General features: G+C 36.5%; 1 protein-coding gene across 1 annotated transcript; it reads right to left on the bottom strand.

Moving 5' to 3' along the window:
- Positions 1-63,494: 63,494 nt before the first annotated feature.
- LOC131677951 (hematopoietically-expressed homeobox protein Hhex) lies at positions 63,495-142,998 on the bottom strand. Its single transcript, XM_058958054.1, has 3 exons — positions 142,350-142,998; positions 63,902-64,101; positions 63,495-63,843 (listed from the first exon to the last, which is right to left on the bottom strand). The coding sequence occupies exons 1-3, from the start codon at positions 142,759-142,761 to the stop codon at positions 63,532-63,534; spliced, it is 924 nt and encodes a 307-aa protein (XP_058814037.1). The 5' UTR covers positions 142,762-142,998; the 3' UTR covers positions 63,495-63,531.
- Between the last annotated feature and the right edge of the window lie 1,181 nt (positions 142,999-144,179).

The following is a 144,179-nucleotide window of genomic DNA, read 5'->3' as shown; positions in this document are numbered from 1 at the left end:
TTTTAAATCAACATAAAGAGAGAGAATATTACTGACAAAACAAATAATGTGCTTCTAGTGGATACGGTATCCTTTTAATGAAGCACAAGTACAGATAAGAAAAAACAATGAATATAAAAAATTACTTAACTTTTACTATGAAATAATTAAATTTAAATTAATAATTAAAAAGTTATATGACGACATAAGACAATTTAAATTAATGGTTAGATGATAACATAAGACAATTCAAATTAATGTTTAGATGACAACATAAGAAAATTTAAATTAATGGTTAAGTGACAACATAAGACAATTTAAATTAATAGTTGAGCTATTTGGGTTTGTAAGTAACTTTTAATGTTAGATTTAAATGATAAACGGTTAGTTATGATCTGTAAATCTCTAGGTAGGTTGTTATATTTTGCAGGGCCTATGAAAGAAAATCGTTTCTGGCCAAAGTTTGAATATGTGCGAGGTCGTGAGAGATAATGAATTTGCCTGGTGTTGTACAGCCGAGGTATTGCGTTTATGATTAAGTTGTGGATACTTGTTGGGTTGTGTAGCACATTGTGCATCAAAAGCAATGTCTGCTCTTCACACATGCCTTGAATAGGTTGGATTTTATGAGGAAAATCTGTGAATAACCATACCGATGAAAACAGAAACGGTAAGTTATATATTATTTTAATACATCGGTTTTGCAAAATTTGCAGTTTTTTAAGTTTTGATTTACAGGCTCGACCCCATGAAATTATTAGATAGTTTAGCTGAGAGTGAATGTGAGCAAAGTAGAACATAAGCAAACCCTTTCGTGGAACGAAGCTTCTAACACGTTTTAAAATTCCACACATAGACGAAATTTTTCTCGCAATTTCCTTGATATGTTTATCCCAAAACAAGGTACGATCTAGATGAACACCTAAATATTTAAATGATTCTACTTTTTCTATAACGTAATCGCCCATCACTAAAATTGGAACACTAGGAAGGATTTTTCTTGGGGATCAAAAGATCATATATTTAGTTTTTTGCAAGTTAAGTGAGAGTAGAATGTCGGAAAAATATTCCTGGAAAATTTGTAGATCATCATTCATGCTTGAAATAATCGATCTTGGGTTGACGTTAGGATAAAATAAGGCCGTGTCATCATCAAATAACCCTGGAGTTCCAGTAAGAGGAATTTTACCAATGTCGTTTATGTAAATGAGAAAGAGTAGATGCCCAATATTACTCCCTTGGGGTACACCTGTGCTTATTTGTCTAAGTTCCCTAATCTCTCCATCATATGACACAAATTGTGTTCTACTTTCCAAGTAGCTGCGGATAATATCGTTTGCAACTCCTCTAATCCCATAAGATTCCAATTTTTGCAGCAAAATACCATGATTTAGAGTATCGAAAGCTTTTTTTTAAATTTAAAAACAAGGCACCTACGCATCGCTTGGAATACGACTATGCGCAGTTTATCTGACTGAACCTTTTTAATCTCGGTTACGGCTGAGTAACGTTTTGTCAGGTCCCGTGCAACAGTAATGCCGTTTAACGGTTTATTTTTGGGCCGAAAGTATACCACCCAAGGACCAGCGGATCCATCCTGGTAAACCTTGACTCGGGGGGAGGCTGTGAGACATTGGGGGAAAGTGGGGGAAGTGGATCGCCCATAACATCATCTGTCTCCACGTTCCTCTTCCCCATAATATTCGTCTTCGGAGGGTGATCCTTCTGTTTGTTCCATTTTGTTGCGGGAGCAACACGCTCGACCGCAACTTAAATCAAAATAAAAAATCAAAAACAATAATAAAAAAATCGATAAGAAAAGTAAAAAACGAAACACTTCACCAGTTGGTTCCTGATGAGCTGGTAGGTGAATTGATCCTTCGTTTCTTTTGTCCGTCGCCCGCGTGACCTTCACACAGTAGAGAGCTGGTAGGGGAGACTGAGGAGACGATCCCCGGGGAGACTTGATCCCACCATTGTAACTCAAAGGCGGATCAGAATTCATTTGTAAGAAATCGAAATAATTACCAGCATTCAATGTAATAATTCAATATCAAAATTAAAAACTACAAGGGGCAGCCCTATGGGGTTGCACGAACTGTAGACGTAGGACTATACTACTTAATGTAAAATATTTATTTTCTTAGTACTTAGTGTGTGGGAAAAAACACCCGGACCGGTGAAGAAAAATCAAATTTTAGACAATATAATCACAAGCATTCTAGTTGCTCTCAAACAGATCCTAAAAGTTCAAACACCCATGGATAACCCCAAGTTTGTAGATGCCACAGGATTGTAAAATGGTTAATATTACGTCATGAAAATTCAATTCTTCCGTGACAATTTTTTTGTCTGCAAAATGCCCTGTGTGTATGAAAAGCTCATGATTTGTTGGGATATTAGCATTGATCGGAAAATGCTTTCCAACGCTGCGCATTGCATACATACAGGACATTTTGCAGGTCACCAGAATCCGTTCATTTTACTCACTCGCTATAAACATGTCTCATTTTTGGACATGTTTAGAAATCAAGAATCATGTTTGAAAAAATGTGTTTATGACGAAGTATTTTTACCAGATATGTACAAAACATGTCTAACAAGAAACATAAGGTGATTGTAATATCTCAGTCACTTATTAGTTAGAAAATAATGACTTTGCCAGTTCCCCTACCTACCAACACATTCGCCCCAAACATTGAACCCAAGTACAATGCAAAATGAGTCAACGCTGATGATGATGGGTAGAGCGAAAGAGATTACTAGTACCACCACGACAATATTAGCGCGTTTCACCAAAATTCCACGCGGCCTTTCCCGATTGAAAGGAACGGCCGCGCTTAGCCCATCTGTCATAATATCGTGATTTTGCATAGCGAAGGGCTGAATGATTTTGTTCCAAAAAACAGCCCTGCGTTATGCAACACTTTGTGCAGGTTGATTATACCAGTTGCAAGTGGGGCCAAATTCACCAAGTTCCGTAAAATTCCTTTTAAATTACAGAATTGATAAAATTGCTTAGATGAGCTTAACTAATTAATCAAATCCTGTTTTAAAAACTGTCCTTGCGTTTAAACCAAAATGGGAAGCTTATTACTATCACTACATTACTTAATTTCAAGCGAAAATAGCAAATACATGTGTTAGTTAAACCAAAAATGTACTGGCAACATTACAGCGGCATTTAGGAAGCAGTTGGAGCGGTCGCCTGTTGGACGACACAGGGTAGTGTCCCTCCACAGCCAGTGTAACGGACTTCTAGCTCAGCTACACTGGCTGTAAAAAACACAGCGCAGTGATCTACTTCGCCAGCCGTTCAACAGGGAACTGAGCGTGTCTGGCCAAGTCCGTTCTTTAAATAGTCGATGATGACGTCATTCATAGAAGCGTTGCGCGCTAGGTACACCAATCCGTCGTACAGGGCTTGGGAAGCGCTATCTTCTGTGTGTTAATGCGCGATATTTTGACAAGGTTGTATATTATTTAATTTTTTAATGCTATGATATCAAAAATCCTTGGGTTTATCTATTGGAATCTATTCCTAGAAGTATTTCGGGGCGATTTGCGCAAAAAAATTGAAAATTTATCGTGAGATGGCTGAATTATATGCGTTTAAAATTGGACCACTTTTCGTTACATACCATTTTTGTAGAATTTACAGAGTGCACCCCCATATCGAAAACAAAGACGTAGTCCTACGTCAAAATTAGTTTGCCCCATTTAGAAATGATAAACTATTTAAGCGCTAAATGCGTACGCAACTCACAAATCAGGAGACGATATTGATACCAAGCAAACTAATATAGAATAAAGAGAACAGGCGTAACAGGATCATCTGTCTTATTGAGGTTAAACAGGATTATCCGTCTTATTCACCCACACCTAAATTTACATACACAGGCAACTAAGTCCATTCTTTCCTACTTCCTCTCATAGTCAGAATAATAACGTACCTGTAGAAAGCGGTACAAATGCTGCAGCTCATAGGCAGGTAGCAGAGAAACCCGTTCAGGGCAAGTTGAAATATAAGCTATAAAACCTGCAAATAGAGCAAAACTCCAGGACTAAAAGGGATAAGGAATCGAATAGGATTTTCGCCGCGATATATGAATCGCGGCAACAACACGTAGATTTAAGATAACTTCTGTAAATATTTTTGAATAAAGCAACAGTAGTCTTTGGAAACAGTGCGGCCTTATCACTTATCCGAAAACTTCTTCAAATCTAATCTAATCTTCAGTTTTGATAGTTCTCAACTTTCGTTGTGATAATCTTTTGATTTGAGCCTCGGAGTTTAGAATATATCATCCTAGTTGATCCTCCCGCTTAGCTTGAAAACGAACATTATAATTAACTAGTGTTCCATACTCATTCCTCAGGGAATTTGTACGAATTTAGTTGATTGTAAAGGTTCATAGAAGTCTCGCGGTGATTTATCACTGTAAGACAATCTTACGTAAATTAGTGGCAAATCCCAACTTAATAAAGTCGCCGCCTTCGCACGACTTTCGAAAGCCACGAATTTACATTGGTGGCTCCATAAGAGGAAGTCTCTCGAAAGTGCGTGCTCAACGCTATAAGAGTGAGCAAGTGAATTAAAAGATAAACAGAAGCTTTCAAGTGCGCAGGCCAGTTGGAAGGCAAAACTCCTGCTAGAAGAAAATAAAAAAGTGTCACTGGATAGAAGTGATTGTACGGATAAATAAGAGTGTGTGATCTCAAGAAAGCATAAAGAAAATTGTGGAAGGAAGTGATTGACGGATACATAAAAGTGCACGATCTCGAACTTTGGTGCAAGCAAACATCATCACCATGGTAAAATTTACGAACAACAAAAACGGTAGCTGCCGTCTTTGTTACGATCCTGATAGCAAATAGGATATGGTTGCATGTGACGAGTGCGACAGATGGTTTCATCTGGGTTGCGTAAACCTGATGATAGCACAATCGGATGAAGAAAAATGGATCTGTCCAAAATGTGAACACATCGTAAGTAGATATGCGGCATTGGAAGAAATAACCAAAAGAAAGGATATCCAGATGCAGGAGCAACTGGACACCATGAACAAATTGATTGCTTCAATGAAAGGAATGACTACAACATCAGAAGCAGCAACGGTATCAGTAGCGAACAATGACTGGACGATTTATCTAAAGCGCCAGGCCTTGACAAACCTACCAAGGTTCTTAGGCTCCCCGAAGGAATGGCCAAAATTTAAACAAGTATTTAAAGAAACGACGTCACAAGGAAATTTTTCCAACTTGGAAAATTTGGCTTCCGACTCAAACCTTGGATGCCAACAAAATCCAGGACGATTACTCGTATCTCAAAAGTATACCATTTAAGGAATACAATATTGCCCAATCAACTCTATTAATTGGTTTAGACAACAGTGAGTTATTACTTGCCATAAAAACAGTTAAAGGTGATGGTCCTATGGCAGTAAAAACCCCACTCGGATGGATCGTATATGGAAAGGAAAACGAAATAAACAATCCTCAGTACACCATGATGGTACAACAGGCTTGCTGGAGCATCACTCATGATGCCAAAATGAGGTGAGGTATCAACATTCTGAGGAGGACTTCACACACCTCTCCAATAGCAGAAAAAAAACTCTTCTCCCACTCAACAAGCAAACTCATCATCAGAGGTGATGACTTGTTCAATGATTAGAGGATGTTATGTGCATCACACAGGAAAGGCGAGAGCGCATAACTGATTGAAGATGGGTTGGAATCCCTCTTCCAAAATGCTGAGAGTGTGGAGCGCGAGAGTGATTATTTCCCTCTCTTGTTTTAATGGAATTTTGTCTGCTGCGTAGGATGGGGATATAAAGTATAATTTTTGTGGTGTAGATCAGTGCTTCGTGGAATACCGATATCATCATGTGGTGGGAATCCAAGAGGCTGGATCACCCCGACTTAACTTTACTGTGTCAAACGGCCTTGAGCACTTCTTTACACAGGTTTCAATTGAGCGAGGATTCAGTGGAATTGGGAAAATACTAACTAAAGATCAGACAAAACTAAGCTCGGAAAATTTAAAATCAATCCTATTCGTCAAACTCAATATCACCATAATAGAAGATAGGGTTACTGCTCCTTAATTCATCTTAGCTCCTCTGTTCATCCCACCAATTTGAACACATCTCGATAAACATATGATTACGGCTTAAAAGCCGACTGTCAAAATTCTTTTTGAAAGGAAATTCCGGACAAACCGTTATTTGCCAATCACATATCTTGGTAGTAAACGAAAGAGAAAAGCTTTCTCTTTCATTAACTGTTATGAACTGTGTTTAGCCAGTAACGGTTTGTCCGGAATTTCCTTTCAAAGATAATTTTGACAGTTGGCTTTTAAGCCGTAATCATATGTTTGTCGAGACATTAGTTAGAGTAGCAGTAGTTGTTCAACGCATTAGCTCAAATGGTAGGATGAATAAGGGTACGTTGTGCTCGACTTTTCGCTTCGCTGAAACGTGAGCATTTTACATTTTCCAGTTAATAAATTTACCTGTGCTGCTTCTTAGAAACAAAACAAAGATGATGATACCTATTTAACAGTTATATGTCCAACAAAAAAAACACCTTTAACAGGCCAACGAGGGTACCCGGGTACCTACAAATTGAAATGCTCATAACTATGGCTTCCTTTATACGATTTGGACACTTTTAGTTGTTTTAGATTCAGGAACTCGTCCACTTTTTGATTTCTTACAATAGAACCGGAATAATGGATCTGGTTTTTGGTAATCCGGATTTTCCGGAGTAATGTTCCAGTACTAAGATATGATTTGTAAATTTTAATAATGTCCTAGCAATATGAGTATCAAAACCTTTCAAATTGTCTCAAAAGTCTGTTTTTTATTGTTAGGGGACCCTATGGCAATTTGAAAAATGGAATTGGAATGGAATGGCCACTCACGGCCCCACGAGAACCTGCTCCGGAATGTCCGTTCCGGGGTCAAATCACCAAATGGTTCCAAAACCACGAGATACAGCCTACTGATGCAATTCCAAGAATTTTGATACCCATATTACTAGTATTCCATTGAAGTTCGCAAATAGTACCCCAGCACTGGAACCTGCTTCCGGAAACCCGGATTCTCGGGAACCGAATGAAGTAACCCAATTCATTTTTACCAAGTCCAAAAGTGGATGAGTTCCTGAATCCAAAACCTTAGTTATGGGCATTTTAGTTTTGTGGGTACCCGGGTACCCACGTCGGCCTGTTACATAGTAAAAAAAATTCAGGCGCCCCTCCTCACTCCCACCCTTACTATATCAACAATATTATTAACCAAAAAGCTTGACTTGGTGAAGTTCTAAGATGTCACAAAGTTTCAATTTCCAGCTATGGATAAAACATAGGAATTTAATTAATTGAAACTTAAAAAGGTACCCGGGTACCGCGTCGGACACACAACGGTTAAGTGCAATCCACTCGCTCTAAGTCGAGTTATAAACGAAATAGTGAGACATTCTGACTAATGAGATGAATATGTACCCTAAATATTTAAATTTTGATATCTAATACAACATGAAATCGCTTCCAAGTAAAATGGGTGCATAATATTCGATTCTATTCTAGCGTTCTTTCTCAACAAAATTTAAAAAAAATGTTTTTATCAAATAGTTTCGTTTTTATCTCTATTATATATTGTTTTGGCTGGTTAATTTCCAAGCTATGGATAATGAAGTTTTAAAAAAATAGTTGTTTGTGTTTATTTGTTACTAAATGTCAAATTAGAAAGTTTATGCGGATAAATTTCCAATGAACAATACATTTTTAAAATGAGATAATTTTCGACAGCGATATTTAAAATTATACATAGTCGAAAATTTTATACTATCCTGATTATCTACTTTCAACGCTAGGGTAATGAGCCTATTTGCGTCCTGTTTCTATTATCACCCTACTAATTTGTAGCCGCTGGTTAGAGCAGCTTTTCCCATCTTTGTTCAACGCATTGGTTTAAAAGGTAAGGCAATAATTGGAACATTCGATTCGAGTTTTCGGTGCGCTTAAATACGAACATTTAACAGTTTTCATACCAATTCAATCAGAAGCACAAATTTTGTTTTCGAACTCGAAACGCATCTCCATAAATAGTTTAGTTATAGGTTTTGTGTCATTTACGCGCAAAGGTAGTTTCAAACCATTTTCTCGTTAGTGGAGGAAAATAGTTTTTAATTAAAATTTTTCTCCACTACGGATAAATATAGCATAATGCCAATTGTGTTATTATATTGGTTCTTAAGAGCAAAGTAAAGCTACTGATGCCAATTAATACGCATTTCATCAATTGTAGGCCTGGAAATTAGTGATACACCCACCATAATAGGGTTTACTTTATGTAAGAGGTTTACCTCTTTACCCTATATTCGGAGGAGAAGACGAAGCTCTTTATTTTGATACTGATTTCACTAAATAATCACCCTACAAGTGAAATAATGTTTTAAACAGATTGTTTGGCAAATATAATGAAATGATGAGTGCATGAAATATGTAGGATATACGTTAGCCTTCGCCTATTCAATCAATTCCATTACAAGAATCCAACATTTGTACAATTATTAAACATTAAGTGAGTGACATTGAATTTTCAGGAGGAAACTCGAAAAAATGCGGTGTACACACTAACTTAAAACTTCCTATACTAATCGTTTAGATATTTCGCAGAGTTCTTTCTCACATAATTGCCCAGGTACCTAAGGGAGTACTTTACAACATCATTATTATTTTTAAAATAACATTTTAACCGATTTTTTGACGAATGTATTGGCTTCAAAGTGCTATGAAAAATTCGAAAAAATGAAGGCTGCTTTCATTACTCCTTATCATCTTCACTTATAGCAAAAACATTTTCTAGGACCTTTGGCACCAAAACATTAGTTACGTTGTTCAGTCTTAGCCGATTTCTAGAAAGTTCTAGAAAGAGAAAAAAACACCTGTCCAAAGGTATGCTGTATTATTCTGTTATGAAAGAAATATTGTGCTTAATTGCGACAATAATAAGAAAATTGTCTTTTTTTCATGACAAATATGCAAATGGTTCAACATTCTTCCAAAGGCACGTCATGGTTCTAAAAATAATTCGGAAGAGCATTTATTTCTGCTATAAGTCAATTTGGGGGCATGCAACATTTTTCAAAACTTCACTACAGCACCGTGAAATGAGTTATGATGAAGTTTTGGTAACAAATTCTTAATCCATCTAGACAGTGCGTAACGAACAAACGGTTTGCTTCAATAGAAACATGTGTGTCACGGTTTAGCTTAGCTATGGGTGCCATACGCCAAAAAACGTCGCAATTTTTGATACCTAACTACTTCTTCCTAAACGAGTATTATATTTTAATAATAGATATCTTTGGCCCCTTAATGAGGGTACTGTACTATTTTATCACTTACGAGGCCTACCATCGATAAAATTTCTATAAATGGGCACCAACACGTTTGCTTCGTTCCTAGTAAAATAATAAATGGCCCGATAATGGTGGAATACTTCTGTTTGAGTGCAACGAAAACTCTAATCGGGTGCCCAAAATATCGCACTACGATTTAAGTCAAAAGATAGTACAAATATATGGCAGACACTACTCCAACCAATGGTTTCAAATGGGTCAAGTGCTAATTGTAATAGAGCGAAAAGAGGCTCATGACCCTATACATATTTGAAAACTATGTATATATTTAAACAGTTGAATGGCTTCATGCAACGCTTAATCATACATTCATTTCAAAAACAAAAATATACATCAGAAATAAGCTTTGCACACGCATCAAACCAATATAACTAAACCTCATAGCAACTAATCATTACCTCCTCACAAGGCGCGTGAGGACATCACAAACTCCTCTTGAATCATCATGAGGTGTAGTCCACTCTCCTCCACGGAGCAAATATCCCATGCGTAATAAAATATCTGAATCTACATCATTTCGTTGAAAATTAGACATCAGACGATTATAAAAACCCAGGCCTTGGTATCTAGCGGGGGAAATTAAATAGATCAAATGTGTTGGGGTGATCAGCTGCCGTTGTGTGTGATTCCTCGCTTTGCAGGCAGGGTACGATCACCGTCGCCAGTGGGATAATCATATGTTCTTTCTGGGATGTCACCATACCCAGGGATAGCATAAGGGTTAGTGCATTGGGCCGGAGTCTCAAAGGTTGCGAGATCGAGTCTCGCCTCTGGGTGGGGAATTTTTTTCACATGATTGCTTAGCTTCACTCACCATTTCCGATCGTTTTTCCCCGTTGGATACCACCAGTCCTAGATTGATTGGACGTTTAATCCACCAGCAGCACCGCATTTTGGAGGAGTCTGGGAACGACTCTTAAGAATTATTATGGACAATCTATGCCAAATGATAGAACCTGGAAAAACACCCTACTCCGAGACATTACGATCCGCGTTAATACAAGTGGAATTTATTTTGAATTGTCGTCCACTAACGCACAGGTAATAATATTGAAGACGAAGTACTGACTCCATTCCACTATCTTATTGGAAGGGCTAGTGAGTACATCCCACCGCAAAATTTGGATGATAATAACATCACACGAGTCCAATGGCGGCTAGTTAACCATTATAGTAAACGATTTTGGGATCGATTCAAAAAAGAATATATACCCACATTAATTGCAAGGCAAAAATGGTTGAATAAAGTTGTACCCATTAACATTGACGATATAGTACTAATAACTGATAACACTATACCTTGGGGTCTATGGTTAAAGGGAAGAGTCATAGAAGTCGTCAAAAGCAAAGACGGCCAAGTACGTTCCGCATCGGTTAAAACCAGCAAAGGTATATATAAGCGACCCGCAGTAAAAATAGCTGTATTGAACATACGCAAACCGGAAAAATCACCAACACAAGACGTCAATTCAGATGTTGCATTAACTGGACTACATCACGTAATAAAAGACAACAGCAGCATCGTAATTAATCCTAAGGATAACAAGGAAAACTATGCACCAAAAAGGAAAATACGACGAATCCAACCATCTACATGGTATGGCCACAAGTTATCGGCAGACACCGTTAAGGTTGAAGTGCAGGTAGACTACACCCAAAAGGAGGAATTAAGGAGAAAGATACAATGTAAGAGGAATACCATGCATCACATAAGTTTAATGCAGCTCATAATTTTTTCGCTATTACTTATGGGATGCAGCGTTTTGGGCACAGCAACTCACGGATTGATTGCTTACGACTGACGAATATTAAAGTGAACATGGCCACTTACTCTCTGATGGACGTAGCATCTTGCATACCACCAACAAATAATCTAACAACGACGAAGCTTAGAATTCAAATGCTTCAAAGGAATTCACGAATTGAAGCAAAGGTGTTTCAATGCAAAGTAATAATAAGGAGATCTATTCGTCATTGCGGAATACATTCACATACTTCCGATTACCAGCACGGCTATGCGTACATAGTTAAGGAGTTCACATCTGAAGAATGCCGTAAGACACATGAGTGGAACTGTGATGTTGGCGGACAACGTGGCAATTCAAGAATTAAAATTAAATAGTACTACTAGAGGTCAGGAATTAATAGTAGGAAGCACATTTGGAAGCTCATGTGACGGAGGCGTCTACAGAACTAAGTTTTATACCTGGACAGAAGCTTTGGTCTACTACGAATATGCTATATCACTTCATGACTATACAGCCACAGTGGACATCGAAAACAATCAAATCAATCTGAAAGGAGGTCTAACTTGTCCTTACACTCATGGACGTTGTTTAGATGCAGAAGAAGGATATTTAACCTGGGACATCGACATGAATCGACGATGTGAAGACAGTGAATTCGAAGTCATATTCGAAGGAGTTGTAAATAAGACTAAAAGTAACCAGATAAAATCAATAGGAGAAGCCGTAGTATACAGTATAATATCAGAAAAGCATCTATTTTCGATTAAAACGAAGGAGAAGACACTTATATGCGGACATACTGGTTTCAAAACGGATCACCCGAGAATTCTGATTATGGAGTTATCCGACATTAGATCGCCGTTTACCAGAAAACCGACAACGATTTATTCACTTATTTCAACTCCAAGATTACATTCGTGGAGAACTACATTGGTCAAAAATTGGACGACGTTTAGCAATCTGTGATGGTAGATATGTGTAAGCTGGACAAGGCGCTTATGGAAACCAAATTGACGTTAGCAAGGATCAACCCAACAGAGTTCGTCTCTAGTATCGTTAAAAGGTCGGGATACACAGCGGTTGTAGCTGGTGAAGTACTTCACGTCATTGAGTGCAAACCAGTATATGTCACACCCAGAGCAGAGGCTCGATGTTTTCAAGAAATTCCAGTTGATTACAACAACAAATCAATGTTTTTGGCACCTGTAACACGAATACTCCAAACTCGAGGAGTCGAGATAGATTGTACACCATTGCTACCAGCAAAGTTTATGTTTGGTGGAAAATGGTATACAGCTGATGGTCGATTACGGGAAACTACACCACCAGAAAAAATGGCATCAGATATTGTTACAACTTGGTCGTACACACCGCTCCCGAGTCTAATGCAAATCGGCGTGTACGATGCTGACAGTCTTCAAAAGATGAGAAATATGATCTACGAGCAAGGCGATCGCAGAGTAGCAACGAATGTCTTTCATAAGGTAATAATTGGACAACAACCTAATGATCAAGGATTTAACTTCGGAGCATTAGTTTCTGGAGACATAATCGACAGTGCAATTACGAGATATTGGATGAGAGTTATGTCTTGGTCAACCTGGCTAGGAAATATCACATCAACAGCAATAGGATTGTACATGATGGGCAGAGTAATAAAGTTCGTTATCGACACAATCATGCACGGCAGGATTTTATACGACATCTATGGATTCGGCTGGCAACTGCTGGCTTCGTGTTGGGACTCGCTCACAACATTTCTTTCTCACCGGAATGCTGCCCGGCGAACACGAGTTACTTCTATAGACTCAAATGACGGATCACCTAGGACTAGCGGTACAACTAATAGCGAAGAGACGTCTATTCCCGTGGAAGAAAACACCACCACGGCTATTTCAGGACGAATTTATCCTAGATTATAATTAACATCTAAATGAAATGTAAAATATATAAGGAGTGAACCAGGTTAATGTGAAAATTTGAATCAAGAATTTAAACAAACTATAATAATTTCTTTAACGGTAAATCAAGTAGTAGGTAGATTTACGAGAGGGGAATGTAAGAAATCGAAATAATTACCAGCATTCAATGTAATAATTCAATATCAAAATTAAAAAATTAGTTTGCCCCATTTAGAAATGATAAACTATTTAAGCGCTAAATGCGTACGCAACTCACAAATCAGGAGACGATATTGATACCAAGCAAACTAATGTAGAATAAAGAGAACAGGCGTAACAGGATCATCTGTCTTATTGAGGTTAAACAGGATTATCCGTCTTATTCACCCACACCTAAATTTACATACACAGGCAACTAAGTCCATTCTTTCCTACTTCCTCTCATAGTCAGAATGAAAACGTACCTACGCGCCAAAAGTTACCGCAGCACCGTTCCCCCTGGTAAAGACTGTTAGACACCACCCTCCCCTGCATATATTGCTTGAAGCGATTCGAGTGAAGCATGACTGCAATGCTTCTGACACCGTCAGCTATAATTTTAGAAAAGCCAACTATAATAGCATATTGACTTCCTGTCGAATATCCACTGGACTGAAATTCTCGACAATGATGATGTCAACGTTGCAGTGCAGACCTTCTCCAATGTTATGAGCTATGCTATCAATCGCTATGTACCCAAAAGAAGTGGCCTTCAATCTAAGCACCCAGCGTGGCACACTGCCGAGCTGAGACGGTTAAAAGCGACTAAAAGAGCCGCTCTGAAGAAGTACTGCAAGTTTGGGGGTTACGTGCTGCGACAACACTACGTTCATGTTAACCAAGTCTATAAAAAGACATCGAAGCGTTGCCATGCCGATTACTTGCGAAACGTGCAACGTAAGTTGAAGTCCGAACCTAAAACATTCTGGAAGCATGTAAACGAGCAAAGAAAGGAATCCGGGTTGCCTTCAACGATGAGCTATGGAGGACGTATGAGCTCTAGTTTACAGGAGATCTGCCAACTATTCTCTGAAAAGTTCGCGAGTGTTTTCTCCAACGAGAAGCTGACACCGACCCAGGCTTCACGCGCGGCTCTCAATGTACCTCAATCATACCAGTCTTTGAACTCTATCAATATCGACAATAATATGGTACAACTGGCGATTAGGAAAATGAAGGCTTCAACTTCGGCAGGCCCAGATGGTATACCAACTATTATTCTAAAAAAATGCTCTGCCGGTCTAATTGAACCTCTTTGTCATCTGTTTCAATTGTCGCTAACAACAAGAGTATTTCCCGAACTCTGGAAATCCTCCTTCATGTTTCCAGTTCACAAAAATGGTGATAAAAAGGTAGTTGACAACTACCGTGGTATTACAACGCTAAGCGCAGTTCCTAAGCTGTTTGAAATGGCTGTGTTGGAACCCATCTCCAGCCACTGCAAACAGTATATCTCCGAGACTCAGCATGGAAACGTTCAACATCTACGAATCTTCTGTCGTTCACAACATATGTTACAGATGCTATGTCGGACGGACTTCAAACTGACGTTATCTACACGGACCTTTCAGCTGCTTTTGACAAGATAAATCACGCTATTGCAGTGGCAAAATTGGATAGACTCAGCTTTGGTACTAATATTCTCCGTTGGATGCAATCGTATCTCAGTGATCGTCGTCTAGCAGTCAAGATAGGTGATTGTGTATCCGAAGAGTTCTTTGCTTCATCTGGTATTCCACAAGGCAGCCATCTCGGTCCATTGATTTTTCTTCTGTATTTCAACGACGTTAACTTTTGTTTAGAAGGACCACGGTTGTCTTTCGCCGACGACCTCAAGTTATACCATAGAATCCGGAATACTGATGATGCAGCTTTCCTTCAACGCCAACTGGAAACCTTTGCGGAATGGTGCGAGATCAACCGAATGACCCTAAACCCCAAGAAATGTACGGTCATTACGTTCTCGAGGAAAAAAACGCCAATTCGATTCGATTACTGTCTAGCTGAATCCACAATTGACAGAGCGAATTGCGTCAAAGATCTCGGAGTTTTTATCGATGAACAACTGACGTTTAAACAGCATATCAGCTATATTGTCGCAAAGGCATCACGCTGTTTGGGGTTCATAATGAGAATATTTAAGCACTTTTCAGATATTTACTGCTTGAAATCTCTCTACTGCTCACTCGTTCGATCAACTCTGGAATATTGTTCAGTTGTGTGGAACCCTCATTATCTCAACGGTGTCCATCAAATTGAGGCAGTACAGCGCAGATTTGTTCGGTTTGCCCTTCGTCGATTGCCTTGGAGCAACCCTCACCAGCTGCCAAGTTATGAAAGCCGGGGTTTGCTTATTGGACTCGATACTTTGCAAGTGCGACGGGATCTATTCCGTGCTATGACGATTTCGGATATTTTGCAAGATCGAATTGACTGCCCCGAGCTTCTCAGTGCGATAAACATTAACGTTCGCCCTCGCGCCCTTCGCAATAATTTATTCCTCCGATTACCTCTTCGCCGGACTAACTATGGAGTAAACGGTGCCATCATTGGTTTGCAGCGGACCTTCAACAGAGTTTCATCCGAGTTCGATGTTCACATTCCACGTAGCAGATTACAATTTGACTTTTTAAATAGATTAAGAAATTATCATTAGGACCACACTGTGTCTGTTGATATTAATTAATTATGAATAAATAAACCTATAGAAAGCGGTACAAATGCTGCCGCTCGTAGGCAGGTAGCAGAGAAACACGTTCAGGGCCAGTTGAAATATAAGCTATAAAACCTGCAAATAGAGCAAAACTCCAGGACTAAAAGGGATAAGGAATCGAATAGGATTTTCGCCGCGATATATGAATCGCGGCAACAACACGTAGATTTAAGATAACTTCTGTAAATATTTTTGAATAAAGCAACAGTAGTCTTTGGAAACAGTGCGGCCTTATCACTTATCCGAAAACTTCTTCAAATCTGACGAGAGTTCTTCAGTTTTGATCAGGCATTGCATTTATCGCTCATATGAGTAAATGCGCCCGAATAGTTTGCTACTGCGACAATAAAAACTCACATTTTCACACGAAAAGTTATTGGCACTCACACAACTTCTCCGGATAAACACAACGTGTTATTTCTCCGGATAAATAAAACAGCCGGAGAATGAGTGAATGAGTTTTTCACGGTATCTTTTCTTCGCTCGCTGCTTTCCTGCCGTTATTCCAAAACACGAAAAAACAAGTCGTTCATTTTTCTTTGTCGCTTTTCTTTGTAATTAAGTGTATTTTTTAAGTTTTTATTGATTTCCACGAAATTAAAATTTTATCACCTTCTCCGATGAGAAAGAAAAAGTCAAATAAATTTTATCCGGAAAATCATTCTCATGCTATTTGTGGAGACCGAGAATTTTGCGACTCATCTTATCTCGAAAAAGTAGGACATCGGATAAGCTTCTTTTCGCGTGAGTGAGAGAGAATTACAATGCCTGGTTTTGATAGTTCTCAACGTTCGTTGTGATAATCTTTTGATTTGAGCCTCGGAGTTTAGAATATTATCCTCCCGCTTAGATTGAAAACGAACATTATAATTAACTAGTGTTCCTTACTCATTCCTCAGGGAATTTGTACGAATTTAGTTGATTGTAAAGGTTCATAGAAGTCTCGCGGTGATTTATCACTGTAAGACAATCTTACGTAAATTAGTGGCAAGTCCCAACTTAATAAAGTCGCCGCCTTCGCACGACTAAGTTGGACTTTCGAAAGCCACGAATTTACAACATTAATCGAATATACTAGAAAGTTGCGTAGTTTTATCTAATCATAAATTTCACTAACACAGAAAAAATAAATTTGACTTGTGTAACCGAATTTTTACCGATTTAAAAAAAAATCTCAGAAGAACTGAAGAAGATTTATTTTCTAAATTTTCAAACTTTTATAAAATTGATAAAATCACCCACTACATACTCTACTTTTGCATACAGAATTACAGGAGAATGTCAATTATAAGAATACGTTATAATTGAGCTGATTTTTTTACTTAACTATATTTTTACTAAAGTTTGCTGAAATAGATGCTATGGGTTCACTCGATCCCTTGAAATTTGTGGAGATTTGATCCCTTTCGCCATACTTCATACACACCACTGAAAATAATCAAATTCACACCAGAACAATTGAAGTCATTGTTGCCATAAAATAACAACAAAAAATGTCAAAAATGAACGCTTCTTCGTAAAGAACCATAACTGTAATTGTTTACTACAGTATACGTAGCAACCATTCATCCAACATTTGACGTTCCTCAACCATAAAAAAGACAGCTTTCAAATAATTGCACGGAGATTTGGGGAATTCAGGTGAGAGATGCGTAATATGTAGTAACAAAAATAACAATATCTAATCATAACAATTTAATCAATACCTACTACAATCCATTTATAAAATTGAATGGGGTAAGGTAGCCATTTTTGTCCTATTAGGAAGGATACCAAATTATTTCATTAATAATTTTATTATTTCAGTTTCTTTGATTTGTTATAAAGGTCCAATTTTGTTTGCGATTATAGAGGTTTTAACCTGAAGGTCATTCGCCTCTAATTAAGAGCCAATATAATAACAAAATTGCCTTGAGAATGGTGGAAATCTTCTGTTTGAACGCAGCAAAATCTCTAATCGAGTACCCTAATTATCGCAATACCATTTGAGTCAATGCTTTGAGCAAAGATGGCAGACGCTGCTCTAACCAAAGGCTTCAGATGGGTAGGGTGATAATAGACACGTTTAAACACGTTTTCGAAAAGGAACCAAGTGTTTCCAAATTAGGGATCGAGTATCCACTAATCTAAGAATTTTCAATTTTTTTCTCGTTTTCCAGAAATGCTCATAGCTCATGTCCAGTATAATATTTCCATGTAATTTTTTTATGATTATTGGTCATCCCTAGAAACAACATAAAACTACAAAAAATACATAGTTTTTTATCATTCCACGGAGTTGGACTGAAAAATAAAAAAGGGGATCAAGTCTCCTCAGTCTCCCCTATAGATCTATAGGGTCTATAGCGTCTAAACAAAGCCGTCTTTCAGGCAAGAAAACTGTTTAGTACCGCGCTTTACTGCACTATTTGACACAATTTAACGTTTATAATGTTTATACTCCAGCCATTGCTGGGATAAACACCTTCACCGATATAGCCTAACTCAAGGTAATGTTACAACAAACAACGCGCGTGTGTAAACTGAAAGGGCGCTCGGTTACGAATGATTTGGCTCGTAATGTTATAAGGATAAGGTTTTTGATTAGTTTTAAGAGTTTTTAGATTAGGACATCATTATTGGGGCCGATTGCGGCCTGTTAATGGTTTACTTCTCTAAATAAAATAATAAATAAATAAATAAATAAACAAAAAACGATCATCTAGTGGATTGCTTCAGAATTTCAAAATACTAGTGTTTTAGCCCCTAGTATTTATACCTGATAGGATCAAATTTTTGCAAAAATTTTAATCCCATACCTATAGAGGAATTATGGGTAAAACCGACACCCCACAACTTTCCCTAGAAATCAAATTTTTATTCATTTCATAATGACAGCTTATTATTAGCACGATTATGAAGAGCATTTGAAGACAAATTGGATTTACGTTAGTATGTCGAATGTCATAAAAATAAACAAAACATGCGACAGCAGCGTTCATACACGTCTGGATGTTGAATTTTGTTGGTAGATTTTAAGGTTTTAATCAAACAAAAGCTTTTCAAATCACCAATGTTTTCAGTACCTATTATTATCGAACCTTTCTATGATCAACTGGGTGCTTTGAAGAAGAGGTATTCAATATTTTTTAATGTTTTTGTTTTTAATATGTTCGCTGTTGGGGTAAAACCGACACCCTTTGGTTAGAGTAAAACCGACACGCTGTTAAGATGCTTGTGTTTATTTGCGATTCATTACAAAAGGTTGGGGATCTTTTTGACACTTCAATAACACTATTAGCAAACTATAGCAGAAATAAACAGAAATACTTTTATTGTGTTTATTTCTTATAAGTCTTAAAAATGAAAATAAAAACGCTTTTAATCCACCTAACAGTGTGATAAGACATTTCTTACAACTCTTATAATTTTCTTCGGTATTATATCGATTGAGAACATTTAGAACTTAATGCTTCGCGATGTTTTACATTTCTTATAAAAGAAATGTATAGAATTCGCTTAAACTTTCAAGATTTTTTCCGAGACCCGGAGGACCGAGTCTTATATACCAATCGACCCAGCTCGAAGATTTGGGACAATTTCTGTGTGTGTCTGTGTATGAATGTAATGGACAAACTCTCATTCCTGTTTCTCAGCAACGGCTGAGCCGATCTTATCCAAACCAAATTTAAATGAAAGGCCTATCACCTAGACAGAACGCTATTGAATGATTTTTGATTCTGATATTTAGTTTCCAAGATATGAATGTGTAAAAATGGCGTTTTTCGCATTTTTTTTTAAATAACTGCCGAGATTGACGACGTAGGTAAGCACTTTATATATCTTTAGATAGCTTATATGAATACCTTTCGAACGAGCTATAGATTGTTGAATTATTATCAAAACAGATATTTAACATTTAATACGGCGAAAGATTTTTGTCATCTCCCATAGCCAGAAATAAGACCAAGAACATGAAATCTATTATTAACGCTAAAACGGCTAATTTTAGGTCTATATTATCTTAGGAGAACTTATTGGATTCAATTTGCCGTTTCTTTTGGAATTGCGTTTTTTGCTGATTAATCCCCCTAGAACTGAGATATTTTTATAAATTTTCTTGGAAGTGATTGTATTGAACTGATGTCTTCAGCAAATTTTTGGATCTTACTTTTGCGCATAACTTTACTGAAGACATCAAATATCTATTTTGAATACTTTGAAAGTTATGGCTTGTTGTTTGTGAATTACCCTTTGTCGCCTATTTATTGTTCAATATAGTAATAATCCATTTAAATAAGCCAAATATTATTTCGATAAAGCGAATTTCGTATTTCATTTTTCTAGTTAGAACCGCAAGAAATAACCAGCGAGAAATTCCAAGTTGTCTAGATGGAACTTGATCATTTATCGGCGCATGTATAGGTCTTGATCTCAAAGTTGTCTAATAACATCAATATCCAATACCTGCCTGAAAACATTGCAATAGAAACTCCTTCCAGAGTTCTGAAATCAATCATAATCCTCAGAATTCCTATCATATTGAGCTCTCTTTTGAAAGGATGTATTGTAATATGGGTCATTTTTTAATAGGAAACGAAGTTGGAATCCCTTTAACCCTTTCATGCCCAACTTTTTTGTAGTGCATGTAGGATTTCAAAACTATTTTTCCTCAAGGAACACAAGTCTTTCTCCATAAAGATAAGTGCTTCCCTCGCAGTGCTAGAAGCTGTTCAATTTTTACCTTCCAATGATAAATACAAGTCTCCTAGAATATTTATAATAGTTTGATTGCGTGGAAAGCGTAACCATAGACAGTCTAAATTGATAAGTTTTATCAGTTTTAAGAATATTGCAACATAACGAAGATATATGGAAAATTCATTTTCCGTCGTCAACTTAAACTATCCCTGGCAGCACTGTTCCATCGGAATCTAATCAGACTAACTGAAATAACTTCTGTTCTAGAGCTGATTCTTTTAACTGGTGTGACCTGTGTTTCGTTGGTCACAATAAATCCGTGGTCACAGAGCCAGCTTAATATAGACCCCTAGAAATGTTGTTATATTTGTAAATATTGTCAGTAAATGTCTAAATGTGAAATAAATGTCATAGCTTTCATGTTTACATGTTTGAAGGATGTTTATTTCATGTTTAGTAGTCTTCGGTTGGAGCCCGTCAGTATTAATTCATTTATTCATTTATTTTTTATTTGCTTGTTATTTATTTATTTATTTATTTATTTTCGTGCTATTTATTTATTTATTCCATATTGATTTATTTACACTATTTATTTACTCGATTATTTATTATATATATATATATATATATATATATATATATATATATATATATATATATATATATATATATATATATATATATATATATATATATATATATATATATATATATATATATATATATATATATATATATATATATATATATATATATATATATATATATATATATATATATATATATATATATATATATATATATATATATATATATATATATATATATATGTCAGATACTTTATTTACATTTTTTGTTCATTTGTTTATTTTGTGAAAATTATACATTGTAAAGGTTATGCATGCAACCAATCTGGATTCTCGACCGACGGAAGTACCCGGTCTGAAAATTGTTCCTGATCGTCGCCATAGTCCCCGGAAGCCCCTGAAGCAGTAAGTCGACCAACGTTCGTCCCGGCCGCAACGAGTTTCTTTACGTCGAAAAAGTGAAAAAAGTTTACTATGCGCAAGTATTTTTGTTTTCCGTTTGAATAAATGTAAGGTCTGTCTAATTAAGCTGTTTTCTATAATTAAATGATGCCTTTGAGTTAATTTAGTCCGCTATTGTGTTTAGAAGTGTTTACTTTGCCCAGAGACCACCGTATTTAGGGTTGATAGTCCACCCGTAAGTGAAATTCTCCTGGAGACCACAGTAAACGACCCAAATGCTCTCGTGTTGTTGAAGTGTACCGTTAAATGTAGTGAGTCCGCGTAGTAGTTCGTAGTAAGTCGTAACACTGGTAATACTCAAATGAAAGGCAATAGTCACATTTATCAGCCTTACTTGTTTTTGTGAGCAAATCTTGCCTCAATCAAAAGTTATGGCTGTTTAAAAACGTTGTTGTACACAAACAACATGGGCATGAAGGGGTTAATGTCTATGAAACATAGAACTGCTCTCCAAAAAATTGCATATCATTCAACATTTGCTGAAAATGTTTTTATTTTAGGAGTGTGTCGAGTTGAGACGAAAACGTAATATGATTAATAACGAGGATAACTTTTTCCGAAAGTAGAGGGAAATTTATGAAAAATGGCGTTAACCATTCGACTCTAGAAGGTCCTGATCGATTTCGATGAGCTGTTTGTTGTATTACCAATTATATGATTAGGTAAAATAAATGTTCAAAAAAAGTAAGATTAAGGTCAAGATCACTTTAATACCGCCAATTTCGGAGGTTTAGTTTCTTCGATGAATTTTACAAACGTTAAACAGCACATCATCTGATAAAATTATTTTGACGTTTGAAGGATAAAAAGTATTTATAAAGAACTTCATCTTCAAAACAAATTTTGTTCGAGACTTATTGTCTTCAGCAAGTTTTTCGGAAGTGTTTTAACCTTCTGGCAGTCGCGCTGGTGAACTGAGTGCACGCTGCTCTGAAAATCTAGCGAAATCGTCTTAGAGCAGCTGCGGCTGCTCGCTCGGTGAGGCATTTGCACGACATCCGGAGGGTTAAAACCACTTTGTTGAATACATGTAGGCTCCATGTGTTCAGGGTATCAAAATATTTTAAGCTATTTGTATTTACTTTCAAAATAAATTATTATGATTTCACTGTTTATGATAAATCTCGTCTACTGTTTATAAACAACATATTTTACATTTTATCCAAAGATTGAGTTTGTGAAGCTCAGAATAGAAAGTTATTTTAGAATAAATAGATTAAGGAACATTTCGTAAATATTATTTTATAACTAGATATACTCCCTACACGTAGTAATCATGCCTTCAAAAAAGTTGTTTTAACCGTTATGTGTCCGACGCGGTACCCGGGTACCTTTTTAGGTTTTAATCAAACAAAAGCTATAAAATTACTATGTTTTATCCAATTGAAACTTTGTGACATCTTAGAACTTCACTAAGTCAAGCTTTTTGGTTGATAATATTGTTGATATAGTAAGGGGGGAGTTAGGAGGGGCTCCTGAATTTTTTTACTACGTAACAGGCCGACGTGGGTACCCGGGTACCCACAAAACTGAAATGCCAATAACTAAGGTAATTTCCAACCGATTTTGATGCTTTTGGGTGTTTTGGATTCAGGAACTCATCCGCTTTTTGACTTGGTAAAAATGAATCTGGTTACTTCATTCGGTTCCCGGGAATCCGGATTTCCGGAAGAAGGTTCCAGTACTGAGATACTATTTGTGAACTTCAATGGAATACTAGCAATATGGGTATCAAAATTCTTGGATTTGCGTCAGTAGGCTGTATCTCGTGGGTATGGAACCATTTGGAGATTTGACCCCGGAACGGACATTCCGGAGCAAGTTCCCGTGGGGCCGTGAGCCATTTTTTTAATTGCCATAGGGTCCCGTAACAATAAATAAGACTTCCGCGACAATTTGAAGAGTTTTGATACTCATATTGCTAGGACATTATTAAAATTTACAAATCATACCCTAGTACTGGAACATTACCCCGGAAAATCCGGATTACCAAGCACCAGATCCATTCATCCGGTTTAACATTATAAATCAAAAAGTGGACGAGTTCCTGAATCCAAAAAAATCTAAAAGAGTCCAAATCGGACAAAGGAAACCATAGTTATCAGCATTTCAATTTGTGGGTACCCGGGTACCCACGTTGGCCTTTTAAAGGTGTTTTTTTGTTGGACACATAACAGTTAAATGACAGTCTCAACAAATTCGATAAAAACACGAATTCTGTTACTATTAAAAAAATTCTCCGCGGTTTTAAAACTTCAAAGGTGACGGTTTCTGAATTGTGCTATTTGGACAGTAAGTTCTATTTTCACCAAACCCCCACCAAAACGAATTTCTGGCTACGCCGCTGTCTCCAAGTAAGCAGAAACTAAGTATTTTTTCGTTCGATCTCAAAAAACTTCTTCGAATACTGCCTATCTATTATAATTTGATGAGCCCCCAATTTTGTCAGCCCATGCCTAATATGAAAATATGTTTGGTAGGCTCTAGTACATGAACAAGGCTGAATTCGAGCTAATCCATTTTTGAGCATATTTTCCTTATCTTAAAGATGCAAATATGCTAAAAATAAAAAAAATCATTTTTTTTAATTTTGCGCTGGAAAACCCCTTTTTTCAATTACATCGAACTACACCAATTTTCTGATAGTTTGCAATGGGCTATTTAACCGATTTCTTCCAAAATTTGGCGAACCTATTCCTGTACGTGCGATAGTTTAAGTTAAAAGGGTACCCTAAACTAATTGGTATATTTAAGGGTTTATATGTTGCAGACAGAGAAAATACAGAAATTTTCAGCTTTTTTTCTACACAATATTACAAATGCTTATTAAACAACTCTCTAATAAGGTTGTGAAAATTATGAAGTATTTGGAAATTTTTAATAGATGTTCAGAACAGCATACACCCAGTGCACTAACGCAAGTGACGGAAGGTTATCGAAAAGTTTCGTGAAAATGAAAATTCCTGTAATGATGATGATTTTTCCTAACGAGTTTCGAGAGTTTTTTATTTGTTATTTGGCATTAGGATTAGCTATAATAAGGGACCATTCATAAATTACGTAACGCGAAAATTGTCCAAAATTGACTCCCCCTCCCTCCATGTAACAAATCACGGTGTCTTTGTCGAACAACTTTATTCGAAAAAATTCGGCATCTATAAAACTTCGTGATATGAAAGAATTGACTTTTCACTTTCATTTGAAATTAAAATTAAAATACTCGTTCGGGGGGTCTAGAAAAACTATTTTAAAGTTTATTCATTGAAAGCTTAAGTTTTTTAATGAAAATTATTCGCATTTTTGCTACTGATTGGTACTATAGACATTCAAAAAATACTAAAAATGAGAATCTGATGAACAATCCTATTGTCTACAACGTCGTAGAAAGCTTTAAATCAATGCAAAATCACCCGAAAAAGTTATTACAATTTTATCAGTTTTTAGGTGGATTAAGAATTCGATTAACAAGGATCGATAATTCGATCCTTGATAACCTTTTAATTCGATAATCTTATACCTTTTCAATATATTGAATAATCTAGTAACGGATTTTATCATGCCCTTTTCATTTCTTTTCTCGCTTTAGGAGATAGCTAATGTAAACTAGAATTACCCTTCTTCCTGATCCTATCCTGCCTGGTAAAATACAATTGGCTTCAATTCAATGCTTTATATTTGATGAACTAAAGTAGACAGTTCGAGTCATTGTAATAAACGACGGATTTTATTGCAGCTTTGGGTTGAGAATCCTGTTTGTCCTTATCAACATTAAAAGAAAGATGATTGAAAGAGAAAAAAGCTCTTTGAGTTTTGGATCCATGTTTGTTATCTTTTGGGGTAGATTCATTACATTAGATTTTTTACATTCAGAATTTTGCTTGTCCTCAAATTTTATTACCAAATCGAACACACTTCACATAATCTTAGAAAAAAAGAACAAAACTAAGTTTCATAATTTCCTTTAAGAAGAAATTCCGGAGTCGTTACTCGTTGAACACGGATCACAACAGAAAACGAACAAGAAAATATCAGGCTGGACCATACATTCAGTAAATTCTCAGAGTAATACAAGTATGTTTATTCTAGATTTATCTCATAAAATGGGATAAGAGCAAAGACCGCATATCAAGAACACAGAGTTGCCAGTTCAGTTCAGAATCTGGAGACATTAACAGCAACCCGTCTTTTGGGTAAAGTGATACTTTCTATATCCACTTTTATATTGAGATCGCTATCTTCGCACAATAGACAAAACCTTTATTTCTCATTTACTATTGCGATTTCTGTTCAATGTAGAGCGATTCCCAAAAGTTGAACATAAATCTCATCGAATTATTTTTCTATCCTTCATGAAACTGTCAATCAGGATTCTCATTCGAAATCCAATCAAATAACTGAATATCTAATCGAGTTTAATCAAATATAATGTTAAAATTTAGACCAAATATATCCCACAAGATACTAGCGAGCAAAAAGGTTAATACAAGATTACATAAAGCATAGTCCAGAATAAAAAAGATGAAACAAATATATCTGTGACAGAAAAAACTGTTTCATTTTGCTGTATTACCCAGCATCTTTCAAAAGAGTACTAATTTCGTTCAAATTTTAGCTGGCAGCCCTAAGTTTGCGCCGCTAAAACAACAAAAATGATCCATAAAAAATTGAAAAACGATCCATAAAAAAGTTGTCAATGTTCCATAAAACAATACTGAAAATCCATAAAAAAGTGTGAATGATCCATAAAAAAGGGTGATTTGATCCATAGATTATGTAAAATTGAACCATAAAATAATCGCAAAAGAGCACTAAAATAGTAATAAAAGAGCAATTAAAATGAACCAATGCCCCATAAAAATATTGGAAATGTTCCATAAAATGATACATTTTGCGCCATAAATTAACTGACATTGATCCATAGAATATTAACAATGTACATTAAAACACGTCGATATGTTCCATAATATCGACAAAAGTGCTCCACGGTATTACAAAATGGAGCAATAAAATGTCAGAAAAAGTTCCATAAATTTGATGAAAATGTTTGCTAAATAATTTTTCTTGGTCCATAGAAGATGTAAAAATGAACATTAGAAATGATTCATATATCGAACGTTAAATTATGGTTCATGGATATTTACAAAACGATCCATAAGAAAATAAAATGTTAAACGATCCATTAATATGTGCTTATGCACCAGAAAATTAAATTTAATGAATTCATGCGAAATTTTTGCTATTTGAACTAATAATAAAGTTTATTACATTTGGTTGTAATGTCAAACTACAACAAACAATGCATACATTATAGTTAAACTTCAGCTTCCGTACCCAACTAGTCAGCTAACTGACCTTAGCTAACCTCAAATCATTATGGCAATTCTTTAAACGTCAGGGTATTTATGATATTAGAGCGCTGAGTGTTATTAGACCACCTATACAGGCTGGCATGAGTCGCAAATACTATCTGAATAACTATCTGAAGCGAAAACGGACACTTTATACACGAACACTGACTAATGTGGCTACGCCACATCGCTTTCTTGTGCACTGTCCGACTTCGCTGCCGCTCAGTCGGCTTTTAACTAGCTATAGCCCCTATGTTTAAGTAAACCGGGCAAACGAGAGGACCACAGGTTTGCCTGCAATTCCAGCTACGGGTTAATCAATGCCTCGTCCAACGGATCCTCAGCGGCTTTGCGCCGCTTCGGATCATTGGCCTCGGATATGCGGCCAAGCCGCATCACACTAACTCCCAGTATAAGCTCACTTGTTAAAACACTGTCACTGTTATGAGAATTATTAAGCACAACTTATTTTTTAAGTTTGCCATAAAATTTCGCATGAATTCATTAAATTTATTTTTTCTAATGCATAAGCACATATTAATGGGTCGTTTTACATTTTCTTTTCTGATGGATCGTTTTGTAAATATCCATGAACCATAATTTCGTTCGATATATGAATCATTTCTAATGTTCATTTTTACATCTTCTATGGACCAAGAAAAATTATTTAGCAAACATTTTCATCAAATTTATGGAACTTTTTCTGACATTTTATTGCTCCATTTTGTAATACCGTGGAACATTTTTGTCGATATTATGGAACATATCGACGTGTTTTAATGTACATTGTTAATATTCTATGGATCAATGTCAGTTAATTTATGGCGCAAAATGTATCATTTTATGGAACATTTCCAATATTTTTATGGGGCATTGGTTCATTTTAATTGCTCTTTTATTACTATTTTAGTGCTCTTTTGAGACCATTTTATGGTTCAATTTTACATAATCTATGGATCAAATCACCCTTTTTTATGGATCATTCACACAGTTTTATGGATTTTCAGTTTTGTTTTATGGAACATTGACAACTTTTTTATGGATCGTTTTACAATTCTTTATGGATTATTTTAAATATTTTATATGCAAAAGTACATTTTCCCAATTTTATCTACTCTTCTCTATATCTCCTTGCTCCTAAAATATCATTGATGCGTATAAAACGGTGGAATCTGGAATTATGTTTTTTCCGCTTAAAGGTGGGACTTTGCTAGCATTCAGATTCTTCTGAGCACACTGTTAAATAAGACAAACCATTTTTTTACAAATGAAAATGTTTTTGGAATGAAGCTTCTTAACCAATAGGCCCCGTGCGAATCTAAAAACTTTGATAAAAATGTAATAGCTTTCTCTGGCGATTTTAGATCGCGATGATGTTCTCTACAAAGTTATACACAATGAAATTGTTCATCAGATTCTCACTTTTGGTAATATTTGAATGTCTAAAGTAAACCTATGGGCAAAAATGTGAAAATCTCAAACAAAAAAACTTAAAAATAAAAAGTTGCTCTGGAGCTCCCGACAGAATATTTTAATTTTACTTTCAAATGAAAGGAAAAAGCCCATTCGAGCACATGCTGAAGTTTTAGCCATGCCGATTTTTTCGAATTTACGCAATTTATGAATGACCCTAATCCAAATCAAAGATAGTACTGGAAAATCACTTTTAGAAAAAGTCAATGTCGAAGTAAAGTTTGAACTATGGCCGCATGAACTTTAGAGGTAGTGTGATATCAAGAGCTACAATTTCATTTCTTAGTTCTCAGTCGCGTTGGAAATTTGAGTAATGAAGCATGAACTTCAAATTGATTCAAACTATTTTTTCGATTTTTTGGTTCAGCACAATAGAAAATTTCCCGACACAATGCATTGATTAAGGAATTTAGATAAGTTATTAACTGAGCATTAGCAATGTCGTTGCTATGGGCAATTTTTCGCTTTTCTATTGATTTGCTTTAGCCTTTGAGATTTCTAGCACTGATGTTGTTCTAGGGAAACTGTGGGTAAAATCAACAGGTGGTAAACTGAACAGGTTGCCAAATCAAATCAATGTTTGTTAAATTTTGAAGACTTTACAGAAACCTCAAAGAATATTGAAATCATTTCTTTTGATAAAAAGTTCTCGAATATGAAATAAATATGCTTGGTGTTAAGTCAGACCGGACTAAGAGACAAAATATTGATTTCGAGAAAAAAGAGTTTAAAGTTTGAATCGTAGCATCCTTCTCATTATAATTGAAAATTATTTTTTGCAATAATTCTTGATTATTGTTACATATTCCAAATCTGGCAAAAGTGGAATGTAGCTGACGAAATTTCTTATCCAGTGACATAATTATCTCATTTTTTGATGTTTTGCGACTTAGTCCGGTCTGACTTAACACCGACCATATGATAAAAACCAAAATCGGCATCCATGTCTGTCGCTGATGTTAAATTCGGCATGTAGAATATAAGGTCTTTTGATGTGAAATTTTAATTTTATTCTGAAAATGCTTTTACATAATAGTAATCGAACATCTTGCAGATATTTCACCGTAATAAATAGGAATTAGGAAAAAATGGCTAAATCGGGACGGCAGTTTGAAAATAAAATGTTTAGGGGGTAAAATGAATAGGTTGTAGTGGAGGCAATATGAACCAACTTGCAACTCCAAGTACCAAGCCTCAAAATTACTCGGGACGCTAACTTCAAGTTGCTATATCTTCACTGTTCTATAACAGACCCTAAAAGTTTAAACACCCATGGATAACCCCAAGTTTGTAGATGTGTTTCGATGTCACAGGCTTGTAAACTAGTTAATATTACATAATGAAAATTCAATTTTTCCGTAACAAGTTTTTTTTGGCTACAAAATGCCCTGTGTGTATGCAATGCTCATGATCCGCTGGAACATCCAGCAATGCTCGGAAAATACTTTCTAACGCTAAGCATTGCATACATTCAGGACGTTTTGTAGGTCACCAGAAGGTACTCATTTTACAACCACCACATGTGCACGCTATAAACATGTCTTATTTTTGGACATGTTTTGAAGTCGAGAATAATGTTAGCATAAACTATCGCACGATTGGGAATAGGTTCATCGAATTTTGGAAGAAGTCGATAAAATAACCCCTTGAAAACTATTAAAAAATTGGTGTAGTTCGATGCATTTAAAAAAAAATCCTCCAAAAATTGGATGTACCTATTAATGTGGAACACAGTGAATTATAAATACAGTAAAGACCCGTTTTTATCAGATCCATAGTGTATGTCTGATAACTAATTATTTAATATAGTATTATAGCGCAAAAATTTAAAAAAAAACGATTTTTTAATTTTTTGCATCTTTAAGATAAGGAAAACATGCTCAAGAAAAGATTTACTCGAATTCAGCCTTGTTCGCCTATTTTCATATGAGGCTAACAAAAGTGGGGACTGATCAAATCGGGTCTTCAATGTATTATAATAGATAGGCAGTATTTGAAGAAGTTTCTTGTAGACGAGTGTAGAAAAACTTTGTTTATACTTACAAGGAGTCAGTGGCGTAGCCAGAAATTCGTGTTGGTAGGGGTTTGGTGGAAATCGAACTTCCTGTCCAAATGGCATTATTCCGAAATCGTCATCTTTGAATCATACTTAGTTGCGTTTCGGCTGCGCCTCATCAGAAACCGACACTAACTTATTGTCGGAATAGATTAGCGCCGACTTGACGCAAATCCCTTAAAAATAAAACAAACTTTGTGTTTCAATCGAACGACTAATGGTAGCACTCCCCAAAATTTTTCTGAAGACATAAAGTCTGGAACTAAATTTGTTTGAAGAGTAAATTCCATAAATACTGGAGGATATACCGTCTAAATTATTTTATCAGATGATGTATTGTTCAACGTTTGTAAAATTCATCGAATTCATACTTATTCATTGATTTGTTTTCTCTTTTTTACGCTACCCGTACATAATTATGTACTTTGAAATTGTAACTGACTCCTCCCATTTTGATGTACATAGAATAGTTTAAGTCAGGTTAGCTAGGTTGGTTCGTAAGATTTTAAAATGGAATAAAACACATTATGTTAAACAGCCAACAAGTGTACAGGCTAAAAGTTTAAAAGTAATATCACGTATCTAAAATGTGATGCTTTTGCATTATGTGAAACTTGGTTAACTTCCGATATAAATCTCAACTTCCACGACTTTAATATCATTCGTCTGGATCGAGAAAACCCCTATGGAGGAGTACCTTTGGGGATTAAAAAGTGCTATTCTTTCAACCGAATTAACCTCCCTTCGACACCAGGCATTGAAATTGTCGCTTGTCAAGTTATAATCAAAGGTAAAGATCTTTGCATTGCTTCCATCTACATTCCTCCTAGAGCCTCGGTAGGGCACCGAACGCTTTGTAATATCACGGAATCCTTTTCGGCACCGCGGCTAGTTCTGGGAGACTTTAACTCGCATGGTACGGTATGGGGCTGTCTTCATGATGATAATAGATCAACTTAACTAGATCTTTGCGACAATTTCAACATGACCATCTTAAACACGGGAGAAATGACGCGGATTCCTACACCACCAGCACGCGCAAGCGCGTTGGACTTATCACTATGCTCGACATCGCTACAGTTAGATTGCATGTGGAAGGTGATCCCTGATCCCCACGGTAGCGATCATTTGCCTATCGTGATTTCAATTGCTAACGGTTCAAGACCATTGGAAACAATCAATGCCTCGTGTGACCTCACACGGAATATTGATTGGAAGATTTACGCGACCGCGATATCCGTTAAAATCGAATCCACTCAAGAACTTCCTCCGGAGGAAGAGTACAGGTTTTTGGCTGGCTTGATTCTCGACAGTGCGAATCAAGCTCATACTAAACCAGTACCCAGCGCGAATACCCATGGACGGTCTCCCACCCTGTGGTGGGATAAAGAGTGCTCAGAGCTGTACGCGGAAAAGTCCACTGCATATAAGGCCTTCCGGGAAGACGGGTTACCCGCTAGCTATCAACAGTCGAATGAAGAGTCTAATGAAAGCCAAAAAACGCAGTTATTGGCGCCGGTTCGTCGACGGATTAACGAGAGAAACAGCGATGAGCACTCTTTGGGGTACGGCTCGACGTATGCGTAACCGTAATAGTACCAACGAGAACGTGGAATATTCAAACCGTTGGATGTTCGCTTTCGCCAAGAAGATCTGTCCGGACTCTGTCCCGGTACAGAAAACGTACCGCGCCGCGTCTCCTAACGATACCGCGAACGAAACACCGTTTTCGATGGTGACCTCAAGGCGATATTGTGAAACATTTGGAAGTTACATGAAAACAACCAAAATATGATTCAACTATATAGTTTAATCATCAGACCCTATGATTGAAATATATTTTGGTTGCTTTCATGTAACTTTCAAATGGTTTACAATATCGCCTTGATGTCAAAGGGAAAGTTGCAGAAATGTTTACGGGCCTTTTGAAAAACCTATTATTGTTGATGGAGAAACGTGAATAACTTATAAAAAGGTCGTAATAAAGCAAAATAATTGTGTTGTTAAAACAAAAGGTTAAATATCTCGAGACCTACTACATTTCAGAAAATTTTTGTTAGGAGCATTTCGATTGAAAATGGCGTTCGGAATCATATTCAAAAAGAAAATTGTATTTTTGACTGCAAATAGTATAAATTATAAAAATATGTCAAAAGTTGTTGTTAGGAAAACTTTTTTATTGAAAGCTTCTCCATGATCCAAATACACTTAAAAAGTTGTTTTTACGTCTTTAAAACGATAAACATTAAAATTTTGACATTTTATGATGGGGTAACGCGAATAACTTTTAAAAAGAGCATAATTACACGAATTAATTGTTTTTGATGGAGCAAAATTTCAAATATCTCGAAAACTATCGCATTTTGGAAGATTTTTGTTAAATGCATTTTGATTTTAAATGTTGCTTAGAATTCTATTCTGTAATAAAATTACAATTTTGTATGTCAATTAGTATGAAATTTAAAAACATGTGCAAAGTTATTGTTAGAAAAACTTTTTAGCGATTTTTTCTCCATCATGCAATCACATTCAAAATGTTTTTTTTCTCTTTAGGTTTTAATTTCCAAAATATAAAAAATTTAAAAAAATGGGTTTTTTCGCAATTTAAATTTTTATTATAAATTTTTGTTTTTTTTGAAAAATGACACAACATTTTTTTCAGCGTATATTTTTTTCGGCCAGAAGTATTCATTCCCTATAACTCGTTCTCAGATAGTTTTGCTGTATAAAATACAATAACCTAACAAAAAAATTTCGAAATTCATACACGTAGAAACGTTTACACCCTTTTGAAAAGTTGCTCTTGAGTCAAAATAATCTTATTACCTGTGGAAAATATTTAGTCTTCCATGACGGTGAAACATGTAAAGTTTCATCGGAATCTAAGATGGTCGGTCACGATTTTAAAGATTTTCGGACGGATCTTCGTGGAATTCCTCAGGAAAACCAGCCTCCGACCACAACTCATATCGGCCGATTGCAATGCTGTCCTGTATTCGACAGTTGTTCGAGAAAATGATCTTGTTTCGCCTCGACAATTGGGTTGAAGCAAATGGCTTACTGTCAGATACACAATTTGGCTTCCGCAAAGGCAAAGGGTCGAACGATTGTCTTGCGTTACTTTCTACAGAAATCCAAATGGCCTATGCTAACAAAGAGCAGATGGCATTAGTCTTCTTGGATATTAAGGGGGCTTTTGACTCAGTTTCTATCAACATTCTGTCAGAGAAGCTGCACCAGCATGGTCTTTCACCAATTTTAAATAACTTTTTGCTAAACCTGTTGTCTGAAAAGCACATGCACTTTTCGCATGGCGATTTAACAACATCGCGATTTAGCTACATGGGTCTTCCCCAGGGCTAATGCTAAGTCCCCTGCTCTACAATTTTTACGTGAATGACATTGACGATTGTCTTGCCAATTCATGCACGCTAAGGCAACTTGCAAACGACGGGGTGGTCTCTGTTACAGGGCCCAAAGCTGCCGACTTGCAAGGACCATTACAAGATACCTTGGACAATTTGTCTGCTTGGGCTCTTCAGCTGGGTATCGAGATCTGCACGGAGAAAACTGAATTGGTTGTCTTTTCTAGGAAGCGTGAGCCGGCGCAACTCCAGCTTCTATTAATGGGTGCAACGATCAATCAGGTTTTCACATTTAAATATCTCGGGGTCTGGTTCGACTCTAAAGGTACCTGGGGATGTCACATTAGGTATCTGAAACAGAAATGCCAACAAAGGATCAATTTTCTCCGGACAATAACTGGAACATGGTGGGGTGCCCACCCAGGAGACCTGATCAGGTTATTCCAAACAACGATATTGTCGGTGATGGAGTACGAGTGTTTCTGTTTCCGCTCCGCTGCGAACATACACTTCATCAAACTGGAGAGAATCCAGTATCGTTGCTTGCGCATTGCCTTGGGTTGCATGCACTCGACCCATACGATGAGTCTCGAAGTGCTGGCGGGCGTTCTTCCGCTAAAAAATCGATTTTGAGAAGTCTCATATCGATTGCTCATCCGATGCGACATTCTGAACCCGTTGGTGATTGCAAACTTCGAGAGGCTCGTCGAGCTTAATTCTCAGACCCGATTTATGTCCTTGTACTTCGACTACATGGCACAGATCATTAATCCTTCTTCATATACCCCAAGCGTTTTCGTTTCCTAGATACTTCTGATTCTACTGTATTCTTCGACACATCCACGAAGGAAGAGATTTGTGGAATCCCGGACCATATACGCCCGCAAGTGATCCCCAATATATTTTATAATAAATTCCGAAAAGTTGACTGTGACAAAATGTTTTACACTGACGGATCAAATCTCGATGGGTCCACTGGCTTTGGTATCTTCAACAATAATATCACCGCTTCATTCAAGCTCAATGATCCCGCTTCAGTTTACGTCGCAGAGTTAGCTGCAATTCAGTACACCCTTGGGATCATCGACACTCTGCCCACAGATCACTACTTCATCATTTCGGACAGCCTCAGCTCTATCGAGGCTCTTCGTGCGGTGAAGCCTAAAAAGAAATTCCCGTATATTCTGGGGAAGATACGGGAGTCCTTGTGTACGTTGTCTGAAAAATCTTATCAGATTACCTTTGTTTGGGTCCCCTCTCATTGCTCTATCCCGGGCAATGAAAAGGCCGACTCATTAGCAAAGGTGGGCGCATTAAATGGTGACATATACGAAAGACCAATCTGCTTCAACGAATTTTTTAGTATTTGTCGTCAGAGGACACTCAACAGTTGGCAAACCTCGTGGAGCAATGGTGAACTTGGACGATGGCTACATTCGATTATCCCAAAGGTATCAACGAAGCCTTGGTTCAGGGGGATGGATGTGGGTCGGGATTTTATTCGTGTAATGTCCCGACTTATGTCCAACCACTACACCTTAGATGCGCATTTGCGGCGTATTGGGCTTGCGGAGAGTAGTCTGTGCGCTTGTGACGAGGGCTATCACGACATCGAGCACGTTGTCTGGGTATGCGCCGGGTATTTGGACGCCAAGTCTCAGTTAAAGGATTCCCTTCGGGCCCGAGGTAGACCACCCAATGTCCCAGTCCGAGATATGCTGGCAAATCGTGATTTTCCCTATATGTCCCTTATTTATACTTTCATAAAAACGATAAATATCCCAATTTAGCCCCTCCCTTTTTATTTCTCGTTTTTAGAAGTTTCTTCCTGCCTTGTGGGACCGATCAGCTCCAGACTGCCACTATGTAACCGCCGTCGCCCTTACCACTACGGAAACTGAAGCGAGAGCGACTCGAGGTCCGATGACTTTTGAAGGATTCCCCGCGGGTCCAAAGAATACCATCCGCCAATCCGACCTACTAGACTGAGACGCTAATTTGTTTCGCTGATCTCCCGTTTGCCCGAAAGTTGCAAGTTTTGCTCTTCTCTCCCGGTCACCATCTACGCCTTCCCTCCCCTGTCCTTGATACAACTACTTCTTCACCGAATTTGGAAATGACCAAGCATAAGTTTCCGATAAAAAATCAAATTTGTATTCTGTATTACTAGTTTTAAGATAGTTGTAATTTCTACTCTTTGTTGAAACTATTGTCCCCCATCTTGTAAATAGAATTGTATCCCTAGTTTTAAAACACCTGTGAAATTTTTCATAAATATTTGTTTCCCCTTTTGTGTATCAAACTATATTGTTAGTTTTAAGATAACTGTAAATACTTCTTAAAAAACTATTACTATTGAATTCCTTGTTTTAAAATTTTTCATAAAAAAAATCTTTTGCCCCCTCTCTTGTATAAAGAATCTTTTTTCTAGTCTTAAGATAGCTGTAAAATTTTTCTCTTTTATAAAAAAAATATTTCAACATTGTAACCTCCTAGTTTTAAGATATTCAAAATGTAAAAACAAAAGAATTTGGCACCGCCAAGCTAACGCATTTGTGCCTATCAAATAAACGAAATGAATAAAAAAATGCTTATTACATTGAACAAGCAATCTATGCAATTTTTTAGCTCAATCGGACATCATTAAGGGGGTGCGGCGTTTGAATATTGTTTTCATAATATAAGAAAAAATCCAAACGGGGGATTAAATGTCGAAAATCGATTTTTTTAATGTGTCAAAAAATAGCATGAAAAATCAGCATCTAGTCTCAAAACAAACGAAAACCGATGAAAACAAATTATAAAAAATAAATCCAAGGACTTTGATTTTTGAATTTTTGAAAAAATGATTCAAAAATCGAAAAATTTATTTTAATTACCTATGATTGCAATTTTTTTTCAAGTAATAAAAAAATTTCCCAACGAACTGGACTTGGGAGCAAAACAAATAAAAAGATGGCAGAGATTTGGGGTTCTAACTACATCACTGTGAATAAATTTTTGAAAAAAATTGGAACGGGACTTCACAGTTTTATAACCAATGTTTTGTGATTTTTTTGGGAAAATAGCATCTTTCAGGTGAAAATGTACATTTTTGATCGAATTTTTCCAACGAACTTGGCTTGGGAGCAGAACAAATAAGAAATGGCGGGGGATTTACGGTTCTAACTAACTCATCGTGAAGAAATTTTTGAAAAAAATTGGAACGGGACTTCACAGTTTAAAACCAAAGTTTTGTGAAATTTTTGAAAATTTGCATCTTTCAGGTGAAAATGTATATTTTTGATCGAATTTTTCCAACGAACTGGGCTTGGAAGCAGAACAAATAAAAAGATGGCGGGGATCTACGGTTTCAACTAAATCATAATGAAGAAATTTTTGAAAAAAATTGGAACGAGACTTCACTTCACCAAAACTCAAAGAATTTGAACATGTATGGGTTAAAGCACATATTTAAAGTTAATGTTTATGGTGATTTTAATCAGCACAACTTAGATTTAATTCCTGACTCTGAAAATGAGAGCATCTACTTCCTGTCGTTGGTGAAAACTAAACATTACAATATATGTTTGAGAAAATTGCATTGCTAGGACTCAATCAAATAAACATCAAACACAATCGTTATTTAGATCTACTATTAACAAACATTAATGAAGATTTCTGTGTTGATGAATCTCATTTTCCCTTATGGAAAAATGAAAGCTTTTACACAGCAATAGAATTCTCTATTTTGTGCACAAGAATCATAATTCCATTGACTGACTATTGTCCCCCATCTCATAAATATTTGTTCCCCCTTTTGTGTACCAAACTATATTAGATAACTGTAAAATATTTCGTAAAAAACTATTACTATTGAATTCCCTATTTTAAAATTTTTCATAAAAAAAAACTTTTGCCTCCTTGTACATAGAATCTTATTTCTAGTCTTAAGATAGATGTAAAATTTTTCTCTTTTATAAAAAAAAATATTTCAACATTGTAACCCCCTAGTATTAAGATATCCAAAATGTAAAAACAAAAGAATTTGTCACCGCCAAGCTAACGCATTTGCGCCTATCAAATAAACGAAATGAATAAAAAAATAATTCCATTGGCTGTGACTTCGAGGACGTCTTCGATTCTAGAAAAGCAAGTTATGAAAATATTAAATATAAATTAAACAGTGCAATTGGCAGTCCCTTCTAAAGAATCAAGAGAACATTAAATGTGCAGTGGAGATTTTTTATAATATTTTATGGCAAATAATACAGGAGGAAGTTACATTAACGAAAAAACGACGAAATCATGCATCCAAAAATCCAGTTTGGTTCAACAAGGAAATTATTAATTTAAAAAATCGGAAGCAAAAAGCTCACAAAATTTACAGGAAACACAATAATCAGGATAATTTGGAAAAATACCTCAATATTCGTGACCAACTAACTTTGGATATTTCTTTGGTACTAACTATAAATAATGCAAAAACTGAAAATGAGATAAAGTCATGCCCAAAAAGCTTTTTTAATTACATCAAAACTAAGTTAAATTCAAGCAACTTTCCATCAAAAATGTCTTTGGATGGGAAAGAGGGTGAAACATCAAAAGATATTTGTAATCTCTTCGCAACTTTTTTTCAAGAAACTTATTCTAACTATTCAGATAATTATCGTGACTTTGAATACTTTTCTTATTTTCTTAATTATTCAAGAGATGTTGGTGTCAGTCACATTTATGTTCAAGATATCTTGTCTGGTCTCAATGATCTAGATGCCACTAAAGGCTCAGGACCTGATGGAATTCCACCTGCTTTCATAAATAGTTTAGCAACTGAGCTCACGTCACCTTTATTCTGGCCATAATAAGTCTCTAGAATCGGGTATTTTTCCAAAAGACTGGAAAAAAATCTTTTTAATACCTATTTAGAAATCGGGTAAAAAATCTGATATTCGCAATTATCGTGGAACTGCCATTCTGTCTTGCTTTCCCAAACTTTTCGAATCCATCATAAATAAAAACATTTTCAACCAAGTCAAACATAAAATAACAAATTCACAACATGGGTTTTTAAAGGCCGTTCAACTAGTACAAACCTTTTAGAATTTGTTGATTACTCGTTAAATGCCATAGATAAAGGAAATCATATAGAAACTCTTTTACACTGACTTCAGCAAAGCTTTCGATAAACTGAACATTCCAATGGTAATTTTCAAACTTGAAAAATTTGGAATCGAGATGAGACTTCTCAATTGGATTAAGTCGTATTTAACAGATCGCCAGCAAATAGTAAAATTATATAAGATGAAATCTAATATAATTAAAGTTACTTCGGGGGTTCCTCAAGGTTCACACTTAGGACCTCTTCTTTTCATTTTATATGTCAACGACATCTCTCTTATTAAAAAAACCAATTTAATCCACCTAACAGTGAGATGAGACATTTCTTACACATTTCACTATTGGATTAGTTTGCAGAACTCACGAGAAGTAGGCACCCAACTAGAGGTGGGATGAAAACAGTTTCTAGTCTTGCACCAATAAAATCTCGAATAAACTGAATAAATCATAGAAATCAACAAAACGATCGAAATAAAAAAGTAAAGTTAAAAAATGAAACAATAGGTTTTTAAATTCATAAAATGAGTAGAAAAATTAATGTAAATCCAAATTATAATATACACGAATAAAATTAGATTAGGTTGTTACATAAAAATTAAGATTATATTTAGAAATAGTTAAAAGATTAATAGAATAAATTGACTCATACTAACAAATTGAATGAAATAAAACGAATGACTGAACATGAAATGCATAAAATTAAAGATATGAATAAAATGAACCAAATGAATCAAATGAATCAAATGAATCAAATGAATCAAATGATTCAAATGAATCAAATGAATCAAATAAATCAAATGAATCAAATGAATCAAATGAATCAAATGAATCAAATGAATCAAATGAATCAAATGAGTCAAATGAATCAAATGAATCAAATGAATCAAATGAATCAAATGAATCAAATGAATCAAATGAATCAAATGAATCAAATGAATCAAATGAATCAAATGAATCAAATGAATCAAATGAATCAAATGAATCAAATGAATCAAATGAATCAAATGAATCAAATGAATCAAATGAATCAAATGAATCAAATGAATCAAATGAATCAAATGAATCAAATGAATCAAATGAATCAGATGAATCAAATGAATCAAATGAATCAAATGAATCAAATAAATCAAATGAATCAAATGAATCAAATGAATCAAATGAATCAAATGAATCAAATGAATCAAATGAATCAAATGAATCAAATGAATCAAATGAATCAAATGAATCAAATGAATCAAATGAATCAAATGAATCAAATGAATCAAATGAATCAAATGAATCAAATGAATCAAATGAATCAAATGAATCAAATGAATCAAATGAATCAAATGAATCAAATGAATCAAATGAATCAAATGAATCAAATGAATCAAATGAATCAAATGAATCAAATGAATAAAATGAATAAAATGAATCAAATTAATCAAATTAATCAAATTAATCAAATGATTCAAATGATTCAAATGATTCAAATGATTCAAATGAATCAAATGAATCAAATGAATCAAATGAATCAAATGAATCAAGTGAATCAAATGAATCAAATGAATCAAATGAATCAAATGAATCAAATTAATCAAATGAATCAATTTTATCAAGTTAATCAAATGAATCAAATGAATCAAATGAATCAAATGAATCAAATGAATCAAATTAATCAAATGAATCAAATTAATCAAATTAATCAAATGAATCAATTTTATCAAATTAATCAAATGAATCAAATGAATTAAATGAATCAAATGAAACAAATCAATCAAATGAATCACATGAATCAAATGAATCAAGTAAATCAAATAATCAAATAAATCAAATGAATCAAATGAATCAAATGAATCAAATGAATCAAATGAATCAAATGAATCAAATGAATCAAATGAATCAAATGAATCAAATGAATCAAATGAATCAAATGAATCAAATGAATCAAATGAATCAAATGAATCAAATGAATCAAATGAATCAAATGAATCAAATGAATCAAATGAATCAAATGAATCAAATGAATCAAATGAATCAAATGAATCAAATGAATCAAATGAATCAAATGAATCAAATGAATCAAATGAATCAAATGAATCAAATGAATCAAATGAATCAAATGAATCAAATGAATCAAATGAATCAAATGAATCAAATGAATCAAATGAATCAAATGAATCAAATGAATCAAATGAATCAAATGAATCAAATGAATCAAATGAATCACATGAATCACATTAATCACATTAATCACATGAATCAAATTAATCAAATGAGTTAAATGAATCAAATTGATTTAATTCATCCGGTGAATACAATGAATCAAATTAATGAAATGGAAAAAGAATGAATGAACAAAATGAATAAAGTAAAACATAAATGAAATGCATAAATAAAACAAGCGAATCAAATAAACAAAATGAGCTGAAGTGATAAAATGCATAAAAAGAAGAAAATAAGCTAAATTAAACGCATTGATTTAAATGATAAATTGAACAATGATAAAATGTTATAAATTAATATAAAGAAATAAATTGAATCAAATAAATTATTTGTATTAAATGATTAAAACTGAAAAAGTAGTCAGATTATTAAAATGAAGAAACTGAACAAAATGAATAAACTGGAAAAAATTAATAAAATGCATACAATGAAAACAATGAATAAAATAAGTTAAATGAATGATATGAGTAAAATGCACAAAATGAATAAACTGATCAGAGTGAACCCAAAGAATGAAACGAATAAAATAAGTAAAATGAACGCAGATGAACAAAACGAATAAAAAGATGCGGAATGAAATAAATAATTAAAATGAAATGGTCGTACATTTGAAGCTAAAACATTTTTGAATAAAGAAAATGAATAAACTGGATTGTACGAATTTGAGAACCATTGCATCAGAAAGTTTTGAAATGTTTTGGAAAATCCCATCTTCTGAGAAAAGGCTAATAAATATGAAATGGACTTTCTATGGCTTCCATCTTTTTTTGGTTTTATTCTTTTTGTTTTCATGCTTCTTTATTTGACGGCGTCGTTTTAAGATTATATGGTGTTTCTACTTTATTGTTGGACCTTAATTAGTTATCAGGAACCTGGAACGTTCAATTTGCTTTGGAATTCGAAGTTTACTTTTTGGTCACATATTCCCGAAAAAAGATTTATGTACAGAATAGAATTTACTGGTCCAGTATTATAACGCGCAATTGAATATAGTAAAATGAGACAAGGTCACATGTGCTTTCAAGCCCCTTAAACAGAGAACGACAGGGAGAATGCGATTCGTGAATGAGACAGGTAGATATTTCAAAGTTTTTATTTGCATTGAAGTAAACAGTGTGAAATGTCTAGGCTATGTCGATGGCATAAAAGCCGTGCATTCAGTTGATTGCAGTGCAGTCTCTTTCCATTCATCCTTATAGCTTTCATATTGTTTCGTTCGGAATTCTCGTGCAGGAAATATGGATAAATAAGTCCTATACAGACCAATACTGTGAAAAAGAAATGGTTCAAACTACTCAGTACATCGAAATATGGACGACGATAAGTTAGAAGACACATTGTAGTTGCATACCCCATCGAGAGTGGGTACTTTGGGAGACTTCTTTTCCTGGATCTAATTTGTGGATATTTTTGGTCTTTGATCCGTTATTTTTCATGAAAGTTCGTACCAATACAACGAATGTGCACCTGATACAACTCATGGTTCATTCGCCTGCGCCACGTTCCTCTTCCATCAGCACGCCACCATAGATGGTACGCAACACCTTTCGTTCGAAAACTCGAAGGGCGCGTTGGTCCTCCACGAGCATAGTCCAGGTCTCGTGGCCGTAGAGGACCACCGATCTAATCAGCGTCTTGAAGATAATCAATTTCATGCGGCGGCGAATTTTGTTCGACCGGAGCGTCCTCTGGAGTCCAAAGTAGGCACGATTTCCCGCTAAGATCCGTCTCTGAATTTCTCTGCTGTTATCATTGTCGTCGGTTACCAGTGAGCCCAAATACATGAATGCGTCGACCATCTCGATTTCGTCACCGTCAGTCCGAATTCGGGTGGGAGGTTCACATTGTCGTCTCTAGAACCTCTTCCTCTCATGTATTTTGTCTTCGAAACGTTGATGGCAAGTCCAATCCTGCTGGCTTCAGCTTTCAGTCTTTGAGCATATTTCATTCAAACTTCAATAGAGATACGAATAGTTTAAATATCGCACGTGGAATGTCTCTTTTGAAAATTTTCATCGTCAAACTTTCATATTACCCCGTTAAGCCAAATATTTTTCTGATGTAGCCATGAATTTTCTTAATTATAGTATAGATACGGGCTTTGAATACAATTGAATTAAAGTTGAGTTGATGTAGCAGCAGACAAAAATAGTTTTGTTTTCTCTAACCTTCGCAATTCCAATTAATAAATATTTCAGATTGGCAGAAGATCTTATCACACAACTCAGAAATGGATACAGAAATAGCTAGGTAGATGCGATAGAAGAAAGACAGAGAGAGAGAGAAAGAGAGAGAGAGAGAGAGAGAGAGAGAGAGAGAAAGAGAGAGATAGAGAGAGATGGTGGGTGGGGAGGGGTTGAGGAATGGCAAATGATGGTTAATGCAGTGACATTATTTTTATAGGTATATTATTATGTTATATTGATTCTTACATTCTTATCATAAATAATGTAAGTAGTAATTTTTGCACCATGACCAGTGTAACCTAAATCTTGCAAAAGAGCTAAATTTTCGCTAGATTTTTGGGCTTCAAACATACAGTTGCTTTCGGTGACGCCACAAGTATAATTATATTAGAAATCTTTTATCTCGCTACTAGGTGAATTACTTGTTGATCTGTGTATTGATATACCATCCAACATTTACCTCATGATTGAACGCAACGCCTAATCCAAGGAATAAATACTAAAACTCACTGTTTCTTTATCAACACATTATTTTGTCTTTGAAGTGAAGTAATATATTGATTTTTGAAAAATAGTTAATTTATTATAAAGGAAATTCACAAAATGATCTCAACATCGAATTCCTTGAATTACGTAGATGTGTTTTCATACCCCGAAAATCAAAATCGGTTTAGTTTTGCCCCCTAAAATACCAGTAAAGCAAATGAAATGTATGAAACAATCTCATTTTTACATTTCTTATAAAAGAAATGTATAGAATTCGCTCAAACTTTCAAGATTTTTTCCGAGGCCCGGAGGGCCGAGTCTTATATACCAATCGACTCAGCTCGACGATTTGGGACAATGTCTGTGTGTGTGTGTATGTAACGGACAAATTCTCATTCGTGTTTCTCAGCAATGGCTGAACCGATCTTATCCAAACCAATTGTAAATGAAAGAACCCAAAAACAGTATGAACGCTTTTAATTTGTTTTTGATTCTGATGTTTAGTTTCCAAGATATGAATGTTTGAATGCGTAAAAATGGCGTTTTTGGCAGTTTTTTTGAATTATTTGCCGAAATTGACAATATAGATTAACAATTTATATGTTTTAGATAGCTTTAACGAGCTTGTTGAAATCGGACTATTATCAAAAGAGATATTTAACATTACATGCGGACGAAAGAAATTTATCATTACCCATAATATGACCAAAAACATGTAATCTATTATTAACGCCAAAACGGCTTATTTTAGGTCAATAGTATCTTCGGACAATTTAATGGAGGCAATATACCCTTTCTTTTGGTATTGTGCTTTTGCTGATTAATCCCCCTATGAGTGAGATATTTTCACAAATTTTCTTGGAAGTGATTATATCGAAATGATGTCTTCGGCAAATTTGTAGCTCTTACTTTTGCGAATAATTTACTGAAGACTTCAAATATCTATTTTGAATACTTTTAAAGTTATGGCTTGTTGTTTGTGGATTACTCTTTGTCGCCTATTTATTGTTCAATATAGTAATAATCCATTGAAATAAGCCAAACATTATTTCGATAAAACGAATTTTGTATTTCATTTTACCATCTACAACCGCTAGAAATAATCACCCAACACTTCCAAGTTGTCTGGAAGGAACTTGATAACTTATCAGTGCAAAATTGTTCATTTGTACGAACCTTCTGACTGCAATTTTTCTAACTTATAACCATCGGATCGATTTGAAACATATCGGAAAATGGAAGGCGAAATAAATAACTCCAAGTAACGGCGTAGCTAAGAGAAAGTTTTGGGGTTTAACTCCATAGAACCCCCCCCTCCCCCACCAAAACCAAAAAAAAAATGGATTGAAGTTGAAAATTTATTGATGCTGACTGATTTAATTCAATATTACAATAACAATTATCTGATCCGTAGATTGATAATCTGTTGTTGTAAACATCATGAGGACTTTTGATAAATTGTCGGAATGGGGTCCTGATATGTAGCTTGGTCTTGATTTCACAGTTGTCTAATAGCATCAATATCAAATTCCTGTCTGAAAACATTCCAATAGAAAATTCCAGAGTTCTGTAATCAATCATAATCCTCAGATTTTTCAAATTGAGCTCGCTTTTGTAGAGATGTACTGTAATAAGGGTCTTTATTTAATAGAAAGCGAAGATAAAATTGATTTATTGTCTATGAAATATAGAACTGCTCGCCAAAAAATGCCTAAATTTCAACATTTGCCAAAAATGTTTTTGCCTTTCTCATTCACTCTAAAATTCGTCAATCTAATCCCGACCGGGAGGGCCGAGTGTCGTATGCCAATCGACTCAGATCTTTGAGATCGGAAAATGTCGGTGTGTGTATGTATGTGTGTGTATATGTGTATGTGGAAAAAATGTGACCTCTGTTAATCAGCGATGGCTGTATCGATTTGCACAAAGTTAGTCTCAAATGAAAGGTACAACCTTCCCATCGGCTGCAATTGAATTTTTTATTGATTGGACTTCCGGTTCCGGAGTTACGAGTTGAAGAGTGCAATCACTCAGCAAATTCCCATATAAACTGAAATGAAAAATTTTCAAAATCAAATTTGGATTTTTAATGCCAAATGACCTTAAAACGCATGAAACATTGAGATTTGATGTAAACTCGAAAAAAAAAAGTTTGACAAAAATTGATTTTTTTGGACTTTGGTACATTTTTGCCTTTGTCATATAGAAAGGTTATGCAATCACTCTAAAAATCGCCAATCATACCGGCCCGGAGGGAGTGCAACGGGACTTCACAGTTTTATAACCAATGTTTTGTGATTTTTTTGGGAAAATAGCATCTTTCAGGTGAAAATGTACATTTTTGATCGAATTTTTCCAACGAACTTGGCTTGGGAGCAGAACAAATAAGAAATGGCGGGGGATTTACGGTTCTAACTAACTCATCGTGAAGAAATTTTTGAAAAAAATTGGAACGGGACTTCACAGTTTAAAACCAAAGTTTTGTGAAATTTTTGAAAATTTGCATCTTTCAGGTGAAAATGTATATTTTTGATCGAATTTTTCCAACGAACTGGGCTTGGAAGCAGAACAAATAAAAAGATGGCGGGGATCTACGGTTTCAACTAAATCATAATGAAGAAATTTTTGAAAAAAATTGGAACGAGACTTCACTTCACCAAAACTCAAAGAATTTGAACATGTATGGGTTAAAGCACATATTTAAAGTTAATGTTTATGGTGATTTTAATCAGCACAACTTAGATTTAATTCCTGACTCTGAAAATGAGAGCATCTACTTCCTGTCGTTGGTGAAAACTAAACATTACAATATATGTTTGAGAAAATTGCATTGCTAGGACTCAATCAAATAAACATCAAACACAATCGTTATTTAGATCTACTATTAACAAACATTAATGAAGATTTCTGTGTTGATGAATCTCATTTTCCCTTATGGAAAAATGAAAGCTTTTACACAGCAATAGAATTCTCTATTTTGTGCACAAGAATCATAATTCCATTGACTGACTATTGTCCCCCATCTCATAAATATTTGTTCCCCCTTTTGTGTACCAAACTATATTAGATAACTGTAAAATATTTCGTAAAAAACTATTACTATTGAATTCCCTATTTTAAAATTTTTCATAAAAAAAAACTTTTGCCTCCTTGTACATAGAATCTTATTTCTAGTCTTAAGATAGATGTAAAATTTTTCTCTTTTATAAAAAAAAATATTTCAACATTGTAACCCCCTAGTATTAAGATATCCAAAATGTAAAAACAAAAGAATTTGTCACCGCCAAGCTAACGCATTTGCGCCTATCAAATAAACGAAATGAATAAAAAAATAATTCCATTGGCTGTGACTTCGAGGACGTCTTCGATTCTAGAAAAGCAAGTTATGAAAATATTAAATATAAATTAAACAGTGCAATTGGCAGTCCCTTCTAAAGAATCAAGAGAACATTAAATGTGCAGTGGAGATTTTTTATAATATTTTATGGCAAATAATACAGGAGGAAGTTACATTAACGAAAAAACGACGAAATCATGCATCCAAAAATCCAGTTTGGTTCAACAAGGAAATTATTAATTTAAAAAATCGGAAGCAAAAAGCTCACAAAATTTACAGGAAACACAATAATCAGGATAATTTGGAAAAATACCTCAATATTCGTGACCAACTAACTTTGGATATTTCTTTGGTACTAACTATAAATAATGCAAAAACTGAAAATGAGATAAAGTCATGCCCAAAAAGCTTTTTTAATTACATCAAAACTAAGTTAAATTCAAGCAACTTTCCATCAAAAATGTCTTTGGATGGGAAAGAGGGTGAAACATCAAAAGATATTTGTAATCTCTTCGCAACTTTTTTTCAAGAAACTTATTCTAACTATTCAGATAATTATCGTGACTTTGAATACTTTTCTTATTTTCTTAATTATTCAAGAGATGTTGGTGTCAGTCACATTTATGTTCAAGATATCTTGTCTGGTCTCAATGATCTAGATGCCACTAAAGGCTCAGGACCTGATGGAATTCCACCTGCTTTCATAAATAGTTTAGCAACTGAGCTCACGTCACCTTTATTCTGGCCATAATAAGTCTCTAGAATCGGGTATTTTTCCAAAAGACTGGAAAAAAATCTTTTTAATACCTATTTAGAAATCGGGTAAAAAATCTGATATTCGCAATTATCGTGGAACTGCCATTCTGTCTTGCTTTCCCAAACTTTTCGAATCCATCATAAATAAAAACATTTTCAACCAAGTCAAACATAAAATAACAAATTCACAACATGGGTTTTTAAAGGCCGTTCAACTAGTACAAACCTTTTAGAATTTGTTGATTACTCGTTAAATGCCATAGATAAAGGAAATCATATAGAAACTCTTTTACACTGACTTCAGCAAAGCTTTCGATAAACTGAACATTCCAATGGTAATTTTCAAACTTGAAAAATTTGGAATCGAGATGAGACTTCTCAATTGGATTAAGTCGTATTTAACAGATCGCCAGCAAATAGTAAAATTATATAAGATGAAATCTAATATAATTAAAGTTACTTCGGGGGTTCCTCAAGGTTCACACTTCGGACCTCTTCTTTTCATTTTATATGTCAACGACATCTCTCTTATTAAAAAAACCAATTTAATCCACCTAACAGTGAGATGAGACATTTCTTACACATTTCACTATTGGATTAGTTTGCAGAACTCACGAGAAGTAGGCACCCAACTAGAGGTGGGATGAAAACAGTTTCTAGTCTTGCACCAATAAAATCTCGAATAAACTGAATAAATCATAGAAATCAACAAAACGATCGAAATAAAAAAGTAAAGTTAAAAAATGAAACAATAGGTTTTTAAATTCATAAAATGAGTAGAAAAATTAATGTAAATCCAAATTATAATATACACGAATAAAATTAGATTAGGTTGTTACATAAAAATTAAGATTATATTTAGAAATAGTTAAAAGATTAATAGAATAAATTGACTCATACTAACAAATTGAATGAAATAAAACGAATGACTGAACATGAAATGCATAAAATTAAAGATATGAATAAAATGAACCAAATGAATCAAATGAATCAAATGAATCAAATGAATCAAATGAATCAAATGATTCAAATGAATCAAATGAATCAAATAAATCAAATGAATCAAATGAATCAAATGAATCAAATGAATCAAATGAATCAAATGAATCAAATGAGTCAAATGAATCAAATGAATCAAATGAATCAAATGAATCAAATGAATCAAATGAATCAAATGAATCAAATGAATCAAATGAATCAAATGAATCAAATGAATCAAATGAATCAAATGAATCAAATGAATCAAATGAATCAAATGAATCAAATGAATCAAATGAATCAAATGAATCAAATGAATCAAATGAATCAAATGAATCAAATGAATCAAATGAATCAAATGAATCAAATGAATCAGATGAATCAAATGAATCAAATGAATCAAATGAATCAAATAAATCAAATGAATCAAATGAATCAAATGAATCAAATGAATCAAATGAATCAAATGAATCAAATGAATCAAATGAATCAAATGAATCAAATGAATCAAATGAATCAAATGAATCAAATGAATCAAATGAATCAAATGAATCAAATGAATCAAATGAATCAAATGAATCAAATGAATCAAATGAATCAAATGAATCAAATGAATCAAATGAATCAAATGAATCAAATGAATCAAATGAATCAAATGAATCAAATGAATCAAATGAATCAAATGAATAAAATGAATCAAATTAATCAAATTAATCAAATTAATCAAATGATTCAAATGATTCAAATGATTCAAATGATTCAAATGAATCAAATGAATCAAATGAATCAAATGAATCAAATGAATCAAGTGAATCAAATGAATCAAATGAATCAAATGAATCAAATGAATCAAATTAATCAAATGAATCAATTTTATCAAGTTAATCAAATGAATCAAATGAATCAAATGAATCAAATGAATCAAATGAATCAAATGAATCAAATTAATCAAATGAATCAAATGAATCAAATTAATCAAATTAATCAAATGAATCAATCAAATGAATCACATGAATCAAATGAATCAAGTAAATCAAATAATCAAATAAATCAAATGAATCAAATGAATCAAATGAATCAAATGAATCAAATGAATCAAATGAATCAAATGAATCAAATGAATCAAATGAATCAAATGAATCAAATGAATCAAATGAATCAAATGAATCAAATGAATCAAATGAATCAAATGAATCAAATGAATCAAATGAATCAAATGAATCAAATGAATCAAATGAATCAAATGAATCAAATGAATCAAATGAATCAAATGAATCAAATGAATCAAATGAATCAAATGAATCAAATGAATCAAATGAATCAAATGAATCAAATGAATCAAATGAATCAAATGAATCAAATGAATCAAATGAATCAAATGAATCAAATGAATCAAATGAATCAAATGAATCAAATGAATCAAATGAATCAAATGAATCAAATGAATCAAATGAATCAAATGAATCAAATGAATCACATGAATCAAATGAATCAAATGAATCAAATGAATCAAATTAATCAAATGAGTTAAATGAATCAAATTGATTTAATTCATCCGGTGAATACAATGAATCAAATTAATGAAATGGAAAAAGAATGAATGAACAAAATGAATAAAGTAAAACATAAATGAAATGCATAAATAAAACAAGCGAATCAAATAAACAAAATGAGCTGAAGTGATAAAATGCATAAAAAGAAGAAAATAAGCTAAATTAAACGCATTGATTTAAATGATAAATTGAACAATGATAAAATGTTATAAATTAATATAAAGAAATAAATTGAATCAAATAAATTATTTGTATTAAATGATTAAAACTGAAAAAGTAGTCAGATTATTAAAATGAAGAAACTGAACAAAATGAATAAACTGGAAAAAATTAATAAAATGCATACAATGAAAACAATGAATAAAATAAGTTAAATGAATGATATGAGTAAAATGCACAAAATGAATAAACTGATCAGAGTGAACCCAAAGAATGAAACGAATAAAATAAGTAAAATGAACGCAGATGAACAAAACGAATAAAAAGATGCGGAATGAAATAAATAATTAAAATGAAATGGTCGTACATTTGAAGCTAAAACATTTTTGAATAAAGAAAATGAATAAACTGGATTGTACGAATTTGAGAACCATTGCATCAGAAAGTTTTGAAATGTTTTGGAAAATCCCATCTTCTGAGAAAAGGCTAATAAATATGAAATGGACTTTCTATGGCTTCCATCTTTTTTTGGTTTTATTCTTTTTGTTTTCATGCTTCTTTATTTGACGGCGTCGTTTTAAGATTATATGGTGTTTCTACTTTATTGTTGGACCTTAATTAGTTATCAGGAACCTGGAACGTTCAATTTGCTTTGGAATTCGAAGTTTACTTTTTGGTCACATATTCCCGAAAAAAGATTTATGTACAGAATAGAATTTACTGGTCCAGTATTATAACGCGCAATTGAATATAGTAAAATGAGACAAGGTCACATGTGCTTTCAAGCCCCTTAAACAGAGAACGACAGGGAGAATGCGATTCGTGAATGAGACAGGTAGATATTTCAAAGTTTTTATTTGCATTGAAGTAAACAGTGTGAAATGTCTAGGCTATGTCGATGGCATAAAAGCCGTGCATTCAGTTGATTGCAGTGCAGTCTCTTTCCATTCATCCTTATAGCTTTCATATTGTTTCGTTCGGAATTCTCGTGCAGGAAATATGGATAAATAAGTCCTATACAGACCAATACTGTGAAAAAGAAATGGTTCAAACTACTCAGTACATCGAAATATGGACGACGATAAGTTAGAAGACACATTGTAGTTGCATACCCCATCGAGAGTGGGTACTTTGGGAGACTTCTTTTCCTGGATCTAATTTGTGGATATTTTTGGTCTTTGATCCGTTATTTTTCATGAAAGTTCGTACCAATACAACGAATGTGCACCTGATACAACTCATGGTTCATTCGCCTGCGCCACGTTCCTCTTCCATCAGCACGCCACCATAGATGGTACGCAACACCTTTCGTTCGAAAACTCGAAGGGCGCGTTGGTCCTCCACGAGCATAGTCCAGGTCTCGTGGCCGTAGAGGACCACCGATCTAATCAGCGTCTTGAAGATAATCAATTTCATGCGGCGGCGAATTTTGTTCGACCGGAGCGTCCTCTGGAGTCCAAAGTAGGCACGATTTCCCGCTAAGATCCGTCTCTGAATTTCTCTGCTGTTATCATTGTCGTCGGTTACCAGTGAGCCCAAATACATGAATGCGTCGACCATCTCGATTTCGTCACCGTCAGTCCGAATTCGGGTGGGAGGTTCACATTGTCGTCTCTAGAACCTCTTCCTCTCATGTATTTTGTCTTCGAAACGTTGATGGCAAGTCCAATCCTGCTGGCTTCAGCTTTCAGTCTTTGAGCATATTTCATTCAAACTTCAATAGAGATACGAATAGTTTAAATATCGCACGTGGAATGTCTCTTTTGAAAATTTTCATCGTCAAACTTTCATATTACCCCGTTAAGCCAAATATTTTTCTGATGTAGCCATGAATTTTCTTAATTATAGTATAGATACGGGCTTTGAATACAATTGAATTAAAGTTGAGTTGATGTAGCAGCAGACAAAAATAGTTTTGTTTTCTCTAACCTTCGCAATTCCAATTAATAAATATTTCAGATTGGCAGAAGATCTTATCACACAACTCAGAAATGGATACAGAAATAGCTAGGTAGATGCGATAGAAGAAAGACAGAGAGAGAGAGAGAAAGAGAGAGAGAGAGAGAGAGAGAGAGAGAGAGAGAGAGAGAAAGAGAGAGATAGAGAGAGATGGTGGGTGGGGAGGGGTTGAGGAATGGCAAATGATGGTTAATGCAGTGACATTATTTTTATAGGTATATTATTATGTTATATTGATTCTTACATTCTTATCATAAATAATGTAAGTAGTAATTTTTGCACCATGACCAGTGTAACCTAAATCTTGCAAAAGAGCTAAATTTTCGCTAGATTTTTGGGCTTCAAACATACAGTTGCTTTCGGTGACGCCACAAGTATAATTATATTAGAAATCTTTTATCTCGCTACTAGGTGAATTACTTGTTGATCTGTGTATTGATATACCATCCAACATTTACCTCATGATTGAACGCAACGCCTAATCCAAGGAATAAATACTAAAACTCACTGTTTCTTTATCAACACATTATTTTGTCTTTGAAGTGAAGTAATATATTGATTTTTGAAAAATAGTTAATTTATTATAAAGGAAATTCACAAAATGATCTCAACATCGAATTCCTTGAATTACGTAGATGTGTTTTCATACCCCGAAAATCAAAATCGGTTTAGTTTTGCCCCCTAAAATACCAGTAAAGCAAATGAAATGTATGAAACAATCTCATTTTTACATTTCTTATAAAAGAAATGTATAGAATTCGCTCAAACTTTCAAGATTTTTTCCGAGGCCCGGAGGGCCGAGTCTTATATACCAATCGACTCAGCTCGACGATTTGGGACAATGTCTGTGTGTGTGTGTATGTAACGGACAAATTCTCATTCGTGTTTCTCAGCAATGGCTGAACCGATCTTATCCAAACCAATTGTAAATGAAAGAACCCAAAAACAGTATGAACGCTTTTAATTTGTTTTTGATTCTGATGTTTAGTTTCCAAGATATGAATGTTTGAATGCGTAAAAATGGCGTTTTTGGCAGTTTTTTTGAATTATTTGCCGAAATTGACAATATAGATTAACAATTTATATGTTTTAGATAGCTTTAACGAGCTTGTTGAAATCGGACTATTATCAAAAGAGATATTTAACATTACATGCGGACGAAAGAAATTTATCATTACCCATAATATGACCAAAAACATGTAATCTATTATTAACGCCAAAACGGCTTATTTTAGGTCAATAGTATCTTCGGACAATTTAATGGAGGCAATATACCCTTTCTTTTGGTATTGTGCTTTTGCTGATTAATCCCCCTATGAGTGAGATATTTTCACAAATTTTCTTGGAAGTGATTATATCGAAATGATGTCTTCGGCAAATTTGTAGCTCTTACTTTTGCGAATAATTTACTGAAGACTTCAAATATCTATTTTGAATACTTTTAAAGTTATGGCTTGTTGTTTGTGGATTACTCTTTGTCGCCTATTTATTGTTCAATATAGTAATAATCCATTGAAATAAGCCAAACATTATTTCGATAAAACGAATTTTGTATTTCATTTTACCATCTACAACCGCTAGAAATAATCACCCAACACTTCCAAGTTGTCTGGAAGGAACTTGATAACTTATCAGTGCAAAATTGTTCATTTGTACGAACCTTCTGACTGCAATTTTTCTAACTTATAACCATCGGATCGATTTGAAACATATCGGAAAATGGAAGGCGAAATAAATAACTCCAAGTAACGGCGTAGCTAAGAGAAAGTTTTGGGGTTTAACTCCATAGAACCCCCCCCTCCCCCACCAAAACCAAAAAAAAAATGGATTGAAGTTGAAAATTTATTGATGCTGACTGATTTAATTCAATATTACAATAACAATTATCTGATCCGTAGATTGATAATCTGTTGTTGTAAACATCATGAGGACTTTTGATAAATTGTCGGAATGGGGTCCTGATATGTAGCTTGGTCTTGATTTCACAGTTGTCTAATAGCATCAATATCAAATTCCTGTCTGAAAACATTCCAATAGAAAATTCCAGAGTTCTGTAATCAATCATAATCCTCAGATTTTTCAAATTGAGCTCGCTTTTGTAGAGATGTACTGTAATAAGGGTCTTTATTTAATAGAAAGCGAAGATAAAATTGATTTATTGTCTATGAAATATAGAACTGCTCGCCAAAAAATGCCTAAATTTCAACATTTGCCAAAAATGTTTTTGCCTTTCTCATTCACTCTAAAATTCGTCAATCTAATCCCGACCGGGAGGGCCGAGTGTCGTATGCCAATCGACTCAGATCTTTGAGATCGGAAAATGTCGGTGTGTGTATGTATGTGTGTGTATATGTGTATGTGGAAAAAATGTGACCTCTGTTAATCAGCGATGGCTGTATCGATTTGCACAAAGTTAGTCTCAAATGAAAGGTACAACCTTCCCATCGGCTGCAATTGAATTTTTTATTGATTGGACTTCCGGTTCCGGAGTTACGAGTTGAAGAGTGCAATCACTCAGCAAATTCCCATATAAACTGAAATGAAAAATTTTCAAAATCAAATTTGGATTTTTAATGCCAAATGACCTTAAAACGCATGAAACATTGAGATTTGATGTAAACTCGAAAAAAAAAAGTTTGACAAAAATTGATTTTTTTGGACTTTGGTACATTTTTGCCTTTGTCATATAGAAAGGTTATGCAATCACTCTAAAAATCGCCAATCATACCGGCCCGGAGGGAGTGCAGTGAGGAGTTTCTACTTTAAAATTACAACTAGTTTAAAATTTCTTAACAAGTTGAAAATTTTCGGCAGGACCCGGACCTCCCGGATCTTTCCCCATGATCCGCCGCTGGTTTCAAGCGATGTTTCAGTATCACATAGTATCTCAAGATCGTGGCTGTCGATCCATTGTATGTATGTGCAAATCGTACTGAACGTGTAATATTCATTTCCACCATTGTATTGAACATAACCAGCCATGGAATCCTTGTCTGGACAAATGAGAAAAGCACAATTGCACCACTAGGTGGATTAAAACAGGTTTTTATTTTGGGAATGCGTCGAGTTGAGACGAAAACGTAATATGATTAATAACGAGGATAACACTTTCCGAATGTAGAGAGAAATTTATGAAAAATGACGATTTCCATTCGACTCTAGAGCAGGTCCTGATCGATTTTGATGAGCATTTGATTTTTGTTGTATGACCAATTATATGTATAGGTCAAATGTTCAAAAACAGTTATTTAAGGTCCAGATAACATCATTTTGAAACCGCCAATTTCGGAGGTTTAGTATCTTCGATGAGTTTTACATACGTTAAACAGCGCATCATTTGATAAAATAATTTTGACGGTATATCGTCCAAGAAGTATTTATGGTGAATTTTCTCAGGTTAATATTCATGACTACAATAAAGTCTCAACAAATTCGCTAAAGACACGAACTCTGTTACTATTTTCTGAAAAATTAATTCTGCATAATTTTAAAACTTCAAAAAATACGGTTTCGGAATTATGCCGTTTGGACAGTAAGATCGATTTTCACCAAACCCCCACCAATTGTAAAATTGGTATTGTAAAATAAAAACGCAAGGGTGATACTTCAATGCTGATAGGTGGGAACGAAAAAGTAAACAATCGCCAAAGTTAACTATATACTATATATACTATCATTTTGTCAATTTCAATAGCAAACACAAATTTTTATTTAATAATTTCGAATACTTCATGAAGTTTTGGGTTTTGGAATCGATTTGAAGTTTATACTTTACTCAAATTTCCAACGTGACTGAGAACTAAGAAATCAACGCTTTTTCTTGAAAAAAGCGATACTAGCAGTGACACCATTCAAAGAAAATCAACAGTGAATATTTCCAGACTTGGTTTTATTTCCTATTTAAGAACTATTGTGTTTTTTACATCCTAGATTGCAATCTAGGATGTAAAAAACACAATCTAGGATGTAAAAAACACAATAGTGAATAGGAAATAAAACCAAGTCTGGAAATATTCACTGTTGATTTTCTTTGAATGGTGTCACTGCTAGTATCGCTTTTTTTCAAGAAAAAGCGTTGATTTCTTAGTTCTGATTCACGTTGGAAATTTGAGTAAAGTATAAACTTCAAATCGATTCCAAAAAAAATCGATTTTTTTGGCTCAGTACAATATACATAACCCCTTTAGGAAAATTCAGTTTCCCCACCACAATGCATTGATTGAGGAATTTAGATATTTTATTAACAGAGCATTAGCAATAATTCGTTTGTATGTCTATTTTATGGGTAATTTTTTCGCTTTTCCATTGATTTGGTTTGAGATTTCTAGCACTGATGTTGTCCTATGCTGATTTGAGAGATTCTCTGAGTCCTGCCACTATCCTATGTAGTATGTGTTATCAAAAATATCGCGAGGCATCAAGTTCTAAATGTTATATAATATCCGAAGAAAGTGATAAGAGTTATAAGAAATGTCTCATCACACTGTTAGGTGAATTAAAAGCGTTTCTTTATTGAGTTTTTGCTTTATTTCCTGTTGTTCAGATCGCAGTCTTTTTTAATCTCTCGACTTTCTTCTCTTACGTGGAAATTGAAAAGGAAAAGAGCAGGTCGTTCGTATGTACATAGCATATTAATGACCTGCAGTCCGTTTACAAGAAAACTTGACAGCCGAACAAATCGAAATGATTCCAGCTGTGGACCAAACTCTGGTCGCTATCAATGGCGATGAAACAATGATTACCAGAGCTTCTTCCTGGCTTAAATCGTCTTTCAATCCGACACCCGAAGAATTCCTTTTGATGTCTCTGAGAAGACAAATCGAAGTTTGACTTTGCTTCTTCTTGAGTTCTCTTTTCAGAGGATTTTTTCGTCTTACTGAAAATACGCGAACATTTTTCTAATTCATGAAAATGGAAATGACAGAACATCAATAACTATCGTGAAATAACTTCATTAAGGGCCGATTTCTTCACCCTCGCTTTATGCTTAAGCCAGGCATAAACGCACTGGTGAACCTGGTTTAAAAGTTAAGCGAACGTGAAGAAATCGTGCCCTAAGTGCTCTCTCTCTCTCTCTCTCTCTCTCTCTCTCTCTCTCTCTCTCTCTCTCTCTCTCTCTAGCTGGTGATTGAGGAGCCAATTCAGGGTCAATGGAAACAGTACCCAATCCACGATTAACATGGCTTCACGCCTGGACGCTGAACGGCGACTAACCTGCCGAGTTTAGCATCCTACATGTCAGGGAGTATGGAAGGTCGCGCTCAAACTGATATTATTTACACCAACCGATCCGCTGTTTTCATATAACAAGTGATAAAATGGAGAAATTTGTAATCAACGATAGTTTTTGCAGCTGTTTCGATCCTAAATTTCAGATCGATATAAATAATAATTGTCATTGGCGATGGCCAGGTACTTATTTTTAAAGTCAGGAATAGCGTAGAAAGCTACTTGGGACCGTTTACGTTTCTGGCTTACTTCAATAACGTGTTTTAGTGCTGGATACTCCTCACCTGTCCTGCACAGACGATTTCGTTTCATCCGCTAAATTCATGATTGCCGATTTGTCCAACAACATCATGTAGCATTCGCTGCTGGCTATGAAGCAAAAACTGTGTGTTTACTGCCGCAGCTCTGTCTGCCAGAACCTAGAACTTTTTAGCTGCCGAAAATCTGGGGAGAAGGCACAAGGTGATGGATAGAGGTAGTTCCCTGTGAACTGTCCTGGTTTTTTACTCGCTTGATATGGTCACCCTATCTAATAGCATCAATATCAAATTCCTGCCTGAAAACATGCCAATAGAAAACTCCAGAGTTCTGTAATCAATCATAATCCTCAGATTTCTTTTCAAATTGAGCTCGCTTTTGTAGAGATGTACTGTAATAAGGGTCTTTATTTAATAGGAAGCGAAGATAAAATTGATTTAATGTCTATGAAACATAAAACTGCTCACCAAAAAAACACATAACTTTCGACATTTGCTAAAAATGTTTTTGCCTTTCTCATTCACCCTAAAATTCGTCAATCTAATCCCGACCGGGAGGGCCGAGTGTCATATGCCAATCGACTCAGTTCGTCGAGATCGCAAAATGTCTGTGTGTGTATGTATGTGTGTGTATGTGTGTGTATGTGTGTATGTGGAAAAAAATGTGACCTCTGTTAATCAGAGATGGCTGGATCGATTTGCACAAAGTTAGTCTCAAATGAAAGGTACAACCTTCCCATCGGCTGCAATTGAATTTTTTATTGATTGGACTTCCGGTTCCGGAGTTACGAGTTGAAGAGTGCAATTTTCGGGCAACTACAGCAGCGCAACTCTTCGGCAAATTAATAATGTCACCAACGAGAATGGACGTACATTGGACCTCTGCTTTGTAAGTGCCCGGGATTGCGCTCCGTACTGCTGCACTGCACCGACTCCTTTAGTTAAGCAGGTGTGTCATCATCCCCCACTAAATCTTGTATGTAAACTGAAATGAACAATTTTCAAAATCAAATTTGGATTTTTGATGCCAAATGACTTTATAATGCATGAAACATTGGGATTTGATGTAAACTCGAAAAAATAATGTTTGACAAAAATTGATTTTTTTGGACTTTGGTACATTTTTGCCTTTGTCATATAGAAAGGTTATGCAATCACTCTAAAAATCGTCAATCATACCGGCCCGGAGGGAGTATGCAGTGAGGGGTTGCTACTTTAAAATTAAAACTAGTTTAAAATTTCTTAACAAGTTGAAAATTTTCGGCAGGACCCGGACCTCCCGGATCTTTCCCCATGATCCGCCGCTGATTTCAAGCGATGTTTCAGTATCACATAGTATCTCAAGATCGTAGCTGTCGATCCATTGTACGTATGTGCAAATCGTACTGAACGTGTAATATTCATTTCCACCATTGTATTGAACATAACCAGCCATGGAATCGTAGTCTGGACAAATGAGAAAAGCACAATTGCACCACTAGGTGGATTAAAACAGGTTTTTATTTTGGGAATGCGTCGAGTTGAGACGAAAACGTAATATGATTAATAACGAGGATAACACTTTCCGAATGTAGAGAGAAATTTATGAAAAATGACGATTTCCATTCCACTCTAGCAGGTCCTGATCGATTTTGGCGAGCATTTGATTTTTGTTGTATAACCAATTATATGTATAGGTCAAATGTTCAATAACAGTAATTTAACCCTTTCATGCCCAACTTTTTTCTAGTGCATGTATGGTTTCAAAACTATTTTTTCTTGAAAACGGTGGGGTCAAGAAACTCGAAAAAACTTTTTTCATAAAGGTTGGTGCTTCTCTTGCAGTGCTAGAAGCTGCGAAATTTTTACCTTCCAATGCTCACTACAATTCTCCTAGAATATTCACAATAGTCCAATGGCTTAGAAATTGTAGCTAAAAATAGTCTAAATTGGTAAGTTTTATCAGTTTTCACTAATATGGCATCATAACGAAGTTATATGAAAAATTCATTTTCCGTCGTCAACGTAAACTGTCCCTGGCAGCACTGCTCCATCGGAATTCAATCAGACTAATTGCAATAACTTCAGCTCTAGAGCTGATCCTTGTAACTGTTAATACTCAAATGAAAGCCAATAGTCACATTTATTAGCCTTACTTGTTTTTGTGAGCAAATCGTGCCTCAACCAAAAGTTATCGCTGTTTAAAAGCGTTGTTGTCCACAAACAACATGGGCATGAATGAAAATTTGAAACCGCCAATTTCGAAGGTTTAGTATCTTCGATGAGTTTTACAAACGTTAAACAGCGCATCATTTGATAAAATAATTTTGGCGTTATATCGTCCAAGAAGTATTTATGGTGAATTTTCTCAGGTTAATATTCATGACTACAATAAAGTCTCAACAAATTCGCTAAAGACACGAACTCTGTTACTATTTTCTGAAAAATTAATTCTGCATAATTTTAAAACTTCAAAAATTACGGTTTCGAAATTATGCCGTTTGGACAGTAAGATCGATTTTCACCAAACCCCCACCAATTGTAAAATTGGTATTGTAAAAAACGTAAGGGCGATACTTCAATGCCGATAGGTGGGACCGAAAAAGTAAACAATCGCCAAAGGGGCGATACTATTATTTTGTCAATTTCAATAGCAAACACAAATTTTAATTTAATAATTTCAAATACTTCATGAAGTTTTGGGTTTCGATCACTGAATCATGCAATCTAGGATGTAAAAAACACAATAGTTCCTAAATAGGAAATAAAACCAAGTCTGGAAATATTCACTGTTGATTTTCTTTGAATGGTGTGACTGCTAGTATCGCTTTTTTTTCAAGAAAAAGCGTTGATTTCTTAGTTCTCAATCGCGTTGGAAATTTGAGTAAAGTTTAAACTTCAAATCGATTCAAAAAAAAATTTCGATTTTTTTGGCTCAGCACAATATACCCCTTCAGGAAAATTCAGTTTTCCCACCACAATTCAGATATTTTATTAACAGAGCATTAACAATAATTCGTTGGTATGTGTATTTTATGGGCCATTTTTTCGCTTTCCCATTGATTTGGTTTGAGATTTCTAGCACTGATGTTGTCCTATGCTGATTTGAGCGATTCTCTGAGTCCTGTCACTATCCCATGTAGTATGTGTTATCAAAAACATCGCGAAACATCAAGTTCTAAATGTTTTCAAACGATATAATATCCGAGGAGTGTGATAAGAGTTATAAGAAATGTCTCATCACACTGTTAGGTGAATTAAAAGCGTTTTTTTTTTCTTCTGTGGAAGCGTATGCAATTAAGAAGGTAGTATCGATCCCGAACGTTAGAAACGAGCTGTCTGCTTTCTCTAGAAGGCGGTAAATCGAAACATCAGTGGACACAACAGATAGAAACGTTAGCACAGCGCAAATCTAGTCGATTTGTTTGAATTCCAGGATATAGGAACATAGCCGGTAACGACGTGGCAGATCGGTTTGCGAACGAGGGCAGAGCACTCGGTCATTGACATGCTGATCTCAGCAGAAGATCCTTGGAGAGCAGTTATGTATGCGATATGATGACAGTATGATATGCAGTGGTTTGGGTCCCGAGAGAGATGAAACACGATACACAGAAGTCTGGAAAGAGCGAAACAGCGCTATCGCCCAACATCCACCGACACGGCTAAGGATTAGCCACACGCGAATGTAAAACCATTCTGTTGAAAAAAGAACCACCACTGAAGTGTAACTACTGTGGGGTACCACATGTACGGCACTTGGTACAATATTGCAGGAAATACGTCAACGAAAAACAACAACACGATGATGTAAAGTATCGTAAATAAACAAGAAGAAAACTCCCAGGTAGACCAAGACCAAATTTTTATGATTTCGATTCAAATTGGTGAACACACGAAACATTTCGATTTATTTCACTATACAACCCAACATAAATGAGACTTGTAAATATCAGTTTTCATTTATGTGGGTGGTTTTTTTATTTTTTTGAAATCAGTGGAAAATCTAACTGATGTCAAAAGATTCAGAATGAACTGGAAAACTAACGAATATTTTTTTAAAATGCACACTAAAATTGCATTTGGTTGTTGCAATCTTTTTCCACTTTGATAAATTTTTATTTGATTCGGTCGGTTGGATACTTGTTATGAGTTCATCTCTCCCGCTATCTGTTTTAAAAAATTAAGGGAAAACCACTATTACAATTCAATTGAATGATTTATATAAGGGAAGAAGGCCCAAATAAAGGTCTTGTAAATATGCGTAATTCGTAGTAGTCCATATAAGTGAAGCGAAGTGATAGCGGATTGAAGGAATGTATGAATCTGTAAATATACATTTTCTCGTTTTTCGAAATAATTATTCTATTCTATTCAAATTTAGCACAGATTAGTTAATACTCCAGAAAAATTTCGATGGTATTGAAGGGTTAAAGTCTGTTAAGAACGACGTTGCTCATGACAATTGATACAATTCTATTATCATGGTCAACTTTCGAAATTCCCTGAGGATTGCAGGTTTTCCAGGTAAAATTTGATTCCCTGAGAATTCCTGGTATTCTATGTTTTTCCCTGTTTCCCAGGGAATAGACATCATGTAACAAGACTCACCACCATCTCACAAAGTGCGAATGAACCAAGAATGGCTGAAAACCAATAATCCGAACTTCATTACGACCACGTAGAGGCATTCTTATTTACCAGACACGAATCTTATGAACTAATTTGGGCCATTATGGAGAACAAGGTCCGAAGTTAAAACTACACCAGCCTCGAGATGCTGAAGAAAGCCGTGAGTGGGCGAAAATTCCGACAAATCACATCTTAAACCGAAGTTATGACCTTTAAAATTGATTACACTTCGAGTGCCGAAACCTGTACATCGTTTGGTATATAATGGATGGATATTTGCAGTATAAGAGCACTAAATTTGATAGAATATTTAAATGAATTCGATTTGAAAAGGCCACAGTAGCTTAGTTACCTACGGATAACATTCACAAGTCAACGGGGTGCGTCCTTTTAGACGTTAGAATAACTTCCTTTTCAGCTCGTTGATGGACCTGACACTAACGAAATAAACCGATACACCTCAATAAGCTGCGAGATATGGGCACCTGAAAACAGCGCTATATCAATATTGGATGATCAATTAAGAATGGGTGGAATGTCATGTAGCTCGCCCGATATCGGTTGGTTTCAAAATCTATCAAAATGAGAATGAATGACTATTTAATAGGGTAAATTTTGCGTTATCACTGTGACAAAATAATGAATAAACGGTGTTCCAAGGTATGAGCAATTGCTGTGATTAATTGCTTGATGATGTTTGAAGGAAGGTGCAGAGAATGGGTGAGAAGGTGAATAGTACACATATGGCGTATTGCAGTATATGGGTCCCAGCTTATCAATTGATTATTGCTGACCAAAGATCGGTTCGCTAAATGGTTAGACATTGCGGAGTCCTGCGTTATACGTGACAGCATTTGATGGAATAAGACGACACTGTGTCTGAGTGTGTCACGTGAAATAATTTATTTATCGTTGCCTTATCGATAAACACTTATTCAAATAACATTGATTGGAGAGGTTCCTCCATCTTCGTAACTGCTATCTTCGGCATCACTGGAACTCTCAAGATCCGAGTAATTTCCAGAACTGCGATCATACGAGTCTGCGGGTTTGCTATTCGAGGTTGTACGATAATCATTTGAGTATTTCTTCATGGGATCCACTGCTGCCCCAGCAGAGAATGTAACCGACGTATGATTTTCGTTTTTGTTGGCATCAGCTCCTAGATCAACTGGCGAATCCGACGTATGACCTCCATTATTGGCACGTCTCCATTTGGCGCGGCGGTTTTGGAACCACGTTTTGACCTATTAGCAGAACGAAAATAAATTGTAAATCTGGTTCAGTTTTTATGTGTATCAGTACCTGTCTGTCACTTAGCTTCAGCTGTACTGCGAGGTGCCTACGATCTTCGGGTGAAAGATATTTATGGTTGGAAAATCTCCGTTCAAGGCTTTGTGTTTGCTGAGGTGTGAAGCGAACTTGACCACCTTTACGCTTAGAACCACAGGGAGGTAGCAGGTAACTGTAATGAGGTGGGTAGAAAGGAAACAATCGAGGAGATGCTGAAAGTAGAAAAAAGGTTTAGGTTAATATCGGGAGAGATGACGCACATATTCAAAAATCAATCCTGCGCAGAGTTAGAAATATTCGAAGCCCTTTTTTGACGGCTGAAAATGAACATGATGCGACTCGCACTGAATAGAAAAAATATTCATTCAAATATCCATGTCATTCTTTCAGTTGAATATCGTACAATATATTCATTTCACTAATTATCAAGGAAAATGTTTTAAAATGCCGGTAAAGCATAAGAAACAACAATTATCATCGCTTACATTGTGCCAGCGCCTACTTTGATGCGTTTGATTCGTTGCTGCACGGTCGCTTCGTGTAATAATCGGAGACGAATGAAAATATGCATGGATGAATGGGCGGTTTGTTCGTTTGACGTTTTCAGCTGCGTTACTGAGTATTGAAAATGAATGAGGCTGAATATGATCAATTTTTATTCAATGAATTTGAATATTTTTAACTCTGATCCTGCGTAATACAAGTATACCTCGATAGTACGTACACCTGCGGCGCTTCGTTTAGTGTACGTACTATCGAAACGTACGTACTATCGAATCACAAAAATAAATTTCAAAATATTACTTTTTATGTTTAATATTGAATGAAAACTTACAAAAATAAGATTTGTCACTAAATTAATCCCCATATTAGTGATAAAATGTTCAATCACTGTGTACTTAATTTTAGAAGAACGGTTTGCTACAGCCAGAATGGTTTAAAATGGCATGTAAAAGCATTTCCTCGGACTTATTCAGTTCCTTGACTACGTACGATTTTTCTGAATTTCGCATAAAATATTCTGAATTTGTAATAAAAAACCGAAAGGAATAAGATGCCTCTGAATATTGTAGGATATTCAAGAGTTATTGATAAATTCTTTGAATTTACGCGAGCGCGATTTTAGCTTGCCTTCACAAGGGTTAACAATTCTTCTCCGAACAGGATTATATATTGTTTTTCTATTCCTTTATTATTTTGGTCGCAAAATGGATATTTAAATATATTTGCAAAGGCGATTAAATTTTAAATATATTGTATGACAACATATGAGCTTAAAGATATATTAAGCATAGTTCCCTGTCATACCTTAATCCTTGAACCACGCCAATATGTTGAATACTTCCTTTAATTGCTCGCGCAAGTTTCACAAAAAAGTATAGAAGAAAAAAGGCTCGTTTAGCTGCGTTTGTCCAGATCTGTAAGTCATATGAGTCTCCATCAAATTCGCTAGGCGTACTTGATCCGAATCTCACCCATTCCATTCAAAACTTAGTATCTCCTAGAATGTAATAAATTGAGCTCTCACATTTTATGTGCATAATATTTGAAAATCAATTAGCAAAAATCGTGTAGATCTTAAAAGTTATTGAAATCATTTTTGATCTTCAGAAAATTTTCTTTGAATTTTACCGGTTACTTCGAAGTTAGTAATACTTTTCTGATACTTGTGAGACATACCGTACATAAAGCATGCAAAAGTTTTTGGTCAAACTTTCCTAATTTTGTGATGTCAACTGTGAGTTTCAGAAATTTATTGAGCCTCCCACATCTATACTGAACGTTGACCCTCACCATAAACCCTTCGTTTTAAGATTTGATATGCGTTCTGATGACGGTGAAGCTTTTGATACAATTAACGACGACTTCAACTTTGACTTTTCTCGATGCAACTTCGATGAAGTCTCAATGGCCATTGGTGCACTCAATTGGCGTGAGATGCTGGTTGGAAATGACTTAGATCAGGCAGTTGTGGCGTTCTATGATGCCATATATGAGATTCTTCGCCGTAATGTTCCTAAAATAAGATTTGTCACTAAATTAATCCCCATATTAGTGATAAAATGTTCAATCACTGTGTACTTAATTTTAGAAGAACGGTTTGCTACAGCCAGAATGGTTTAAAATGGCATGTAAAAGCATTTCCTCGGACTTATTCAGTTCCTTGACTACGTACGATTTTTCTGAATTTCGCATAAAATATTCTGAATTTGTAATAAAAAACCGAAAGGAATAAGATGCCTCTGAATATTGTAGGATATTCAAGAGTTATTGATAAATTCTTTGAATTTACGCGAGCGCGATTTTAGCTTGCCTTCACAAGGGTTAACAATTCTTCTCCGAACAGGATTATATATTGTTTTTCTATTCCTTTATTATTTTGGTCGCAAAATGGATATTTAAATATATTTGCAAAGGCGATTAAATTTTAAATATATTGTATGACAACATATGAGCTTAAAGATATATTAATCATAGTTCCCTGTCATACCTTAATCCTTGAACCACGCCAATATGTTGAATACTTCCTTTAATTGCTCGCGCAAGTTTCACAAAAAAGTATAGAAGAAAAAAGGCTCGTTTAGCTGCGTTTGTCCAGATCTGTAAGTCATATGAGTCTCCATCAAATTCGCTAGGCGTACTTGATCCGAATCTCACCCATTCCATTCAAAACTTAGTATCTCCTAGAATGTAATAAATTGAGCTCTCACATTTTATGTGCATAATATTTGAAAATCAATTAGCAAAAATCGTGTAGATCTTAAAAGTTATTGAAATCATTTTTGATCTTCAGAAAATTTTCTTTGAATTTTACCGGTTACTTCGAAGTTAGTAATACTTTTCTGATACTTGTGAGACATACCGTACATAAAGCATGCAAAAGTTTTTGGTCAAACTTTCCTAATTTTGTGATGTCAACTGTGAGTTTCAGAAATTTACTTGAGGTTCGTTGTAATTTATTTGTTTGAAGTGATATTGTAAAACTTGAAAACACTGTTGGAATTTTTTTTCCATAAATCATTTAAATACTCTTGAAATTTCGTAAACTTTCCAGAAGTTCTAAAGATTTCGATCAAGATCGTATAATTTTTTGAAGTTGGCAGATTTACCCCGAATTTGGTAAAAGATGAGTGAATATCGTGAACACTCTGCTGTTTATGTAAAATGTTTGAGTGCATGAAAATTCTCTGAAGTTTGAAGTAATTTCCTAATTTTTATATAACCGGCGAATTGTCATCCTAAAAGCTCATTGAGATTCTCTGAAGTTGACAAAAAAACTGTAAATGATAGGAATATCGTACAAATTGTCTGAAGTTCTAAAGATTTCCTTGTAAGTTAGCAAGCTCCTAAAAATTTATAAGACTTTCAAGATACTTGTAGGACGTCCCTAAAGCTCGTAGGATTCTTTTCATACTAGGTAGAATTTCATGATGCATTTATGGTTTACTTAAACTTTGGAATACTTTGCTGGAGTTTGCAGAAAACCTCTCTAAAGTAGGCAGAAGTAACATGGCACCCGTGAAACTTCTATAAAATGTGTCGCATTTTGTTGAAGTTTACAAAATCAAACGAAAAAAAAAATTGTTGGTAGGTGTAATGTACGTACTAACGAGGGTACGTACTATTGAGATATACCTGTATACAATACATATTTATCGATTACGACAGGTATCTAAAATACACTACAATGATTTTTGTCATGAAAAAAAAATCCATCAAATTTCCACGAGCATTTTAAAAACGTAGGTCAATTCGGGGGAGATGCCGCATGTGCGGGTAAGACGCCGCACCTTGGTCCTAAACTGAAAAATAATGAACAGAAGTATTTTAGCTCTCGTTGATGTTTTCGTGATTAGGTGTCTTCAGCTAAGTTTCACGAGGTCTGATTACATCTATAAATCGGCTAGCACTTTCACTGTTCTTCCATTTACATTTGGCTGTACATTGTTTTTATCCAACAATCTAAAAATATTTTTCTTTCGCAACCTTGTGTATTGGTTAAGTTGGAGTAAGTTTATTAAAAGTACCATCTAGCTATATGTTTGTTCTGGTGTGAATTTGATTATTTTCAGTGGGTTGTATGAAGTATGGCAAAAGGGATCAAATCTCCACGAATTTCAAGGGATCAAGTGAACCCATAGCATCTATTTCAGCAGACTTTAGTAAAAATATAGTTAAGTAAAAAAATCAACTCAATTATAACGTATTCTTATAATTGACATTATCCTGTAATTCTGTATGCAAAAGTAGAGTATGTAGTGGGTGATTTTATCAATTTGAAAAAGTTTGAAAATTTAGAAAATAAATCTTCTTCAGTTCTTCTGAGATTTTATTTCAAATCGGTAAAAATTCGGTTACACAAGTCAAATTTATGTTTTTCTGTGTTAGTGAAATTTATGATAAGATAAAACTACGCAACTTTCTAGTATATTCGATTAATGTATTCTGATCCGCCTTTACAATGATGGGATCAAGTCTCCCCGGGGATCAAGTCTCCTCAGTCTCCCCTACAATGAATTTATATCACTTAGGTTTATTCTGGAAAGCTACATTTTGAAAAATGGAGCATTAATTCGTTGAAATTTTCGTTTTATCCCAAAATTCACATCAATACAAATAAATGCATTCACGGAAGTTAGTGCCTGAAACTTTATAGCATAAAACGAGGTAACCATACTTAGATACATATCGCGCATTTAACTCCCTTCTCAGGCGAGTATTTTGCTTTACATGACAGTTCGCTTTTTGAAAACCTCTTGGTTCATAACATGCCGTTGCGTACAACACCTGATTTCCTGTCCGTCTACTACCAGAACGTTCGTGAAATGAGAACAAAAACGTAGGCTTTCTTGCTTTCGCTCACTTCCTGCGACTACGACATTATCGTTCTCACCGAAACATTATCGGTTAGGTAACGATATATTAAACACTGAGCTAACGACAAACTACACAATCTACCGATGCGATCGCAACTCTTCTACCAGTCATCTACGTCGCGGAGGTGATGTTCTCATAGCGAAAAAGAAACATCTAACTGGGACTATACTAAAAATGCCTGGATGTGAATGTTTGGAGCACGTGGTCGTACGCGTTTTACTGCCAAGTCCATCGTTATATATTTGTTGCATTTATCTAAGGCCGAACAGTGATCCTGATTTGTACAACGCTCACTCCTCTGCAGTCCAAAGCATACTGGACAAATGTAATATGCGCGACAATGTACTTGTTGTAGGTGATTATAATCTTCCTAATCTTCGGTGGATTTTTGATGACGATTATTAGTGCTACCTTCCTGAAAATGCAACCACGAAACAAGAGACGACCATCACAGAAACTTTGGTGGCTTGTATCAAATCTGCTTTGTTAGCAACGTGAATGACGGACCCTCGATTTAGTTTTCGTTAATGACACGGACGTGTTCGAACTGATTGAGCCTCCCACATCTATACTGAACGTTGACCCTCACCATAAACCCTTCGTTTTAAGATTTGATATGCGTTCTGATGACGGTGAAGCTTTTGATACAATTAACGACGACTTCAACTTTGACTTTTCTCGGTGCAACTTCGATGAAGTCTCAATGGCCATTGGTGCACTCAATTGGCGTGAGATGCTGGTTGGAAATGACTTAGATCAGGCAGTTGTGGCGTTCTATGATGCCATATATGAGATTCTTCGCCGTAATGTTCCTAAAAAACGTGTCAGCAGAAAAGCAGAATATAAATTTCCGTGGTGGAATGCTGAGCGGAAACAACGAAAGCGATATTTACATCATAGGATCGACGACAACAAAACTATTCTTCGTGAAACTGAACTGCAATATGAAACAGCCCGGAACAGTGCATTCGGTGAATATCTGAACCAAGTTCAGCGCAGCCTTCGAAATAATCCTTCGACATTCTGGAGATTTATAAACAGAAGAAAACGTTTCGGGGGTGTACCAGAAAATGTCTATCTTCGAGACAAAATTTCACAGTCCGCTGCCGGAGTCGGCGAACTTTTTGTAGATCACTTCCGAGATGTATTTACCAGCTCTCCTGTCTGTCCATCGCAACAGTACCTTGAAACATTGCCAACACATAATATCAACCTTCCTCTTCCTAACGTAAATGATTCTGATGTAGCGAGCGCTCTGTCCAGCGTTGATCCTTTGAAAGGGCCTGGTCCGGATCAGGCTTGCGAACTGCTAACATTTATTTCGACTGGCACCTAAGAGAACACAGTCGCAGCCAGCGGCGAGCCCAGCTGCCGAGCACTGCTGTAGCCGTTCAGTGTCTGAATGAGTGCTGTGTGTTAGCGTGAGAGGTATGACACGCAAGCGAATTAGGGTTCAGTCATTTCGCAGCACTCATGTACAGAAGCCGAAGATTTGGCTGTTTCTGAGTGGCGATGTACAGTAATGTGCTCAGAGGGTAAAGTCAGGTGCTTCGGGAATGTTACGAGGTCGAGATGTTGTGACAGCCGCATATCTGAACTGTTTTGCCATCCATAACCGTGATGTCATAAGATTTTTCTCCCGACAGCTGGTAGGGAATGTATTGGGCGATATAGAAAGAGGAAGTGTGCCAAAATAGTGTGGGGGAATGGCCAGCTATTATTCATTTTTTGTTGGCGATGCTTAATTTGATTGTTTAGGGAATTGAAAATAATCTAAGATTATTTTCTTAACCGGTATGTGTCCAACAAAAAACTCCTTCAACAGGCCGACGAGAGTACCCGGGTACACACAAATTGAAATGCTCATAACTATGGCTTTCTTGTGAACCCATTTGGACTCTTTTAGATGTTTAGGATTGAGGAACTCGTTCACTTTTTGATTCAGTAAAATAGAACCGGATGAATGGACCTGGTTATTGGTAATTCGGATTTTCCGGAGTAATGTTCCAATACTAGGGTATGTCCTAGCTATAGGAGTATAAAAACTCTTCAAATTGTATCGGAAGTCTGCTATTTATTGTTCGGGGACCATATGGCAATTTGACCTCGGAATGACGACTCACGGCCTCACGGGAACCTGCTCCGGAATGTCGATTCCAGGGTCAAACCACCAAATGGTTCCAAAACCACGAGATACAGCATACTGAAGCAATTCCATGAATTTTGATACACATATTGACAGCACTCCATTGAAATTCACAAATAGTATCCCAGAACTGGAACATGCTTCCGGGGGGAGAGGGCGTCAATTTTGGGCAATTTTGCGTTTTGTCATTTATGAATGGTCTCCAAGTCGTGTGAATTTGAGGAATGATTTAATTTTTCATCTACTTTGTTCACTGCTGTGCAATGTTGCTGTAATCTTTTCGCATTATTTTGTATAAATTACAGTTATTTATTGTTCTATCGTTACTTATATTGAGATGAGAGTTAAATCAGTTATACACATGGAGTGGTGAACCCATTCTCAGTATATTCTTATCTAAACTCTACCCATTTGGAACCGTTGGTTTTCATCTTTGTTTCACATATTATCTCAAATAGGGTGCTCGTTCATGTTACCAGTTCGCTTAAACACATGTATTCGATAATTAAAAAGCCACTTTTGTTACTTATATCTATCTTATGAATTAAGTAAAGGGATGAATATCAATCTATACGAATTCCATTGATCGTTAATTGATACATTATAGTGTACAAAAGTTTTGATCAATTCGCTTCACGCAAAGTTCTAAAAAAATTCGCAAAAGGTGTTTTTTCACGCTGAAACCCTTACCCCTTAATCTAAGCAACTCCAGGCTTTTTTATCGTTAGGTGAAATCAATTTCTTTAATTGTCGCAGTCCAGTTACGGTACCCCAATTGTTGTTTATAGCTGTGATCTCCCACTTCTTCAGCTCCACTTTGAGGGCACTCGATGGGAATCCACAGAATTGTTCTGGTCCGATAAAATTAGTGGAAGACCCTCTTCTTGCTAACTCCTCGGCTTTTTCATTCCCTGCAACTCTACAATTTCCTGGAACCCAGTATATATTGACATGATTTTTCTCCGCCAATTGTCGGAGTGCAAGGATGCACTCCCAGTTTTGAGCGACATATAGCTTGACTATCTAAGAAAATGCAGATATTTGAATACTGGTATCTTCTCTTGGCAATTTGGGTACCATTGCCACAAAGATAAAAAAAATCATTGACAAAAGGCGTTGATCCCATCTTTAGAGATACAAAAATATTATTGCGTTGAGACCAGCAATGAAAAACATGTTTCCAATAGATAAAATCTCCCAATTTCAAGTATATCGATATCTGGAGAAGACTGAAATTCATTTCAGTACTAGAATATTATTTTCTTATTATTCAAAACATGATAAAATCATAAGAGATCACGGAGTGTTCATTTTAAACGCAAGATGCTTTTCGTAATCCAATAAGGTGACATATTTCAAAAGTGATAAAGATTGATAAAGCAATGATTTTATTATATCTAAGGTATAGTTTTTTGATAGCACATTTTTCGTAGTAAAAAAACAAAGGTAGGGTACAGATTTAATTGCGTAGGTTTATAAAACTTATTGGTAATTGGTAGAGCTATGGCTTTTTCCTCATTTTTCAACAGATTTCCTATGATCACGATGAAAGTCCACCATATGAACTAAAATTCTGAAACTCAAAAAACTTATTAGTATAATAGTATACCCCGTACCTTAACGCTTAAATGAATAAATATTTTGATATTTTCAATCAAAATTTCTGCATTAGGGAACTTTTTCCTAAATGTTTTGATGTGTGAAATTTGCTTCAAAAGATTATTATCCTCAAAATAAAAACTTATGCAATAAAAAGATTCACTAAAGTACGAGAATACCTAATTACGAACAATTGCGGAAAAATGAAGAAGATCGGTTACCTATTTTTTTGTCAATCGCAATCATGTAAAAATTATTTAGGAGAAAAAACATTTCGAGAAAATCCAGTTTAAGGCGGTGTACTTTCAAATAGATTTTTTTCAATTATATCAATATAAAACATAGTTCCGAACTCTTTCACCACTGGGTTAGTTTCTTTATATAATGTCGCGCAAATTACAAGTCGATACTAACTACCATGTGATGTATCAAAGCAAGGACTGTTGCTGATGTTTAAAAGTTATTTTGAAAATTTTACTACGGATTGAAAAATTCATGGTGAAATTTAACGTTACTTTCTACATTTTAATCTATTCGAAGATAAAAGAAAGATCCCATCTCACTATTGAATACAATAAAGCGGTTCTTGGTAGATGCACTTGCAAATAAATCATAAAGTTTTAAAATCAAATTTTCTCTCCCTCCCCTTTTTGCCTTTCTCATATAAAGAAAGGCTATGCAATCACTGTAAAAATCGGTTTTTTAACGGAGGCCCGGAGGGCCGAGTGTCATACACCATTCGATTCAGTTCGTCGAGGTCGGCAAATGTCTGTGTGTGTGTATGTGTGTGTGTATGTGTGTGTCATTTAAACTCACACAATTTTCTCAGAGATGGCTGAACCGATTTTCGCAAACTTAGTTTCATATGAAAGGTATAACGCTCCCATAAGCTGCTATTGAATTTTTAGTTGATCCGACTTCCGGTTCCGGAGTTACGGATTGAAGAGTGCGGTCACACAGCAAATTCCCATATAAACTGGTACCACCATGATGTTCAAATGATGTAAAACATATTAAAATTGATGTAACATTACTCTAGTTTGCGGGTCTGGATCACTAATGATCAATCAAAGCAGCTTTGACCACATTGGCCACCTATGACAGTTCATGACGCCCCCGGGGAACCCGTCAAGTTCCTAAGCTAATATCACACCCATTCCCCAACGAATTCTCTACCGATTTTTACAAACTTGATTTCAAATGAAAGATACAGTAATACCATTCACTGCTGCTGAATTTCATTCGGTTCTGACTTTTGCTTCCGGAGTTACAGGGGTGTTAGTAAGGATACACTGGAATTTCCCATATAAATCGGTACAATCGTAATACCTCAGAGGCTAAAAACTATTGAAATGGTCACCAAATTACTTCTAATCGCAGATCTAGATCACTGATTGCCAATCAAACATTCTTTGAATATATTGTCCACTATCGACGATTCCGGAAGTCCGGAATTCCGGGCATATTCCACAAATAAAGTCACATCGGTTCTTCGGTGATGACTGAACCGATTTTCTCAAACCAAGTCTCAAATGGAAGGCAAAATATGCAGCTGAGTATTGCATCAGAGCCCCTCCGCCCTGCCCCTCGCCTTGCCCTTAGATCTCCCTCCTTCATCACTACCGTCCCCTTGGACCACCCTCACGCCCGCATTTCCTTCATCCACCCCGTATACCAAAATAAGATGAAGGATTTCTGACGCATCCTCCACTCCCACTCTACTAACCCCCCATTCCCTTCACTTTTAAACCCATTCCACCAACATTTCAAAATATAATCACATGAAGATAACATTGAACTCATGCTGATTAAGCTAATTAAATACTATTCTTTTGCCTTTCTCATATAGAAAGGTTACGCAATTGCTCCAAAAACCGACTTTCTAACCGAGGCCCGGAGGGCCGAGTCTCATATAACATTCGACTCAGTTCGCCGAAATCGCAAAATATCTGTGTGTATGTATTTGTGTTTGTATGTATGTATGTATGTATGTATGTATGTATGTATGTATGTATGTATGTATGTGTGTATGTGCGGATTTGTTAACAAAATGTCCACATCGGTTTTTTGGAGATGGCTGAACCGATTTTTACAAACTAAGATTCAAATGAAAGGTATACTATTCCCATAGGTTGCTATTGAATTTGATTTTCAACCGACATCTTGTCCCGGATTACGAGTTGAAGAGTATGGTTACAAAACAAAATTTGTTGATTTGTCCACATCGGTTTCTCGGAATTTTCTGAACCGATTTTGACAAACTTGATTTTAAATGGAAGGTCCATCAGCTGCTGTTGAATTTTGTGTGGATCCGAGTTCTGGTTCCTGAATTACAGGATGATACGTACGATCACGCAGCAAATCTCGATTCTAACGAATTCTGCGATGAATGTAAAAAGGTGAAATTTTTGCCTTTCTCAATAGAAAGGTATTGCAATTGCTCTGAAAACCGACTTTTTAACGGAGGCCCGGAGGGCCGAGTGACATATACCATTCGATTCAGTTCGTCGAGTTCGGCAAATGTCTGTGTGTATGTATGTGTGTATGTATGTATGTGTGTGTATGTATGTATGTGTGTGTATGTGCGTATGTGTGTGTATGTGACCAAAAATGTCACTCATTTTTCTCAGAGATGGCTGAACCGATTTTGACAAACTTAGTCTCAAATGAAAGGTGCAACGTTCCCATAGGCTGCCATTGAATTTCTAATGGATCCGACTTCCGGTTCCGGAATTACAGGGTGATGAGTACGAACACGCAGAAAATGTCGATTTTAATAAATTCTGTAATGAATGCATAAAGGTGAATTTTTTTCGAAAATATGACCACAACTGCTTCGATTTGTAGTATTAGGTCACTAACATCCATTCAAAGTCTATTTGGCCACATTGGCCACCATCCTCGGTTCCGGAAGCCCCGGCGGAAGTATCTAAATTCAGAATAACAGTCACATCGGTTTCTCGGAGATGGCTAGACCGATTCGACTAAACTTGGCATGAAATGAAAAGTATTGCGTCCCCGTAAATGGCTATTTAATTTCATCCCGATCCGACTTCCGGTTCCGGAGTTACAGGTTGTGGCGTGCGATCACATAGCAAATTGTGATTCAAACCGATACTCCGATGAAAGCAAAAAAGGTAAAAATTTCGCTAAAATGTCTCTCAAACAACTTAAATTTGCAGTTCTAGGTCACCGACGGCCAACCAAACTTTCGTTCACTACATTGACCACCATAGACGGTTCCGGAAGTGCCCGGGAAAAGCGGCCATCTTTCAAAATTTACGAACTCACATCAGTTTCCCGGAAATGGTTGGGCCGATTTTCACAAACTTAGTCCCAAATGATAGCTATAATATCTCCACAGATGTTTATAAAATTTCGTACGGATCGCTTATATAGGGCCGGAAATATAGACTAAATCGTCCGGTCACATATGAAATTCCCATATAAGCCGGAACTCAAATTTTTTTTTCAAAGCGGGGACCCCACGAAATTTCAGAAATCGAATTCGTATTTTTGATGCCAAACATCTTTAAAATGCATGAAACGTCGAGATTTTATGTTATCTCGAAAAAATTTTTTTTGTAAAAATCGACTTTTTGGGACTGCCGATTTCGCACCTTTTTTCAGTTCAATATTACCGTGGCTGTTTTTTTTCTTCAAAATTTTAGAACTCGAATAATTTTATTTTCCTGTATATAGTTTTCATGTGATGTACAATAATAAAATGTAATATATGCATTTAAAAGCTTTTAATGAATATAAACAACGCACACATTCTCGTGATTCATGATTGAGAAAGGCACAATTGCACCGCTAGGTGGATTAAAATAGGTTTTATATATCAGTAAGCACATGATTGAACACCCATAAATATTCGGTAAATGGGTCTAAGCAACATGCAAAGTAACACTGATAAACCAAGTGAACAGGTTACTAAAGTACTGTTCGCTTACATGAGCTCCAGGGACGGAAAGGGGCCGTTCATAAACCACGTAGACTCATAGGGGGGACGAGGGGGTCTAGCGAAAGTCTGCGTTTGTCTACGAGGGGGGAGGGGGGTCTTTGAAAAAGTCTACGTAGACTTTTATTTTTTGTTATTCTCGTATTACTAATTATAAAGGGCATTTAAAGAGAGTTGTATTCAAAATATCGGTCTTTTCAGCTAGGTGTATTTATGCAGACACTTCAAAGCTAGTACACTATTGCGGTAACTACTCATTAAGCGACCACTCAACCCAGAACCCACGATTTTTTTGGACAACCTCACACGTTGTTGTTTCTTGCGTATATTTTGATATAGTTTTGATCTAGGAATAATACTAAATGACAGTTCTAGAAATGATTGCCCAAAATTTCTCTCGACGGAATATTTTGACTGTAAAATCATCTGAGATACCACTAGTTAGTAGACATGCATGGACCATTCAATACATGAACCATAAAAAGCTAAAAAATGGTCAAAGTTAAGCAATAAAACCACCATTATAACAACAAAACACCCGATTTTTAACAATAAGTGGATTGATTTGTTTTTATTTATTGATTTCGGAGGTGTAGTTAAACTTTTACAACAAAGTGTTTACTCGAGTTAATCAGTTTCTTTTGCAATCATTTACACTGATTTTAAAATCTTTAAACACCCGTTAAATTTTACGTCTTGACCCTACGAAACTCGTGCAAACCGGTGCTACTATATTCATCTTCGAAAATATTCGGAGTTAAGCTTTGATACTTTGCGATAATACTCTAAGCTGATATGGCTATTAATTACATAACAAAAATAAATATTTTTGGGAAGATTTAAATAGCTTTGTTCCCTTAATCAAATAAGGCAATTTAAATTATCTTATTATCTTAGAAATATTGAAATTTGTTCACGAAAAGTGAAATTTGTGTGCATGTTTGGTTTATTATTTTAGTCTAGATGATAGTACACATCGACAGTATTATTTTGTAATTGTTTCTTATAATTTATCAATTTTGAATGCACCAGTAAGACTCAAAAAGTGTTTAGCAATTCTGCATTGTTGGTGTAGGTCTCACTTCGGTCGAAATTTGAACTAGTTATAGCAATATATCTTTTTACATATACTTGAGTGACTAACCTTGAAAAGAAGTATTCCGCTATACAAACCAATGTGAAAAACCTTTCTTTAATATTTAAAATTTTTAAAATAAATCTGAATGCTAATTTTTAATTGAACATGTGCTTCTTGCTAATTTCACATTTCTCGCAAATAAAAAAAAAGTCTACGTAAACTTTTGGCGTAGAGGGGGTTGGTAAAAGTCTACTAAGGTCTACTAGGGGGGAGGGGGGGGGGTGTTAAAAATTCTCAAATTTCGGTCTTCTTGGTTTGTGAACGGTCCCAAAGCGAAAATAAAAGAAACGAAAATTTCCGCTGCACAGCGAAGCGATGATGTAACATGTGTGTGTTATTATTTGGTGAGCGCCGACAGGTAAAACTAATCTCAACACATAGCGTAAACTGTACTGTCGGACTCTATCTCGGACTCGGGAGAAAAAGACAGCTTACAGAACAGAACGAACATAACATTCCCAAATGAAAATGTTATGAGATCCATGACATTTCCAGTCGCTGCTGCTGCAGTACTGGGCAGTCGGCAACTACCGCCAGTTTTGTTGTATGACTGTCTGGTCATTCGTGTCGTTCTCCGGTACATTTCGCAAGCCTGGTCCGGATTGCTTGCCTGCTGTGTTTATAAAGCATTTTTCTCGAGCACTTTCTGCACCAATAAGTATTATTTTTCAGCGTTCAATCTCGGAAAATATTTTCCCAATGGCATGGAAAGAAGCTGCTATAGTTCCTATTCATAAGGCTGGAGATAGGCACAATGTTGAAAACTACAGAGGAATCTCACTGCTGAACTGCCTAGCTAAAGTTCTGGAAAAGTTTGTGTACAATGCGATGTACGCTGCTTCTTCCAACATAATCGACGAACGACAACACGGATTTATGAAAAAATGTTCCGCCACTTCGAACTTGATGACGTACATGAGCTTTCTAGTTCCAGCTGTAGAGAAGCGTCAACAAGTGGACGCTATATATTTTGAAAAGCATTCGACAAGGTGCCCCACAACATTGCTGTTTTGAAGCCGGAGCAACTTGGTTTTCCTGAGTGGGTTACCAGATGGCTGCATTCTTACCTCTCACAACGATCCGCCTTCGTTAGAATTGGCACTACATGCTCAAGCACATTCGTAACGCCAACCGGTGTGCCTCAAGGAAGTCACCTACGGCCACTGATTTTTCTCTTATTCATCAGCGACCTCTGCACCCGCATCAACTCTGAAAAACTGCTCTATGCTGATGATCTGAAAATCTTTCGTTCAATTGCTTCAGCACTCGACTCTTTTGTGCTCCAAGACTATATAGCCAATATAGAGGAATGGGTGCTTGCTGAACGGTATGCACATCAACACTGATAAATGTAAGATGATAAGTTTCGGACGCTCGGCAAATATAAGGCGTTGCGAATATACTCTTCAAGCCTGTGTCATCGAGCGGGTGGATTCTATCCGTGACCTGGGAGTGTTATTCGACAGAAAACTTCGTTTCGCCGACCACATCACTGCAACAACGGCGAAAGCTTTTGCAACATTGGGTTTTCTAAAACGGAACGCTGTCGATTTTGTGGATTTCTACGCACTGAAATCTTTATACTGCGCACTGGTCCGGAGCACTTTGGAGTATGCTGTACAAGTATGGGCGCCATACAACGCCGTTCAAATTAGCCGACTGGAGCGCGTTCAGAGAAGTTTTGTACGATTTGCTCTCAGAAAATTGCCTTGGAATGACCCTATCCGTCTTCCGCCGCATTATAATAGATGCATGTTGTTAGATTTGCCAACGCTGGAGTCTCGCCGCACGTTCTTGCAAAGAATGTTCATTTTCGATATGTTGTCGAACAATGTTGACTGTCCCGACATTCTCTCAAGGATTCATTTATTTGTTCCCTCTCGTGATATAAGGACTCGTTCGCTTCTGTGGATTCCCAGGCACCGTAGAGCATATGGCCAGAACAATCCGCTAGACAGATGTTGTAACAGATTCAACGAAACTGTTTTGGTTTATGACTTCCATACCACTAAATCTAATTATAAGTTAGCAATAAGAAATTTTTAACATTGACACTAGCAATAGCATTAAGTGTAATCTGTGCGATATATATCGAAGATGTAATAAAAATTAAATATTTAGATGAATGGACTCATAATTCTATGTAACGGTGTTAGGTCCGTTAGTTTGTGGATATACCTTATTAAGAACTTATACCTAACGCAAATGTTCATTTCACACTCCGAAGTGAAAAATACTTTTTAGCTACGGATCCTCCGCCATCAAGTGCGGCATCTCACCCGAAATTTTGATGCGGCATCTCTCCCAATTGTAGAAGAGAGATGCCGCACAACGACGTTTGCTTCTGAAATTTTAGATGACCGTATTCAAGATCAGAATGCCTTCTAAAAGATCCCAGCTGTTCAACTGATGCATGATTTACCTAAAAAAATCGCACAATTTAAAAAAAATGAAATTTTAATGTGGTTCTAAAAATTTTCGGCATTCCGTGATGCAACTGGACACACATAACACTAGTTTACAAATTTTGAGGTGTTTGCATGAAGTTAAGAAAAAGGGTGTTTTCTAAGTTCTAAGTCAAAGTACATTTTTCAAAGAAGCATTTTCGAGATTATTTTGAAAAATATGTTTTTGGTCACTGCTTTTAGTTATTTGTCAATATCTCGTTGAAAAGGATCAGATCCAAACAAACAACTTACAGTTCGAAAGGTATTGATGTGCCCTTTTTTCTAAAATTTATAATATAGATCAAATGTACATTTATTATGATTACAAGCGACCAAAGTAAAAAAAATATAATTTTCGACCTTTTTTAAAAATGTATATTTCTAGTTAGTTTTTTATAACAAATCAAGAAAAGAAAAAAAATTCTATTTGAATCTAATGTGATAGATAATCTATCATAAATTTTAAGCCAATGGTCACAAAAATTGGATGGACAATGCAGATAGTGTGAAACGCTGAGTGAAAATTGTAACTTTGTGTTTTTCACACAATCATGCTTGCGGCTGAAATTATCTTCTACAGTTGATACGTTTGTGTTGGGTACAGTCTTCTCGAACTTGCATCCAGCATGAGTAAATTAATGTAAATGAGCTTTAGACTTCTAAGTCGGTATGCGTATCGTGTTTGGTGAAATATTCCATCAGGACATTGCAGCAATTGAAAAGCGATATGAGAGCTTGTGCGACAAAGGCATGATTGGTGACTACTGCTGGATGCAACCTCGAGAAGACTATCCAACACAAACGAAGGGGGAAAGTTTTTTTCAACCGGAATTGTTATTGTGTGAACAGCACAAAGTTATTTTAATAGATAGTAAAAAGAAGATTTATTTTTAATCCCATTAAGTGGTAGGTATTAATTAAACTGTGCAGGCACACATTTCGTCAACGTCTTGCTATTACAAAGTCTTGGCAGTACAATCCCTTAGAGGAATTTTCGTCATCTGCTTCAACAGACTTCACAGCCGATTCTTATTTTACAGAACATAACGTGGCTAGTGCTACTATCCCACTGAGACTCCTTCCCTATAGGGGTTCGAATATTTGACGACTGGTTTATGAGACCAGTTCTACACCCTCTGAACCGCCGCACCAGGGCAGGGTATGCTAAAATTACAAAATTTTAATTTCGCTCAATGCGCCATAGCATCAACATTTTCCATCCGATGTTTGTGATATTAGGCTTAAAATTAACGTAAACATATTATCTGTCATCTTAGATTCTAAAAGAACAGAAAAAATTAGTTTTGCTGCAAAAAAATAAAAATTAAAAATCAGTAACTTTTAAAAATGGTCTAAAATTCACTTTTTTGAACTTGGCAACACTGAAAATTTTACATATAATCGACATATATTATATGTTTTTGGAAAGGGAATCTCAACACTTTTCAACCGGTATATTGATCAAATTGCTTGGATGATTTTCACACGAAATGTTGACTAAGATCTAAAAAATGTACTCAAAAACAAGCTTTTTGAGAAAATCACAAAATTGCTTCTTTGAATATCTTTGAATCTAGTCTCAAAAACACTTTTTCTCGCAGCTTCATTTTTCTTGTAAACTAGTGTAATCATTAATATTTTTGTGAGCTAACAATAAGGATTATTTTACATCTCCAGTATATATTGTAATTCTTCGAAAGACAAACTCGCAATATCACATTATCGTTCCAAAATGATTCTGTTTACGAGACATAGAGAGTGCGGCATCTCTCCCGAAATTACCCTATATTAAATACTAGCTGTAACCCGATGCGCTTCGCTACATCCACCAGGACTAAATAAATAGTTTAAATATATCAAAAATAACAAATATTTTTATTACAAAAAGAAACTTAATGTAATTCTCGTGGCTAGACAATGTTCTTGGTTTTCCATCTGGAGCAAAATACTCAAGTGAGAGCAAGGATGTGAAGTAAACAGATCGGAAAACTAGAAGGATCATTAAAACAGGCCTAATATCGTACGGGCTTAACTTTTGTCTTCTGCTGATGAGGGTCGAGCTTAGGCATCATAACTACGTATCACTCGAGTTCACCAGCATATCCCTTGGCATAGACAGACTTGTCCATCTTTACCGTGGGAACGGTAACGGTTGTGGTGTACATCGCATTTTTCCTGGGTGCCTCCTGAAGATTCGCTGTAATTCGCTTAATTTTCAGTATTTTGCAGCGAACATTTCGGAAAATATTGCTCAAATGTTTCATTATTGACTGAATAGACTAACACTCTCGATATAGCCATTTTTTGGGTACGATATTTTCTTCAACAAAAATACCTACCTCTTAAGCGAGAATTGATTTCATCAGTAGGTGTGGAACAATGGGCAAAATTTGACGAAGAACGCTGACGCCATAAAATATTCGATTGGTTCTTTTCACGTGTCATCGTCAGTTCGTCCTATATAACAGTGTTGCATTCGGGGACGGCCATAGCGTAGTTGGTAAATCGATTGCCTTGTAAGCAGCTCACCTGGGTTTGATTTCCAACCCCGCACATAGGGTTAGAGATTTTTCCAAAATAAATTTCTTTTAGGGCGAAAAGAGGCGAATGATCCTAAGGCTAAAACCTCTATAATCAAAATAAAAAACCTATTTTAATCCACCTAGCGGTGCAATTGTGCCTTTCTCAATCATGAATCACGAGAATGTGTGCGTTGTTTATATTCATTAAAAGAGTTCGAGTTCTAAAATTTTGAAAAAAAAACAGCCACGGTAATATTGAACTGAAAAACCTGTTTTAATCCACCTAGCGGTGCAATTGTGCCTTTCTCATTTCTCTAAACTATGGCACGGAGGCTTTTTATGTTCAACATAATTGTGGAAATGTCCATTACATTCTTAGTACACTTTGCACTTATACACAATGGCATGCCAGCCACGAACTTGGTGAGCTACGTGTCGACGGTGAAACACTTGAAACAAAAAAATATCATACTCCATTCGCCTAATCAGCATTAGATCAATGTTATCTGCTTGCTAACTCATTTTGTCATGCGGGGATGGGCATGTGAGGAGGGCGAAAGTCCCATGAACGAACGACTCCCCAGCTTAAATTGGTATGCTTTGTGATATAGTGGTGGTTTGAAGATGATGGCGTTGAAAGGGAAGGGTATGAGGTGGTGGTCTGAGGGGTGATTTAAGGAGACTTTTAAAGGAGGGGAGTGAACAGTAGAGGAGGAGTGTAACCCCTCTCCGTAAACCATCAACTACGAGCCTGTTAAAATCCAGAAACCTTACGCGAGTCGAAAAATAAATTTGACCGGGATTAGGTTGACGTTTTTCAGAGTGATTGCATAACCTTTCTATATGAGAAAGGCAAAAATGTGCAAAATCCAAAAAAGTGAATCTTCGTCAAATTTTTTTTCGTGTTTGCATCAAATCTCGACGTTTTATGCACCTTGAATACATTTAGCATCAAAAATAAAAATTCTATTTTTAATTTTTCCTATAGTTTTTATGAGAAATTTCTGTGTGGCCGCACTCTGAAACCCGTAATTCCGGAACCAGATTTCCGATCGATCCAAAATTCAATAGCAGCCGATGGGAAGGTTGCACCTTTCATTTGAGACTAAGTTTGGGCAAATCGGTCCAGCCATCTCTGAGAAAAATGAGTGACATTATTTGACACATACGCACATACATACACACACACACATACACACACACATACATACACACATACACACACACATACAGACTTTTTCCGATCTCGACGAACTGAGTCGAATGGGATATGACACTCGGCCCTCCGGGATTAGGTTGACGTTTTTCAGAGTGATTGCATAACCTTTCTATATGAGAAAGGCAAAAAGGTGCGAAATCGGCAAAGTCCCAAAAAGTCGATTTTTACAAAAAAAAATTTTTTTTCGAGATAACATAAAATCTCGACGTTTCATGCATTTTAAAGATCTTTGGCATCAAAAATACGAATTCGATTTCTGAAATTTCATGGGGTCCCCCCTTCGAAAAAAAAAATTTGAGTTCTGGCTTATATGGGAATTTCATATGTGACCGGACGATTTAGTCTATATTTCCGGACCCATATAAGCGATCCATACGAAATTTTATAGACATCTGTGGGGATATTATAGCTATCATTTGGAACTAAGTTTGTGAAAATCGGCCCAACCATTTCAGGGAAACTGATGTGAGTTCGTAAATTTCGAAAGATGGCCGCTTTTCCCGGGCACTTCCGGAACCGTCTATGGTGGTCAATGTAGTGAACGAAAGTTTGGTTGGCCGTCGGTGACCTAGAACAGCAAATTTAAGTTGTTTGAGAGACATTTTAGCGAAATTTTTACCTTTTTTGCTTTCATCGGAGTATCGGTTTGAATCACAATTTGCTATGTGATCGCACGCCACAACCTGTAACTCCGGAACCGGAAGTCGGATCGGGATGAAATTAAATAGCCATTTACGGGGACGCAATACCTTTCATTTGAGGCCAAGTTTAGTCGAATCGGTCTAGCCATCTCCGAGAAACCGATGTGACTGTTATTCTGAATTTAGATACTTCCGCCGGGGCTTCCGGAACCGAGGATGGTGGCCAATGTGGCCAAATAGACTTTGAATGGATGTTAGTGACCTAATACTACAAATCGAAGCAGTTGTGGTCATATTTTGGAAAATGTTTCACCTTTATACATTCATTGCAGAATTTATTAAAATCGACATTTTCTGCGTGTTCGTACTTATCACCCTGTAATTCCGGAACCGGATGTCGGATCCATTAGAAATTCAATAGCAGCCTATGGGAACGTTGCACCTTTCATTTGAGACTAAGTTTGTCAAAATCGGTTCAGCCATCTCTGAGAAAAATGAGTGACCTTTTTGGTCACATACACACACACATACACACACACATACATACATACACACACAGACATTTGCCGAACTCGACGAACTGAATCGAATGGTATATGTCACTCGGCCCTCCGGGCCTCCGTTAAAAAGTCGGTTTTCAGGGCAATTGCAATACCTTTCTATTGACAAAGGCAAAAAGGTACGAAATCGGCAAAGTCCCAAAAAGTCGATTTTTACAAAAAAAAAATTTTCGAGATAACATAAAATCTCGACGTTTCATGCATTTTAAAGATGTTTGGCATCAAAAATACGAATTCGATTTCTGAAATTTCATGGGGTCCCCCCTTTGAAAAAAAAATTTGAGTTCTGGCTTATATGGGAATTTCATATGTGACCGGACGATTTAGCCTATATTTCCGGACCCATATAAGCGATCCGTACGAAATTTTATAGACATCTGTGGGGATATTATAGCTATCATTTGGAACTAAGTTTGTGAAAATCGGCCCAACCATTTCAGGGAAACTGATGTGAGTTCGTAAATTTTGAAAGATGGCCGCTTTTCCCGGGCACTTCCGGAACCGTCTATGGTGGTCAATGTAGTCAACGAAAGTTTGGTTGGCCGTCGGTGACCTAGAACAGCAAATTTAAGTTGTTTGAGAGACATTTTAGCGAAATTTTTACCTTTTTTGCTTTCATCGGAGTATTTGAATATCGGTTTGAATCACAATTTGCTATGTGATCGCACGCCACAACCTGTAACTCCGGAACCGGAAGTCGGATCGGGATGAAATTAAATAGCCATTTACGGGGACGCAATACCTTTCATTTGAGGCCAAGTTTAGTCGAATCGGTCTAGCCATCTCCGAGAAACCGATGTGACTGTTATTCTGAATTTAGATACTTCCGCCGGGGCTTCCGGAACCGAAGATGGTGGCCAATGTGGCCAAATAGACTTTGAATGGATGTTAGTGACCTAATACTACAAATCGAAGCAGTTGTGGTCATATTTTGGAAAATTTTTCACCTTTATACATTCATTGCAGAATTATTTATTAAAATCGACATTTTCTGCGTGTTCGTACTTATCACCCTGTAATTCCAGAACCGGAAGTCGGATCCATTAGAAATTCAATAGCAGCCTATGGGAACGTTGCACCTTTCATTTGAGACTAAGTTTGTCAAAATCAGTTCAGCCATCTCTAAGAAAAATGAGTGACATTTTTGGTCACATACACACACACATACACACACATACATACATACATACACACATACATACACACACAGACATTTGCCGAACTCGACGAACTGAATCGAATGGTATATGTCACTCGGCCCTCCGGGCCTCCGTTAAAAAGTCGGTTTTCAGAGCAATTGCAATACCTTTCTATTGAGAAAGGCAAAAAGCGTTGCATTCTTTCAGTACTTTGCTTATGCTTTCCGTGAGCGCAAGATTTAGTGGCTATTTTAGGGCAGAGCTGTTCGTCCATCATCCAGCAATTTGTATTCTACTTCAAATGAACAGCCGGTACTCGCACAACAGTTTCATATGCAAAATCATTATGCCGAGCAGTTGTAGCTTTCATCCAAAATGTATATGGGACTGGTATGTGGGTACTTTTCATATAGGACTGACATTAGTTGGTGCTTTTTGTTCATTTTTTGAATAAATCAATAATTTTCAGTACGTTATTTGATAGTACAATAAAAATGAGACCTAACCCTAACGTTAACTCAAAATTGATGTAAATACATAGTGGACTGCGGGTATCGGCAGTGAAGCGATCGCAATTTGCAATTTTCAATTTAATTATTAAAGAATTCATGCATTTCATCAGTATTATATTGTCATTCGCGTAAAAGTCTATGAGATAAATCATGTCCACCTTTTTGGTGGAAGAAATACGTATAACAAATAATTTATAAAGTTAAAAAAGTTAATCTTCAGTACACTCCCCCCTTCTCCCCTTCCTCGGCTCAGATAACCTCATCATCATGCACAAAAACCTCCCCCTGAGCATCTCCTTGGTGAAAGGAATATTCATGTCAATTCATGAATGAATAGATAAGGATTACTTCAGAGCCCCCCCCCCCCCCTTTGTGGTCCACCCCTACCCGCCATGACCGCGTGGGAGAATTACATATGTCAAATTTTATATGGAGATATAAATATTTTTTAGCTCACCCTCCCCTACAGCTCAGGTTAACCCAAACATTATCATTAACATCTCCTTGAGGGAAGGAATACGTATGCTAAATTTCATCACGATCGGACTTCTAGTTTAGAAATAGTTAGCGGACATACAAACATACATTGATATATATATATATATATATATATATATATATATATATATATATATATATATATATATATATATATATATATATATATATATATATATATATATATATATATATATATATATATATATATATATATATATATATATATATATATATATATATATATATATATATATATATATATATATATATATATATATATATATATATATATATATATATATATATATATATATATAGCAGGTGTGAATTTTTTTTTTGAGCATAACTACCATAAATATTTGTCGATTTTCAATGTTAGACCTGGTATTTATTAAGGACGCCTTAATAGATTCGAAGGCTGAAGCAATTCAAAAAAAATCAGAGATATAACAGAATGCCTGAAGTGCGTGGAATCGGCTTTTTTTAGTTTGGTGGGGAGTTGTGAACCATCGCAAAAAGTATAACAGATGAAATATTTTTGTGATTTATCTTTATTAGGACTATAGAAGATAGATTTTAAGATATTTCTAAACTTAAGGTGAGGTGAAAAAGTGATTTGATTTGCAATGAGACGGTGACAACATGATTCGCGCCAAGCAACTTGAATTTGCGGTTATGGCACAGGGAAATTAAGATTGCGGCAGAATCCTGTTCTTCGCATAATATTGAACATTTTGATATCCTAATATGTATGATTCATCCCTGGTTTTCGAATTATGATACTGTTCTACTTAGAAAAATACTGTGACCCACTGAAATATACGGTTCACAACCTCCCACTAAGGGTGGTTCACAACTCCCCACTTTACATATCTTCGAGAAAAACGTATCTCCATCGACACACTAAAGGTTCGTCTAATTTTTTTGTCGATGAAAGCCAATTACCCAAGGAATGTTTTGCACCAGGGCCGGCGGAAAGCGTGGGTAGTATAGGTAGTGCTACCCACTCAAAAATAACCGAGTGGGTAATTACCCATTCGAAATTTTGAACCGCTTAAAAAAATTAGATGTGCAACGCATGTATCTCGCACTACACACAGTTGAAAACATCGATGTACCACAATTCCATTTGCATAAATGAACGTGATTTAATGTGAATGTAATGTAAGCGTGTGCATTGCGAAAAGGGAAAAAAAAATCCTTACTAATGGACCCCTCACCCTATGCTTTCTACCCACTCGGGCATAAAGTGTTTCGCCAGCCCTGTTTTGCACTAATTTTTACTTTGAAATCAGTTACATAACGGGACTCCAAATACCACAAATACAATCGAGTAAAATAACTTTTTGTTTGGTATATTTAGTCGCTACTTACCTAAACATAAAGAACATGAGTTAATGCAACATTTGCTAATGAGAAAATGACGTCATGACAGTAGAAACATTTAACAGTAGTTACCATATTTTTATAACCTGTAGCTTAGCGGGAATTGAAGGTGTTCACAACTCCCCATATCCTACTTTGTATGCAAAATCTGTAATCCTGATTGCTAGGATTCTGCTGGTCGATCGTAGTGCCGGCTACCAGAAAGATATTGCTTGCTGCTGCCATTTGAAAACAAAAGTTATTTTTCTTGTACACTTTGAAAACTTGACTTGTCCGTTAGTTATCAGTGGTATAAGTAATTACAAATAAAACCTGTCTAAATGTTGCTAAGAGTTTAACCAACACATTCAGCAGTGATTGCGGTAACTTTTGTGTGGCGGAAGCATATTTAATGCTCATTCAGGCCGATACCATTTTTTTTCTTAAAATTTGCCTATAACTAAAAATATTAATTAATGGGGGAATAGCGACAAAAAAGTTCAATGTTCAGCTATCTTTGTGAAGGCATGATGAAATCCTACCGTTGTAATGAAAGCCGCTCCTCTAAGGGTCAATAAAATATAATTGATAGCTGAAATTCATTCGGTGATTCAAAATTAGTTAAAAACTCCATTTTTAACCGTGCAAACCAATTTTTGAAGTTTTGTCATATATTTCTATGTAGTGTGAATCAATGACAAATCTAGTTTTCGCGAAAATACTTTTGAAATTTTTGTACTGTTACCAAATGAATCTGTATATAGTAAAACTTGTTTTAATCTACCTAGTGGTGCAAATGTGCCTTTATCATTTATCAAAGATATGATTTAATAGCTGGTTACATTCAACATTACATTATGAAAATATCCATTACATTCTTATTACATTTGGTAAGTATATATGAGTGCAAGACTGCCATGAACCTGATGAGCATCATGTCGAGGCTGACACTCTTGAAACAAACTAATATATAATATTTAATTAGCTTAATCAGCGTGAGTTCAATATTTGCTACATGTTAACATACTTTGAAATGTGTGTTGGAGGGGGAGACTAGGGGGATAATTAGTGGGAGGGGAACATGCGTTGGGAACAACAAAACATATTTTGGTATACGGGTGGGTGAAGGAAATGCGGGTGTGAGGTTGGTCTGAGATGGGCGGGGCGATTTTATGTTAAACCAAAAATAATCTTTTTGGTTTAACATAAAATCTTCATGCATTTGAAGGATATTTGGCATCAAAAATACGAATTCGATTTTTAAAATTTCATGGCCCTTTGAAACAAAAGTTTTAGTTCCTGCTTGTATGAGAATTTCTTATGTGACCGAACGATTCATATTATATTTCCGTAACCATAAAACCGATTTGCATAAAATTTCATAGCAGTCCATAAGAATAATATACCTTTCATTTGAGACTAAGTTTGTGAAAATCGGCACAACCATCTGATGTGAAACTGATGTGAGTTTTTTAATTTTGAAAGATGGTGATTTTTCCGGGCACTTCCGTCTATGGTGGTCAATGTGCCCAACAAGATATCAATGGGCCATCAGTAACCTAGAACTGCAAATGCGAGATGTGTGCCTTATATTTTAGCAAAAAAATCCTCTTTACATTTATCGCGGTATCGGTTTGCATAAAAGTTTTCTCTGTGACCACACTCCACAACACGTAACTCCGCAACAGGATGTCATTTCGGAATAAATAACAGTTTTTTGGGGACGCAACACCGTTCATTTGAGATTAAATTTGGTCAAATCGGTCCAATCATCACTGAGAAATCGATGTAACTGTTATTTTGAATTTGAGTGCTTCCGCCGGGGCTTCCGGATGATTTTTTGAAAATACTAAAATTTTATAAGAGTTTCATCAATTATTGTAAATTCAGAAACATAAGTAGTCTAACAGATGCCATTCCAGTCTACAAACAATGAGAATCAATATGGAACAGAATTTAAACCACTACAAATTATTTTCTTGTACAATATGAAATAATATGTTCAAACCTCAACCAATCAGGTTTCTTAGTGTAAAATTGTCGCAATAACTCTGCAATCATCATGTATGATAATAAACAATAACAAGTGTAGTACCTGGATTTTACTTTTATTGGAACATTTCACCTGTTTGTCTCTAGTAGGTCAAGATCGCTTTTCATGAGCATTTGACTTTTGTTGTATTATCAATCATATGAATAGCGCAGGATAGCATGATTGGATTTAATAAAAAATTAATATATTTTAAGTTATTAAATAATAATGGTGTATATTCGAGAGCTGAATTGAATGGCGTAATAAAATTTTGTGTACTAGGTACTAGTACTTGTTGTGAGCTTGAATAGTGAAAAGCAGTAAAACATACGCTCGATATTTTTGTTACGGTCGCGATCACAGTCATTCGAAATTGTCAAATTTTGATGTCAAGTATCGTTGAAGAATTTTACAACCTAAAACAGCACATCTTCTGAAATTTTTGTTGTTGTTGATCCTCCTAAGGAATAATAGTAAATTTACCACTTATGTAACTTTACCTCGAGACTTAGTGTCTTGAGCAAAGTTTTCAAAATGCCATTTCAAACATTGTTGTTGAAGACATGAATACTCCATATCTTTAGATTATCGAAATATAGTAGACTATATGTAAAAGAAAACATTTGAAACAAGTTATTATTATGTTATAAGTTTTATTATTCGATAAAACTCTTTTGCGGTTTATAAACAATAAAATTCATATTTCATTCAAGGTAGGAGTTACTGAGGCTTAAAATAAATCCTAAATGTTGCATTACATCTCAATATGCTGTTCAGAATAACATTATCAAAAAATTTGCTAAAAGAATCAAGTCTCTAACTATTTTCACTTATTCACTTGTAGGAGAATTAATCACTCAAATTTTTATACAAAGGGAGGCACTGTTTTATGTTGAAAAATTACTTCGAAGTTGTTAAACCTTCAAAGTTGATAATTTCGTATCTTGACCGTTGAAAAAGTTTTCGAACATTTATCCCACTTTATAAGTCCACATTCTTTTACTTCATTGTCATATTATACAAAAAAATTTATAACGGTTTGAAAACTGTTTCATGTTGATTCTACTTGTATGTAGACTGGAATGGAATCTGTTAGACTACTTATGTTTCTGAATTTTCAATAATTTATCAAACTCATATTAAATTATAGCATTTAAAAAAAATCAATGAATTTCATCAAACCCTCTCCCCAAACCAAATTTATGGCTACGCCACTAGCGTGCTCGTATGGACATGATCAATAAGAGATTTGCAGAATCTTTTGCTTTATGCTGAAAGGAGTCGGGTTGCGTGGTCGATGAGAGACCATAACCACAGTTGGAACCTGTATCGATTTTGTTTACTATTTTCGACAATTTCAAGACTAAGAGAAATGAAAGCAATGAAATTGAAAGACAGATATTCTAGAGCGAATCAGTTATAAACTTAGTCTTAAATTACCCGAAAATAGCCAACAAAATCGATAAGTACAATAGCACCTTGGGGCAATTAAAATATAGTATCAGATACTACTTTTGCTACCCACACCGGTTTATTTTTTGTGTTATTTTAATTCGTTTATTTGGCACGGCTCGTTACGTGAGCTTAAAGGAGCCGTGGGTCTTTTATATATTACAATAAAATAAATAATAAAAAATAATATTTTAATGTGATTCCACTGAATCCTTCGCACACAATTTCCCTTTGCGAGCGGAGATTCGTTTCCTAGGCGGTGGAGTATGTCCGGCGTCGCCTGACAACACCTGAGGGTCATTCATTGTGCTCCCTTGATCGTCTCTTTCGTCCATAGTATCATCGTTGCTGCTGTCTTGAAGGTTTCGGTCGATAATTTTGTTATGCTTGTTCGTATTGCTGGCTGTGGTCGTGGAGATTTCATCCTTGTTGACTGCTTTTTGATTGGCGGTGATGTTTGTTGGTACTGAAGTACTAGATGTAGTCGTTGTGGATGGAATATTTGTTTGTTGTTTAACCGTCACTACTGGTTGGACAATTGATTGTGTTTTAGTTGTGGGCGTTGAAGTCTGGATGGTTTTGTTGATTGTAGGTGATGTTTTCTTCTTAGGGATGATCCATAAATGACGTAGCATTTTTTGAGTGATTTTAACACCCCCCTCCCCCATCGTAGCATTTCGTCACAAACCTCTAAATCCCCCCTGCTAATTACGTAGCTTGACGGTAATTCTCCCCCCCCCCTTGGCCCCGAAAAATAAAAAAAAATAAAAAAACGATTTTAAAAAGCTACGTAGCATGACATGACCCCCTACCCCCTGTCGTCACACATCATCACAAAATACAATACTTCCCCCTCCCCGCATATAATGACACGTCATTTATGGATGATCCCTTATTCTACGTTCAATAACAGATAAATTTCTTTCAACAAATAAAAATTGTTTTATGACATAGAACTTTTTTGAAAAGCCAATAATTCGGAAACAAACGCTAATTTTTTTTCAAACATCAGAATTGTAGATAGTTAAGCATATTCAGTATTAAAAATTTAGATAGTGCACCCCAACCAGATTGGTTTTTACAGCCAGGTCCAAAGTAAACATTGGAAGCAGCCCCTAGACAATGCCTAAAATAAAGAAAAATTTGTGTACAAACACCACGAATGTTTCACGGACGGAAATACTGCCGATAGCTATCAACAGAGCACTCGTATGAGAATTTTGTGGCTATATGGATGAACGAACAGTAATAGAAAACCATATCCTCTGAGTGGAATATGAATTAGGAGTGAATCAACCATCCCTTTGCTAGCTCGCCTATGCAAAGGCACATCTCTTTTTCTATTATATCACGGCTTACTGTTTGGCTATTATATCCAAGAGTCGCATATTTGGCGTACTAATTTGTATCAATTATCCTTCCAAACATAGTCAGTTTATCTTCGATTTGTGCCTGAAGGAAGCATTTCTTTTCTTCTAGTCATTCTAATGATTAAATCAAATTTGCGACAATGATGTTTTCCCCATTCGAATGTGGTTGTTGCCTTGACAAGCGGACGATTAAACGCCCTAGGAAAAAAGGTGTCATTCTGATACGAACTTGGTGGCAAATAAATCCGAAATCACTGCCACAGATACAGAAGAGATATACAGCAAATGCGATACACGTAGCTAATCGTTATCAATTCTGAAGGAACGTTGATTTTGGAATTAGCCAAATCCAGTGGTGGAACGACTTTGCAATGTGCGCTGCTACTTCCTAACTTTATTTTTGTATTTGTATAAGTGATAAAAATGTAGACAACGATTTTGAAACTGTTCTTCCAGTGCTATCTATTATCGTCTATCGTTTCGAGTACGAAAAGATTACTAGGTTGACTAATCCTCGCGAAATGATATTTTATGAAATAATTTAATTGAAGCCAACTGTGGACACTTGCACACGGAGCGCTGAAGGCTTCTGTTTAGATATCTAGTTGAAGCCAATTAATACATGGACTATGAGGTGTGATGGTGTGTGAGTTAAGCACCCATCATTATGGAAGCTTTGCTTATCACTGCGACTGTCAGTAGGGTAAGCCATCGGTAGGCTACCTATGATAGGAGCACACTCTTTTGGCCGAGCTTCCACCTTTCAAAGCGTCGTTGACATGAGGACGACATCGATAATTGATTACTGATCGCCCCTTTGGCACGCACATCGTGCAGACATTTTCTTGTCAGTTGGACCCTAGCCGGTGCCCTTTGGATCGTACCATTTTTTTTGGCTGCGTAGTCTCACAAAAGTAATTATTATATTTTCCCTCATATCCGTGACTTATATTTTCAAACTTCAGTGCACACTGATTTCGGTGTAGGATTAAGCCATAAACGACTGATGGGATCATTGCGGCGCCAACAACGATAGTCCGCGCAGTCTTGTGACTGGTTGGTTAAGCTTCCTTCGTTTGTTCGTTTAGTAATTTATTTTATTACAACATATTTGTTTGAGGGGCACATATCACAAGTTGAGATTATTCGGTCTGTTTGTCCCCGTTTGTTGAATGTTGCTAGGGTTCTGAGTGTCTCGTTTGTACCATTGTTCAGCTGACTTTGAATTGATGTTTGACGACGCAGATATAAATCTCGATTTAATAAATATTTTTTGACGGAATCAGATCGGCGCCAGACAATGTTTGATTGACAAACATACATATGCTGGCGCTATGTTGAATGATTTGTTTTACACGTAGTTGGGTTGCCACCTTTAGAGAAGAGAACCGTTTGTCAATTGAATAGGTTTGAGTATTATAAAAGACATTTATAGATTTCGCTCAAACTTTTGAACTTTTCACGAGGTCCGGTGCACCGAGTCTTAGATATCAATCGACTCAGCCCGATGATTTGGGAAAACATTGTAGAATCAACAACAACACAGCCGACAGCGGACGTGAAATTGTGGGGGATTTAGCAACACATGGGATGTGAGAAGAAAGAGATAACCGAGCGAAGACGATACGAACAGGTGGAAAAAACAGCGCTGCAATACACTCAATTCTTCAGGGAGTTTATTATTAATAATCCGAACAAAACTTCTATACTATTAACTGGCGACGACGGAGAAAATATGGTATGTAGTTTAAAACGTTGGAATACTTAAAAATTGCGGAATCACAAAAAAAGACTACGGGTACTTGAGAACAATGGCGGAGTTGATCGATTCGTTCGGTTCGGTAGCGGTGAATTTTCATTCGACCGTCGTTTGTTGTGGATCGTTTTCGAGCAGCAGAGGCTCCGTGGGGCGATTGACGAGATTATTTTCGAATGGGTCGAGATGAATTCGTGAGGGACGAATTGGATTGGACGGGTCAATCAATAATCGCGTGGGGAGATTTATTCTCGAATGGGTCGAAATGAATTCGTGAGGGACGAATGAAGGATGAACTCAATTCTCAACTAATGAATTGGCCGAAAGGATCGATCAACGGCCATGATCCTTATTTAGATTAGACGCACTAAGGAATATTTTAATATTTGACATGTATACTTTCGACTTGTAATAATTTGTTCCAATATATCAATTTACAGACAAATGACATGAGACCGGTGCCGCAGTTTCGCTGCGAGGAAATTGAAAAATCCAAGTTATTCCACGAATAACACGATTGGAAAAGTGGCCATGAACGATATTTTGACGCCAACGATGTAACAGATCAATACAAGGGCTAAATTATTATATCTAGGGGGACCGCAATTAGACAAAGTTTTCTCCAACCTTCCTGACGGTAATAGGTTTCCGCTTGTGGCTACAGAGAAAAAGTACTACGATGTTATTATTATCGCACTTGATAATTATTTTCAGCCAGTTAAACAAGATACATTAGAGCGCCACCGTTTACGGCACATGAAACAGTGGCCAAATGAGCGATTTGCTCATTATATGGTACCTCTGCGGCAACAAGCGTGTTTGTGCGGCTTTAATAAATATTCAAAAGGAACGAAACATATTTTAATGGAACTAATGCTTATGGATGTTGTCGTGGAAGGTTACAGTTCGCTTGAACTTCGTCGGCGTATGTTGTTAAAAGACCGTACGCTGGATGAAGTTTAAGATATAGCATCTTGTTTGGAAGGAGTCGACTCACAAATGCAGGATCTGTCGAAGCCCTCGGACTCTAGTACCATACAGAAAGTCTACCAATTTTAGTGCAAACCTTATGCGTTTTGGTAGCTCTGTCGGTAAGCTAACCTCACACGCATTTGCGATAGCGTCAAGTGTTTGTTGTCACTTTTACAGATAATCAAAGTTATTGTAGATTAAAATTTGCCTTGCGTTTTTGGGACCTCGCGTTTTTTTGGAAAAAGTTTGTGGTGTCCCTTCTGTAAGACTAAACATCATAAAGATTTTCGTTATTGGAAGTAAGTGTTAATGTTATGTATATGAACAAATTTGCAAAAGTAAATATTTCCTGCCAGCTTAACATTAATTCAAATTTACTTATGGCATGTGGGGATACATGAACCACTTTTTGCGGGCATACATGAACCACTTTTACGTTCAGCTTTTTGTAATTTCTTGTTAAGGGTTGTCAAAATAATGCGCAGCTATAATCGCTAAACGCAAATAGACTTGACTATGAGTGTAACTATGTAGTCTGCGCTAATCAGGTGGACGCTGTCTAGCAAGTATTTCGTACTCAACATTAGCTGGACCGGACCTAATTGTCACAGTTAGACAGTAGGGGCCGGTGGGGAGTTGTGAACCATGGGGAGTTGTGAACACCGTCAATTCCCGCAAAGCTATAGATGATAAAAATGTAGTAACTACTGTTAAATGTTTCTACTGCCATGACCTTACTTTCTCATTAGCAAATGTTGCATTAACCCATATTCTTCATGTACAGGTAACTAGCGACTAAATATACCAAACAAAAAGTTTTTTTTACTAAATTGTATTTGTGGTATGTGGAGTTCCTTTATGTAGTTAAATTATGTAGCTGATTTCAAAGTAAATTAGTGCAAAACATTCCTAGGGTAATTGACTTCCATCGACAAAAAAAAATTGGGATGAACCTTTAGTGTGTCGATGGAGATACGTATTTTTCGAAGATATGTAAAGTGGGGAGTTGTGAACCACCATTAGTGGGGAGTTGTGAACCGTACATTTCAGAGGGTTACAGTAAGTTTTTTTAAATACAACAGTATCATAATTCGATAATCAGGGACCAATCATACATATTAGGATATAAAATGTTCAAATTTATGCGAAGAACAGGATTCTGCCACAATTTTAATTTCCCTGTGCCATAACCGCGAATTCAGGTGGCTTGGCGCGAATCAAGTTGTCACCGACTCATTGCGAATCAGATCGCTTTTCCATCTCATCTTTTGTTTAGAAATATCTGAAAATTTATCTTCTATAGCCCTAATAAAAATAAATCACAAAAATATTTCATCTCTTTTACTTTTTGCGATGGTTCACAACTCCCCACCAAACTAAACAATGCCGATTCCACGCATTCTGTCATATCTCAAACAAGACAATGATTTTTTTGAATTGTCTGTGGATGTATTAAGGTGTCCTTAACAAATACCAGGTCTAACATTGAAAATCGATCAATATTTATGGTAGTTATGCCCCGAAAACAAAACTATGTTCACAACTCCCCACCGTCCCCTAATAAATAATACCTTTTACAAATATGCCAACGACTAGTACACGAGATATGCGAAACCGCTTAACTTATATTCTCTTTTTGGGGTGAAGTAACCAAAATACGGGATCCAAAGTGCTGGACCGAGGCGAGATGATTGGTACGTACAAAATATATGTCGTTTGACAACCACAGCCTACCATGGGCCACAAATCGATGTTTTTGGTAGAAAATCCAGAACATATAAACCGTTAGTGCTAGACTTTCAATGTCTTTGGAACAAATTATCTACAATAAGTGCCCTTCATTTTGGGGAAAACAAAATTAGGGTGGCCCTCTCAATTTTCGAAATAAAAAAACTCCTGAATGGAAAAATATAGGAGAATACAACCTTCTAAAGAAATGTAGCAATTCTGAGTAACTTTGTTAAAAATGTCGAAACTCTATCTTCAACGGTTTTTATTTTACAGCAATTTCCCTTGTTTTGTTTAGGGTGACTCTTGAAAAATCAATTTTTTTAATATAAAATCTTTAACGATGATTTCTCGTGAATGTCGACTTCTTACATATGCGCACATTTCTTCTTCAGATACCAAATCATTAACTGTTGCAGAAACCGAGTTATTGGTGATTTTATGCTCAAAATTCGACATTTTCTAAAGCAAATAACTCCGAAGGTGGCAAAAAGTGGCAATCATTGTTATGACCATCTGGTAGTATATTAAAAACTCTACAAAATAAGGGGCACATGGTTTGTCTCCTAGCGACTCTTCACGTGAAATGGTTGCTTGTAAACTCCCTCTGTTATAGAGAATGTATGCGGTATTCATCTAAATTAAAACATAAATTAATCATAGCCGCCGTTCTGTTATACACACATATCCGGATCGCCGATACAAATCAAATTTGATAATACTCATTGGAAATGTGTCTCGTTCAAACCAAAGATTATGCAAATCGTTTCCGCATTTTGTTTGTGAAAATGTTGAGAATTGTTGTCAGACATTTTAAACTTGTTCCGTAGAGACAAATTGTACATAAAACATGTGATTTTCGGACTACGGTTTACAAAATGAATGTTTGGAGTCTTTGGCATACGTTTTATTCGAATGGCAAATAACGAATTATTATCAACATATTACAATATTTTGAAAGCTCAGGTTTACGGATATGAGATTAGCTGTCTCCTTCGTAATTATTTTCCTTACACATCAAAAAAACTTTACCAATTTTATGATTATAAATTGCTCATTTGCAGAAGTTATTCCAGGTGTGGGTACTTTTTTGTTTCTAATACTGGGTACTTCTCATCCATTTCGATGAGGCTATGTCAATGGGTATATTGAGACCAATAATAAGTAATCTTTATGAATTACTTCAAGCGAGATAACCTACACATTAAAAATCGTTTCGGAACCTACATTATCATCTCCGAAAAAAAACGAATTTCGGTATTTTTACGCAATTCGTTGTAAGTGCTCTACAAGAAATAATGGGTAAAACGTATCCAGGTTAACGTACAAGCTCTTCACCCATTAAGTGAGTTATTTCACTTTTATTCAAATTTCTACGCATTAATGGGTACTTTATTTTAGCAGTGTAGAAATTGTTGAAACGTAGAAAAAATATTGCTACTGAAAAAATCAATATCTCGTTTATAAAATTGGTAAGAAGTTGGTCTCTAAAGAAAAAAATGGTACTTATCAGAAGAAAATTTCAATTTTTTTTGGGAAATTCACTTCAAAACTATTTTACTGAAAAATATTTTTTAAGGGTCACGCCAAACCAAATAAAGGGAATCGTTGTAAAATAAAAGCCACTGACAATAGTTTAGGAATAGTCAATAAAATTGTCCAAACATGATTACTTTTTAATTTTCAGAAGCGTTTATACTTCTATTGTTATTGTTCAGAAGAAATTATTTTTATTTCAAAAATGTTGAGACAACCCTATTTTTTACACCGAAATAAAAATTGTGAAGAAATTCATTTGAAGACACTGAATGTCTAGTACTTACGGAATATAAGAATTGGATCTTCAACAAAAAATCGACTTTTGACCCTTGTACAGAGGTAGTTTATACGCAACCATTTCACGCAAAGAGTCGCTAGGAGACAAACGATGTACCTCTTATTTTGTAGCGTTTTTAAATTACTATCACATGGTCATAACATTGATTGTCACTTTTTGCCACCTTCGGAGTTATTTACCTTAGAAAATGTCGAATTTTGAGCGTAAAATCGTCAATAACTCTGTTTAGGCTGCTGATTCGGATCCGGTAGTTCTGGGTTCGGGAACTGGTCCGGATCGCGAACTGTGCCGGATCCGGAAACTGCCTATAATGTTTATTTCACTATCCAACCTACCCACTAAAAATCTGTGGTTCTGGCTGGTTTCTGCCAATATTGGGGCAAACTCCAGCCTGAATTCTGGCAGATATCCGCCAGAATTCCTGTTGGTTTGAACTAATACTGCCATAGAAATTGACCAATATATCCTACATACGAACAGAGCGGAGGTGGACACATACTGAAAAAGTGTTTGGTTGTGTGATACACAAACATAGCCGGCAACCGTTCATCATTCCATCATTACCACTACCTTTGCGGGAATATGAGTTTACTACCGCAATGCGCAATTGCGTGGTCTGTTACCGAAAAGACAATAGAATTTTACCCAAAAGTAATAGAAACATAGAATTTTACCCAAAAGTAATAGAATACAGGGGAAGAATTTTGAATAAAACTGTTCTCCGTTGGCAAGCCCTTGATTGTATATGACGAGACACGAGCTATGACCCAATATCAAATGTATAGGAAATTCTCAGGCTCTCTAGCGCCACCCAGTGAAAGAATTCTAAATTAAAATATGCTCCGTCGGAAAGCCCTGGATCATATGATTTACTTTGTCGAAACGTTCACCCCGCTAAGTATTCCCGATCATGAGATATGACGCAATATTTAAGTTAACTATAGGTCACTTTCCTACTCCCTAACGCCACCTGGTGGAATAATTCTGCATTAGCCTGTTCTTCATCGGAAAGCCCTTGACATTCTGATCGAGTTTGCCGAAGATACTACCCTTCCAAATGGTCAGCATTTCTTGTGATTAAAAGTTGAAATTCATGCAGTTATCTACCTCATGCAAATGGTGCGTTCATTATAAGCCGCATTTTTCACTTTCGACAGAGCCACCCCAACTACAACTCATGACACTCTCAACTTTGCGCGCTTATAACTTTGTCAGTTTTTGTTGGAATGACTTGCAGTCTTCACGAGTCGATATGTTGTTACAAGAAGATTCTTAATTTTTCTCACGAAAAACATTGATCGATTACAGCGTTACCTAGATCTGAAAATGTGAAACTGATGCGTTTCTCCATACATTTGGTCAGTTTTTCCCATACAAACTTTGAGCCATTTGCGGAACCACTTCCAGTGTACCAAATGAGCTGAAATTTTCAGGGAAGCTTATTAGCCACCCAAACTATCATATTCAGGTGCAAGGTTTTGATTTCGAGATTTAAGGTATTTTGGGCCAGGCTAATGAGTATGTGTGATGCAAACGCATGCTTTCTGTAGTTTCATCGCGTAGCAAGAGGAAGAGCATTCGAATGCGTGGTGTTATGAATAAATAATGCGTGGTGTTATGAATAAATAATGCATGGTTTATATTATGGTACGATTTTTATCAAGTAATTCTTTCGAACTTTATTGCCATTTGTATAGCCATTCTAACGAGGAAGAGCTGTTCTGCAAGCAGATTATATACGCTGTTACTAGGACTCATTCACTTAGAAGTGATGCACGCTTCGTAGTAAGCTCACCGGTTCGTGTTGTGATTTTTCGGAACACTGTTGATCAACAATTCGACGGTCAATGAAAATTATTCATCAATGTCATTTCAACATCTCATTAAATTAAACTTTTCGTTTCTTTTTGTAATATTATTATGAATTACGTTCAATTTAATTCTTAATTTTTTTGGTCGGCTTGAGACAATACTGATAAATAAATGCAAAAAAACATAGTTTCCGTGTATTTCAATTATTAACATGACGTAATTATAGTATAATTGAACACAACAAATATACCGAGTCGTTTGTATCGAATCAAAAACGTACCCAATCAACTAAACACCGTGTTGGTCTTACCCCACCCAAAAACTGCACTAGTTTACAAATTTTGGAGTGATTGCATGAAGTTAAGAGGTGTTTTCTCATACGTCTCCCAACCTTTGAACGGAACGGATCGTTATATTTCACAGTGGTGTTCGGTGTGTAAATTTCAGTGATTCAAGGTCATCCTTTGTTCGTTCGTTAGCTGCTGGTGCCGGCAGTAAATCCAGTACATTGTTTTCGCTGGTGCGGAACAATCGACGTTGTTTGCAGATAAGTTTTGCTTTATTTTTTTCCCTCGTTTGCTTTCTTTCCTTTTCCCTACTTTTACTCTACCTTGTAATCAAATAATAAGACACATTCCCGTTTATATAACGCTCTGCCCTCGTGCTTAAATGGCCGAGGGCGAAATACCATCTGATGTGATCATGGAAGTCCCTGATCCCCCTAATACTCGCATTGCTCCCCGTATAAAGCAGTACCCAGAAGGTTCCTCTGGGCCATGGGTGGTATATTTTCGGACCGGAGAGAAACCGGTTAATATATTAAAACTTTCTCGAGACCTGACTGCTAATTACCCGGCCGTAACTCAGATAACACGTGTTCGGGCAAACAAGATACGTGTTCTAGTGAGTGATCTCGGCCAGGCAAACGCGATTGCTTGCTGTGAGCGCTTTACGCGGGAATTTAAAGCGTACGTGCCTTGTGTGGCCTGTGAAATCGATGGGGTAGTGTCCGAACCGGGCCTGAAATGCGAAGAACTGTTAGAGCACAGGGTTGACTGCTTTAAGGACCCCTCACTTGAACAGATTAAGATCTTGGAATGCAAACAATTGTATACCGCAAACACCGAGGGAGGTAAGACTACCTACTCTCTATCAGGCTCGATTCGGGTGACATTCGCCGGGTCCTCTCTTCCCAACTACATCCTCCTTGACAAGGTTCGCCTACCAGTTCGCCTGTTTGTACCGCGGGTCATGAACTGCAGCAATTGCAAGCAGTTGGGCCACACAGCCACATATTGTGGAAATAAGAAACGATGCGGCAAATGCGAAGGAGAGCATGAGGATGACTCTTGCGACAAAGAAACTGAAAAGTGTATTTGCTGCGGGGGCCCTTCACATGCTCTTAAATCATGTCCTGCGTACAAGCAGCGCGGGGATAAAATTAAGCGCTCCCTTAAGGAACGCTCAAGGCGTTCTTATGCAGAAATGCTAAAGAATGCTTCGCCATCTGTCCTGTCCGAAAATACCTATGCTGGTTTGGCTAACGTTTAGCAAGAATCTGACGACCCACGAGAGGGAACATCTTTGGTTAACCCGGGGGAATCCAGGAAGAGGAGAAATCCAGCCTCCCCTACATTGCCTCGTAAGGGTGCCAAGGTGTCGTCCACTCAGAGTGCGCCATCTACAACCAATAAATCCAACGGAAGTGATGCACAAAAGCCGAAGCAATTTGCTCCAGGACTTGGAAATATCAATTCTAACAAGGAGTACCCACCACTTCCAGGGACATCCAAAACCCCAAGTGTCCCCTTTTTTCAAACAGATACTCAGTCCAGTAGCGGACTAATGAAGTTTTCTGACATAGTGGACCTAATTTTCACAGCTTTCAATGTTACTGATCCTCTTAAAAGCCTTCTGATACGTTTTCTCCCTATAGTGCAAACATTTTTGAAGCAGTTGACTACTAAATGGCCCCTCCTTGCAGCGATCGTATCCTTCGATGGCTAAGTCATCGAACGAGGTCACCGATTCGATCACTGTTCTACAATGGAACAGCAGAAGTATCCTCCCGAAAATCGATTCCTTTGAATTTTTACTAAATAGTTTAAAATGTGATGCTTTCGCATTATGTGAAACTTGGTTAACTTCCGATATAAATCTCAACTTCCACGACTTTAATATAATTCGTCTGGATCGAGAAAACCCCTATGGAGGAGTACTTTTGGGGATCAAAAAGTGCTATTCTTTCAACCGAATTAACCTCCCTTCGACACCAGGCATTGAAATTGTCGCTTGTCAAGTTTTAATCAAAGGTAAAGACCTTTGCATTGCTTCCATCTACATTCCTCCTAGAGCCTCGGTAGGGCACCGAACGCTTTGTAATATCACGGAATCCTTACCGGCACCGCGGCTAGTTCTGGGAGACTTTAACTCGCACGGTACGGTATGGGGCTGTCTTCATGATGATAATAGATCAACATTAATCCAAGATCTTTGCGATAATTTCAACATGACCATCTTAAACACGGGAGAAATGACGCGGATTCCTACACCACCAGCACGCGCAAGCGCGTTGGATTTGTCGCTTTGCTCGACATCGCTACAGTTAGATTGCATGTGGAAGGTGATCCCTGATCCCCACGGTAGCGATCATTTGCCTATCGTGATTTCAATTGCTAACGGTTCAAGACCATCGGAAACAATCAATGTCTCGTATGACCTCACACGGAACATTGATTGGAAGAGTTACGCGACCGCGATATCCGTTAAAATCGAATCCACTCAAGAACTTCCTCCGGAGGAAGAGTACAGGTTTTTGGCTGGCTTGATTCTCGACAGTGCGAATCAAGCTCAGACTAAACCAGTACCCAGCGCGAATACCCATGGACGGTCTCCCACCCTGTGGTGGGATAAAGAGTGCTCAGAGCTGTACGCGGAGAAGTCCACTGCATATAAGGCCTTCCGGGAAGACGGGTTACCCGCTAGCTATCAACAGTACGCGTCGTTAGAAAGGCGAATGAAGAGTCTAATGAAAGCCAAAAAACGCAGTTATTGGCGCCGGTTCGTCGACGGGTTAACGAGAGAAACAGCGATGAGCACTCTTTGGGGTACGGCTCGACGTATGCGTAACCGTAATAGTACCAACGAGAACGTGGAATATTCAAACCGTTGGATATTCGCTTTCGCCAAGAAGATCTGTCCGGACTCTGGCCCGGTACAGAAAACGTGCCGCGCCGCGTCTCCTCACGATACCGCGAACGAAACACCGTTTTCGATGGTGGAGTTCTCACTTGCTCTCTTATCGTGCAACAATAACGCCCCAGGGTTAGACAGAATCAAATTCAACTTGCTGAAGAATCTGCCTGACACTGCAAAAAGGCGCTTGTTGAATTTATTTAACAAGTTTCTTGAGGGTAACATTGTCCCTTATGAATGGAGGCAAGTGAAGGTCATCGCCATCCAAAACCAGGAAAACCAGCCTCCGACCACAACTCGTATCGGCCGATTGCAATGCTGTCCTGTATTCGGAAGTTATTCGAGAAAATGATCTTGTTTCGCCTCGACAATTGGGTTGAAGCAAATGGCTTACTGTCAGATACACAATTTAGCTTCCGCAAAGGCAAAGGGACGAACGATTGCCTTGCGTTGCTTTCTACAGAAATCCAAATGGCCTATGCTAACAAAGAGCAGATGGCATCAGTCTTCTTGGATATTAAGGGGGCTTTTGACTCAGTTTCTATCAACATTCTGTCAGAGAAGCTGCACCAGCATGGTCTTTCGCCAATTTTAAATAACTTTTTGCTAAACCTGTTGTCTGAAAAGCACATGCACTTTTCGCATGGCGATTTAACAACATCGCGATTTAGCTACATGGGTCTTCCCCAGGGCTCATGTCTAAGTCCCCTGCTCTACAATTTCTACGTGAATGACATTGACGATTGTCTTGCCAATTCATGCACGCTAAGGCAACTTGCAGACGACGGGGTGGTCTCTGTTACAGGGCCCAAAGCTGCCGACTTGCAACGACCATTACAAAATACCTTGGACAATTTGTCTGCTTGGGCTCTTCAGCTGGGTATTGAGTTCTCCACGGAGAAAACTGAGTTGGTTGTTTTTTCTAGGAAGCGTGAGCCGGCGCAACTCCAGCTTTTATTAATGGGTGCAACGATCAACCAGGTTTTCACATTTAAATATCTCGGGGTCTGGTTCGACTCTAAAGGTACCTGGGGATGTCACATTAGGTATCTGAAACAGAAATGCCAACAAAGGATCAATTTTCTCCGAACAATAACTGGAACATGGTGGGGTGCTCACCCAGGAGACCTGATCAGGTTGTACCAAACAACAATATTGTCGGTGATGGAGTACGGGTGTTTCTGTTTCCGCTCCGCTGCGAACATACACTTCATCAAACTGGAGAGAATCCAGTATCGTTGCTTGCGCATTGCCTTGGGTTGCATGCACTCGACCCATACGATGAGTCTCGAAGTGCTGGCGGGCGTTCTTCCGCTAAAAAATCGATTTTGGGAACTCTCATATCGATTGCTCATCCGATGCGACGTTCTGAACCCGTTGGTGATTCAAAATTTCGAGAGGCTCGTCGAGCTTAATTCTCAAACCCGTTTTATGTCCTTGTACTTCGACTACATGGCACAGAGCATCAATCCTTCTTCGTACAATCCCAACCGTGTCCGTTTCCTAGATACTTCTGATTCTACTGTATTCTTCGACACATCCATGAAGGAAGAGATTCGTGGAATCCCGGACCATATACGCCCGCAGGTGATCCCCAATATATTTTATAATAAATTCCGAGAAGTCGACTGCGACAAAATGTTTTACACTGACGGATCAAATCTCGATGGGTCCACTGGCTTCGGTATCTTCAACAATACTATCACCGCTTCATTCAAGCTCAATGATCCCGCTTCAGTTTACGTCGCAGAGTTAGCTGCAATTCAGTACACCCTTGGGATCATCGACACTCTGCCCACAGATCACTACTTCATCGTTTCGGACAGCCTCAGCTCTATCGAGGCTCTTCGTGCGGTGAAGCCTAAAAAGCAACTCCCGTATTTTCTGGGGATGATACAGGAGTCCTTGTGTACGTTATCTGAAAAATCTTATCAGATTACCTTTGTTTGGGTCCCCTCTCATTGTTCTATCCCGGGCAATGAAAAGGCCGACTCATTAGCAAAGGCGGGCGCATTAAATGGTGACATATACGAAAGACAAATCTGCTTCAACGAATTTTTTAGTATTTGTCGTCAGAGGACGCTCAACAGTTGGCAAACCTCGTGGAGCAACGGGGAACTTGGACGATGGCTACATTCGATTATCCCAAAGGTATCAACGAAGCCTTGGTTCGGGGGGATGGATGTGGGTCGGGATTTTATTCGCGTAATGTCCCGACTTATGTCCAATCACTACACCATGGATGCGCATTTGCGGCGTATTGGGCTTGCGGAGAGTAGTCTGTGCGCTTGTGACGAGGGCTATCACGACATCGAACACGTTGTCTGGGTATGCGCCGGGTATTGTGACGCCAGGTCTCAGTTAAAGGAATCCCTTCGGGCCCGAGGTAGACCACCCAATGTACCAGTCCGAGATATGCTGGCAACTCGTGATTTCCCCTATATGTCCCTTATTTATACCTTCATAAAAACGATAAATATCCCAATTTAGCCCCTCTCTTTTATTTCTCGTTTTTAGAGTTTCCTCCTGCCTTGTGGAACCGATCAGCTCCAGAGTGCCACTATGTAACCGCCGTCGCCCTTACCACTACGCCTGCATAGAAGGAAACTGAAGCGAGAGCGACTCGAGGTCCGATGACTTTTGAAGGATTCCCCGCGGGTCCGAAGAATACCATCCGCCAATCCGGTACTCGACGACTTACTAGACTGAGGCGCAAATTTATTTCGCTGATCCCCCCCCCCCCCCCCTTCGAGCGAAAGTTGCAAGTTTTGCTCTTCTTTCCCTGTCTCTCCCCTGTCCTTGATACAACTGCTGCTACACTGATGCGGAAATAAGCCACCCTCTGAATATCTTGACCAAGCATAAGTTTTAGTTAAAAAATTCAAATTAGTATTCTGTATTCCTAGTTTTAAGATAGCTATAATTTTTACTCTTTATTGAAACTCTTGTCCTCCATTTTGTAAATAGAATTGAATCCCTAGTTTTAAAATTTCTGTGAAACTTCTCATAAATATTTGTTTACCCTTTTGTGTACTAAACTATATTGTTAGTTTTAAGTTAACCGTAAAATATTTCGTAAAATACTATTACTCCCTCTCTTGTATATCAAAGTGAATCCCTTGTTTTAAATTTTTTCATAAAAAAATCTTTTGGCCTTCTCTTGTATATTGAATCTTATTTCTAGTCTTAAGATAGTTGTAAACTTTTTCTTTTTTCCTTTGTAAAAAAAATATTTCAACATTGTAACCTCCTAGTTTTAAGATATCCAAAATGTAAAAACATAAGCATTTGGCACCGCCAAGCTAACGCATTTGTGCCTATCAAATAAACGAAATGAATAAAAAAAAAGAGGTGTTTTCTAAGTCAATTTTGGGTCGCTGAATACGAAAATCATATTCATTTTCTTTTTCAAAGAACCGTTTTTGAGATTTTTTGAAAAACGTGTTTTTGAGCACTTTTTGCAGTTATTGGTCAATATCTCGGGAACAAATCTTCTGATTAACACAATACCTTTCGACTCACCATTCGAAAGGTATTGATGTGCCTATTCCAAAAATGTATAACATGTTTGGATTAAATATCAATAATGTAGGGATAAGAGCAACCAAAGTCAAAAAAGTAATGTTTGGTAAAATTACTCATTTTTAGTTGATTTTTCATAGAAAAATAATTCGGTAAAAAAATCTTTTGAAATCTTATGTGACAGAAAAACTTCTCACGTGAATTTTAAGCCTAAGATCACGAAAAACCGATAAAAACTGGTGAAGTTATTAAGCACCGAGTGAAAATTGTTCTGTTTTTTACATATCTCTTTTTAAGAGCAAAAGATTATAATTATAAGATTACACTAGTTTACATCAAAAATGAAGTTGCGAGAAAAAGCGTTTTCTAGATTAATTTTGGGTCGCTGAACACGAAAATAATACTCAATTTCTCTTTCAAAGAAGTTCGAGTTTAAAAAAATGGTTTTCTTTTGCATCCTCATTTTTGGTTTTGCTCTGTTTTTTATTACAGAAAAATGATTTTTCATATTTTCAGAATCTTATGTGACAGATTTTAACAATTTTACGGAAATCGCGATAAGCTAAAAAGAAAGTTGTTTTCTAAGTTAATTTTGAATCACGAAGTCCACTTTTTTTTAAAGAAGCATTTTCAAGATTTCTTCGAAACCATGTTTTGGGAACTATTTTAGTTATTTGTCAATACCTCGTTCAAATAGGATGCGATCGAAACAGTTCGAAAGGTATTGGTATGCCCTTTCCGAAAATGTATAATATGTGTAGAAATGTACATTTATTATGATGACAATCGACCAAAGTAAAACAAAGTCTAATGTTGGACCTTTGTTTAAAAAAATGTATATTTATAGTTAATTTTTTATAATAAATCAAGGACAGAAGAAAATTCTTTTAAAATCTAATGAGATAAATAATCTTTTTGCAAAAATTTTAAGCCTGAAATCTGATGAAAAATGTAGATGGTATGAAGCACTGAGTGAAAACTGTAACTTTTCATTTTTCGCACAATCATACTTTCGGCTGAAATAATCTTCTATACTTGATAGTTATTGTTTGTGTTGGCTACTGTCTTCTCGAGCTTGCATCCATCCATCCTGCGGCATTTGAATGGTTTTGGATATTTCATTGCACTTAGTTCTCTTTTTAAAATGTGGAAATATTCGTTGGAAAAGTTTTGTTTTGTCTGTGGTAAATACATTTTAACAAATTAAAGGAATTTTCGCCTTCTGATTCAACAGGGTTCGCAGCCGATTCTCAGTTCACAGAACATTACGTGGCTAGTGCTACAATCCCACTGAGTCCCGATAGGGACTCGAATATTGGATGACTGGCTTATGAGACCAGTGCTACACCCTCTAAACCGCCGCACCAGGGCAGGGACTGCTAAAATCATAAAATTTCCATTTCGCTCAATGTACCATAGCATAAACATTTTTCATCCGATGTTAGTGATATTAGGCTTAAAATTAACGTAAACATATTATCTGTCATCTTAGATTCTAAAAGGTCTGAAAAAAGATTTGTTTTTCCGCAAAAAAAATCAATTAAAATGAGTAACTTTTAAAAATAGTCAAAAATGCACTCTTTTTAAACTGGACGCTTGCAGCACTAAAAATTTTAACATATGATCGACACATATTATATGTTTTTGGAAAAGGCATCTCGGCACCTTTCAACCTGCATATTGACTATATTAATTGGATGATTTTGACACGACAAATATTGACTAAAAACTACAAAAAGTGCTCAAAACCGAGTTTTTTGACAAAATTACAAAATGGTTTTTTTGAACAAAAAAATGAATATTGTTTTCGTGTTCAGCAACCCAAAATTAGTTTAAAAAATACTTTTTCTTGAAGCTTCATTTTTCTTGTAAACTAGTGCTGTCGGTCTTACCCCAACAGCGCACATTTTTGTTAAATGCTCAATTAACAGTATTGAAATACTCAAACTTATCTTCAATACACACAAATAACGATATGGAGAGTAGAATAGAATGTGTGACAAAAAACTGGTCGTTTTCAAAGCTTTTGTGTTATTAAAACCTTAAAATGTATCAACAAAAAATTACATCCAAAAGCGCATCAACTTTGCTTTCGCTTGTTTTGTTTATTTTGTTGACGTTTAATGAACCTATATGGTATCGATATGTATCGAAATGCCTAAAATAATCGTACTTATAATATCCTGTCATTATTGTATGATTTAAAATTTGATATCTGGGAAAAGTCGTAGGGTGTCGGGCTTACCCAGGGTGTCGGGCTTACCCCCGGTTCCCCTACGGCAAATTGACGCTCAGTATGAAATATTATGGTAAAAGCATATTATTTAGTTTATAGGTGCACGAACCATGAATTTTAACCACAAATCTTTCAAAATGTAAAATGCATCGAGGTTAGGCAAAAGCTAGGAATGCAGAATTTCAGGTAAGTCGTGAAATGATAAAAATAAAAATAGGAAGTACTGCCATTTTTTCATTGTCATGCTACCCGTGTGTCTGTTTTCACGTACATAGTATATACATACATAACACAGGTTATTCTAGAATACGGTGAAATGTGCGAATTTTGCATTAACCGGCTATTACTCCTTGTGTGGCCCACTATAAATCGGACTAAGTTGATTGAACAGCACTCACTGGTAGCAGTTAAAGCCACTTTGAACTTATCAAAGGCAAACAAAAACCGTCGTCAGAAAGTGAAAAAATATCACAATCATAGCCCGATGATTGTAAATCAACGCCATCGAAACGCTTTGATATAAACAGTGTTCATAAATCTTGCAGTTGAAAGATTACTGCTTATTTTTGGTGGCGGCTTCCTTTGACCGGTGGAACGTTCAAAGGAAAATAACCCCCGAATAAGCTTGTTAGTTGGCATCGATATTGCGCTAGAAGGATTAGCACAGAGCGTATTTTCATGCAATATATGGCGGCCTGGAACCATTCTGTTACACACCCAATACACATGGTCATATTTATCATGTGATACATAGGGATATTGTAGAGCATGATAATGATTATGTAAAGTTGTCGAGAAAACTATTCACCTAGCTTAATGCTGCTGTTGCAAACGAAGCTGTGTGTTTTTCGCTACGCAGTTGTATTGTGCCCCCAGTAGAGTGTGGTGGTGTGTTCGGAAAATCACAGCTTCTTTTTCCTAAGTAGCGTTCTGATAGGTCACTGGTTTTTTCAGCAATAGCATTTTCATTGAAAAACCCCGAGGCGATGTATTGCACTGGTGTTGCATTTTCTAGTAGAAGAGCAAGCCACTAGACGTGTTTCATTCTTACTTCCTTCTAGAAAATGCAAAACTAGTGCAATCCAATGCCCTGGTGTTTTTCAATGAAAAACGACACTAAAATCATTTTTATCTAATAGGTAAATCGAGTAATATGTTTTCTTTTACAGTTTAGTAAAGGTTTTATGTGAAAAAAGCTATTGTAAAAGTGAGCACTTTTGTTTCTTGCATACTACTAAGAGTTATATTCTTACACATACTCAACTAAAGTTTCTTGAACCTGAAATGGTGATAGAAGGCCCTGGCGCAATGAGAGAGGGAAGGGGTGGGGTTCAAACCAACCCTCCATGAGGGTTTTGAATAACTTTTAAAAATTTCTCAACTTCCTGATCAGAAACAAAAAATATTAACTGTGAGTTTTTTACCCATAAAATGTCGTTTGAAATCGGCCACTCTACATGTGGGTGGTGAAACCATGCGAAGGTGCTTGTAAACGGGTATAAATCAAGTTATTTATTTATTTATTTATTTATTACATCTTCGATATATATCGTACAGATTACACTTAATGCGATTGCTAGTGCCAATGTTAAAAATTTCTAATTGCTAACTTATAATTAGATTTAGTGGTATGGAAGTCATAAACTAAAACAGTTTCGTTGAATCTGCTATAAAATCTGTCTAGCGGATTGTTCTGGCCATATGCTGTGCGGTGCCTGGGAATCCACGGACGATTCCTTATATCACGAGGAGGAACAAATAAATGAATCCTTGAGAGAATGTCGACATGGATAATGGAAATATTGAAGTTTTATCTCCACTTACTTGCAAAGTGGCAATTAAAAAATTCATGTCGAATTTTGGAGCAGTGGAATCTATTACGGAGAACACATGGAGAAACTATGTCCCAGGTATTTCAAATAGTGTCTTTGTGGTGAGAATGCGGGTAGACCAACCCATTCCCTCCTACCTTACCCTGCAGTACAAAACAGAAGGGGGTGATACCATTACACAACGAACTCTTTGTACATATCAAGGACAAACGAATACGTGCCAGTTCTGTGAACAAACGGCACACTACTGACAACCCTGCCCAGAAACCACTGAGGAAATCTCACTTGCAGAAAGAAATGCCAACACCCAAGCTCCAATATCTTCACCTGAACCGCAAATGGTTGCCAAATTTGTGTCTGCTGTTCAGGCAATAATGACAACTGTAAAAGCTGCATCAAGTACTTCAAACTTAACAACTAATACCACCAGTGAAGAAACTACAACCAAGGATGGAGTCTTCAAATTCGTGACCTGCAAGGGCAAGAAGCCAGGAAGAACATCTGATCGCGAGTATCAAGGCAGTAATCAAGAGGCTGATACGGGCGTAAACGACAACGAGAGAGACATGGATAACCCCGAAATTGGGGAGAGAAGGAACATCTTCCCGACGCGAAAAAAGATCTCCGCTCGCAATAGCAAGTTGCGCGCACGGGATCTTACAGGCTCAAAATAAAATGTATTGTAATTTTTATTTTTTACATCTTGTAAATATATAAAAGACCCATGGCTCCTCTTAGCTAACGCATTGAGCCGTGTCAAATAAATGAATTAAAAAATAAAAACACTCCCAGGTCACAGATAGAATCCACCCGCTCTATGACACAGGCTTAAAGAGTATATTCGCAACGTCTTATATTTGCCGAGCGTCCGAAACTTATCATCTTACATTTATCAATGTTGATCTGTATACCGTTGAGCAAACACCATTCCTCTATATTGACTATATCGTCTTGGAGCACAGCAGAATCGAGTGCTGAAGCAACGAAAGATTTTCAGATCATCAGCATAGAGCAGTGAATTCCTTGAGGCACACCGGTTGGCGTTACGAATGCGCTTGAGCATATAGTGCCAATTCTAACGAAGGCAGATCGTTGTGAGAGGTAAGAATGCAGCCATTGGGTAACCCACTCAGGAAAGCCTAGTCGCTCCGGCTTCAAAACAGCAATGTTGTGGGGCACCTTGTCGAATGCGTTTGCGAAATCAAAATATATAGCGTCCACTTGTTGACGCTTCTCTACAGCTGGAACTAGAAAGCTCATGTACGTCATCAAGTTCGAAGTGGCGGAGCATTTTTTCATAAATCCGTGTTGTCGTTCGTCGATTATGTTGGAAGAAGCAGCGTACATCGCATTGTACACAAACTTTTTCAGAACTTTAGCTAAGCAGTTCAGCAACGAGGTTCCTTTGTAGTTTTTAACATTGTGCCTATCTCCAGCCTTATGAATAGGAACTATAGCAGCTTCTTTCCATGCAATTGGGAAAATATTTTCCAAAATTGAACGCAGAAAAATAATACTTATTGGTGCAGAAAGTGCTCGGGCACAATGCTTTATAAACACAGGAGGCAAGCAATCCGGACCAGGCCCTTTCAAAGGATCAACGCTGGACAGAGCGCTCGCTACATCAGAATCGTTTACGTTAGGAAGAGGAAGGTTGATATTATGCGTTGGCAATGTTTCAAGGTACTGTTGCGATGGATAGACAGGAGGGCTGGTAAATACATCTCGAAAGTGATCTGCAAAAAGGTTCGCCGACTCGGCAGCTGACTGTGAATTTTTGTCTCGAAGATAGACATTTTCTGGTACACCCACGGAACGTTTTCTGCTGTTTATAAATGTCCAGAATGTCGAAGGATTATTTTGAAGGCTACGCTGAACTTGGTTCAGATATTCACCGAATGCACTGTTCCGGGCTGTTTCATATTGCAGTTCAGTTTCACGAAGAATAGTTTTGTTGTCGTCGATCCTATGATGTAAACAGTGGCGTAGTAGCGGGGGGAGGGGGGGTTTGGGGACGAAACCCCCCCCCCCCCCCGAAATATTTTGATGAATTTTGAAAAAAATCAATATGTTAAACAAAAATATGCTTAAAATTTTAAATGAAATGAAAGTTTCATTTGCAAAAGTTATCTTGTGAAAATATTTCCTTGTAGTGAAAATTGGCTGCAGACTCGACACCTACCTGACGGCACGTTGTGGAGGCTAGCTCAACCGCCGAGGACTATAACAAGTAGATCGCGGCGAAGCGAGGAGCTGGGAGCTTATTGGTTCACGAAACGGATATCGGTACCGAGAGAAATTTCGCCACATTCTGTAGTCCTTGACTGACGGCGAACATGGACTGGAGAGTGTGAGAGAAGTATCCCCATAGAGACCACCAGGCGATTCTGCAGCACGAAGAAGGACGGGCCGCAAGCTAAAGTGGAAGACGAAAGCCTTTAACGAAAACCTCTTTGTTGAGTTACTTCGGCGAACAAGTACGTTGATGCGCAAGAAGGATTGGGACGGTTTGTGACGTTACAATGTCACGAAAACTAGGGCCATGTAGTAGACGGCGTGCAGATTACGGGTTAAATGAATAGCTCAGTACGCTACACGCTGCTTGTCTTAGATCCAGAAAACGGGCTCAGAGCGTAAGATCGGAGAGTGAGAGAGGAGCACAAGCGACGTTTCGAGAAGGTAGGGACTCTTTAAAATGGGAGATCAAGCTTAGCAAGCCAATTGCCATAAGTAGCTGTGCTGAGAAATAAACGCCAATCCCTGGGGGACGCGTACTGAGTTGTCATGACGAAGACGAGGGTCTGCAACACCAGCTGTAATATACCCGGGTAAACTAAAGATAATCGTTGAGGGTCTCTTCCCGAATCACTACCGATTCAACTACCTGGTCACCGACACCGTACGACGAAGAAGAAGGAGGTAACACAGCCGAGTGGTAAGTGACTAACGACGAGCTCAAAGAAGCGTCGATGTGACTAAAATCAAAGAAAACCCCCGGTCCGGATGGAATACCAACCGTGGCGCTGAAAGCTGCGATCCTGGCGTATCCGGATATGTTCAGGATGCTACTGCTGAAGTCTTTAGATGATGGGAATCCCCGAAATGAGGAAGGTGCAGAAACTGATGTTTCTGCCAAAGTGTGGGAAGTCACCGAACCATGCAACCTCGAATAGACCAATGCCGCAGCGTGGCATAAAAGAATGAGCCAGATCCTGAAGAGCTACTTCCAGAGTAGAGCACTGCTGTACCAGACGAACAAACGGGCAATAGGCAATGCGAGTCACAGCGGGCGTTCCTCAGGGCTCCATTCTCTGTCCAACACTTTGGAATGAGATGTACGATGGGGTCTTAACACTGCGGCTTCCCAGGAAGTGAAAATCGTTGGTTTCGTGGACGATGTGTCACTAACGGTGAGACACTTGAAGAAATGGAGGTGTCGGTGACGGAGACAATGAAACCGCGAAAAGCTGAACAGGACGCTTCGACTGCTGGTCGTACGAGTTGCGATTGTGTACCGGAGGCAGTATGCTTTGTCGCCGAGATGATCCCCATCTACATTACCCTGACGGAGGATATCAAGTGCTACAAACAATGAAACGCCAGAAACGTGAGGAAGATGATGAGAATCGATTCGATGGTGACGTGGCAGCAGGAATGTGACAATACGGAGAAAGGAAAATGGACCTACCGGCTCATCCAAACCTGTCGGCGTGCGTCAATAGAAAGCACGGAGAGATGACCTTCCACCTGAAACAGCTCCTACCGAGCCACGGCTGCTTAAGGAGTATCTTCATCGGTGTGGGTACGCAACGTCAACATTGTGCTTGGAGCGTGAGATCGTCGAGGAGACACCGGAGCGTCTTTGAATGTCCGAGGTTTGAAGTCTTTGAATGTCCGAGGAGAGTCTTTGAATGTCCAAGGTTTGAAGTGACGTGCAGGGAGCTACTTAAAACGGGAGGACCGGACATCAACCCGGATAATGTAGCCTACAGAATGACAAGCGACTTAAAGACGTGGAATACAGTAAACAGAGATATGATGTAGATCAGTGATTCTCAACCTAAGGTCCGCGGACCCCTAGGGGACCATTTCTGGGAGTCCGCGAAGAAAAATATATTTTCCGAATGCATATTGAAATTTCAAGTCATGTTTCCTAACAAATTGAAAATAACATATTGATAGCATACAAAATTGATCTTTATCTATGGGGGTCCGCAGGAAAAAGATTGAGAACCGCTGATGTAGATCATGACCGTCTTACAACGTAATGGACATCGAACAACGGTTTCGGGAGAGCAATCACCGCCAGGGAACTCCTCGCAGGAATAAGCTAGATTCACCGCCGATGACTAGTCGAGTAGACTGCAACAGAGCAGCGAGTTTGAGTCGTCGAAACGCCGGCGAACCGGACGTCACGCTCCATGTGGATTCGTCAGACCGACCACGGCACCCCACCGGTTGTTCCGATAGAAAAATAGCGAAAACCAAAGAAGAATCGATATCGGGAGAACTTATTTCGTCTGGGATCTCTCCGTCAGCGTACAGTCAGATTCACCGCCGGGAACGAGACCGCGTAGATCGCGACGATACACCACCAGCCGCGCCGGGGCTCCAGCAAACCGGATGCCCTACTCTACCGGAATCGCCGAACTGACCACAGCACCTGGCTGGTTGGCTCGCTTTCGAACTTCTCTCGCCGGGGAACTTTTCGTCGGAGTAGGCTAGATCTATCGTCGGGGACTAGACCGAGTAGTTCGCGAACCAGTCGGAAGCTCAACGAAGAAGTGGTACTGAATTGCACAAGGGAACTGAAGGGCTCAGTAAATTAGACAGTCTGAAGTTTGCCGCCCAGATTGTCCTCGTAGGGGAAGAGCATTAATTCTATACCAACAGCTAGCTTTCCTACCTTGACTACCCAAACCCGTTCCCTGAGTTGTTGGTTTTGAACATTTTTTTCCTGCTCAGAATGTTTTTGAACATTTCTTCATATATATATACAAAAAAAATCATATCCCCCCCGAAAAATTTTCTTACTACGCCACTGGATGTAAATATCGCTTTCGTTGTTTCCGGAGTACGTTGCGTAGGCGACCAAGCTCAGCATTCCACCACGGAAATTTATATTCTGCTTTTCTGCTGACACGTTTTTTAGGAACATTACGGCGAAGAATCTCATATATGGCATAATGGAACGCCACAACTGCCTGATCTAAGTCATTTCCAACCAGCATCTCACACCAATTGAGTGCACCAATGGCCATTGCGACTTCATCGAAGTTGCATCGAGAAAAGTCAAAGTTGAAGTCGTCGTTAATTGTATCAAAAGCTTCACCGTCATCAGAACGCATATCAAATCTTAAAACGAAGGGTTTATGGTGAGGGTCAACGTTCAGTATAGATGTGGGAGGCTCAATCAGTTCGAACACGTCCGTGTCATTAACGAAAACTAAATCGAGGGTCCGTCATTCACGTTGCTAACAAAGCAGATTTGCATTTTCAGGAAGGTAGCACTTATAATCGTCCTCAAAAATCCACCGAAGATTAGGAAGATTATAATCACCTACAACAAGTACATTGTCGCGCCTATTACCTTTGTCCAGGATGCTTTGGACTGCAGAAGAGTGAACGTTGTACAAGTCAGGATCACTGTTCGGCCTTAGATAAATGCAACAAATATATAACGATCGACCTGGCAGTGAAACGCGTACGACAACTTGCTCCAAACATTCACATCCAGGCATTTTTAGTATAGTCCCAGTTAGATGTTTCTGTATCGCTATGATTGATTGGTTGATCGGCATCTGCGGATCGGTTCTCGTCTCGACAAGTTTTGACATTGGCAATAGTCGTGAAGATATCAGCTACGCAGAGAAGATTGATCTGTGAGCTAGCAACAGTTGCTAAGGAGGAGAAACACTAACGAACAACACGAAGTTAGAGAAAATCGGGATATAGTTGCCTGGAAATTCGAAAATTTTACCGCCGATGACCTTTCCGTCGGAGTGGCTGAGCGCTGATGGCTCACGAAAACAGGCATCTGTATTGGGAGAAATTTCGCCGCTGGGGAGCTCTCAGCACCAACTAGCAGATGAATATTCTGGTTCCTGAGCAGATGAACAGGTACGAGTAGCGCCAAGAAGGATTAGAAACCCAGCGAAGGCGGTTGGAAAGAGATTCCATATTTACAGCAGACCTGGGCAGGTCAGATATACCGCGAAGGTTGGACAAAAACAAGAAGGAAACAGCAGCTATGGAAATAAAACAGGAGCGATTAACACAAAATATAAAAGCAAGAGCATTCCTCTTGAAGTAATACTTAACGGTGTTACTAGGTTTTCATTGACGCAAAATTCTACTGTATCGATTATTGTTTGGGTAAATTGAAGATTAAGAGAAACGATAGATTCAAATTGAAAGACGGTTCTACAGTAGAGCGAATCAGGCGTACTCATATGGATGTGATCGAAAGGATCGGCATGGTACTGAAAGCTTGGTGTCTAACGAATGTATACGCACACGGCTGTATGCTAGTAATAGGATAATAATGATCACGAGATTGTTACTAGCCGAGGATTTGGATCTTTTTCCGGCTTCGATGGGAAAATATGATATTTACTCATGATCTCTCACTTACCGGTAGACTCGAGTGAAACGCCAGACTCCTACCAATAGAAGACACATTTCCTTTCGATCGTGCCCATATGAGCCCATGTCTAGCTCAAGTTTTCCATTCTAGGTTCTCTAAGTTTTCCATTCTGATTTGTTCTAGGATATCTGTCCGTCTTTAATTTTTATATCTTTCGCTTCTCTTAATCTTCAATTTGCCGGAAAGATAATTATTGAGAGAAACAGGAGGTTTCCTGATCAGAAACACATATCAAAAACATTTCAAAACTATATCTCGCGCAGTTACTTTGCTGTAATTTCAACTACCAGCGAGACAAGATTAGTAACACAGCATACTACGAAAATTGGATTCTGTTATAATCGTGTTATCGCATTCTGATAGGGTTAGGAATGACATTTAGTGTTTTTTTTATATTCCAAAACATAAGAAACCCCAGTTCAATCACGTTAACGCCTATGTCAAGACGTATCTATCAAACTGATATTAATAATTATTCAAATGTATCTTTGGCAACAATAGCCATTCCCGATGGTTTATGAAATCCTTCGGAATGTTTTAAGAATCAGCTGAACCCTACTAAGATAGAAAACGATGTCTTAGGTTTAATTTTAGACAATACTATTCTAAGCAACTCTTCCAAAGGTACTAACTAAAGGTTTTGAGATAACGCGCGCTTTTTTGAACAAATAATTTAAATAGATAATTTTTACCCAAAACCATTTTTATTTCCAGTTTAATAGTATAGCTTTGTTATTCATTTTGCCTAATGTTTATCTTAGAGAACTTTTTTTTCTAAAATTTAAATTTGTATCGATTTTGTTTGTTATTTTCGGCAAATTTGAGACTAAGAGAAAAGAAAGCAATGAAAATGAAAAGAGAGCGAATCAGTTATAAACTTAGGACGGAAAATTAGGACTAGGCAGGCTCATATGGACATGATTGAAAGGCAATGTGAAGAATTCTTTGCCTTCTGCTAAGTAGGAGTTGGGTGTTGCACCCAAGTCTACCGCATGGTCTATGGTAGAACATAACGCATCATCATGTTTTACCGCCGACTACTTTCTAAAAAATATTGTTCAAGAACCACAATTTGTACAGCAAAACTATTCGAGAATGCGTTGCAGGGCATTCATTAATCTTTTTTAAAAAATATACACTGAAAAAAATGTACCTATTTTCAAAAAAATTATAATTTATATTAAAAATTGAAATTAAAAAAAACATTTTTTTTAATTTTTTTTTATTTTTTGCCAGCGAAAACCTAAATAGAAAAGAAACATTTTAAGTCTAATTTCATGTTGGAGAAGTTATCAATAAAAAAGTTTTTCTAACAATAACTTTGTACGTGTTTTTCAATTCTGTACTATTTTACAGACAAAAATATATTTTTTTATCGATTGTGATTCTAAATGTCATTTCAAATGAAAATGCTCTTTACAGAAATCTTCGAAAATGTAGTCGTTTTCAAGATATTTCAAAGTTTGTTTCGACAAAAAGTAATAATTCGTTAAATTACGCGCTTTACATAAGTTATTCGTGTTTCTCCATCAACAATCGTACGATTTTCATAATAGTCATAATACATTCTACAACTTTCCTCTTTACACCATGACGGTATAACGAACCATTAAAAAACTACACGAAAATAATAAAAAATTTATTTGACTACATAGAAATTGAATTCTCTAAAAATGTTGTTTTCAGCGCCAAGCTGATAATATTCGGATAATAGTTCAATTTGTACGTTATTTAAGTCGCACATTTGAGAATTACTCTTTATTCTAGAGAAACCATAGGAGGACATAGATTTTACTTGCCAATGTTTTCTGAAGCAAAATAGTTGATACCTGTATGAACCATGTATTAAAACTTACCTATATTTTACATTGAAATAGGTTAACACATTAAAGAGACTTAGTCAGTACGGTGTTTTGGTGGCAACAAGAGCAAATTATTATGGATATCAATAAAGTAAGGTGTTGTAAGCCATTTCCTAGTAAACGGTGTTCATCGAAGCTTCGCAAAGTAACGCAAAAAATTATTGAAATTTTAAAATCCACAGAGTGTGAAATTCAATTGGATGAGTCTGTTTTTATATGTGATACTTGCAGGTTGCAGGCATGCAGTTACCGAGCATCTACACTACAGAACCACAATCATCACCTTCAGGATATGATCCAGTAGACATACCATCGGTTACATCAATCTTCTCAGCATCTACTCAGGAAAGCGATGTGCAGGATTATTCCAGAATACATAACATTGAAATGTTCAATAAAGGAGTCCTGGGAACCAACGTTTCACCAATAGCAATAAACAAGCTTAAACAAGTCAATTATTCCAATAGTAAACATTCGAATATTTCACATGGAATACGAAAACATTTATTCGGGTTTAATGTAGAAAATGATGAGCTGGAGTTATTAAAAACGAAAGCTGCTGACCTTGATGATATAATTTCTCAACTGAAAGAGAGATTTGCAGATTCAGGATGTTCAAGAAACGATCAAGTGAGGTTATTTTCTATTTTACCAAAATCTTGGTCAAATCAAAAGATAATGGATGCATTTCATGCAAACAAACACATTGTATCGCAAGCTAGGTTGTTAGCAGAAGGAAAACATCACAACAACAAGAACAACAACAACAAAAAGATGGTTCGTACTTTGAATTCACAAACAAAAAACACGGTGTTGGAGTTCTATGATAGCGACCAGATTAGCAGAGCCATACCTGGGCTAAACGACTATGTTTCTGTGAAAAAGGATGGTAAGCGTCAACATGTACAAAAACGTCTGTTAATTTGTTCATTGAAATAGGCTTTTAATAGGTTTAAGGAAATTAGTGAATTTACTATTGGATTAAGTTCATTTGCATCATTGAGACCGAAGAATTGCAAGCTATTAGGAAGTTCAGGTTCTCATAACATTTGTGTTTGTACGATTCACGAGAATATTATTTTAATGCTCCATAGTCTACAAAAATATTCTTTCGAAAAAGATTACAAGTTGTATTACGAAAAAATGTTGTGTAGTGCATCGTCAAGATCAAAAGATTGTTATCTTCGTGAATGTGACCGCTGTCCAAATCTTTCAATGTTTGAACACAATTTTTCGGAAGAATTGGAGTAACGTTGTGTTGGAGAAATAACTTTCGAACAATGGGTTGCTACCGATAGATGTAATCTAGAAACAGTCGTCAAACCAGTTGATGAGTTTGTAACATACTTTGGTGAGAAGTTGGAAAAATTGATAACTCATGATTATATAAAAAATCAACAGTCTATTTTTTTAAATGAATCAAAATAGTCTTTAAAAATAGGCGAAGTTTTAGTAATTTGTGATTTTTCTGAGAATTATTCATTTGTTTTGCAGGATGCTTCTGAGAGTAGTTATTGGAACAATGATCAAGCTACAATTCATCCGTTTGTTATTTATTATATGGACTCTGGAATAATAAAAAAATTAAGTTTTGTAATAAAATCCGAAGTTCTACATGATACAATCGCGGTGCAGGTATTCATTTCAAAGTTACTAACTTTTCTAAAACCAAAAATGCAATTAAAGAAGGCTATATTTATGTCTGATGAAGCTGCTTCTCAATACAAAAATAGAAAAAAATTTGCTAGTCTTTGTAAATATAAAACTGATTATAACATTGATGCTGAGTGGCACTTTTTTGCAACTTCTCATGGAAAAGGACCCTGTGACGCAATTGGCGGGACATTGAAACGAATGGCAAGAAATGCGAGCTTAGCAATAGCACACGAACATCCAATCACAAGTGCAGAAGAGTTATATAAATGGGCTAACCAGCAAAGTTATGAACAATTAACAAAAAATTCGTTTTGTTATGTATCACAAGAAGAATACGAACAGGGAGCAGCTGAATGGAGTAGCCTGTATCAGAAGGCAAACATGATTCCAGGTACACAGAAATATCACTCTTTTGTTCCTATTTCAGAAAATAAAATTGCCGCGAAACTGTTTTCGAATGACGAAACACCAAGTATTTTTAGCATATATAAACGAACAAAGTGTTAAGGTGTATATAGAAGATAGGAATTGAATATAATAGGAAGAAATAAATGTTAGTATAAAAATGACCGATAGTGATTTTATAAATCGGACCTATAACTTGCAACATTATCCTCTTATCATCTTGGTGTCAAGAGGTAAGTTGTAGAACTTATCATGACTATTATGAAAATCGTACGATTGTTGGTGGAGAAACGCGAATAACTTATGAAAAGGGCGTAATTTAACGAATTATTACTTTTTGTCTAAACAAAATTTAAAATATCTTAATAAATCTAAATTTTGGAAGATTTTTGTAAAGAGCATTTTGATTCGAAATGACACTGGGAATCACATTCTATAAAAAAAATATATATTTTTGTCTGTAACATAGTATAGAATTGAAAAACATGTACAAATTTGTTGTTAGAAAAACTTTTTTATTGATAACTTCTCCATCAAAAAATTAGACTTAAAATATTTCTTTTTTATTTAGGTTTTCGCTGGCAAAAAATAAAAAATTAAAAAAATGGGTTTTTTTAATTTCAATTTTTAATATAAATTATAAATTTTTTGAAAATCGGCACAATTATTTTTTTTTCAGTGTATATTTTTTTACAAAGATTAATGAATGCCCTGCAACTCATTTTCGAATAGTTTTGCTGAACAAATTATGGTTTTCGTATTATTATTGTTTGTTCATTGTGCATGCAAAAACACATACGCCCTTTTAAAAAAAGCTCTTGAGTCAAAAAGGTCTAATAACCTGTGGAAGTCATGGAGACTCATAAACCAAACATAGCTGCAATTTTTTGTTAAAATCGGAGATGGTGGATTTTTATGGTCGACCACTTCCCCGTGGAATTCCTCATTTGATACTGTGCCTGGATTGTTTCGGCAGCTGTTCACTGTTCACACCAGTATTGGTCCGGATCATGTCAACACGGTTCCAATGTTTTACGCTTTAATGACCACAAAAACGGAAATTTTATATCGACGGGTGCTCGAAGAAATGTTGAGCACAGCGAACACTCTTAAAACGGATCTAGCTCCTGTACTCATTCTAACCGATTTCGAAAAAGCGATCATTAATGCGTTTCACCATATATTCCCAGATGCCAAACAAGCAGGATTCTTCTTTCAATTATCACAAAATTTATGGAAATGTGTACAAAAACAAAAATTGGTACCACTATTTGGGTCATCTGACATCGAGTTCTATCTAGCATATAAATCCATTCAAGCACTAGCTTTCCTTCCTGCTCGTGATACACCCCGAGGTTTGGAGATAGTGTCTAGTCGCATTCCGGAGGCTATGCGTCCGGTGATGCATTATTTTCAAGAAGTTTACGTTCTTGGCCAAGTAAAAGCGAGCAATAAATCCGAACGCTGCAAACCGCTGTATCCTCCATCTTTATGGTCGGTCTTCGAAAATGTAAAAGTCGGGTTGCCCAGGACAACCAACCAAATTGAAGGTTGGCATAGCCGATGGTCAAAGATAGTAGGAGAAAAACATGTAAATCCTATTAGAATGATGGCAGAAATACAACTAGAGCAAAGCTATTCAGCAGCTCGAGTAGATGTATATTTGGCAGGAGGGGGAACTAGTAAAAAGAAGGAATATCAGCGCAGGGATGCCAGACTTCTAAAGGTAGTAAATAATTATGAAAAGTATACTATCGAAGTCTATATAAAAGCCATCGCCTCAAATCTGCTTAAGGATTGATTTATATTGTATTAAATATGGGTTAATAAAAATGAATTTATATTGAATTTGAAATTAATCTTTGTATTTGAAAAATACCATTAAATATTTCAAACTTTTTCACTACGACTCAATACCGTATATATGACTGAAATTTCGCTATCACAACTTTAGTTACTTATCTCAATTCCACACAACCAATGATCGGTTAGTCAACGGTACAGGGCCAAAAATCATATTGCTAAATGACATTCGACGAAACAGTATTCGGCCAAATGGTATTCGGCCAAATGACCCATTCGGTCAGATGACCCAGTCGGCCAAATGACCCATTCGGCCAGATGACCCATTCGGCCAGATGACCCATTCGGCCAGATGATCCATTCGGCCAGATGACCCATTCGGCCAAATGACCCTTTCGGCTAAATAGCATTCGACCAAATGACCCTTTCGGCCAAATATTCGGCCAAACGACCCTTTCGGCCAAATAGCATTCGGCCAAACAGTATTCGGCCGGGTGGCTCTTTTGGCCAAATGTATTTCGGCCAAACGGTGTTCAGCCAAACAGCTTTCGGCTAAATGACCTAGAACCCCATCTTACCACTCCAAATACCGAGACTCAAAATTAGTCAGAATGCTAACTTCAAGTTGATATATATGTTCTCCAACAGATCCTAAAAGTTTGAAACCCATGGATAACCCCAAGTTTGTTTTTCGATTCCACAGGACAAAAAGTTAATTATTCCGTGACAAGAGACCTAGCGGTACATTCCGAGGTCATTTTCCCATCGACAATCCCAATTATAATACAAGTATTTTTATACCAGTATTAAAGTCAAACTCTCGATTTCTTGCCACGAATAAGTGTGCATGGAATTGACGCGTATTTATTAAATCATAACATTTTGATTGTTTAAAAAGACATACCTTTTTACTTCATACATACCGTCCGACGATTACGATAAGAAATCTCGCGATTAAAGAACTAATCCTTGGTTCTTCGTGATGGCAAAAAACATCTTGTGGCACACCCTTGGCCTTACAATGCTGCAAAGGCTTCCTAAAACCGGCAGACGGCTGCCTTTCTTACCCATGATAATCTTTCTTTAAACCGGCGGACACTTCAGAAGGTTACTTTTATTTGACTAAACTTTCTTAGATCCATCGTCTCAACGATGCACTTTAACTTTTTAATGTGGGGAGTACTCACTAAAACAAAAACCGGAAACAGCACCGACTTTCAAAATTTTGATCGATTTTGAAGAAAAATATATAAGAAATTGACGGGAGTGGAAATTCCTCGCGTCAGACGCGCAACGCGTGCTTTGATCGAATCCGCTGAGACATCAGTATTAGGTTTTACACCAACTGACATAACTCAACAAAATGAGCCGGATGACAATTCTCGGTGGTTTGTTTACATGGGAGTTACGTGAGTGCAAATGCAACAGATGAGCACCCATTACACTCGAAGTCACGTAACTGACAAAGTAAACAAACCACCGAGAATTGTCAAACATGAACTTCATTCATCATGAGTTCATTCGTGTCGTCATCTTGTAGAACTCAATTAGGTTTTTTACAGACACAGTTAACCTTACTTTTCTTGACAGTTCACTTGTACTGTTTACATGGACCAGAGTTAAAAATAATCGAAGCTCTTTTTGACGGCTGCAAATGAACCTGACGCGACTCGCGGTGAATAGAAAAAATATTCATTGAATATCCATCCTTATTCATTCAGTTGACTATCGGACAATATATTCATTTCACTAATTATCTAGGAAAATGTTTTCAAATGCCGGTAAAGCATATGAAACAACAATCATCATCGCTTACATTGTGCCAGGGCCTACTTTGATGCGTTTGATTCGTGGCTGCACGGTCGCTTCGTGTAATAATCGGAGACGAATGAAAATCTGCATGGATGAATGGGCGGTTTGTTCGTTTGACGTTTTCAGCTGCGTCACTGAATATTGAAAATGAATGCGGCTGAATATGATCAATTTTCATTCAATGAATATGAATATTTTTAACTCTGACATGGACTTAGGAAATTTTTGTGGACGACTAGATTCGCTTGAAGCAAATCTCGAAGAATTTTTCTAAGTTCATGAAAACAGTACAAGCGAACTGTCAAAAATTAACACTCGAGTTCATTTGTGACGTCAGCAGGGCCGTCGAGAGCGGCGGCGGGCCCCAAGGCTAGTGTTACTGACGGGCCCTTCTCAACTTACTTATTTGAATCTTGATTAGAGGACTTGTATATATTCATTCATATATCAAACTATGTTGATGTTGCTAAAATTGCTATGGCTACGTGTTTTTCAATTAGCGGGTTCCCGGGTACTCTTTTGCCCTGTTAAAAATGTACACAATGGTTAACAACCTTATTAGAGGTATATGGAGATAATCCGTGTATTCGCACCACGTTTGTGTCATCGCCTTTATATATACAGAGGTACTGACTTCATGTTGCCACATTCAATGATATATTTAATTTTGCGCAATAAACGCGTCTACTTGATTATTAGTCTGAAAAATAATCAGTACACTATGTCCAACTATGAAATTGTAAGGTATAGACATTGATCATCTTTACCTCCATTTGCAAATTTGATATTTTTAACTTCTCCAACAGGTGATTTTAAGGGACACCTCGTAAACAGGAATACAGTTTCACCACAGTACGGCCATTTTCCGCTTTGATCGTCATTCATTTTTATTCACGTTCGACACAGTAGGTTGAAGTAAGGGAGACTGGGGCTAGTTGGCGGGATTTTTTGGTTTCAATTTTTATCGCCGATTTTTTTAAAGTGTTTGATGCATTGTCTCCATTTTTAGAGACAAAAATATGTGACGCGGAAAACCCGCTGACTTACCCCGGCCCCGGGGTAAGTTGGCGGTATGTGAGTATACGCCAAAAACTAAGCAATCAAATGGAGATTCAATTACTTCAAGGGTCCTTTTGAAACGTGCTGAATGTCTTTTCGAGAAAACTGTATATGAACCGACATTTGCTATTATATTTCAGTTTCAATACCCCGGAATTTTGACTTTGACGCGTATTCCCTATACAAAAGAAAATTTTCGAAATTTTTTATGCAATTGGCCGGAATAAATGTCTCCTACATTGGCGAGATACACAAGAAAAAGATTTTCTTACTTTGGAGTGAATTCCAGAAATAAAAATATTTCATGATTTTATTGCACTGTAAATAGTACCGCCAACTTATCCCACGTGCAGCACCGCCAACTTGCCTCAACCGCATATTTTATTAAAAATTATTTAAAAAATTACTTTTGTTTGTGGATAGATGTAATATCTATACGGATGCTCTTTTCACGCGCTGTCGAAAAATATAATCATTCGGGAAATAGATTTAAAATCACTCTAAATAACGCAAAGCATTTAAAATTTAGAACATTTACGTGGTATACTCGAAAACACAATATCACCCACAACTTCCACCAAACAAATCGTTTTGCAACAAAAACACATTGGATAACGGGTTTTACCTAACTTGAGGTACACAAGAAGAGCCACCGCTATATGTCTAATTGAAACAGAGAAAAAGGGATTCCGCCAACTAACCTCAACCGCCAACTAGCCCCGGGCTCCCCTACGATATTTTGCTTCTGTGGTTTAGACAAAATGATACACGGGTAGATTTATCTGTTGGTAGCGGTGGAGCAGTTTTTAGCTTTTGTTGTTAGCAAGAATAAGGTAGCAAATTCAGCTCGTAATTCTCGTTTAACCCTACAACGGTTTCGTAACTTTTTCTATACGTAAACGGTTTTGTGGGGTACATTCGTACCCCAGAATTAAAACCGTTCTAATATGCCTAGTTTTTATTGAATTTATATATTTGTAAATATTATTAAATTGCCTTTTGAACAAATAGTAAATAATTCAAAAACCGACCAAAAAGTGCATTTATTCCGATGCTTGTTTGAACACCAAATACAAATACAATACAAATAGTAAATATACAGCAATATGCAGTAACGAAGTTAAAATAGGCGATGAAGGAACAGACCAGTGCATTGTACGTTCCAGAACTTGGGCTACAGAAGATGAGGAATTGAGTTGTGCGTAGTACATATTATATACAAATCATATTTTGACATCAAAACCAAAAAATACGATTACGATCCAAGCGCCTTTTCTAGTTACTTTGCTGTAGTAGCATTATTAAATCAAATAACAGATTTAATTGTTCAGCAATGTTGAAGCCTATACAAATTCACGCAAGTTACTATGTATCGATATTTTGCTTATAAAAAAGATATAATAAATTTTCCGAATTATATACACATGATAAAACACTAACGTAAACGGTTTTGTGGGGTACATTTGTACCCCAGACAAATTTTAAGCAGGCACTGTTAGGTTATTTAAGTGAAACAAATAGGTTGCACCAGCTTTAATGGAAGTTTAATAATCAAATTGATTTATGATAAAGTTTGCTTGCAGTTAAAATAAACCGTAACGGAATAACAGGGATTGCAAATAGCTCTGGGGTACAAATGTACCCCAGAAAATTTTCTAATCATAGCTTTTATGAAGGTTTTTTTGGAAAGGAATGTGATGTTTTAATGTAGAAGTCGGTTTTAATACGCTGTTGGAATATACAGTAATAGACAAAAAATGACACAGAACGCAGTAATAAGGAATTAAACGCAAATAAAACAACTGCGAGTACAGCGGGCAAACGACTGCTAGTACTGGTGACTGAATTGAACTGATTTGATTTCCTTATTTGGCACATAGCAATTGGCTTCTTATGGATATCACAAACATCTCTAGCGACGCCCAAAATTAGTGTTCCATCTTAACACAAAGCATTTTTGGCGAAAAATTATTTTAACGTGCTATAAAAATACAAATATACAAATAAAAATTTATTTCAATTACCGGTTAATTAAGGTCAGTCTACCTACTCATCCCTCCCGGAGTCCAAGCTAAAATCGTTCCGCCATAGATCCCCGGCAAAAACTAGCCCCACTGTGGATAAATTGTGTTGCTATTGTTTTTTTGGAAATGTTCTTTGAGACCAGCTATTCGAGAAGTGAAACAATTACTAAAAGTGAAAAAGGTGCTCAATGTGGCAGGAGCTAATATCCTACAATTGCACCATATAAAACATTAATCACAGTCATTCGTTACGCGAAACAACATACAACACGCCAACGAATGCGGCAACGTTAACTAAAGCATCCCCGTATATATAGACAACGGCTCTAAACAGGTGCGCTTACACGATTTATCTCTGCCCACTCCTGACATGGCGATAAAAAAAAAGTTTATACCAAGGTACGGAGAAATGGATTTAATAACATTGAGGAACATTTTCCAGGGTAATTCCAAACCTTTTCCTGTGGTGAGAATGCTTGTGAACAAACTAATTCCTTTTTACAAAACCATTTTATGCATATTAACCGAACATGGAACATCTCATCAGACAACACCGGTTATGCACCCAGGGCAGATTCCTATGCGCAAATTCTCCAAAAAACACTGCACCACCTAAAACATTGTACAGAAGTAGCTAAGAAAAGTCCGCCTACTATAACCGCTAACAGCACATCGTTATCTTATGCCAAACCACAAAAAGCTTCAAAACCAAGATTTGTGGATCTTACAGAAACAAATATTCACTCAATAAAATACTCCCAGTGTCTGCAATCCAACAACCGGTACCACCAGTAAAGAAACGAACGCAGAAGAGGACGGATACGTCCGTGTGCTTGCATTTCTGTTTGGCGCTGTTCTCTTCGAAAATACATTGAATTGGCTTCTGAACGTTTTGTAAAGTATTCTGCCAATTCAAACAAAAAACTCGGTTTTGTTGACCTAGTACATAAAGTAGACAACTCCTCTAAGAACGTTTGTTTTAACAAATGTTAAATATATCGTCGGTTGTCACGATAAAGATGGACACGTCTATCGATACCAGGACACATGTTAGTGAACTTGGGTGATTCGTAGTTATACTGCCTAAGCTCGACCCTCATTAACAGAAGACAAAGATTAAGCCCGTACGATATTAAGCCTGTTCTAATGACCCTGCCACTTCTAGTTTTCCGATCTGTTTACTTCACATCCTTGCTCTCACTTGAGTACTATGGCTCTAATTTTCATAAATTTCCCTACCCAGTAATCTCTAGCTAACTGAATGTCGTTAAAATGTAAAAAGAAAATGTGACTAACATAGTCGAAATAAAAAAAGTTAAATATAAAATAAAGCTCTGGTATTCACAATTTCGAATTCTCAAGTTATTAGATTAAAATGTCTTTCAAATTTTTCTCCGCTTTCATCATATGACAATTTAATAGGATGAATAATTACAAAGAAATTACAATTCTTATTTTTCTTGCTCTTCTATGAATACCAGACGTTTTCACCCATCTTCCGGATAAAAATTCGGGCCCCCAAACGCGACCCGGGCCCCAGGGCAATTGCCCCGGCTGACCCCCCCTCTCATCGGGCCTGGACGTCAGCGTAAAGTATTCAATTATTCGGAAAATGCTTTCCAACGCTACGCATTGCATACATACAGGACATTTTGCAGGTCACTAGAAGATGTTCATTTTACCAATGTTCATTTTACCCTCACGCTATAAACGTGTCTCATTTTTGGACATGTTTTGAAATCAAAAATATTGTTTGAAAAAATGCGTTTATACCGAATATTTTCACCAAATGTGTACAAAACATGCCTAACAAGAAACATATAGAGTGGTTTAATAGAGAAATCAAAAATTTAAAAAATCTTTCTGCACACACAATCTACAAAAAATATAACAGCGAAGATAACTTAATAAACTATTTAAATCTATGCGATCAATTGAACCTTGCCATTGATATCGCGTTTGTAGAGTACAATACAAGAACAGAACGCAATATAAAAACTTGCCCAAAAAACTTCTTTAATTACATAAAAACTAAAATTAAATCGGATTATTTCCCAACAGAAATGCATCTTGATGGAAAGATAGGCGATAACTCAGAGGAAATCTGCAATCTTTTTGCAACATTCTTCCAAGAAGTTTACACTACATTTTCGGAGAAGGATCGAGAGCGTGAATACTTTTCATTTCTCCCAGAACTTTCAAGAGATATTCACATTAAACAGATAAAAGTACATACAATCATGGATGCCTTAAAAAACTTAGATAGCTCTAAAAGCCCTGGACCTGATGGCGTTCCACCGGTATTTTTAAAAACATTGTCAATGGAAATAACCGTTACTTTCTTTTGGCTTTTTAACATGTCTCTAGAATCAGGTTGTTTTCCTAAAACGTGGAAAGGCTCTTTCCTAGTTCCAATTTTTAAAAATGGTAAAAAATCCGATGTGCGTAACTATCGTGGAATAGCTATCGTCTCGTGCATTCTCAAGATTTTCGAGGCAATTCTAGAGAAAATTTTCAATAGGACGTAAGTAACATTGAGAGCCTCTCTTTGTTTACTTTCTCTTTCGTTTGTTACTACGTCATTACAACACTTTGAACTAATTTTCCAGTATATATCGAAAGCCGACGGTTTTTACTAGAATATTATGCAAAGAGTAGAGTAGTAAATGTTGAAATGAAATGAGTAATGAACAGAAGAGAAAGACCCCAAAGAGAATCTCTCATTGTTACTTACGTCCTATTCAAAATTTTCTCTAGAATTGTTAATGAAAATTTATTTCACCAAATCAAGAACAATTACTCATGTGCTACATGGTTTTTTCAAAGGGCGTTCTACAAGTACAAATCTACTCGAGTTCATTAACTACACACTAACAGCAACTACGTAGAAGCTCTTTATACAGATTTTAGCAAAGCATTTGATCGCATTGACATACCCATGTTACTTTTTAAATTAGAAAAAATAGGGTCTGAACCAGGACTTCTTACATGGGTACAATCATATCTTACAAATCGTGAACAAAAAAGGGATAAAATCAATCCCAATTCAAGTTACATCAGGAGTCTCATTTGAGCCTGCTATTCTTTATTTTATTTGTTAACGACATTTCCTTCATTCTAAAAAATGTAAAAGTTCTTATATATGCTGATGATATGAATCTGTTTTCTAGAAATAAGAAATGGTAAGAATTTTCAGACATTTCAATACGAAGTAAATATGTTTTATACATGGTGTAATAAAAGCCTTCTAAAACTGAATGTAAAAAAATGTAATTCCATAACATTGAGTAGAAAGAATAATATACAGAACAATAGAATCTTATTGGGAAATCAACAAGTAGAAAAGTGTGATAGAATAAGAAATCTAGGAGTTATCATAGATTCCAAAATAACATTCCTAGATCATTACAACACAATAATTAACAAAGCAAACAGCACACTAGGTTTTATTAAACACTTCAGCTATAATTTCCAAGATCCCTACACAATAAAAACATTATATGTAGGCTATGTGCGTCCAACACTAGCATATTGTAGTATAGTTTAATCGCTTTTTCAGCAACGCATGCAAACCGGAAAGAATCAGTTCAAAAGCAGTTTGCTCTTCGTAAACTAGGTTGGACTGGACTACATTTGCCATGGCTCTATCCCATTTGGTATAATGTCATTTGGCATAATGCCCTTTGGCATAATACTATTTGGCATAATGACCATTTGGCATAATGACCATTTGGCATAATGACCATTTGGCATAATGTCAATTTGGCATAATAGACATTTGGCATAAAGGTTATTTATCATAATGGTAATTTGGCATAATGCCATTTGGCATAAGGGTGATTTAGCATAACCAATTAGCACCCCGCATTTGCTGAATGTGCGCCAACAAGGAGAATGCCTATGCATTATGAGTGCAGGGAGAATGGTGATTGACGGTCCAGGAAAGATCAACCGGGTCTGCAATATATTCAACTAGTTTATTTCGTCTGCGTTTTACTATCGAGGGGAGCACTGCATCTTCCCTTTGGCGTTTGCTCTGATGACAAGCAAATCAGAATCTCTCTATACAGCAGTATTGTCCAAGCTTATCGAAATTGCTGATGAGATCGACGTTGAATTGCATCCAGAAGTGATTTTAACAGATTTGGAAAGGCTCTTATCAATGCGTTTGCCGAAGAGTTCCCTGGTTCAAGGCATAATGGATGTTTTTTTTTTTTTCATTTAAGCATGAACTGGTGGAAATATATCCAACAAAATCGTTTGTTACAGATTTTCAACAAAAATGAAAACTATTTTAATACATACAAAAAACCTGTTTTAATGCACCTAGCGGTTCAATTGTGCATTTCTCATTTCTATAAACTACGGCTCGGTGGCAGGTTATTTTCAAAATAACTGTCCATTACATTCTTAGAACACTTTGCACTTAAGTCCATTACATTCTTAGAACACTTTGCACTTATTCGCAATGGCTTGCCAGCCACGAACTTGATGAGATACGTGTCGACGGTGAAACACTTGAAACAAAAAAAAATATCATACTTAATAAGCCTAATAAGCATTAGTTCAATGTTATCTGCTTGCTAACTCATTTTGTCATGCGGTGGTGGGTGTGTGAGGAGGGCGAAAATCCCACGAACGAACGACTCCCCAGCTTAATTTGTTATGGTTTGTGATATGGTGGTGGTTTAAAGATGATGGGGTTGGGGGGGGGGAGCTTATGAGGGCTGGGTGGGGTGTTGGTCTGAGGGGTGATTTAAGGGAATTCATATCCTTTCTATATGAGAAAAGCAAAAATATACAAAAATCAAAAAAAAAGTAAATTTTTGTCCTTTTTTTAGTTTGCATCAAATCTCGAAGTTTTATGCACCTTAAAGACATCTGACATCAAAAATAAAAATTCTATTTTCAATATTTCCTATAGTTTATATGGGAAATTTCTGTGTGGTCGCACTCTTAAACCCGTCATTCCGGAACCAGAATTCCGATCGATACAAAATTCAATAGCAGCCGATGGGAAGGTTGCACTTTTCATTTGAGACTAAGTTTGGGACAGCCATCTCTGAGAAAAATGAGTGACATTTTTTACACATACTTTTTCCGATTTCGACGAACTGAGTCACTCAGGCCCTCCGGCCCGGAATTAGATTGACGATTTTCAGAGTAATTGCATAACCTTTCTATATGAGAAAGGCAAAACACAGGCTCTCGCATTTTTACCTGTCGAAAAAAGATCTGACGCCTACGCAAACATCAAATCATCAGCACCGACTGAACTTACTGGATTTTTCAAGTATGTTGAAGAATATTATGTGTTAGGCAAATCCAGACTAACAACAAAACCAGGTCGAGTACATACAACGGAACCTTTGTATCCTCCTGATCTTTGGTCGGTGTACCGAAACGTGAAAGATGAAATCCCACCAACCAAATTGAAGCATGGCGCGGTCATTGGAATCGTCTGGTGGGTCGCAGTGCTGGTCTGATGCATATCATCGAAGAACTGAAACTAGAGGAAAAATTTATCGCTTCACAAATCTTGGGGCATATGTCACTTACCTCCGAGAAGAAGCGTCGTACCAAAAATCAGATAATTAATGCGAAACTGTGCAAAATCGTTACGAACTTAGAAAATTTTGATACTATTGATTATCTTCAAGCAATAGCAGCAAATCTGGGCTTGCAATAAATTAAATTAAATTTTCTAAACCCTATGACGGTGAATACGAATAAAATCATTAAATATAATTTATTTTGTTTTAATTTGCACATAAACTATTGGAAGAAACAGAACCAGAACAAATGCTTAGTTTACTGAATTTATTTACACAAGGATTTTAAAAGTAAAATTTGCTTTGAGTAAGATATCATAAATTGTGGAAATATGAAATTAGGGATTTGCAAACTTTCACATTAAAGAACAGCTCATAATTAAAAAAAGGATGAATTTTCAGTAAAGTATGTCATTTATCTTTCAATAATTAGGATAAGTACAGACTAGATAGTTCGGTATAAATCATTGATGATTTTTCCTTCTTTTAAACATGAGCTGTTCTTAAATAGAAAGATTGTCAAGATTTTTATTTAAAATTTACTTTTTTACGTTTTAACGACATTCAATTAGCTAGAGATTACTGGGTAGGGAAAGTTATGAAACTTAGAGCCATAGTACTTAAGTGAGAGCAAGGATGTGAAGTAAACAGATCGGAAAGTTAGAAGTGGCAGGGTCATTAGAACAGGCTTAATATCATGCGGGCTTAATTTTTGCCTTCTGATAATGAGGGTCGAGCTTAGGCAGAATAACTACGAATCACCCGAGTTCACTATCATGTGTCCTGATAAAGGTAGACCTCCGGTTGTCACGGTAAAGATATATACGTCTACCTTTATCAGGACACATGATAGTGAACGAATGAACGACTCCCCAGCTTAATTTGTTATGCTTTGTGATATGGTGGTGGTTTAAAGATGATGGGGTTGGGGGGGAGCTTATGAGGGCTGGGTGGGGTGTTGGTCTGAGGGGTGATTTAAGGGGATTCATGTCCTTTCTATATGAGAAAAGCAAAAATATACAAAAATCAAAAAAAAAAGTAAATTTTTGTCCTTTTTTTTTAGTTTGCATCAAATCTCGAAGTTTTATGCACCTTAAAGACATCTGGCATCAAAAATAAAAATTCTATTTTCAATATTTCCTATAGTTTATATGGGAAATTTCTGTGTGGTCGCACTCTTAAACCCGTCATTCCGGAACCAGAATTCCGATCGATACAAAATTCAATAGCAGCCGATGGGAAGGTTGCACTTTTCATTTGAGACTAAGTTTGGGACAGCCATCTCTGAGAAAAATGAGTGACATTTTTTACACATACGCACATAGACACACATATTTTTTCCGATCTCGACGAACTGAGTCACTCAGGCCCTCCGGCGGTTGTCACGGTAAAGATAGATACGTCTACCTTTATCAGGACACATGATAGTGAACTCGAGTGATTCGTAGTTATTCTACCTAAGCTCGACCCTCATTATCAGAAGGCAAAAATTAAGCCCGCATGATATTAAGCCTGTTCTAATGACCCTGCCACTTCTAGCTTTCCGATCTGTTTACTTCACATCCTTGCTCTCACTTGAGTACTATGGCTCTAAGTTTCATAACTTTCCCTACCCAGTAATCTCTAGATAATTGAATGTCGTTAAAACGTAAAAAAGAAAAATGTGACTAACATAGTCGAAAAAAAATAATTAAAATTTACATAAGTAGAATGAAATCCTTAGATGCAAACTTGTCGTTAATGCAATGTTCACTTTGCCAAATAAAAAATATACCAAATAGAATTATGCCAAATGGCGTTATGCCAAATAGTCTTTATGCCAAATGGTCATTATGCCAAGTCACCTTTATGCCAACTGACTATTATGCCAAATAACCATTATGCCAAATAACAATTATGCCAAATGGTCATTATGCCATATGACATTATGCCAAATGTCATTATCCCATATCACATTATGCCAAATGGGGTAGAACCATTTGCCATCTTATGAAGCACGGTGCATGCTAATTGACATTCAAACCTTGAAAGATCGTCGTGAATTTTCTATGGTATCATTTGTAAACGAAATTGTATCACATCGTATTGATTCAATCGAACTATTATCGAAACTAAATTTTTATGCTCCTTCTCGACAACTACGTAACCGCAGTATCTTTTGTACAATTCGCCATCGTACTAATTATGCCAAGTTGCCTTTAAAGCAAATGATGAATATTTACAACAAGCATTGCGAAAGCATTGACTTTACTATGTCGAAAACAAAACTTAAGCAGCAGTTTAAAATAAATAAAAATTTTAACTAGTGTTAAGTTAGTTTAATAATTACTGTAAGAAACCGGTCTACATCTGATTGACGACTTGAGATAAATAAATTAATAGATTGTAGTATCTCAATCACCTGTTAGTTAGAAAACAATGACCATGCTTAACGTGTTCATTTTACCACCATTTCTCCTAATGGTAATGGTAACACAGCATATTTTGCAATTTAACTTTATTTTATCGTTTGCTCAATAGTGTAAATTGTTGCAATCTCACATACGGTAGACGGTCACAAAATTTATTTTTCATTTGCTCAATCGAAAGCCTTATGCCAAATCGTCGCTGTTGTGCTATCTTATGACAAACCTCATTTTGGAGCAAACCGAGTTAGATATGCCACATTCCTTGTCCGAAAAATCTCTACAAGGTGGCGTTTCCAGAATTTTGAAATTCTACTTGGTTAGCAATAGCGAGAAATTGATGGGAAATTGTGAGTTTTACATTTCTTACAAAATAAATGTATAGGATTTTTGCTTCAAATCACTGTATCTTGGAATTGGCGCAATATATATTGAAGTTTTAGATGATTTTAGGTGTAAGAATGTCTTAGGAATGGCATAATAATTTTTAAAAGAGTAGTACATGCATTGTGAGGAAAAAGCAGTTTTACTTTTAAACTGGTAATATTGCATGTTTGGCAATACTGTAACCAAAAATAACTTTTTTTTCTAGATTTCTTGACCAATATTCTCTAAAATGCATTTCGCCGATTATTTCCAGACTAAATTAGGCCGAGGATATGAATAAAAGTTAATAATTGATGCTTTATTTGTATGGGAAATTCTGTTCATGCAAATTTTAACATTAATATACACTTATGACTTCTGAGATTAATACAGAAGAGAACGAGGCATGTATTGTCTTTCCTGAGTTGTTTCGACCATCTATAATTTTATAGATATTTAAAAATCGTTTCTCTCGAAATGTGCTAAATGGCGCTTGTCATAAAATAGCACAACAGTGACAAATATGAACTTGTTCAGGGGCTTCTGGTTTACTCACTAAAATTTTAAGGCACTGATTAGAAAATATATGAAAAATCGACAATGGAAACAATAATTTCAGTAAAAAATGCCAGTCTCATCATATGCATCCCATGTTCCTCAGATAGTCAGTCGATCATGATCATCTTCCCCTTCAGCCATCCCAAAACCTGTGGAAGCAGCGGGTCAGTATTACCATAACAATTTGAATCGCTAAATAAGATAGTCCATCAAAACTCATTGTGCGTCTCGCTTACCGTGCACTTCATTTCACTACCCAGTCAAAAAGGGCAAGTTGCTGGCTAACGGGGGGCTATTTGCCAACTCGGAAGCGCTAATTGCCCTTCAATTTGCCAGTAAATTGCTGGCAATTAGGGGGCTATTTCAAATGCAACATTTGGGCGATTTGCGCCGTCATGTTTTGCCACCCAACCCGCCCTTAATCGCCCACGGAACGCACCATTTAATCGCCCTTAGTTACCTAATATGAAAATTAAAAATAATGCTTATTTTCGGATTCATTATCTACTCACATATACTTACCAGTATACTAGGTAATTACCACCAAAATATAGGAAGAATCAATGGTGAAATTGGTATTGCACTTCAAAACATATCACAATCTGACGTTCATTAAGACTTTAGGTCAGAGATCTTGTTCTACTATACATACACACGATTCCACAATTTCCCACATCCGTTGGCTAAATGAAGTGCACCAGACAAATAAAGTACAAGTGAAAACACACCAATTGTTCAAAAAACAATTTTAAGCTTAAACCAAACATAAACCGCCATATTTGAAAAACGCGAAAAACAACCAAGTCCATTTCAGCCGCCAGAAAATTTGTCTAGGTATTGAAATTGCCTTTAAATCGCATTCGCAAATTGCATTTGTTCCGAGGGGCAATTAGCACAGGCGAGTTGAGTCAAACGTCAAACTTTTTAAATCGCCTGACCATGTTCGTCCGCATTTTTTGACGGGGTACCTACATACCGAAGCTAAGAAATATGTAGTTCGAAACAGTCAAATGTGAATACTGTAAATAAATGTTATGCTATAGAGTAGGACTTTTCAGTATTGTGTGGACTGGAAGCAGGCCCGTAGCCAGGATTTTGTTTCGGGAGGGGCTTGAAAATTATTGCATAAATGTATAAATTCTGATGACTTGAGATAGTCACAGTAAACTGAATGTAATTATGAAATGTTCTTAGTGAAAACAATTCCATAACTAAGACAATAGACACTAAAAACCCTAAAAATATGTTGTCTGTTACAAGAAAAGCTATAGTGCATCGACGAATTAAATTTGATTATTATTAGTTTATAAGTTAGAAATTTCTCTCAAGATTCATCAAGAGATCAAAGTATTTAGGGCTGATTGAAAATGCTACGCATTCTAGACTACACGTTTACAAGGTGTAGAAGACGCTAAATTGGAATGAGTACAAAAATATCCAAAAACCCGCCTAACGAAACTTTACACGCATTTGCTAAACAGGAGAACGAAACCAACGTCAAGGTTGTCTCCATGGATAGGAATATATCAGTGTGAAATCCAAGTTTATCGTTGCAAAGAATGTCCGAACAAAGTGAACTTCAACTCCTATTTTCATGATCAGGCTACTATTACTAGTTCTGTGACTTCATCCGAAGTATGCGTAATTATAATCCTGAGAAAAACACATGTTTTTTCATTTGACTCTCGTGGGGAATGGGTTAAACGCTATCTTCGACAATATTATCAGGCAACTGAGAATAACTATCTATTTATTTATTTAAGTAGATTCTTTTTAGATACTTTCATATCATTGGACTTATGAATTAAAAATATCGTAGACTGATTTTCCTAGAAACTATAGTAAAAGTCAAAATGTAAAGTGAGTGCAAAAAACTACTGATTCCACTACAATGCAAGAATAAGTTCATTAGCTCATTGACGTTCAGAATTTTGCAAAACCGTTGGAACTTGAGAAGATTACCTAGATTAAGTAAATATTATATTTGAACATTTGAAGGTATTATTTCGGATTTCATGGGTTTTTGGACAATGTAAAATATATATTTCAATGATTTAATCTACTAATGAAAACTACCCAGAATTTAATCTACTGAGCGAAACTGCTCAGAACTTGTTCACTAATCGAAAGAAAATTACTTAGCACTGATTCTGAATGCTTCTAATTTACGTAAAATTAGGTAAATATATCACCACCAAAATAACTAGAAACTATAAACACAAGTGAGCTTAATAATTTCAGCATCACTTGCTTCCGACACATGGAAGAGAACACATCGCACTTACATCTAATTTTCAAAAGAGGCTTTCTTTTAGAGTTGTCTGTTTTCAAATCACAGCAAATTATCCGTTTCCTGTGAAACTTTTGCAAAACTTTATGTCAATTCGTCAATTTTGACTTTATGTTTGCGAATGTCTGATTTGTTCCTTGCTTCTCGCTCTCAATAATTATCCTTCCGAATGGATTCCATTTCTCCCAAATATGACATTAATCTGCGAGTAAGCGATATCCGATCTTGTAGCGGAACATTGATGTTCTCATCGTCCATATATAGGAGGATCTTAATTATAGCATTGTCACTTTCAACCATGTGTTTTAAGTTGTTCGAAATGAATGGTTTTATCTGGGCTAATTTGTTGAGCGCTAAATGCCTGACATGGTAGAACTCGCTTCCGAAAGTCCAACCTCCATTTACACCTTCAGGAAATGTTCCACATTATGAATACTCGGTCCTAAGCGAATCATCAATAATTTTATAATCACCGTATTTGGCTGGAGCACCACTTCTTGCTTCTCGACAGATTACTACAGCAACAATTATAGTAACAGTTTCTTTTATTCTTTAGGCAAGACACACAATATAAAAGTTACTAATTTTATCGTTCGCGTCGCACTGGCTCGAGCAAAAGCATAAAGTGACTGAATTTCGTGGCCATTGCCTTTGGTGGTTAGAAATAGCCTTCTTCAACTTTTTCTCAAAGATTTGTTCAAACCAAATGAGCAACAAATTTTGTTAAACATCGCCGGTTTTTGAAATTCATTTTTGAAAAATTTCGGGAGGGGCTTTAGCCCCCTAGCCCCCCCTCTGGCTACGTGCCTGACTGGAAGTGTCCAAGGAAGGTGGAAAAGAACACCCTTTTGGTGGCCTGTGTGGGGCTAGCCGAGTTTGTTTCGTTTTTCTGTGTGGGTGCTGTTCGTTCGCCTTGTGTCTAGTGTTTCACTGTTGAACTTGTGTGACGACCAGATCTCACAGCGTAAACTGGGGAAACATTTACATGAAAAATATTTTGTAAGTGTTGTTATGTGTTGCCTCCTCTTTCTCACACGTGTTTAGAATAGGGTGCTTTCAAAAATTCTTTTTTGACATTAAATATCTTACCTGAATAAGCCTCCAATCAACAGGCAATCTTCATGAAAGCTTATTTAACTTTTCGCGTGTATGGATCAGTGCACTGTGTATTTAGTTCTAAAGTGTATCTGTAAAGGGTATTTTTCGGCTTATCAGTCGTGAATTAGACAGCGAAAACAACTATATTGTTTTTACTTCCAACGTTTCTATGGCTTTATTCCACCTTTATCAAGGATTAAAAATGTTGTTGTTTTCTTGTTATGTTAAGATTTGTTGAAAAAGTGAACCGTCCTAATATTTTGTCAGTGTCGGACGGTTCACTTTTTCAACAAATCTTAACATAACAAGAAAACAACAAAATTTTTAATCTTTGATAAAGGTGGAATAAAGCCATCGAAACGTTGGAAGTTAAAACAATATAGTCTAATTCACGACTGATAAGCCGAAAAATACCCTTTATAAATAAGTTCGACAGTCAAGAGACATTTTCAATTACTCTAAAGTGTATCTTTAGTTACAGCGAGTTCTCATTATTTGCAACTATAGTTAAATGCTATAATATGGAAATTCAAATGGAAACAAGCTCACCTTTATGTAGGACGTTTGCGTAATGTTCTAAATAAGCGGCGTTCAGTGCAGGATTAAGCGCAGTATTGAATGTGGGAACCCCGAATGGTAGGTGAAGTGGGAAGGTATTTTTCTGAAACTCTAGCAGATTCGGATACAGGGCAGTAGGCTTCTTCGGCGAATCTGGTCCGCTTTGAATAATGAGCGGGGAGACAGGTGGAGTCTTGGGCCCACTGCTGCAATATTCCGTTGATGTCGACGAAGGTGTCGAAGAACTGGGCTGAGATGTGTGCATATCAGAAAGCTGCTTTAAAACACTGCTCTGAACTAATTGCTGTTGGTGGTGGAAAAGCATCTGCTGTTGTTCTGCTTGCTGATGCAGAATGTCGTCTATTCTAAATGACGATTTCCGTTTCGATGATCCCATTTCCATTGATCACTGCCACTCTATGTGGCTTAGTTAGTATATAAACGACCACAACACAGTTTATTTTCACAAATGTCACCTTTTTTGGCACAATCTATTCGTTGGACTTTTTCTCCGATTGCAGCTGCATCAATGTTCGTTGAACTAACGTTTTGATAATAGTATCCGGAAAATTTCGACAAGTTTTGTATCAGCAGCAATCCACACGAATGAGCATATCACAAAACGCACTGTTCACCTCGTTCGATACTTCACTGTGACTAACCGCGTTTTATCAGTTTCTATCATATATATTAAACCGTTTATTAGGAATCAAATTTTGGGCGATAAGGATAAATAAACGTGGTGATTGTATGCAGATAAAGACTAATACATTGGTGTATCGTTTCGTGAATTGATGGGTGGTGGTGGCGACCTAAAAGATTTGTTTTTGAACATTTGTGCAATTATCCAATTCGCTTGATATTGCAATATAGTTACTACATACAAAGCTTATTTCTTAATCTTCAGAAACATGCAGTGGAAAATATATTTAGAGTCATGCATCATGAACATTATCAATGTCGTTCGATAATTGTGAACACGTATCCAAAAAGTTTTCATTCAATTTATTTACATACAAATCAACTAAAAAATGTAAATTACACACACTTGATGATCCTGTATTATTCAATTACTATTTGACGAATCCTTTTTACTGATTTTTATCTTTTTCTGTTGATTTGATCATATTTTATATTATATTTAAGATTTTAAATTACATCTCTCTAATTCAATATATTTGGAATTCAGTAGAGTTGCGCTAAATAAATGGGTTGAATTGCTTCATTTAGATCAAGAAAATATAAGAAAAACCTATTTCAATTCACCTCAAAGTGCAATTGAGCCATTCTCATTTATTTCAACTATGTGAATTTGAAAATGTCTTGCGTTGTTAGCAGTGATGTACTGCTGGGAAAAATCCATCTTCCCGGGTTTCTATTTATGGGTTTTACCCGGTTTTTCCCAAATCATTTTAACCCGGCCGAAATCGGGGTTTTTACGTTTGATCGATTTTAGAATGTTTGTTTATCGTTTTTTAAGAATCTTGCATTTAGATTTAAGCGACCGAAAATTTAGGATAGAACTTGCTTTGTAAAACCCACTTCAAATATCTTCAAATCAGCTTAAAAATCGGACAGAGACCCTTCAGCATGAGAATCGCTTAGAAAGCTCTCACCCGAAAAAATTCGGCAAGGAACCTCCAGCATAATTGGCTCGCAGCTAAATCCGTATAAGACGCCTCTGTAAGGGCCCAATATATTTTTTACGGTTTTTATACCGGAGGTTTTTTAATCGACTGTTACATGGAAGAGCTTCTTTCCGATTTTGACATTCCAATATATTTAAAAAGGGTTTTATGAAGCATGTTCAGTTCTTACGAC

Source organism: Topomyia yanbarensis, chromosome 1 (assembly GCF_030247195.1).
Source record: "Topomyia yanbarensis strain Yona2022 chromosome 1, ASM3024719v1, whole genome shotgun sequence".
NCBI classification, from domain to species: domain Eukaryota; kingdom Metazoa; phylum Arthropoda; class Insecta; order Diptera; family Culicidae; genus Topomyia; species Topomyia yanbarensis.
Note: the sequence above shows the minus strand (reverse complement) of the source record. Positions and strands in the feature narration are given on the sequence as shown.

Excerpts from the sequence above, each read along its gene's own strand:
- LOC131677951 (XM_058958054.1), bottom strand. The coding sequence starts at position 142,761 with ATGGAAATGGGATCATCGAAACGGAAATCGTCATTTAGAATAGACGAC. Across the intron at positions 64,102-142,349 it reads CGCAAACGTCCTACATAAAG|CATCTCCTCGATTGTTTCCT; the intron begins GTGAGCTTGTTT and ends TTCTACTTTCAG. Across the intron at positions 63,844-63,901 it reads TGAAGCTAAGTGACAGACAG|GTCAAAACGTGGTTCCAAAA; the intron begins GTACTGATACAC and ends TTCTGCTAATAG.